General features: G+C 36.3%; 11 protein-coding genes and 2 long non-coding RNA genes across 32 annotated transcripts; 7 read left to right on the forward strand and 6 right to left on the reverse strand.

The window, feature by feature from the left end:
* The first annotated feature begins 1,399 nt into the window (after window positions 1-1,399).
* Window positions 1,400-3,706, forward strand: LOC138126301 (very long chain fatty acid elongase AAEL008004-like). 2 transcript variants are annotated; one of them, XM_069042046.1, is made up of 8 exons: window positions 1,400-1,547; window positions 2,194-2,259; window positions 2,692-2,774; window positions 2,819-2,926; window positions 2,972-3,055; window positions 3,105-3,161; window positions 3,208-3,313; window positions 3,361-3,706. In XM_069042046.1, exons 2-8 carry the CDS (start codon window positions 2,202-2,204, stop codon window positions 3,672-3,674), a joined length of 810 nt encoding a protein of 269 aa, XP_068898147.1. In that variant the 5' UTR covers window positions 1,400-1,547; window positions 2,194-2,201; the 3' UTR covers window positions 3,675-3,706. The 2 variants fall into 2 exon arrangements, with proteins under 2 accessions (XP_068898147.1, XP_068898146.1); XM_069042045.1 differs by having other exon boundaries at window positions 2,819-3,055.
* A 2,240-nt stretch (window positions 3,707-5,946) lies between these two features.
* LOC138126303 (very long chain fatty acid elongase AAEL008004-like) lies at window positions 5,947-7,257 on the forward strand. 2 transcript variants are annotated; one of them, XM_069042049.1, is made up of 7 exons: window positions 5,947-6,169; window positions 6,270-6,352; window positions 6,396-6,503; window positions 6,549-6,632; window positions 6,682-6,738; window positions 6,788-6,893; window positions 6,944-7,257. In XM_069042049.1, the coding sequence occupies exons 1-7, from the start codon at window positions 6,112-6,114 to the stop codon at window positions 7,255-7,257; spliced, it is 810 nt and encodes a 269-aa protein (XP_068898150.1). In that variant the 5' UTR covers window positions 5,947-6,111. The 2 variants fall into 2 exon arrangements, with proteins under 2 accessions (XP_068898150.1, XP_068898151.1); XM_069042050.1 differs by having other exon boundaries at window positions 6,788-6,886; window positions 6,944-7,117.
* A 1,762-nt stretch (window positions 7,258-9,019) lies between these two features.
* LOC138126300 (very long chain fatty acid elongase AAEL008004-like) lies at window positions 9,020-10,721 on the forward strand. 5 transcript variants are annotated; one of them, XM_069042043.1, is made up of 9 exons: window positions 9,152-9,258; window positions 9,361-9,438; window positions 9,512-9,594; window positions 9,640-9,747; window positions 9,793-9,876; window positions 9,926-9,982; window positions 10,029-10,134; window positions 10,182-10,487; window positions 10,543-10,721. In XM_069042043.1, the coding sequence occupies exons 2-9, from the start codon at window positions 9,381-9,383 to the stop codon at window positions 10,629-10,631; spliced, it is 891 nt and encodes a 296-aa protein (XP_068898144.1). In that variant the 5' UTR covers window positions 9,152-9,258; window positions 9,361-9,380; the 3' UTR covers window positions 10,632-10,721. The 5 variants fall into 5 exon arrangements, with proteins under 5 accessions (XP_068898142.1, XP_068898144.1, XP_068898140.1 ...); XM_069042041.1 differs by lacking the exon at window positions 9,152-9,258 and adding an exon at window positions 9,020-9,090 and having other exon boundaries at window positions 9,640-9,876; XM_069042039.1 differs by having other exon boundaries at window positions 9,640-9,876.
* A 4,958-nt stretch (window positions 10,722-15,679) lies between these two features.
* On the forward strand, window positions 15,680-17,105 carry LOC138126302 (very long chain fatty acid elongase AAEL008004-like). 2 transcript variants are annotated; one of them, XM_069042047.1, is made up of 8 exons: window positions 15,680-15,774; window positions 15,895-16,013; window positions 16,066-16,163; window positions 16,213-16,320; window positions 16,367-16,450; window positions 16,500-16,556; window positions 16,603-16,708; window positions 16,757-17,105. In XM_069042047.1, exons 2-8 carry the CDS (start codon window positions 15,956-15,958, stop codon window positions 17,068-17,070), a joined length of 825 nt encoding a protein of 274 aa, XP_068898148.1. In that variant the 5' UTR covers window positions 15,680-15,774; window positions 15,895-15,955; the 3' UTR covers window positions 17,071-17,105. The 2 variants fall into 2 exon arrangements, with proteins under 2 accessions (XP_068898148.1, XP_068898149.1); XM_069042048.1 differs by having other exon boundaries at window positions 15,681-15,774; window positions 16,081-16,163.
* A 2,363-nt stretch (window positions 17,106-19,468) lies between these two features.
* LOC138126679 (very long chain fatty acid elongase AAEL008004-like) lies at window positions 19,469-20,709 on the forward strand. The gene is made up of 7 exons (XM_069042442.1): window positions 19,469-19,601; window positions 19,697-19,779; window positions 19,823-19,930; window positions 19,977-20,060; window positions 20,109-20,165; window positions 20,208-20,313; window positions 20,365-20,709. The coding sequence occupies exons 1-7, from the start codon at window positions 19,544-19,546 to the stop codon at window positions 20,661-20,663; spliced, it is 795 nt and encodes a 264-aa protein (XP_068898543.1). The 5' UTR covers window positions 19,469-19,543; the 3' UTR covers window positions 20,664-20,709.
* A 1,045-nt stretch (window positions 20,710-21,754) lies between these two features.
* LOC138126968 (very long chain fatty acid elongase AAEL008004-like) lies at window positions 21,755-23,121 on the forward strand. 2 transcript variants are annotated; one of them, XM_069042812.1, is made up of 7 exons: window positions 21,755-21,889; window positions 21,940-22,022; window positions 22,071-22,178; window positions 22,223-22,306; window positions 22,354-22,410; window positions 22,453-22,558; window positions 22,605-23,121. In XM_069042812.1, exons 1-7 carry the CDS (start codon window positions 21,832-21,834, stop codon window positions 22,904-22,906), a joined length of 798 nt encoding a protein of 265 aa, XP_068898913.1. In that variant the 5' UTR covers window positions 21,755-21,831; the 3' UTR covers window positions 22,907-23,121. The 2 variants fall into 2 exon arrangements, with proteins under 2 accessions (XP_068898913.1, XP_068898914.1); XM_069042813.1 differs by having other exon boundaries at window positions 21,940-22,016.
* Window positions 23,122-24,795: 1,674 nt separating this feature from the next.
* LOC138125694 (very long chain fatty acid elongase AAEL008004-like) lies at window positions 24,796-36,506 on the reverse strand. Of its 2 annotated transcripts, none has more exons than XM_069041143.1 (7): window positions 36,267-36,506; window positions 31,288-31,372; window positions 31,045-31,235; window positions 30,712-30,792; window positions 27,500-27,662; window positions 25,749-25,885; window positions 24,796-25,630 (listed from the first exon to the last, which is right to left on the reverse strand). In XM_069041143.1, the coding sequence occupies exons 1-7, from the start codon at window positions 36,276-36,278 to the stop codon at window positions 25,457-25,459; spliced, it is 843 nt and encodes a 280-aa protein (XP_068897244.1). In that variant the 5' UTR covers window positions 36,279-36,506; the 3' UTR covers window positions 24,796-25,456. The 2 variants fall into 2 exon arrangements, with proteins under 2 accessions (XP_068897244.1, XP_068897245.1); XM_069041144.1 differs by having other exon boundaries at window positions 31,288-31,351; window positions 36,267-36,501.
* Window positions 36,507-38,016: 1,510 nt separating this feature from the next.
* LOC138125693 (very long chain fatty acid elongase 7-like) lies at window positions 38,017-55,370 on the forward strand. 5 transcript variants are annotated; one of them, XM_069041142.1, is made up of 5 exons: window positions 38,017-38,166; window positions 53,971-54,048; window positions 54,101-54,288; window positions 54,334-54,714; window positions 54,849-55,370. In XM_069041142.1, exons 2-5 carry the CDS (start codon window positions 53,982-53,984, stop codon window positions 55,152-55,154), a joined length of 942 nt encoding a protein of 313 aa, XP_068897243.1. In that variant the 5' UTR covers window positions 38,017-38,166; window positions 53,971-53,981; the 3' UTR covers window positions 55,155-55,370. The 5 variants fall into 5 exon arrangements, with proteins under 5 accessions (XP_068897243.1, XP_068897238.1, XP_068897239.1 ...); XM_069041137.1 differs by lacking the exon at window positions 38,017-38,166 and adding an exon at window positions 45,440-45,570; XM_069041138.1 differs by lacking the exon at window positions 38,017-38,166 and adding an exon at window positions 49,727-50,033.
* Window positions 55,371-60,397: 5,027 nt separating this feature from the next.
* Window positions 60,398-60,957, reverse strand: LOC138126681 (uncharacterized). The gene is made up of 2 exons (XR_011157918.1): window positions 60,600-60,957; window positions 60,398-60,530 (listed from the first exon to the last, which is right to left on the reverse strand). It is a non-coding gene; the product is annotated as an uncharacterized lncRNA (long non-coding RNA).
* A 457-nt stretch (window positions 60,958-61,414) lies between these two features.
* On the reverse strand, window positions 61,415-66,056 carry LOC138126682 (uncharacterized). The gene is made up of 3 exons (XR_011157919.1): window positions 65,629-66,056; window positions 61,796-61,995; window positions 61,415-61,744 (listed from the first exon to the last, which is right to left on the reverse strand). It is a non-coding gene; the product is annotated as an uncharacterized lncRNA (long non-coding RNA).
* Window positions 66,057-84,799: 18,743 nt separating this feature from the next.
* Window positions 84,800-86,257, reverse strand: bond (james bond). 4 transcript variants are annotated; one of them, XM_069042711.1, is made up of 6 exons: window positions 86,122-86,257; window positions 85,927-86,021; window positions 85,604-85,878; window positions 85,388-85,550; window positions 85,205-85,341; window positions 84,800-85,157 (listed from the first exon to the last, which is right to left on the reverse strand). In XM_069042711.1, exons 2-6 carry the CDS (start codon window positions 85,985-85,987, stop codon window positions 84,963-84,965), a joined length of 831 nt encoding a protein of 276 aa, XP_068898812.1. In that variant the 5' UTR covers window positions 85,988-86,021; window positions 86,122-86,257; the 3' UTR covers window positions 84,800-84,962. The 4 variants fall into 4 exon arrangements, with proteins under 4 accessions (XP_068898812.1, XP_068898813.1, XP_068898814.1 ...); XM_069042712.1 differs by having other exon boundaries at window positions 85,927-86,035; window positions 86,122-86,242; XM_069042713.1 differs by having other exon boundaries at window positions 85,927-86,069; window positions 86,122-86,218.
* Window positions 86,258-87,535: 1,278 nt separating this feature from the next.
* LOC138126756 (very long chain fatty acid elongase AAEL008004-like) lies at window positions 87,536-88,670 on the reverse strand. Its single transcript, XM_069042530.1, has 5 exons — window positions 88,511-88,670; window positions 88,275-88,465; window positions 88,093-88,224; window positions 87,799-88,041; window positions 87,536-87,752 (listed from the first exon to the last, which is right to left on the reverse strand). The coding sequence occupies exons 1-5, from the start codon at window positions 88,569-88,571 to the stop codon at window positions 87,573-87,575; spliced, it is 807 nt and encodes a 268-aa protein (XP_068898631.1). The 5' UTR covers window positions 88,572-88,670; the 3' UTR covers window positions 87,536-87,572.
* A 5,654-nt stretch (window positions 88,671-94,324) lies between these two features.
* Window positions 94,325-99,398, reverse strand: LOC138127108 (very long chain fatty acid elongase AAEL008004-like). 4 transcript variants are annotated; one of them, XM_069042964.1, is made up of 6 exons: window positions 99,261-99,398; window positions 95,557-95,650; window positions 95,060-95,331; window positions 94,954-95,010; window positions 94,658-94,900; window positions 94,325-94,609 (listed from the first exon to the last, which is right to left on the reverse strand). In XM_069042964.1, exons 2-6 carry the CDS (start codon window positions 95,639-95,641, stop codon window positions 94,400-94,402), a joined length of 867 nt encoding a protein of 288 aa, XP_068899065.1. In that variant the 5' UTR covers window positions 95,642-95,650; window positions 99,261-99,398; the 3' UTR covers window positions 94,325-94,399. The 4 variants fall into 4 exon arrangements, with proteins under 4 accessions (XP_068899065.1, XP_068899066.1, XP_068899064.1 ...); XM_069042965.1 differs by lacking the exon at window positions 99,261-99,398 and adding an exon at window positions 95,935-96,171; XM_069042963.1 differs by lacking the exon at window positions 99,261-99,398 and adding an exon at window positions 95,898-96,169.
* Between the last annotated feature and the right edge of the window lie 5,830 nt (window positions 99,399-105,228).

Raw genomic sequence — 105,228 nt, forward strand, 5'->3', positions numbered from 1 at the left:
TTTTTGAATTTTTATGTTATTGGAAAATGCCCATTAAACATTAGCGTCCTTTATTTCTATAGGTTCAAGTTCGAGTAACTCCTTCAAATTCTTTTGGTAGAGCTATACATTTTATTTTCTTGAGACTAAATTCAGGTGAAAGTAAACGGTTTGTGCAAATTTAATGAGTGGAAACTTTTCACTGAGTCGTAGAAGATCAGATTGAAAACAAAATTGGAGCATGTTACCAATCGATTTACGTCAGTTCTTATTGGCTATGGTGTGCAATGAAAGAATACTGCGCCAGCAAACTAGGAATGGGACAGTGGTTTACATTAGATACAGAAGGAATCACAAGATTGTGATACATCCTTCTGGTTGATCGAGAGTGAAGGTCAAAGAGTCGTGTTAAGGATTGCCTTTTGGACAAAATTTGAAGAAAGGGAGAGACAAAAATGGGCCTTGAAATTCACTTCTGCTCGCATTTAGCTTCTGGAGCAACTGCTTCCACCATGACATTTCCATCATAGAAAGAAAATAATGAAGTGAAGTTGTCTCTACTGCAAGACTGTTGCTGCAGAGATAAGACACAATTATTATGTTATAGAGACATCCTTACATTATTTTTCGTGCCTCTGGCCGGAATTTGGTAAATTACAAATCTCGAAATCGTCCAGAAACACATGCATTGCCGGCCTAGTCCGGCTAAAAGTAGAGATTTCGAGTTGTCATCGGTTTCGGTTGGCATTTGTTATCAGAATTCTATCAAACGTCAATGTTTGTTCTGTGGATGGCTCGTTAAAAATGTTTTTCTATTTATAACAACGTACAAACTACAAAGAAGCAATATTTAACTGAAATTAATTAATTAAAATTACGTTTCGATCCACTTCTTGAATATGGGCTGGTGTATTTATTACAACAAATGTTTCAGGAAAATGTCAAAAACAAAACAAATTAATTAAATTTAATAAATGTCAGGAAACAAGAGCGATGTTGATTTTAAAATTTAAATGTTTAAATGTAAGTGTTGCCAACACAAAAAAAGTCCCTAATACCAATTAATAAAACAAGTGCTTTAACTTCCATTTAACAAAACTCCGCAGAAGTCGGCACGAAAAATTTTGTGTATCACACGTCCTGAAACTGTTTTGCGAGCATTCGTACTCGTCTGTCGACTCGTAGTGCAAACCGTACTCATGCTCGCAAACGTGCAGTTTCTGGCCTAGTGATACAAATAACTATTATTTTTTTGAATCTTACCTAAAATTGAAATGTAATTTATATGGCTTAAAATAAGCCAAGGGCGAGGTATTATTTATTCGGGGTATATGTTTGTTTTTAACAACGATAACAATAACTTAAATGCCGCATAAATTATCATTTAAAATTTCTTGACTAACATTATTCAAATCAGTCAAAGTCACCTGTATAGGTACTTATTTTGCGCTTACCATACCTGTACATACAGATATGAATTAGTTGACAAGTTTGCGTTGTGAGACTGTAAAAACTCAATTGTTAAAAAACGCTTCAAATTGTCTCACTTACTTTCATTTGCGTCTTGGGTATGTTAATTTCGAATTTACATTTAGTTTATACAGTGTCTCTAAAAGAACGTCCTGAGGAATTCGAATATATTTGATTTTGCCGCTCTGTAGTATATTGTATCAGGTGTTTTTTAAATTTCACCTCGTAGTAGGCGTTGAAAAGTCGATTGTGAACGCACTACACAGGTTACGGATCACGCATGGTGCCTTCACAATCGCCTCTTCAACGCCTACTACGAGGTGAAATTAAAAAAAATACCCGATAGTACCAAACAGAAAAACATCATGACATTAATGACAGATTTTTTGTAGATTGTTGTAAGCTGAATAGTAATTAGAATATAGAAAAACTGTAGAAAATTACAAGGAAAACAACAAAGACGTCCAACTCACAACTGATGTTAAGATTTAATAATTTGACATTTGACTGTTGACATCTGATTCAACGGCTCGACATAGTTCGACACAATAAAATTATAGAACCTCACAATTCCACAGGACTCTTGATATACGTTCTTTTAAGGACACTTTGTATTTTACAATTACATATCTCAGTTTGAATTTTGAATCGTGACACAATTTTCTTTTATTGGTACCTACTTTTTATTTTTTTATTTTTTAGAAATTGTTTTCAATGAAAACGACCCGTTACGTTTACTTTCAGGTTAAAATATGGGTCAGATTCTCAACGTTGTAAACAATATACACAATTTCTTTGACGAACATGGAGGTAAGATATTTACTAATTTCTTTACCACTACAGTGTTACTGTTTGTATTTCTTAATTACGAGACAATTCGTGAATACGGTCCTGTGCCGCAAACTACGAAACTCGCACAATCTGTGTTTACCTATTAACAAAATGTCTTCCTATCATTTTACAAAATGTCTTCCTATCATTTTACAAAATGTCACCTATACAGATTTAATTGTGTGGCGCTGGTATTGTGCAAAAGTGGTTGGTGTTGCTTTATTGCCTGTAAAGGTTATATTGTCTGAATTGAAGAAACAGCAACATCAAACACTTATGAAATGGAAGAGAATAACTTCTTCCAGGTATTGGATCGGTGGCAGCAACAACGTCATAATGCTCTTGCAGCGCTCTCAGTCTTCGCTGAATTGTCCTCGTACATTACATTTTTATTACACAAATTGTTTGCAGATCCACGATTAGCACAAGTACCCATGATGTCAAGCCCAATCCCGACAATAGCAATTTCTCTTGCATACATCTACTTTGCAAAGGTACATCATGCCACAAAGCACTTCCCCTACAATAAAAATTTCAGTTTTTAGGACCGCAGCTGATGAAGAACCGAAAGCCTTTCCAGTTGAAGAAAGTCATTCTGGTGTACAATCTTCTGCAAGTACTCCTCAGTACTTATCTCTTCTACGAGGTACCACCAACACTTTTTGTTCTTCAAATAATGATCTCTTTACAGATAGGCATGTCGGGTTGGTTTACTGGAGAGTACAGTCTCCGTTGCCAGCCGGTGGACTATTCCAACGAACCAAGCGCACTAAGAGTAAGTTCTGGTACCACACTTAACCCAGCACCTCATTGTCTGATTTAAGATGTTACACGCCGCGAAATGGTTCTATATTGCCAAATTCATCGATTTTTCCGACACGGTAAGCTTGACTGTGCATTTTTTAGTGATTCGACAAAATCTTGCAGATTTTCTTCGTGCTGAGGAAAAAATTTTCTCACGTCTCCATTCTACACGTCATCCATCACTCCATCATGCCCGTTTCGATATGGTTCGGACTCAAGCTGGCTCCAGGTAAATTCTCCCCAAAAACTGTTTCACATTCAAACGTTTCATTCTAGGTGGTCACGGAACTTTTTTTGCACTTTTAAATTCCTTCGTGCACTTGGTCATGTACAGCTATTATTTTCTTAGTGTGTTGGGCCCACAAGTGCAGAAGTATCTGTGGTGGAAGAAGTACCTGACTGGCTTGCAAATGCTTCAGTTTCTTTGCGTTATAGTCCATGCGTTCCAGCTGGTACTTATCGATTGCAATTTCCCTAGAGTTTTCGTGTGGGTCATTGGGCTCCATGGAGTCTTATTTTTCCTTCTATTCAGCAATTTTTACAGTGAGACCTACAAAAAGAAGAAGCAACTCGATATGAAATCTAATTAATTTTTTTTTTTTCAATAAAGTGTTTCTACACATTTCTTTACGTTTCATTGTGCGTAATGAATTTGCATTCAATGAGGTGCATATTAAACGTGTGCTGCATTCCAAGGGCAAAGATCAACAATTTAAATTTGGAAACTAGTTGTGCTCTGTTGTAAAATTCCATTAATTCTGTTTACATCGGTGGACATTTCAGAAAAGAATGAATGAAATTTTGTGGAGCAAGATTTTCGTTCTTGTCCATTTAAATTTTGATGGCAACTATGTACGAAAGAGTTGACATTTGTATGACATTTCATATGCGTGCATTTGATTTTTTTTATACAATTACAAATTGACTTGACAATTTTCAAAATTGTCGCGCCTATGATTGTCAAAGAAATATCAACTCTGTCCTATCTATATCTGCGATCTAATGAAATAAATCTTATTTTTCACCAAACATTTGTATTTTTGTTCTCAAAGAATTCACCAATCATTTAGAAAAATCTTAAAAATGATTTTGGGTGATCCCAAATGATTGTGGATAAGTATGACAACTCATGTACGAAAATTTATGTGACAACTGTGTGGGTAGGATAGAGTTGACATTTTTTTGACAGTTACAAATGTCAACTCTACTCCACCCACACACTTGCCACATACATTTTCGTACATAGTTGCCATACTTATCCACAATCATTTTGAATCACTTGATACTTTTCAAACTTTCAAAGTGCTTAGTTTTTTTTGACACTATGAGAAAAACGTTAGCTTGATGCAAAACTATATGATGAAAGAACTAATTTATTAAGTGGAGGGTTACATTACAAATTAATTTCCATGAGTTCTAATTGGAATAATTACATCGTTGTTTGTATTAAGGAATGAAAAATCTTCTAAACATCTTCGTAGTTGATCCAAAAATGATTTTATTTCACAACATACAGAGTTAGTCACGAGAGACGATGAAAATTTCGTTATATGCAACAGAAACTACAATTTCCAATGGTTTCTACCTTCTTACATTTATAAAAAGTAATACTTAAATTAACGATTGCTGGCTCCTATTGTCTGTCACGTCAGTTTTCACATTTATATTACCTTTTGCTCATAACCTCAATAATCTTATTCGCCAAGTTACATACTTGGATTGCTAACTTATTTCGAATTAAACAAAACATCAAGTTCTAGGGGTTTCTTGTATTTTGGGTTGCATATAATGAAATTTTCATCGTAAGTTTCTCGTGAATAACCCTGTATAAAGTTAGATTTTACGAAAAACTTTGCAGTGATCATGAGCCATGACAGAACCTTTCATCTGACTGAAAATCATATTTCCTCGGTTGAGTGAATCGAAGGTCAAAGACGTCATTTTAAAAATTGTGTTTTGTTGAAATTTGAAAAGAGCTACTTGGGACAGTTTCAAAATGGTTTATCGAAACTTTTTGAGGAATAGCAGAGCAATATCACTTAAAATTCAGTTCTTCTGTTCTTATTTAAACTCTTAAATAACTGTTTCCATTAAGACGTTGCCAACATGGAAAGAAAAATTGGGAAATGAAATTCTTCCATGTTAGCAGACTCTGGAAAAACTAACACTAGAAATATTACGAAGGTAGTTGCAAAGGAAAATCCACGCATAGTTTTCAGATAAATAAGACACATTTTTACATAAGAATGGAATATATTTCACGCCAAAACATCAAAGGTCATATAAATATAAAAAAATATTCTTGATGGAGTTAAGCATGAAAATAAAAGTTGTGGTAAAAAGTAATATTGTGTTATTCTTAAAAAGAAAAATTGAAATATAACATACTCGGAAACTCTGTTTCTGAGTCCGATGTCGCTAAGCCATAAAACGACCGAAGCGCTGACAGATTCCAGTGCGTCCAAAACATTTCATGACAGGAAGGCGTAATGCTGCTTATAGAGCATCACAAACTGCTTAAACTGCGGGTGTTAAGCGGTGATTATTACTGATTTATGACAACCCGGGTTTACGATATACCGGCATCGAACTCAGAAATGGAGTTACGTGGTTTGAACTAAGCTAAAAGCTACGTATTCTTTTCATTATCTTAATTATTTCTTGCTTAATCTCAGCATGTCTTTAATTTTGTCAACAATAATAAATAAATATTCAAAATTTGTTGGCCAGTGTAGGTAATTCTGTTGCAAAGTTCTTAAAGTATACAGTTTTTGTCAAATTTAGGATGTATATGGGTCAATTAAGTAGTTTATGCACTTGCAATACTTCTACAATAGGTACAGATATGAATTCATTTATAAGTTTGCGCTGTCAGAATTTAAAAGCGCACTTGTTAAAAAACACTCGAAATTGTCGTTTGTGCTGATTGTGTTCCGTGGGTGGGTTTGTGTGTTGTAATTACTTTTAAGAATTGTTGCTGGGAAAAATAAACGCAAGAAAACTTATTACGTGTACTTTCAAGTAAAGATGGCTCCAATGCTCAGTATTATAACGAATATGAAAAATTTCTTTGACGAACATGGAGGTAAGATATTTTGTGATTTTCAAAAGCCTTGCAATTTTACTTTTTTGTTACATTTGAATCATTTAGATGACAAATATAGAATTACATAATATCTTTGCAGATCCACGAATAGCACAGTGGCCCATGATGTCAACCCCATTACCTTCAATAGTAATTTCTCTTGTCTACATCTACTTTGCAAAGGTACATCATGCGACAAAGCATTTCCCTACGATAAAAATTTCAGTTCTTAGGACCTCAGCTGATGAAGAATCGAAAGCCTTTTCAGTTGAAGAAAGCCATACTGATGTACAATCTCTTGCAAGTGTTTCTCAGTACTTATCTCTTCTATGAGGTACCAGTTACATTTTTTATTCCTCAAGTAACTCTCTCTTTGCAGATAGGTATGTCAGGTTGGTTTACTGGAGAGTACAGTCTTCGTTGCCAACCGGTGAATTATTCCAAAGAACCAAGTGCACTAAGAGTAAGTTCTTATTCCCCACCCAGCCCAGTACCTGATGGTTTCATTTCAGATGTTACACGCCGCGAAATGGTACTACATTGCAAAATTCATCGATTTGATCGACACGGTAAGTTCCACTGTACATTTCTCATTTCTGGTTTGACAAAATTTTGCAGATTTTCTTCGTGCTGAGGAAAAAATTTTCTCACGTCAACACTCTACACGTCATCCATCACTCCATCATGCCCGTTTCGATGTGGTTCGGGCTTAAACTAGTTCCAGGTAGATTCTCCCCAAAAACTATTTTACATTTAAACGTTTCATTCTTCTAGGTGGTCATGCAAGTTTTCTTGCACTTCTAAATTCCTTCGTACACTTGGTCATGTACAGCTATTATTTTCTCAGTGCCTTGGGGGCACAAATGCAGAAATATTTGTGGTGGAAGAAGTACCTCACTAGTTTACAGATGGTTCAGTTTCTTTGCGTCATAGTCCATGCGTTCCAGCTGCTACTTATTGATTGCAACTTCCCTACAGTTTTCGTATGGTTCATTGGGCTCCATGGAGTCTTATTTTTCCTTCTATTCAGAAATTTTTACAATGAGACCTACAAAAAGAAGAAGCACCTCGATATGAAAAATAAATAATGTACTTAACTATCTTCTAAATAAAGTTTTTTTCAAATTTTTGTTAAGCCTCTTTGTATCAGCGCCCATTGTCATGATGAGTTATGGTTATGACTATGAGATACCATAGAACATCTCATTCTATTCCATTTAAGTTTTAATAAATAGTACTTCGTTTAAAAAAAACCTATCAACTTTTTACCGATAGAGTTTATCAAGTTTTTACTATTGCGCAAAGGGGTCATTAAGTGTAATTATACAATCGCGCTGTGGTATGGAACATGCAAAATTATCAAGTACAAGGAGATGTTGCAAAATTAAGAACAAGTGCCATGTGGCAGCTACAACAAAATATTCTTTTGAAGCTTGAAACTTGGTGTCATAATTCCTAACCTAGTTTCATTGTACACAATATTTTGCTGCGCTCGGCGACCTTCTGAACCGGTGCCCTTGACATGTTTCAATGACAGTGTTGAAAACATTTTGAGGTTCACCATTCGGCAAGACACGACAACGTTATAAAAGATTTCAAACAACAGTGGAAGAAACATTTGGAGAAGTTATGCAAAAACATGTCTTTTCAATTCTAGGACGTATATTTTTGATATTTCTGTTACTAGGCGTAGAATTTAAATTTTTTCGTTTTGCGTACTCGGCACTTGCCTCACTTCGTTCCAAGGTTCTACAAGCAGCAAGAGAGAGATTTACAGAGGTGAGCCAAAAAGGGCAAGCAATTCTTCTACATAAATGGGACACAAATTCATAAGAAATAAATAAGTTATTTAAAAATCTAATGAGTGACATTGGAAAAATAATTGTTTTAAATTGTTAATAAATTATTACAATTTCTGACCAAAACCAAAATAATTGGTCAGTCTTCCCCATCACATCCCACACGTGTTTAATTGGGTTTAAATCAGGGGATCGGACAGGCTACGGAAAAACATTGGGTTCCAGCGTGTTCAAAAAGTGCATTGTTCAGTGGGAAGCGTTAGGAAGCCCTCCAAGATATGGTAGAAGAAAGGGTTGCGGGACTTTCTCAACGCAACGAACTGCTCTCATTGCCTTGAATAAATACGAATGGTGATTGGCTACTATACGAAATAGCCCCACATAACTCCTACAGTATGGTTTCCAAATCTTTCTGTAGCAACCGAGTACTGTGGCCAAGCGCCTAGCGCGCCGCTTTGCATTCGGGAGGTCCCGGGTTCTAACCCCGATGCCGCCTGGTGTGGGTTTTTTTCAGAGGTTGCCCCACACCATCACATCGTGGTATGAGCACACATCTCATAACACAGATAAGGCGAATGCTGGGTCAGTATCAACCTCTCAGTACCTACCACCTTACTTCCGCACCCATCCTCACCGTACCCACCCCGAATCTTCCCGTCAGTGCGGCTGAAAAGGCTCTGGAAAGCCTCAGCAGCCCTTCGGGAGGGACTGAAAGATGTATCCTTTTTCCTTTTCTGTAGCAAACTGACACCTCTTGCGTCTTGGTTGATCCGCGAGTCTTATTCTTCTCTCCCTTCCTTCTTGAGACCAAGAGAATTGTCTATGTCTCCTTGCTCTAGGCATTTTGTTTAAGCCATGAAGTTACGAAGAACAGAGACTAATATTAGAACTTTTTTTATTTTAATCTGACAAGTAAAAGAATACATTTAACAAGAATTGTCAAATGACTGAACATTTTATCATAGCATGTTTTGTGCTAGAAGAACATATATAATTACAGAATTTTATCACAAAACAATTATCCGTTCAAGGTGTTATATTTCTAACGGCACTCAGTATACGTTGACCAATGTCTAAAGTTGTTAAAGTGCATAGTCCTTGTCAAATGAACAATATAGATAGGTTAAGCATTTTCTGCACTTTTAATAAATTCTACAGAGAAACATGAATGCATTCATATTTGCACTATTCACATTTATTCTCATGAATTCAAGTTTGCATTGTTAAAATCTAAAAGTGCATTTGTTACCAACCACTTGAAACTGTCGTTTGCGTTCACTTTTTCTCTGGGTATTTAATTTAATTAATTTAATTTGCATGTTGCAATTATTTCAATTTGGAACTACGAAATGATGTCACAATTTTTTTCTTAAATTTTCACTTAAATTTCAGGATTGCGATCAGATAAAAATATGGATCAGGTTCTAAATGTTATAAGTAATATTAACAACTTCCTTGACGAATATGGAGGTAAGATATTTGTACATTTTAATACTTTTGTAATATTACATTTTATTGATTTATAGAAATATTCTTTCTGCAGATTCACGAGTAGCACACTGGTCCATGATGTCAAGTCCAATACCTACAATAGCCATCGTTCTTTTATACATTTACTTTGTAAAGGTACATCAAATCACAGAAACACTTCCTCCACAACCAAAACTTCAGTTTTTAGGACCGCAACTGATGAAGAACCGAAAGCCGTTCCAGTTGAAGACAGCCATTCTGGTGTACAACCTCCTGCAAGTGCTCCTCAGTACTTATCTCTTTTACGAGGTACCACCAACACTTTTTGTTCTTCAAATAATGATCTCTTTACAGATAGGCATGTCGGGTTGGTTTACTGGAGAGTACAGTCTCCGTTGCCAACCGGTGGACTATTCCAACGAACCAAGCGCACTAAGAGTAAGTTCTTGTACCACACTTAACCCAGCACATCATTGTCTGATTTAAGATGTTACACGCCGCGAAATGGTTCTATATTGCCAAATTCATCGATTTTTCCGACACGGTAAGCCTGACTGTGCATTTTTCAGTGATTCGACAAAATCTTGCAGATTTTCTTCGTGCTGAGGAAAAAATTTTCTCACGTCTCCACTCTACACGTCATTCATCACTCCACCATGCCCGTTTCGATGTGGTTCGGGCTTAAGCTAGTTGCAGGTAAATTCTTCCCAAAAACTATTTCAAATTCAAACGTTTTGTTCTAGGTGGTCACGCAAGCTTTCTTGGACTTTTGAATTCTTTCGTACACATGATCATGTACAGCTACTATTTTCTTAGTGCCTTGGGGCCACAAATGCAGAAATATCTGTGGTGGAAGAGATACCTTACTAGTTTACAGATGGTTCAGTTTATTTTTATTACAGTGCATGCATTTCAACTTCTGCTGATTGATTGCAACTTCCCTATAGTTTTTGTGTGGTCCATTGGACTGCATGCTCTCTTATTTCTCTTTCTATTCAGCAGTTTTTACAATGAGACCTACAAAAAGAAAATACAACTGGATATGAAAAGTAATTAATATTTTTTTTCAATAAAGTGTTTCTCTACATTTTTTTACGTTTTAAGTGCTTATTGCACTTGTGCTGCATTCCAAGGGAAAGATCAACAATTTAAAATTGGAAACTAGTTGTGCTCTGTTTGTAAAGTTCCACTAATCCTGTTTTCCTGTTTACATCTTTTCCATTTAAATTTTGATGGTAGTCCATAGTCCAAGGATTAAAAAATATACAACAAAACTTTTTGATCATAGGGTTTATTAATTTGGGACAAGTAAACAACGTCATCAACTGCAAACAGTCAATTATAGCCTGTTCCATAATTAAATATGAATCAATCCTTTATATTTTAAGAAATAATTCTCAAAATGTAATTTATCTAAAAGAGTGTAAAATGTGTCAATTTTGAAATTTTTAGTGCGCTGACGTGATGTATTTGTACATTTGACAGTTTGCGAAACTGTACCTAATTATACAAATGTGGAATCAACTTAATTTCTCAAGAGAGGTAAGACATGAGATCAAGCATGATCCAAGAACAGTTTCAGTTCTTATGGCGTATTAGTGGCGGCCATCTTGTGCAGATTGCATGAAAAGTTTCTGCGATCTAGTGAAATAAATCTTATTTTTCAAAAAACATTTTGATTTTTGTCCTCAAAGAATCGTTTGGAAAAATTAAGACCCTAAATTGGTTGCCTTAACAATGATACTCCTCAGACCTTCTAAGTGCTTTGTTTTTTTAACAGCTTGTAGGGCGCCTTAGACAACTTTCAAACGCCTGTGGAAGGCGTATTGGTGGGAAACCCAATTTCAATTTTAAATTTAAATTTTCTGGCACCTAATTTCCAACGAACTTGCGTACAGTATGATGCATATTAAAGTTGTGTCGATAGTATGTTAATGTGTTTCTATTATGACGTAAGCAGGTTCATTACTGTAATTATACAGGTTATTCACGTAAAATGACGAGTCTGACCAGGTAAAAATGCAACCCAAAATACATTTTACAAAGCATTCATCGTGTTTTGGGATTTAAAAATTAAATCAGGAATCCAAGTAGGTATTCTATTAGTTTGAAAAGTATATCGGTCATTGCATCTTTCGTGCATATTTAGTATTTTGTGATTTTAATTGCTTATTATTATGTATTATTAAATCATATTTTGTTGAAAGGGGTATTTTTCTGTCAGAACTTGACATTCATTAGGCTGACGTTAAAAGCTATCTATGTTTTATGTGAATTATGATAATGTAATAGGGATCGAGATAGCTTTATAAATTGTATTTTGGGTTGCATTTTTACCTGGTTATCTTACGTGAATAACCCTGTATTATTCAGACGGCCGTATAGAACCATACGTATATGGAATCCAGTGCAAAATGTGTCAGACACAAGACGATGTTGCAGAATTAAGAAAAAAATTATGTGGCAGTCACAACAAAATATTTCTCTAAGAAAGAGAAGATGTATTGCCTTTTATAGTCACCTGATATCAACGCTAGGTATAGAAAAGATGTGGCTGATGCTTTTATGTATCAGAGAAAGATAGATACTTGGAAAATTATAAACTCTATATAGAAAATCTTTAAGGGAATGTTGCAACGTTGTGCTCTTTTTGAAATACAAATTTTAGCTTTTGGTATCTTTTTTGGTAGAGACAGATCCGCAAAATTTGGTGCCATAATTTAATTCTCATTTCACTAACCTAATTTCAGCGTGCACAATAGTTTGTTACGAAGCTGACCTTCTAACACCAGTGCCCTTGGCGTTTCAGTGTCAATGTTGAAAGCAATTTGAAATTGTTTGTAATGAGTGTTATCTTTGACACGTTCTTTGAGATTTTCTATTTCGAATGGCAAAATGACATGATAGGTACAAGATTTCCAATAATTGTGGCAGAAGCATTTAGAGAAGTCATCTAGAAAATTTTCCTTTCGGTTCTAGGGCATCTATTTTTGATGTTTGTTATCACAGGGATTAGTACTAGACAGAGAATTTTAATGTTTCATTTATTATATTAGGTACTAAGGTACTCGTCTCACTTCGTTGCAAGTTTTACAAAAAAGCATGATTGTCAGTAGTGTCAGAAGAGATATTACAGAGGAAAGGGCAAGGGCAAGCAGCTTAATGAAAACGGTAATTTTACGTACTCACAAGCGGACGAAAAGTAATTCTTTCTCGGACGCTGACCGTGGCGTCATCTGTTGGTTTGTTTAGTAATTTAGCATCAAAACCGACAGAACCGGTAATTGTCCCTTCACCATAAATTATGTAAATAAGTATGTATGTATGTATGTATGTATGTAATTGTATTGCAAATATGTATGTAGTAAAGTTCTAGTTTTGTTGGCAAGCTGATAAAAAATACTAGAAAACAATTGTAATAAACTGCTCGAAAAAAGTTAGGGATATTGATATTATGTTTAATGTTTAATGTTTAATGTTTAATAGTTTATTCACGCCAAGAAAGCAATTACAAGAAAACACACATGGAGCATTAGCAAGAACAAAAAGTGGGAACAAGATGCATCACTTGCATAGAAGTCTCCTACAGTCACTCTTGAACTTATTTGTCGAGACTCCACAGAAGTCTAACTCGTTACAGTAAAGGTTGGCCAGGCGAAGGGCACTATTCAAGGGTGAATTGTAGGAGTAATTGTGTTTATGGCAGTAAACATGAAACAAATTCGGGTGTCTGAGGTTACATAAAGGAACATTAAAGCCGATACGAAGCAGAGCATCAGAAGAATCAATATTATAGTTAATTATTTTATGTAGAAAACACAGCTTGTGACAATCCCTTCTGGTTTTAAGTGAGGGCAAAGACATGTAAGCGGCTACAGAGTGCAAATCATCAAAATTGATATTTTGAGTTCTCAGCTTATATTTCAAATACTTCAAGAAATTGTTCTGTACCGACTCGATACGTGAAATGTGAGTACCGTAAAAAGGTGACCAGATAACACAATTGTATTCTAATATTGAGCGGACCAAGGAATTATATAATATTATAATCGCTCTGGTGTTCTTAAAATCCACTGTCCATCTTTTTAAACATCCCAGCATTTTTCTTCCCCTAGAGATCAAGAAGTCGTAATGTTCATGAAACGATAAATTGGAATCGAAAAAAAGACCCAGGTCTTTGATGGCATTGATAATTTCCAGCTGCTCCCCTTCCAATGAATAATAAGGAACGGAGGGCACAGTTTTCCTGCTGAAACACATTGCCTTGCATTTGCAAACATTGAGTTTCATACCATTGCGTGCGCACCAGTTTTCAATTCTTCTGACATCCTGCTGAAGATCAAATACATCCAGCTGCGTTTTGATGATTTTATAGATTTTTAGATATTATTATTATTTTAGATATTATAATTTATAACGTATCCCAAGGAAGAGTAAAAGTTTGACATAAGTCAAAACTCATTACATGTGTAAAAACGTTTATTAAAAAACCATTTCAATAATTCTTTTTAAAAAAACTTACTGATGCATGTTGATAAAGTTAACTTAAATATTTAGCAATATCCCTAACTTTTTTCGAGCAGTTTATGTATTAATAAATTTATCTATTTGAAAAAGGTAGATACAAAATAAATTTGTAATATTTCCAAAATGTCTTTTGGTTTGTGGTTCGTGCGGTCGCCTAAAAAATTTAATGTGCCAAAAAGTGCCTTGTGTCCTTGCCTGTTTTCGAGCCTCGGTTGCGCCTCGGACAGAAAACCCAGACTCGGACGAAAAAGATGCACTTTTTGACCTTGATACACAAATAACTATTGAAAATATTAATCAATGAAATTAAAAATTGTACTAAACAGTCATTTGTTTGTGAAGGGAGAAAAATGTATTATCTCCTTCCGCGGATCAAGTTTACCCGCCCAAGGATGACATGGATAACACTTTACTCCTGAGGCATACATACTTTATTTTTCAGATAAAAGCCTCCAGAATTTCAAATAAACTTTCTTAAAATTGGAGCGTTAAAGTAAGCTCACTTGCCATCGTTAAACCTGCGTTTTTACGAAGCTGAGACATTTTTTTCTGAAAATATCCTCGAAGAGACTGAAGCGCCATAATTGGATTATTACCAAAACTATCAATTGTATCTGGAATACTGTCGCACCATTAATGTATATAAATAAATTGTGACTATTTAATAAATCTTGTTACAAATTACTCAGAATGTTAATTTTGACCATCTAAATGATTTTTCATAATATGTTGACCAATATTATTCGGTCAAAGCTCTTAAAGTGTATAGTCCTTATCAAATGAACAATATACAAAGTGTCAAAGAACGTATATCAAGAGTCCTGTAGAATTCGAATATATTTGATTTTTGCCGCTCTGAAACATATTGTGGTACCAGGTGGCTCGGTGGCCGCATGGCTGTCGGAGAAAGTACTCCGAGGTCGCGGTCCCGATGCTAGTGGGTTCGAATCCCACCGAAGGGGGAGGATTTTTTCAAAGGAAGGAACCTCCGCCGGGCCATGGATGTGTGTGTATGTCTCCTCGGGGCTGACGGTAGGGTGGTGGAAGGAAGAATCAACACTCTTTCGGCCACCACCGCGAGGTCAGCACGGGTTCGAGTCCCGTCGGGAAAAGGCGCCCATGGGTGTATAAATGTTGTTGTGTATGTCTGTGAATGTGAGGTGGAATGGGCGTGGGTGGCCGGGGAAAGTGCCCCGGAGCCCCGTCGCATCACCTGAGAAGGCAAAGGAACAAGGAAATTGGTATGGAAAAGACAGCCGACCGAAAGGTACCGTAAAAAGCCGTATGGCAAAAAACGGGAATGGCAAATTAAAAAAAAAAAAAAAAAAAAAACATTGTGGTACCAAATAGAAAAACAGAGAACAGAGGTTACGTAAATTCTAAGTCCATAAGGACAGGTTTTTAATAAAGACTGTTGTAAGATGAAAAGCAATTAGAATATAGAAAAACTGAAGAAACTCACGAACATAACAACTAAGACGTCGAACTCACAACTGAGATTTAATAGTTTATACATTTGACAATTGACATCTAATTTGTCGGCTTTAACGGCTCGACTTGGTTCGACACAATAAAATTATAGAGCCTCACAATTCGACAAGACGCTTATAGGTTCTTTTCTAGACATTTTGTTTTGTATATAGGTTAATTTTTATGCACTTCCAATACAATGTAATTGTAAACATTAATTAATTCATATTTGTATTGTTCACATTTATTCATATGAATTCATTAACACATTGTTAACATTTAAAAACGCACTTGATGAAATTCATTTGTCATTTGCCATTTGCGTTCATTTTTCTCTGGGTATGTTTATTTACATAAGTATATTAAAATTTGTAATTTGTAATTATCACAATTTGAATTTGGAACTATGAAATAAAGTTTTATTCTTTCTTGTTTCTTTAAGTTTCACTTAAATTTTAGAAATCTTTACGGTGAACAATTAAGATAAGAAAACTCGTTACATTTACCATAAGGTAAAAAGATGGCGCAGATTCTCAATGTTATAAGTAATGTTAACAATTTATTTGACGCATATGGAGGTAAGACATTGTTATTTGGTTTTACATTATACAATTTTTTTTACAATTATAGAAATGTCTTTTGCAGATCCACGAGTAGCACAGTGGTACATGATGTCAAGCCCAACACTTACAATAATCATCGTTCTTCTTTACATCTATTTTGTAAAAGTAGGTACATCAATTCGCAGAAACACTTCCTCAACAACCTAAACTTCAGTTTTTAGGACCGCACCTGATGAAGAACCGAAAGCCTTTCCAGTTGAAGAAAGCCATTCTGGTGTACAATCTCCTGCAAGTGCTCCTCAGTACTTATATTTTCTACGAGGTACCACCAACATGTTTTACTTCTCGAGTAACCAATCTCTTTACAGATAGGCATGTCGGGTTGGTTTACTGGAGAGTACAGTCTCCGTTGCCAACCGGTGGACTATTCCAACGAACCAAGCGCACTGAGAGTAAGTTCTTATACCCCACCCAACCCTGTACCTGATGGTTTCATTTCAGATGTTACACGCCGCGAAATGGTACTACATTGCAAAATTCATCGATTTGATCGACACGGTAAGTTCCACTGTACATTTCTCAATGGTTTGACAAAATCTTGCAGATTTTCTTCGTGTTGAGGAAAAAATTTTCTCACGTCTCCACTCTACACGTCATCCATCACTCCGTCATGCCGATGTCGATCTGGTTCGGACTTCGGATGGCTGCAGGTTAAATTCATTCCAGAACCCTTTTCAAATTCAAGCGTTTGATTCTAGGTGGTCACAGCAGCTTCTTTGGACTTCTGAATTCCTTCGTACACATGGTCATGTACAGCTATTATTTTCTTAGTGCCTTGGGGCCACAAATACAAAAGTATCTGTGGTGGAAGAAGTACCTTACTGGCTTACAGATCGTTCAGTTTATTTTTGTTACAGTCCACGAATTCCAGCTGCTATTCATCGATTGCAATTACCCAAAAACTTTCGCTTGGATGATTGGACTTCATGGAACCTTATTTTTATTTCTATTCAAAAATTTTTACAATGAGACCTACAAGAAGAAGAAGCAAATCGATATGAAAAGTAAATAATGTATGATCATAATAAAGTGTTTTTTTACAATGAATTTTTTTTTTGAATTTTTTTGGAACTTCAATATTCGCGTACAGTGTACTTAGTTCAAACTAAACTTGTGATTTATTGCCTAGACTGGGAGATGGCATAAAACATATCTTTTCGAAAAATGGATTAAGAACTTTGACAAACCTTGGGAAGCTTTTTCATTTTTATGTTTCAGTAATATACAGGTGTCCCAAAAATGGCGTACTAACTACCGTATCCGGGATGTTTAAATGTACACGAAAAAAATATGGAAAAAAATTTTCAGACAAAAAAATTAATTATTATTATTTTTATTATTAACGGTAATACAATGTAAACAAAGATGTACTCGTACATCATTACCTTGCAATGTTACCGTAGTGGATTTAAAATATTTTTTTCGATTTCCAAAGCTTCTAAATTCACTATTGTGCAGGATTAGCTATTGGTAGTGAGTAATCCTGTACTTTGTGATAATATGTAGGATTAGACGTAGCTGTCATGACAATTTAATACATATATTTCAAAATAATTTTCCCGTTAAGTGCCACTTTCAAGGACCGCCAAATCACCAAATAAGTCCAATAGAATTTTTTAAACATTTTTCTGACGTTTACGGTAGTCTCTTCTACACCGTAGTGCACCGTTAGTACGCCATTTTTGGGACACCCTGTATGTATATACAGGGTGTGTCAAAATTCCACCCAAAAATTTTCAGGTCTGATTCTATGATCAAAAATAAGCATAAAACCCTTAATACGTATGGGGTCCAAAATGCTTGGTTTGCGAGATAATCGACTAAAAATTTTACCAGGAAGAAAAGCAATTGAGTGGAATTTACTGATGAAACGTACAAACATAAAAAGGAGCAATGTACAATTTACCACAAGTGTGAAAATTTCACCCTACCTTATTCAATGCATAGATAAATTTAAAAAATCTTTAAATTTTTTACGTTTTTTGTTGATTATGTCGCAAACTAAGCATTTTTGGCCCCATATGTATTAAGAGTTTTATGCCTATTTTTGATCATAAAATCAGCCCTGAAAGTTTGTCGATGGAATTCTGACACATCCTGTATACTCATACAGTAAGACATCGCCTTGTGACGATTGTCCTAAAACATTTTTACATAAGTACCCCACTCATGTGACGACAAATTCGCTATTTATAATAAGAACACTAATTCTTTTGGTCCGCTTTTGAAGCTTTAAAAAATTTGGAACAAAGGTGCAGATTCAAGAATCTTGTTTAAAGGGTTTGAAATGGTGAAGCGCTTAAAATATTGACAAAAGCAATATTATGTCAGCGAGGGCAATGATTACACGAGGGATGAAAAGACACTTTAATTCTGTGCTACTTTTGCATGGCCTAACATTTGATCATTTAATAGTAAAAGAAATGTGTGGTAAATGGGAACAAAACAAGGTACACTAGATTTTTCATTTAGGTCATAATATGGGTGAATGACGTGTCAAGCTCAAATTAATATTATTCACGATAAGTGGGTGCAATGACTGTGACATAAATGTAAATATTTGTATGGAATGATATTCACTTTTGTTCTTTTGAGCATTTTGTATTGTGTTTTTCAAGGATACTTTTAATTTCATTGTTCATTCATTACGTTATTGTTGCTTTGACACATTACGTCAACATAATAATTTGACTACCAATAAATTATCTCGACTGTGCTTTTGCTCCCAAGGGATTGAAAATGTTACTTTACTTCCTCTTTTGAGGGACTAAAGTAACTCTTCATACAAAAGTAGTGCAAAAAAGAATCCTTTTTTTTATTAGTAGACAATTACATTGAGAAATAAAATAGTTTCGTTTCTTGGTGTTACCTAATTGTGCTTCCATATTAGTGTCAGCAATTAATGAACCAATCTGGTGTAGGATTTTAAAGAATGATTTGGTTTCATTTCTTGATAAACAACTGTCTTGCTCCTTTTATTTAAAACACAATGCCCCAAATTTTTCATTTACTTTTCTCCTTCCAACATTTTACTTAATATCTTGTTGTTTGTGTAATCCTTTCAAAGTACAGTGGCAAACCACAAGTCCAAACTGTAACCGTTAATTAAAAACCTCGCCGGATAAGAAAAATTCATGATACATTTGAATCCAGTGTAAAAACTACTACCAAATATATGTTTTTAAGAATAATAGTTATTTATGCACCAAGTGTAAAAAGCACTACTTTTTTCCACAAGGGTGAAGTTTACAGCCAGTGTAGTAATTTCACCCATAAAAGAGTATTTTATACAGTTGCTTACATAATTTTTGCAACATGCACCATTGTCTGTAAAATAAAATTATGACGAAAAAAGTCATTAAAATTTCTATATCTAAGTCAAACAGCATAAATTTGGTAATTTACATTAATTTACATTTACCTACATTTTATATTTTTTACAACTATTGTAGCAGTAATTCTAGAACCCACTTATTCGAAAAGCGATGGCTCATGTGGTAAACCTTGTTAGTAATACCTACCATCTCATAGACAAATATGAAGGTAAAACATTTATGCACTTGTAACTTTCTTCCTTGAACAGTTTTATTGCACAATGATTATGTTTTCTGACCTTGTCTGTGACAAATTGTTTGCAGATCCACGAGTGCGACACTGGCCCTTGGTATCCAACCCAATCTGTGCAACAGTCACCACTCTTGCATACATCTACATCGTAAAGGTGCTTCAAACCACAAAACTCTTCCCAACAATCAAAATTTCAGTTTTTAGGACCACGCATGATGCAAAACCGACCACCTTTCCAGTTGAAGAACACGGTTCTGGTGTACGATTTTCTGCAAATGCTCTTCAGTGCTTATGTCTTCTACGAGGTACCACCCCAACTTTTTGTTCCTCAAATAACCAATCTCCTTACAGATAGGTATGTCGGGATGGTTTACCGGAGAGTACAGTCTCCGTTGCCAACCTGTCGACTATTCCAACAGACCCAACGCACTCAGAGTAAGTCTTTCTAACACCACCAAGCGAAATCTAACTTCTTGGTTCTAGATGCTGCACGCTTGGAAATGGTTCCACATTGCAAAGTTCACCGAGTTGTTCGACACGGTGAGTATGACAAGTTTTTATCCAGTGGATAAAGTGTCGTAGTTTTTCTTGGTTCTGAAGAAAAAAAATTCACACGTGTCTGTTCTACACGTCGTCCACCACTCCATAATGCCCGTTTCAACATGGTTCGGAGTTAAGTTCTGCGCAGGTGATGAAATCAGTTTCAAGAGCTTCTTCAATTTCAAAAATTTTGTTGCAGGTGGTCATGCGTCTTTCAATTCTTTCGTACATATTATCATGTACAGCTACTATTTCCTCAGTGCTTGGGGGCCCCATCTGCAGAAGTATCTCTGGTGGAAGAAGTACCTAACACGTCTACAGATACTTCAGTTTCTTTCTGTTACAGTCCATTCATTTCTGCCTCTATTGACCGATTGCGATGTACCTCACTGTCAACTGTGGTTCATTTTATCCCACGCTTTTCTATTTTTAGGCTTGTTCAGCATTTTTTACAATGAAACATATAAGAAGAAGCAACTTGTCGTTAAGAAAGAATAAACGATGTACCTATCTTTTTGAGAAACTATTTTTCTCTTCTACAGAAATATTCAAATATTCTATGGTGGAGTAAGAATCTTTTTGGCCTCCTCAACTCTAAATGACATGTTTACACATTGTTAACAGCTAGGGTATCTTGATTTTTACACACTAACCAAACTAACTGTCATTTTACCGCACGAAGTGTGTAAAATAACAAAAAAAAAATTAAGCTCTCTGGAACCTCCAAAAAATGTTTAGAGCATCACAAGTAAAGTCCATTTATACTAAGACAAGATACCGTTACCATTAATCCGCTCAGTTTTCAAAAATGAACAGAAATTTATTGTTTTCTTCTAAAATCTGATGGCGCCATCTTGTGCCATTTCATTAATTAAATGTCAGTCTTGACAAGTTTTGCAAAATTTTTGGTTACAACAAATTTCAAATTTGAGAAAACATGTAATGGGTCGTCGGCCAAAAAGATTAATACATTACTAATGCGGTAGGCATTTTACATCGCTCGGTTTTTGTTAAAACACTCCCGCTGCGCGGTCGTGTTTCAATCTAAAAACCTCGCGCTGTAAAATGTAGCCTACCGCATATGTAATGTAAATAACTATTCCACACTTGGCCTTTCGTTTCGTTTCCAACAAGGTCTACCTCGCACTATTAATATTTAGGTACATTTCGTTTTCTCAATACATTATCACTTGCACAATATCTGATCAGCAGATTTCATAAGACATTAGGAATAATTAATTACCTTTGACCCAACGAAATAATTAAAAATTGACATTTGTTACCAGTTATCACAATTTCCTTCATTAATTCCAATTTCTTATTGTTCTCGCTGAATCAGAAATTAGTGCCTACATTATACACGTGTACCAATTGTATTTTACACCACGTTTGTTAACTATGTTTCTGTTTTACTTCATTTCAATTTCAAAAAAAAATAGATTTCAAATGTTACATTTCTTGTTCATTCTGTACCCACCCAAATAAATGAACCGTCCAATTACCTTAAAACAAATCAGTTCTTTAGAGTGAGGCGTAAATGCTCACTTTACCAGTTGTATTTTACCACCAATGTGGCAACAATGTGCCCTACTTTTGGCAACATATAAATGGGGTGTTCAACACAAAATGATTAATTTCGTGGTCTCTTCAGCTGGGAGCTTTCGAAATGATTTCTTCGACACATTTCTTGTCCAATGTGTTTCTTTCTTTGAAGAAATACGAAGGTGAGTTGTTATCAGTCGTCATTCGAGTGATTCACGCTTCCAAAAATTAGACCCGAGGACGTCATCGTGGCCCCTGATGTCTAGCCCGCTTCCAACTCTAGCGGTATGTCTGGTGTACATTTTTCTTGTAAAAGTGGGTAAGAGAAGCTTTCGAGAGATCATCATCAATCAGATCTTTTAGTTTGTTGGTCCAAAACTGATGCAAAATCGAAAATCCTTCAATTTGAGAGAAGTCCTAATCGGCTACAACTTCTTCCAAGTCGCCTTCAGCTCTTGGTTGTTCTATGAGGTGAGTCCCCAACGCACGAAAGTCCCAATTTAAGTTTTGTCAAGTTTTGCGCAAGCGGCTGGTTGACAGGGGAGTACAGCTTCCGGTGCCAACCCATCGATCTCTCGACCAATCCCAGAACGATACGAGTAAGTACCACACCCACACCTCCGTTCTTCTAGTTTTGCTCTTCCAGATGGTAAACGTGACGTGGTGGTACTACGTTTCCAAATTCACAGAACTGGTCGAAACCGTGAGTATGATATTTTGCCACTGGTATTCTAAACTCATCTAGGTATTTTTCATCATGCGCAAAAAATTTCACCAAGTCAACGCCTTGCACGTCTACCATCACGGAATAATGCCGCTGTCGGGGTGGCTCGCCGCGAGATACTACCCCGGTGAGTTATGCAACCCGCTAGACCCGGTTTAAAATTGTGCTTCTAGACGGTCACGGTACTTTCCCCGGACTTCTCAACACTTTCGTGCACATCGTAATGTACTCGTATTATTTGTTGAGCGCTTTTGGGCCAAGGATACAGAAGTACCTGTGGTGGAAGAAGTACCTGACGACGATGCAGATGGTTCAGTTTGTCGTAATCATGGTCCACGCTCTGCAGTTGTTCTTCGTCGACTGCAATTTTCCACGGATTTTCGTGTGGTACATGGGGCTCTTGGCCCTCAGCTTCTATTCGCTCTTCAGCAATTTTTACAGGACGGCCTACAGGGCGAGAAAATTGAAAAACTGACCCAAGTACCTCCGGGTACGTTCCTCGAGGAGCATGACTACGTACTATCAGTATTGAAAATTTAGTAGTAAAAGAGCAATGATATCATCGGGTCCAAAGGCTTTGGGGATGTTGTCAAAGGGTCAGAAGAGACCCGAAATGTTTACAATTGTATCCATTCTATTATTTTCCTATATCTTTTAATTTCTGTTGAAATAAAGAAGTAAAAAAATTAATTTGTCTTTTATTAAGTACCTATGTACAGTTGGTCGCAAAAAAACGGGAAACGAAAATTTTCCTAATGTAAATTTGGTTTTGGCCACTTGCCAGTTAAATGTCTACTTGACAGTACCTACCTATCAAATGATTTTTAAAAATGTCATTGAATTCTAACCTATCTCTCGTAAGAAGGTTTCACACTATGGAAAAATTGTAAAAATATGTCAATTTTATTCTGACAGTTCCCGTTTTTTTTTTTTGCAACCAACTGTACTGTCGCGAGCAATAAATTTTGGTCGTCAATGTCATTTCAAAATTTGGTTAGGTTGTCACAAATTTAAAAAATTTCCCTGCCTGATTATCCCCACGTCAACAAAGTGTCAAAAAATTGAGAAAAAAATGAGAATTAATGTCCTACAACATGATGATAGGTTATGATATTTACGACTGTTTTATAATGGAGCATTTTTGATTGTGTCAAAGAATGACCTTGACGATCAAAATTTATTGCTCGCGACTGTACCATGCAAAAACTTGAAAACAAATCTGACGATTAAATGAAAAAAAAAAATTCATAAAGAATTGCTTCAGTTCGTGTCGAATTGGATTAGATGTAGAGAACTGGTTATTAAAATCTTTCACTTTTTAACATGGAGCACACTTTTATAGAATAAAAGACATCTATGCTCACAGTTTTTATATATTACTGTGTCAAGCATGTTCTCTGCAATAAAACCGTTGAACTTGTACAAGGTGCAGCTAGATGTCGCCACCTAAAATCGAAGAACTGTCAACTTCTTTACTTATCAACTCCTGTCTTCTTCATTCTGTTGCTCATTTCCATTTCTGCAAACGAGAAAGTTGCCATAAAAGCACGAAACCTAATATAAATACAAATATAAAAGTGTTGTGGATTTTAAGAAATAAATTGATTTGTGAAGTTGGCTGCACTGTTCTTGCACATTCCATCTTGTTTACCAATTCAAAAACCTTCTCTAAGGCTGTGCAAGAGAGAGAGAGAGAGAGAGAGAGAGAGAAAATAAAAAATATGAATATAAAAAATATAATTATAGTACGTCAATAAAGTAAAAAACAGTCTGAAGTCTGTACAACTTACAAAGTGCAAAGAACTTAATTCCTGTATTCTTTTGTATAAATGATCTAATGCTTAAGTCACTTTTGATAATCTGACTTAGAGTGTATCGAATTGTAAATTACTTATCTTGAGGGTTCAGACGAGTACAAAACGTATTAAAATTGTAGTTTCTTGTACAAACGGATATTGCCGACGTCCTTTATGACGCAAGAGCAGATAAACATGAGTGCATCAGCGGATATAGAAATATTTCTGAAATTATATCTTCTCCGTCATTGCCAAAATTTGCATTCGACGTTGGCAACGTTTGGGTGGAAGGTCTGTGTCAATTGTAATGTCGCAAGAAATGTCAAAAGGGACAAAAAGGACACCACAGCCTTGGAACTGGTCGGATCTATCCCCTGTGGAAAATGCGTGGGATTCGAGTTTTTTGTTTTTTGTATGATGTCAAGGATTTTATACTTTACAATTATTGATGTTCGTTGTGTGACGTAACATGTTTGGAGAAGATGTAAATCCGAAACGTCGGTCGAAATAATTCGGTGAGAAAATGTGGGTTAGTGGTGCGAGGCTCGCATAAAAACCAGGAAATGAACACGTTTCACAAATTTATTTAAATTAAAAATATAAAACATTGAGCAAATACAAATTGCGTAACATATTTGTAACAAATATTACACCAATAGGTAACTAATATAATAAAATTACTGAAAAAGTTGCTTAAGGTGATACTTTTTCTGTATTCACTGAATACATCGTTACAAGCGTATGATTTTCCTAATGGACGCCAACAGATGGGCAAGACGAGTGCGCCACCACACACTGCGCTTGCCCAATCGTCCGATGAAATAAATTCCTTCTGATGCTCGACCGAGAGCCTTTCGAATCGGTCATCTGAGTAAAATTGTATTGCTCTTCGGTACTGACGTGTTACTCGCCACCTGTTATGCTCACCCCAAGTCTCGTTTAAATACTCTGTTTGTAAAACAGAATCTATGACTAGGTTAAGATACTTTTAACTGTCACTATGCTACGATAATATCATAAAATACGGATTGCACAGATGAGGTAAAGGGAAGATAGTGGGTGAGATACTCTGTCTAGATTATGACACTTGTCGTCCATTTCATTTTAGTCCTACTCTAACTCGTCCATGACTCGCGACCGACTTAAAGTAAGTCTAACTGCAACTGGTCCTCTACTATTTTACAATACAATAAATACAATTCCTTAAAAAAATCTAGAGTCCGCGTGCGCTAGTCCGTCTTGATGGGCTTCGACTTCTTCCTGTACGTCTGGTAGTAGAAGTGGGAGAAGAGGGCGAAGAAGATCGCCGAGTGGAGCAGCAGGAGGGCCCCGATGAACCTCGGGTATCCGCAGTCGGTGAAGAGCAACTGGGCCGAGTGAACGAACACCAGCGTGAATTGCAACTAAAATTCACAAAACATGAGCACATGTAAAATCGTTACGATCATTTCGACTATCAGTTCTGAAAGAGTGGTCGTGAAATGATTAGGCGACGATGGTGGTCGATACGGCGATACTCACCAGTTGGATGGTGGTGAGGTGCTTTTTCCACCACAAGTACTTTTGGTACTCGGGGCCCATCGCAGCCAGCATGTAGTACAGGTACATGATCACGTGCACCATGTTGTTGATCAGGTTGGAAAACGTGCCGTGACCACCTGGAACGAACAGAAATCAATTGCGCCACCGCATTTTTCTATTCCGCCGCACCGCCACGCACCAGTTGTGCAGAAAGTGAGCGGCATCTCCCGGTGAAATCATTCAATTAAATCCGTTGCATAACGGAGATTCTGGACCTCTTCTCTAATAATTCTGGACCGACGATATTTACGTTACTTGCACTTTCTAACCAGTTTCGTACGCCGAGTCGGCTTTTTTAAGTGTAAATGGCATGGTTGGCCAATCGTTAGACAATATCTGGTGGGGCAACACGTTTGATACTCGTATTGTTGCAATTCTTGTAGAAATCTACACTTGATAAAGTTTACGCGGATTTGCGCAACCAGAAAGGTCTTCTGCACAGAACCATCTCAGCTCGTCTGGATGGCAAATCCCCCGCGAAAACGACGCCTTCGCGGACAAATACCGCACGAATACTGGACCGAATACGCTAGGGCCAAGTGGGCCACCAGGTGACGCACCATCACCCGACAATGCGAGGAATTCGACCCGCGCCTCCACCATTTCACCGCCAGCAGACGAGTGTGGCGCAAGAAAGTGAAAATGAGAATTCAGGTTAACGGAGACTCAATTAAAGGTTCTAATTTGTAGAACACGAATCCATAATCCGCACAACACAGCATATCTTTACAAACTGTATCATTTAGAAAATGACATCTGACAACTGTATTTTTATTGTGCTGCATAATTTAATTACAAAGCTGAAAGGCTGACTCTTGAGATTTATCTGGTGTTGTAACCACAACAGCGTGATAATTCCAAGCATTTAATTTCATGGTTCGACTGTATCAATGGACTTTTAAGGTCACTGGCCCGAGCCTATAGCCCAGGGCCTGTATCACCACACGAGAATGTAGAGGTTACAGAAACCCACCGAACAATCAATAACACACCGAGAAAACTCTGCAATGTTTTCAATTTTCAATTTTACAAACGTCGGACATCACAGTTTTATACGTTCATGAACTTGCGCCGACTATCTATATTTTTCAACGTCTGTGACTGAATGCGTTGTATAAGAATTAGAAAAAACTGGTTGGGTTGCAATTTAATCTATCAAAATGTGATTGGATGGCGTCAGTTACGATTTGTTAATCCACGTTTTTGCATTCGAGCACCTAATTTACGAGAAATTCGTTCAAGGCGCTCTGATCTGGACCACTTCCATTAGGTCGAATTCCTATTGGTTATAATGTTCAATATGAGATGTCACCCAACTGTCAAGGGTGTAAAAATGTTGTTTTTGTGTTTGTCTGGTACGTTGGTGTTTTTGTCGGATGCGACCAGCCCTGGTGGTAAGTTGGCCACCTTGGCGACCCCTCTGTTCTGCGCGAACGAAAGAGCAAGGTTGTCAAATAATTAGAGAAAATTCATTTAACCCGTGTTCTCTTTATCGGAATCGTGTCAATGGCGATTGGGCAATGTTCGAAAGATAATTAAATTGCCCAATTTGAGAAAGAATCGACTGAAATGTGAGGTCGCGGAGTCTGAACTTGACGGGCCCCCCCGAGAAAAGCGCTGCCAGGACGGCGTTTCCTCGTCGTTTGTTTATCAGCCTTGACACAGATACTCGGTGATTTTTGACAGCTTACCTGCCAGGAATTTCACAAGAATCCACGTCTCCAAGGGCGTGAGGCTGTGGTGGTAGAGGTGGAGAAGCGTCACTTGGCTGTCCTTCTTGCGCAAGACGAAGAAGACGGTGTCGGCGAATTCCGTTAGCTTGGAAATGTAGTACCACCAGCACAAGTTGGCCATCTGCAAAAGAGCGCGTTCATCAAAGCGTCGATGCATATCCTCAAGGCTGGCTCATTTTTCGGAGGTCGCGAAGACCCTCAGACGCTATGTTTATGAGGTGAGCCACCTGTGACAGCGTTTCCGATGGAAACGACGAAAACAAGCACGCCCCACGTTGACACCCAGTGGTAATGAAACTGGGAGGTCGCCAGACGTGAAAAAGAGACAACAGGTGCAAGTGGTGGAGAGTTTGCAGTCAAGGGACTTTTAGACGACAATTTTTGGTGGGGTAGGACCCGTGAGGACATCCTGAGAACTTTCGCGATGCCCTTGATTCGGAAGTGATTACTGAACAATAGCCGAAGTTGAGGGTAATCAAAAACGAGTTTACCCAAGGAAAGTCGACCACAAAACACGATTCAATAACATTAACACTCTTATCGATAACAAAGAAAAAAACATGACTTACCACTAATGATGTGGTTACTACGATAAATCAAATAATAATTAGGAATGGTGCTTGTTATTCGTTGTAAAATAGAGGGAAAAAAATGGAAGGAAAGAACAGAAAAAAATGTTTTTCCAACATCGCTTATGAAAATGATACTTTCAACACTCAATTTAGTGAGAAAAATAGGCGTTTGCATCACTAGTGAGGAAAATTTAAATTGAGTGATGAAAGTATCATTTTTCATAAGCGAAAAAATAGTACGCACAATTCGTGATCAAAGTGCGATTTTTCAACTCGCAATACTATCCTCACTCGCTGGCGCTCGTGAGTATATCATGCATTGCTCGTTGAAAAATCAGGCACTTTCATCACTTATAGTGTAATCTACTATTTTGCATTTGATGAATTTTTACTTGCATTTTTGGCACTTCATTCGATATTCTACAGATATTTATTTCTACACTCGTACATTCGGGTTTAGCCCTCAGAACCTTCGCAGAAGCAACATTTTCAAAAAATGTATAGTCAAAGAATACTGCCGTTATATTGCAGGGATCGTGAAAGGGTTAAATAACTTGACAAAGAAGACAATGAACGTAAAGGAACAGGTCTTAAGCATTGGCCGTTGATTTGGAGATATGACAGGACTCCGCTAGTGATTTGATAAATAAAGCAGATAGTTCTGCTGTTTTGAACTACGACTTAAAATGTTGTAAACCGGCTTTGAATTAAAAAAAATCACATGGTCTGGACAGACCTGAGCTGTTGTTTACCATTAGGAAGTATTAAATAATACTTTGCGAAATCAAAGTCGAATTATCGAAGGCAAAGTGCAATATTACGCCCGGATTCTTGGACGACTATAATTAGATAAATCGATAAAATTGATATAAAACGGAATTATTTTACATTTTGATGGTCAAGTAATCCAAGATTTTCCAGTCGTCACTGTTAGCCAATCCATTTATTACAAAAATGAAGATTTTAATTTTTAATGTAGTTTTTAAGAGCCCCATATACAGGGTTATTCACGAGTAATAATGGGCCCGACAGAATAAAAAATGCAACCCACAATACATTTTCAAAAAAAGCCGGACATTTTAATTTCAGTAGCCAGCTTTTTCGGAAATGTAGTGTGGGTTGCATTTTTTATTCTGTCGGGCCCATTATTATTCCTGAAAAACCTTGTATTGTTGCTTATTTTCTTTTTTCCAGCTTCACTTCTTTATCTCAAGAAATTAACTTTTTCTTTATATCGTTATACTATACCATTTTCCTGGCACTGGTTCTTAGATTATAATTTATTAAAATAGTATATTATATTATTAGGAGCAAAAATGAAGTTTTACGTGCTGAGGGCAAAGCACACAAAACCATTTTTGCTTCTAATACTATTTTTTCTTCAAAATTATTGAAGAAATGTTAAGAAACCAGGAATTATTTTAAGGTAAGAAGTTTGGGTAGACTGATTAATTTAGCTCGTTTTGGAAAACCTTACTATGACTAGTATAAACAACGCTGTGTTGCTGTTTTGCAATTATGTTTCTTGATTAAATCTAATTTATTCACTTCTCTTTCAATATGTCAGATTAGGAAACGAATTTGTTAAAATTTGAGTTAGGAATTTCAAATAACTTAGCTAGTTTACTTTATGTGCCGCTCGTCAGCGGAGATAATAACTTTATATGCCGCTCGTCAGATACCATGGCAATGAAGCATTTATCAATCCAGCAGCATAATGTCATATTTTACGGACGTTTGAAGAAAAACACTTTTAAATAGCAAGAACATCAACTTCTGTCTTTGATTATTGTGTCAGTATCACACTTCAGAAACATCATTTTCTAGAAGTTTTCTAAAATTCCTTCTTTATTTTTAAAATTTAGTTTGTTATTTCTGGGGCAATCTATAACTAACAGCAACTATTTTTTACTTAATTTGCATTGTTTACTTAATATTCTTTACACCTGTTGGATTGATTAAAGTTCAAAAAAACTTCTTAGAATCAAGCTCGAATTTCTCTCGAATTTTGCAATTTAGCATTTTTTCCCCGGAGATGGTTTTAGTATTTTTAGAATGTTCAATTATGTTTGAATTATCTTTGAGTTTTTTGAAACCATAATTATAGTCGAGCCTCTAGGAGTTTAGGACCATTGACTCCTATATACGTCAATGGGAATTTGTAAACAAAATTACAGAGGAAAAGTTGTTAACAAACGTGTTTAAATCTGAATAACAGTTCAGCGTGTGAAACAGTTGTGAGAGACAGAAAACAAATTAGACTTGCAAAAATAAAAAAGAAAACAAACCAATAAGCACCAGTGCAAAATGACTTTGGGTTTATTTAGACGAGTTATGTAAATGACAGTTATTCCCTAAGTATGGTAATGTTTACCGTGAAGGTACAGATGGTAGGAGAAATGTTGCAACACGTTTACAGAGAAGCATTTAAAAACTAGATTTTACAAGATATAAATATTCATCAGATGGTGTGAGTGAGCACATGGTCGAAATGAGACAAAACAGACAGAAACAGAAGAAACAATGAATGGGTCGGTTCTGGTGAAATTGAGCAGACAGCACGAACTTGTCGGGACAAGAGGGTTCCTGGGTACTCACCCTTAGGGCCTTTTGGTTGTTTGAATAGTCTACGGGTTGGCACTTGTAGCTGTAGTCCCAGAACCAGCCGCTCATAAGATGCTGAAAAAAGAAGCCTTCTTTAAAGCGTGTTCAAGATCGTCACGACTTTCTCCGTGCGTCCTTCGGAACGGCGTAACCTTGCAAGGCAACGAACGTCCTTGCGGAGAAAGTCGTCGGAAGAAAGAAAATGGCACCTGTCAACGGCACTTGTTACATGACCTTTAGCTCGCCGTCATATAACGGTCGAGTGGCACGGACACGGGTTCAAGGCGAGCTTCGCTGATGATTGATCGAAATGCAACTGCAAATTACCTCGTAAAGCATGAGGAGGCTGTAGAAGACTTGGGCGCCGTTGTATGCTATGAGAACTTCGCGGAGCTTGAAGGGCTTCCTGTTGGCCATCAGTCGCGGTCCCAGGATCAGGATAACGTACAAGTAGGTCACCACCATCATTATGGTGGGCACCGGACTCTGCATCAACGGCCAGTCTGACGTCCGAGGATCTGCCAAACACAAATGTCAACAGTGCGAACCCCGAAAGGCGGAATCACTCACCGCTTATCCTGTCCAGGATGGTGTGGTATCTGTCGAAGGCCATACGCACAAGCCCTACCATCTCCTGAAATTTGAAGAATGTCAGCTGAAAGGCAAGGTGAACAGCTTCAGCAGAATTTCATTCAGAGGCACCAAAACAACCCGACAGAGTGGGCTTCCAGGAGTTGAACGCAAGCAGAAGGTGTCAGTTCAAGAAATTTAAATATTTCTGGCGCAATTCGCGAAAATTGTTGCAGGAATTTCGGATTGCAGGAATTGTCCGAGTGATTTGAACGAGCGGTCAGGCAAGCGGCGTTGTTTACGAAACGCTTTGCAGGATCTGGACAATCTTATTGTCAGCGTCCAACCAGACCGGGAAATTACACAAATTAGTCATCATCTCAATGCACGAATTGCGTAACTACGCAACCAATTATAAATGTAGTAAGCAGGAATTTGGCCAGGCCAATTTGTGACTGGTAGACACGTGTAAAGCGCTGGCTAAAAAAGAAATGTCTGACTGGATTCCCATTGAAGATGGAAAACTCAAGGCTGAGGAGTTGGTCTAGGAGGATGTGGACTCTGGATTGGAAGAGTAAACAGCGTATTTCCCCCGAGAATCGTGAATTCCGACCGCGTCTAGAGCAATTGAAAAGTAGCTCACAGCCATAAAATATTACTATGAAACCGCGTTGTGCAAGAAAGAAATTATATAAAACGAATTGCTAAACAAGTCCTTAGGGAAATATTTTCGTGGCGGCAAGGCCGCCAATTTCTCTTTTCGATTCGGAATTTTCAAGAGTTTTGTCAGCCTTGTGCGATCGTAATCAAAATGAACGAACAAAATTTCGGCAACTAGGAAAGCCTACTCCTTCAGCCTCGACTTAATTGGTGTTGCAATAAATAAGAATCTACTTGGTGACATGATTAACATTTCGGAAAAGTTAGAACGAGGTCGCCGCTTGAGGAAGTGCGAATTTTCGTATCGATCTACCGCGACATGACATAACTCTCGAATTTATCTCTTGATCGAACCTCGAGTTTTTGCGCAGAGCTGGAATTCTGGCCAATCCTGCAAATCATCACTGTCTTGGCGGCGATCGAGCTGAATCATAGCTTTTAATACGGTTCAATTAGCAGCTTTGCGGGATTTTCTAATGAACTAATTAATCCTTCTGGAAACATGCTAATAACACGTATCTGTCATCTGCGACGAGAGCAAACCATTCATTTGTGCGCGGATCGTTAGAAATAATTGGACCAGTCTGCTTTAAAAAATTACAATCGGGAGGTAATTGCAGGGGAACGTCTCCTGCTGACGTCAATCTTGCGACGAAGTCGGGTCCAGAAGACCCGAACGAAGATTCCACGGTGAACGAATTGTGAATCCCAGAAGATTCTACCTCCCGGCAGTGTATTGTGACTCGTCCAGATTTAAATTCTCTTGCGTAACTTTTGCTCAGGTGCTAACAACACTTAATTAATTCTGCTAATGTTTCTTTCGCGCTTTTGTCACACAATAAGTCCCTGATTTGGTCAAGGATTAATTCTTTGTGTCAAGACAAGTTACGATTCCTTAATAGGCATTCGGGGAATCACTTCGGTGATAAATTTAATGAAGAGAACTGCTGATTAAACGCGTGTTAAAAACCAATTAGGGACGGCCAAGAAGGACGGGAATTTTCCATAAATCCCAGATTTTGATCACTTTCTCAACTGACCTTCCCTAACAGCTTCTCCATTGTGTTTCAAGGGTCCCTCGCCAAAAACAACTTGCAGGCGCTTCCGTCTTGGCCAAATGCCGTCTTTAAAACAAGTGGGCCAACAAGGTCGCAAAATCGATCGTTCATATTGTTCGACAAGAGGTTGCTCGGTTCTTCCTTGTTTTGGGCCAAATTTGGCGCCGCGAGCCTTGGCTTTGACTAATTCGCGACGGCCGTGAGACTGGAATGCGAATTATTGTTTTTGTGGATTTTCAAATTTCGAAAGGATACAGTGCTTGTGTTAATGTAGGTCATGTTTTTCAAAAAAACACTAAAATGTCATCACTAATGCGGTCTACTCAACCGGTTGGTTATTCAAATGAGGCGAACGGAAGATGAAGAAATTTGTTAGAAAATTTGAGAAAATTCATTGAATGTGACTTATTTATGGGTTCGTTGTTTGGTATGATTTGCATGATTCAGGTGTTGCCTTTTTTACTGAATTGAATTTCATGAGGTTCATTCGCTTGTAGTAAACCGGTTGTGCTGGGAATTCCTTCGTCTACTATACTCGAACCAATAAACAAGATCTAATCTACCAGCGTTTTTTGCAGCCTATTCTATGTATTTCCCATTTTTTAACACATTTCTTGCGCAACTTCAACGTAATGTATTGTTGCCCTTTGTCCTATCATTTTTTATGACAACCAAACCTGTCACAAATTTGCAGACGCGTCTTTTGGTTTGACTTGGCAAAAACAAAGAAATAGGAAGCGTTGCTCAATTGCTTGGTGACCTCTTGCAAAAAGGGTGCTAATTTAATGAAGATAAATAATTTAATTTAATTGCTTAAATGTTCTTAGGTGAAATCTGTAGCAAATTAAAGACCAAGTTCAGTGGTGTAACTGATACGCAACAGTGTGTGCCAATAGTTGATGTCAAGGGTATGGATTTTGTGGTGCAAGAGATTTTTCCCAAGTCTTCTGCTTCACTTTCCAAATTGTTGTAATTTGCTAATTAACAAACACATTGTCTAATTGGACAAAGTACTGTAAAGCGTAACTGGATCATACTGACATGCAAAATGGAGAGTTTCCTTACAAGATTAGGCGAAAAATGAAAGCGCGACGTTTTTGGCAAAGATTTATTGTTTTGAAGAAATGCAGGCAAAACTGCATTAAGGATTCTTCTATTTGGCCTTTAACTAGAGACTTGTACAATAGAAACCGGTTCTGGTTCCAAACTAGGAAAAAATATCTGAATCGAACACACGTTGATTTGCAAGAATGTAACCAATAGGAAAATTTTTGACCAAGTCGTCAGGTTGATGAAATTTCTTTCTTCAGAAACCATTCATTCACCTTCTAATTTGAAAATTTACTCTTGGGATGTCAAAAGGTATCGACTAGAAGAACATAGACCCATTTGGCTCAACTGTGATCTCGATTTCAAATTTTGTACAGAACAATTACAGATCCGGTGTAATTGTGAGTCGATTGGCAGTTGACATTTGCCACTTTTTATGGTTCTTTACCAAGCCGTAAAAATGTTTACAACCATTTGGTACCGACTACACCCTTGACACAGAACCATTTTTACAATCAATAAAAAGATGAGCAAACTTTACGAGTACCACTGGAAGTACAGCTTGACAAAAACAGCTTGGCACATGAAATGCGCAGAAGAGGGAACGAGAGAGTGTCTGTAAGACAAGGATATGGCTAATTTTTCGCCCGTTTACTCGATCTAAACACCTCGACACACAACAAACAAGTGCGAAGGGCTAGTGGGTCCACTACGCATCCACCAGCCATGTGCCAAGCTATTTTTGTAGAGCTGTACTACAATTCAGTAAAAATTTTGGTTTTTGTCGTCAAAATTACTCAAAATTGTTATCCTTGATAAACTACGAGTATCTTAACGAGGAGAAAAATTTACAGAGAACAAAACTGTTGTCGTGTTAATTGTTGTACTATTATATGAAAATGATGCGTGCCTGTTGTAATGTATTATAGTTTATAGTTCACGGCCACTAATCTCGATGTTTTCCTCTTTCGTATTCACGCACAAAGAAATACGGGAATTTTGTAAAATATTCTCAGCTGCCAACGCTTCCAGAAATATGAAAACATTTCAAAACCAAGCAAATAACGAATGACAGAATTTGATTCAAAATTTTTTGAATAATTTTAGTCCAAAATAATTGATTGGACGTTGCGGTACTCAAAATCAGGAAAAGAAATTTTTGTGAATTTTGACTGAACCGTAAAGTTATTCTTGAAAGTTGAAACATAAAAGGTGTAAGACTATAAATCCCTCCATTTTATCTGCAGATCTCAATGTCAATGTTACAACAGCAAAATAGTATTCCTGGAACACGGTTGCAAACTTGTAGATAAGTTTTTGGATGATTGTATGGTGTTTTTCACGGAGGATAGAGTAGCAGTGCTGTAATTGATAGAGGCAATGGGGCAACCTCGAGACGGTGCTTTAATAACAGCCCAGATCGAACCACACGAGTGGAAAATTTCCCCAGGTCAGGATTTCCGTCGGAGCAAAAATCCCGTTTGGAGGGAAAGTGAACAAGAGCGGAGCAAAGAGCGACCCTTGCGTTCACAAGAATTAGTTGATTACGGTAATAAAGTTAATCGTGGGCGGTGCGACAACATGAATACATTTAAGATACAGCATGTCATAATACAATAATGACGGGGAGCGTAATAATAACAATGAGAGACGTAACAAATTAGTTTAAATTCCACGTAAAAACAATAGTCGTGGTTTTAACTAACAGTTACGCTTCCACAGTCCAGCAGTTTCGGTTCCATTTCACAGTTTCGCCAACGCTCGCATTTCGGACTTGATCGCGCCGCCTCCAATTGGTGCCGGCGGCGGCCAATGGGCGATTTTTTTCGCGCCATTGGTCGTCGACGGTGCCTGCTCGGAATAGCAAAACGGTCGTGACAAGTGTACTCGAGATAAAAAGCGCGGCACAGCACAGGTCGCCTGTCCGAGATTAATCTGGGTCGGTTATATAACGCGCTTTCGATATTGCCTTAGTTCGGCGGCGGCCCGGGGTGCGCCGCCCGCGACCCTCTTCTATGCGCACCGAGAGGGATGGCGGGTCGCGTTTGGGCCGTGCGACACCGCCGGCGGCCAAACGAGATAGATCCGTGGAACACTTTCACTTTCGTCTTGTTGCAACTCGGCTGAAATGCCACTCATTTCGAAGTTATTTTGTTTACGATAGGTTGCCAATCGACCGAGTTTATGTAACCCGGGGCCCATTCTACTTACTGTGTTGTTCATTTCGGGATGGGGCGTTTGGTGGGCTCCTGTTGATACAAGTTCGATGGATTCCGGGGCAGGCACTGATCACCTAGAGCACTGGTCCTCACCGAACATTTATCGCACTGAGTCTCACTCAAAATCGGAAATCGGCGGCGACGAAGTGTCCACAACAAACTGCCAGCGCCATATACCCACCTTTTGCAAATTGCTTAAAAGTAAATAAAATACGAAAGGTTCCCCCACCCGGAGCGCTCCGAAGAAAAAAATTTCTGCCGACCGGACTTTGAATGGAACTGGCGGGGAGGAAAAAAATTTGGCTGCCGAAAGGGAGGGGACGCCGGCTGTCCCAGCGCCCCCTCCTTCGCGGTACCGCTCGAGACCCTTTTCCCCCACAATGCCACAACTTCCCTCCCAGCGGAAGTGCGTTTGATGCGCTAAGATGTTGACATTAATTGATCACTTGACGCAAACAATCGCGCGAGCTTCACCCTGGGTTTTTTCCCAGCGCAAAACAAAAAGTACACGGACAACCCTGAACTCGGGGAGCTATTTCCTCGATGTAAATCACCGTGCTTTACCTTCAAGCCTACCAAATCTGACACCTTGGTATTTTCGGATTTATTGCCGTTTTGAACACGCGTTCGCGTGTTTATAGGCGCGGTGCGTTAAACAGGAATTCATCAAGGAACTGTTTTGGACCCCCGCTTATTCCATGGTCGCAACTTTTTCCAATAAAATCTGCATAACTGCGAAAACTGAATCACAATATTGCGTTTTAAAACCGTAACATATCATCATTCTGATACAACTTGACGTCCTTTAACTCCTACCTCAATAATTATTTCCTTTTTCTTTACTATCCACCTTTTCAGTAAGTACACTTTGCTCTCTACACCACAAGAAACCAACGCGGAAGTGGAAAGTACTCGTCCAACAAAAAAAAACAAGAAAACCGTCTCAAATTATCTACAAGTACTACTAATGGTAGTACTAGTACTCATTACTACTATTTTTATTATAATTAAATCATGTTGTCCTTCTACAACATTTTTGTTTGTATTCTGCATGTTTGAATAATGTTTTTTTTTTAAACCTCAGTACCCCTTGTACTGGTACTTCATCCGAACCACCAGGTACCACTGTATTCTATTTGTCGCTTCAATTTTGGCCAAGCAGTACCACACAAAATCTAACCACCTGTTTCTATATTTAGATCTATTTCGGATAACCTCGGTACTACCGCATTCGAGCGAAGCTGCACCGACGCACAGTGCAACGACTTTTGGCATTTTGGCGACGAGCGTACTTTGCTCTACTGACATTTGCTGCCAGATCCGACCTGATTTTGCCGGAGTACTGCTCGATGGGTACCACCCTCAACACATCTTCTCCCGTTTGAATCCTCCCGATGTTGGACCCGACCTGGTTTTTCCCATTTGAACCCTCCTCGTTCTGACTGGTACTGGTACCACCCCCAATTGGGCCAATCCGGATTCTGCTCAGTCTCCAGTTGGCGCGACTCTCCTCTCAGTTGAGTCATTGTGTTCGGCGGAGGAATCAGATTAGAACGCGTTTCACGTGTTCTTAATGCCCAGCACGAGTCGTAAATTTTGTGTAAATAAATTGCCATCTTGTGCAACTGGCTCTTTGTTCTCCGGCGAATCTCGAACGTCCGATTGCAGAATGTGCTAATCGCGTTGTCACTGTCAAGCGCGGACGATCGAAACGTAACGACAAAATAATTATCGAAACGCATACGTTGCACAAGGTTCAGTTTCCGGTCGTCCAGCAAATTGGAGTTTAATTGGGGAACAGCAGAGGTGCGAGTGGTGCGCCCTGTGGGACTCCCTGCACAAGCGTCAGTTCTTTATTTAGATTTTTATTGGGTAATAAATCAGCAGTCAAGGTAAGTGTGACAAGATCATCCAGAGCAATTTCTGCGTCCAAACGGGTTGTAAAAAATGGATAACGAGAAAAAGTGTGACGTTTGTGGCTCGGAAAATGACATTGTTTTGCCTAATGGAGGAGAGTCAAACTGCAGCTTTTTGCGTGTTTTTCTGCATTTAATTGATTATTAAATTATTAGTACAAGTTTTCATGGTTAACGTCACCACGTAGCTCGACAGAAATCAATTATATGGTGTAATTACAATCAATAACAATTTTTTTTAGTTGAGATCTACTTGTTTACGAAAACCATAAAAGCGCCTAAATACGCATGTGCGTATTTTTTCACAAAATGCACCGACAAAAAAATCGCGTGTTGACACTTGCACCTTTTGAATGTCACAAAACGGATGCGAATGAAGCTGCGACGTGACTGGCGGTGGCTCAAGACACGCAGTTTACATAAGTCACTAATTCGCTCGTTAGAGGGATTGCGGTAAGTCAGTCAAAAAGTAAAATTAATAATGCAACGAAATAAATAAATAATGAGTCGGTTTATATAAAAATTATATAATTTGCGGTGGATTAAACGCGGTTGCTCAACCCACACTAGACTCGTTTTGCGATTGTTGAGATGGACAAGACGTGAGTGAAGACAATGTCGTGCGTAGTGAGTGGAATTTTTGGATGAATCTGGTGGGATAACCCACCATAAACAAGTTTTTCCGATTTCATTTCATTCGACACCAGCGTGGTAAAAATACAAATAAATTGTCTTAATTGAGTCATCCATGTTATTAAGTCAAAATGCTGACGAAAAAAGCGTTTGGTGACCTCAGCTGTGATGTTGCGAAATTTTTAAGTACACGTTGTACACACTTGCTCGTTAATCTGTACAATAAAAACCTCTTTACGTTATAAAAATCAGCGCTGTTCCAATAAAGCGTCCAAAATTTGCTCAAGGATTCCGTTTCGTCCCAATTCTGTTCGCGTGTGTTGCCCAATAGTTACATATTTCGGTGTTAAATATGTAAACAAGATGACCAAACCGGAGGTGTTGGATAGGGAAATTTTCTGTGTGGTAAACATTTGACGAGTACTTGAGCTGGAGGACTCGGGGAGCCAGATGGACAGATAAGATATCCTGCAAGGATCATCACCGAAGCCGTGACTCTTTTCGTAGCACGACCAAGTCACTGACTGCGATTGTGATCAGTTCTGTTTCAATACAAAGTTCATTAAGTCAAGCTATTAAAATTTTGCATAAATTGCATCTAGTTTGCATATTTTATTTTTTGAATAATTTTGTTGATTGGTGTGCATGGATTAGCCTCTTTCGGTAATTTTGCGTAGTGTGACCTAGGCACGCGCGATTGCGTTAATATCCACTTGCTACATTAATGCGTGATTGTCCAATCCAGTCTTTACATCTCGAACATCCTTACTATAAGATTTTTCCCAAGTATGTACTACATACTACAATCAAGAGTTTTAAAAGTCAAGTCCAACTTTTGTTGTCGATAACTTGCCGCACTTGCTTCAAGATTTTTCAAGGTACTACCACCACAGAGAACTTCGAATGGTTTCTCGGTTCTCGCTCTTTTTACGTTTCTCTACTTAGGTACTGATACAGTTTAAGAGTTTTGAAAGACGCCTGGAAACTTGCATGAAGAACTTTGAAAGGTACTACCGCCATGAAGAACTTCAAAAGATCCAAATTTAAATTGTCAAGTTTTGTTAATTTTCTCCTACTTCTAGATTGTACTCATGCATTTCAAGGGTTCAAAGGTATCTAAGAACCTTGAAGATTTTTTAAGATGTACTTTAAAGGTTTAGAAAGGCGTCTAGAAACCTTCAAAATCTTTCAAAAAACTAACGCCAACTTCTAGATTTTTTTCTCCTATTTCTAGATTTTTTCAAAATTTCAAGGGTTCTTAAAGGTGTATCCTTTAAGGATTCTTCAAGGTACTATAGAAAAGAAGATCCTAATTTACATTCTCGATGTTTAGTTTCTTCCTCCTTCTTTATTTTAAATATAATAATGCTTTATTTGCCCTACAGGCTTTCGGATTGGTGATTATTAGTGATTGCAGTTTTATCTAAACTGCAATTCTAAAAAAAGAAACATTTTTCTTTCTATTTCCCAACCCTTTCTTTTTCCATTCTGTCCCTCCTTTTCCGTATCTCTTACATCCATTCTATTTCCCTTCCGTCTTTATTCAGTATTTCTCCCCGTTCCTTTCTCTCCCTCTCTCATTTCGTTACATCCATTCCACATGTGCTCAATTGTCTCTCTCTTCTCATGGCCCGTTCTGCACTTTCTTTCCTCTCATCCTGTTTTCTTTCTCCTCGTTCCCACATCATTTTTTTCTCTTTTGGACTCTCCCTCCCCAGGTAGGTACTCCGGAATTTCCTCTGTGATACACCTCTCACATCCCTGTTATATCTGGATTCTTTGATTCTCTCCCTTCTTTCTTGCTTGCCTGAGTCTTGTCCCTTTCACTCAGCTCTACATTCATTCATCTTCCTTTTGCTCTTAATCTTTCCACTTCTTTACTGGCCTTGTAGTACCCATTTCTCTCTCTCTCCTTATTCTCCGTGTATTCTTTTTCTTTTCTCTCCAGCATTCCGTTAGTATCCTACACTCTTCCATTCCTTCTTTAATTTTTTTTCAAGGTACTCATATATTTTAAGGGTTTTTAAAGACGCCTAAGATCAAAATCCTTCAAGATTTTTTCAAGGTATTGATACATTTTAAAAGTTATTAAAACCACCTAGAAGTCTTTGAGATCTTTTCAAGGTGCTACTGCCGTGAAGAGTTTTGAATGATTTAAGTTTTTATTAATACTTTTGTCGTACTTCTAAATTCTTTCAAAGTCTTCATATACCTATTTCAAGGGTTCTCAATGATGCCAAGAATCCCCAAAATGTTTTCAAGGTACTGATACATTCTTTCGTCCCTGTTGCATAGTTTTTCACAGGTACTACCAATTGTATGCGATTTTCTTAAATTTTGTTGGAAGTGCAAATAAGGTCTTCTGCTTCCCAATTTTATTAATGTTCAGTAAAGTTGAGTATAAGAAAGTCTCTATTGACTTTGCTGAATGTTTTACACATTTTCACTACACATTCGGATGAACATATAGCAAGAAAATATTCTACTTTTAGGTTTTAGCTCTTTTTTAAACTAATTTACAATAAATAATTTCTAACATTTTTTCTAGACAAGAGTTTAAATCGAAATGATGTTCAAAATGCGTTCTTAGTAGTGTTCTGTTCTAATTAAACGTTGTAGAAGTCTAGCTATGGTCGTTATACAGGGTGTCACAAAATTAACGTATTCCAAGTCGGGGGTCTTGTAGAGAAAAATCTCAGGAATCTCGAAAAAATAAAATAAAAAATATGGGGGGGGGGGGTCTTTACAAAGATATATGGGTCTGAAGGTTCAAACTTTTCATCATGTTTTCTTCAAATAAAAAATATAAATGGTTGACATTCATTTTGAAATATGGTGAGGATGATTATGTAAAATAGTAAAATAGAAATGAAAAGACATTTCTTGAAAAAACAGCTTTATCTCGAAATTCCAATTTTTGTTCAAAAGGGAAGTACAACATAGCTAGAATATTATTCAGGTACTTTTGAACAAATATTGATATTTTTTTCAAAGTGACAGCAATTTTTTTCTTACACATTTTTACTTGGTCCCCTACTAAGCCCCGAACTCGGAATACGATAATTTTAAGACACCTTGTAGATGTAGACTGGGGACTTGTCGTTAAGTTGGCCAAAAGAAGTAACTAGGCGCGCTTATAAGGTATTTGGAATTTATGACAGATTTCTCACCAAATACAGTTCAATCATAAATTTTAAGCGACCTTGAGTTTGACAATCCACATCTAAAACGTTTTTACTATAAATAAATAATTGTTTATTACTTTTAGATTTAGAAAGCTACAAACTGTTGTAGATTTTTTTAAGTAACTAGAACTAGACTCGGTGCTACTATATACCATTTGACGTTTTGACAATCTCGTAACACTGTTTATTCTTAATCCAGGTCGTGGAGTACAGTTGATTGCAAAAAAAAACGGGAACTGTCAGAATAAATGACACATTTTTACAATTTTTGCATAGTGTGAAACCTTCTTATGAGAGATAGGTTAGAATTAACGTCAAAATTCAATGACACTGTTTTAAATTATTTAATAGGTATTGTGAAGTAGACAGTTAATTGACAAATAAACAAAATCAAATTTACATTAGGAAAATTTTCGTTTCCCGATTTTTTTGCAACCAACTGTACGTCGTACTCTGCACATCATTAGGAGTAGTTTCCACGAAGTACATTGTTATTGTTATTTTATGAGTGTACGATTATAAATAAAGAAACGATGAATGATTGTATAGATTCCAGTGGTGTTAGGCAGGGGTTCGTTTTGGGACTTTCGCTATTAGCAAGTTGGCACGAACCAAATCTAAATGTGTGGACATAATCCTATTTAATTTAATTTGTAGTTGAAAAGCTCTCGTTCAAGTCTTTCATCTGTATTGCATTATTCATGTCCCGTATTCCGTCTAATTAATCTCAACCGTGATCTTTGCAAGATTGCCATCTCTTGTAAGCCCATGTAAGTGAACAGGAAACAGGTCCAACAAAGCCTGTTAAATTTCCACTGTTTGTATATTCGAAGGCGACTCAGCCTTCCCAATTTTGACATACCCTCGTTTCTTATTACAATAATTACAAAAAGCAAGAGTTGATTGTTTTGACGATTTGGCAATGGTTCGTTTCAGACGCGTAAAGTTGCCCAACTCGCTCCTGTATAAATAATAATAACGGTAGCAATAACAATAAAATAACGAATCGCATTTGCTATTTAAAACTGAAATTGACTCAGCGAGTTATATAAGTGCAGATACGTTCGTTGCACACTCGGTGCATGCACGGGTCGAAAGTGAAATCTTTGCGTTTTCTTGATCGATCAATTGGAGTTTTTTGTGTGGAGTTTGCGTCAAGACGACGATAATCAGCGATAAACAGCGTCATTTTAATTCCGTCGCGTCCAATAGGAGACGTTCAGGGCCGCCGACATTGACCAGAGCGACGTAAGCTGCGACAAGGGTTACCGGAAGCGCAGCTCGGTGCGGCGGTCCCTTCGGACGGTTGTGTCAACGTGACGCAACTTGATGCAGATAGTGCGTACTCGGGAGCAGATAGTGAAATGCTGCCAAAATGATGAAAGAGAAATTCAGTGTCAAAAGTGAAAGAACTTTTCGACGACCTTGGCTTGAATTTTACCACGATTATGCCACAACATACTATCGGCTTGTTTCAGCTGGGTTGGCTTATATAAGAAGCCTAGTTTCTCGGAGGATGGTGACTCGGTGATCAAGGCTGCCGGAGGAAGTCCCCACACGTGCGCGCTCGCTAATTGGGAGGCGGTTTCGGCGGCGTCCGGACTTTGCTCCCATCACCGTCACGGGAAAACCCAACTGACGACAGGATAACAGGCGAGAAGCGGCGCTCGTCCTTATGAATAATTTTTTTAACGGTGTTTCTCAATATTTTCTTTGTTACAAGTGTTGAAACGTTCCACTCATGTGGACTCTCCTGCTTTCAGATTTCTCAACTGGGTATGTAGAAACTATGTAACTTATTGATTGGCGGACTTCTTGTGGAAAATATGGACGATTGAACCGACGAAATGTCAATTGGATTTATTCAGGTCGTGACCCCGTGACACCAACAATCGGTGATGACCACTGGATGAGCCGACCCAGAAGCTGTGATGGAATGAACTGCTGATGCTCAAGAAAAATTTTAATGTTTGTTTCCGCGATGCTTTATGGAGACATTCAAGGCTGCAGCAAAATAATGTTATGATATGCTGAATTATTCTATATTTAATGTTGACGCATAACTCTGTTGAAACAATGCTCAAGAAAATATGTCTTTTATATTCCACAAATTATCAATTTATTTTTCGTCATGTAGCAGTACCCTTCTTGGACTTAGCTAAAGGAAAAGAGAATAAGGCTGTAAAGTTCTAAAGTGTTCTTTGTAGTACTACAAAATTCTTGTTTAATTAATCTCTTTCACTAAGCATATCTATCTGGCCTTCCATTTGGTACATTAATGTGTGGTTGCCCAGCCCAGTATTTATAGTATAGCCAAGAAAACTTTCTCTACATTTTTTTTATTTACCTCAAGATTTTCGTCAAGAAATACAACCACGATAAGTCATAATCATAGTCCCCAAAGGGAACGGAACATTGTTTAAGCTTTTCTCCTGTGACAAGATTTTTTGAAAATAGTACCATCGCAAAGAAGTTTGAAATGACAAAACTAAATCTGGTTCCAAATTGTTTTGATAAGTTTTTGCTGAACCACCACCACAAATAATTTTTGGTACCATTGTATACAATTTTCTTGAATTCTATTGGAAGTCTAAGTACTTATCATTTTTTGCTCCGCATTAACTTCTTATTTCAAGATTTTTCCGAAGTACCACATCATTTTTTTTTTACTTTTCTATTCCACATTAACTTATCATAAAAAATGTGTTACCAAATCGTATCGTTATGTTTTTGCTTTGGTACCACTACCACAAACCATTCCAAAAGTTACTTTTTTTCAAAATTCTTCCCAAATACTACCAGATAAGAACGTTCAAAATCTATTTTTTTTTGACTTAATGCAAAAAATTATCTCTTTTGTGTCTAATTTACTGAAAAAGTGTTCATTATTTTCTATTTTACCTTAACTTTGATAGGGGTGGAAACTATTCCCTTGGAGAAGATTTTTTGAAAGCAGTGGTGGTACCACATAGTACTTTAAACCCATAAATCAAAATTTTGTTTCCACATCTTTTGTTAAGTTTCTAGTTAAGTACCACCGCCAGGAACCATCAGTAATTTTCGTTCCACTGCACAATATTTTTTTGTTCCACTACATATCTACTACATCCTTGGGGTTTCCACTTTTTCCTTATTTTAAGATTTTTCTCCGGTACCACCACTATCAACAACTTTCAACGCCAGTGGTTTTATTCTTTGATCTTGCTGCACAGAATTTTTTCATTAGTGTTAACTGGGGAAGACGCTGGAAGTGATTAATTTAAAAAATACATTTTTAGTTTCCACTTTTTCTTACAAATAGATTTATACAAGACAAAATTTGGAATAAAACAGGTTAACAAGTGGAAATATGATAATCCAAATTGTTTATGACGCAGGATGAATACCAAAAAACTAGACTAGCTAAACAAGATTGTTTTTCAATCGAAATAGTTTCCTTTGCCTTAAAACGTGTTATTTTGTTCTTTGTTCTTGTAGAATGTTCATGGTTCCCATTTTGCGTACATGTGTGTAGTTCCACTTGATCCCAGAATAATTCTGCCATACACAGATCTGGATTTCGGTAAGGTTGTTTCATATTTTTAAGAGTTTTTAGTTTTATTTGCCTTTTTAAATTGTTTCTACAAAAGTGGGACGTATCATGATCTTGTTTAAAAAAAAAAAAACCCCTGCCAATCAGAGGCGATCTAAAGGGAACAACATGATGTTGCAAGATGTTATACCTAGCACCAGATCTCTACCTCGTTACCTTCGGCATATCCCCAAATCCTGACGGGAATTTCAAATTGCTTTTTTTGCTACCTCTTCTAAAACAAATGTTGTCATCTCTTAATTTATTGATTGTTCCGGTCACACTGTGTCACTGGAATTACCAGTTTTAGCTTTGTCTAAATATCTTTAGTACAAATCTTAATTGTGTAGACACTTGTCGCAAATCTTAAGAGTTTCCAACACAAAAAATCACCATTTTTTTCTGTCAAACAAATAATATTTAATACCTCCAGCTGCAGGTACATATTAATGTATCTTTTAATTATTGGGAAAAAACTTTGTTTGCGTCAAATGCAACGTAATAATTGGATCTAAGAAGTACTTTAAAAGTAATTGTCAGATGGTTCGAAGATATCTGGTTTTTTTACACCATTTAATGGTGATTTAGAAATTCATTTTAGTCTTTAGACGTAAGCCGTGGATTTTCCAAAAATATTCTGTAGGACTCGCATCTGGGATTTCTGCTGGACTGTTTAAAAAGCGTCTTAAGAAGTCTACGATTTATAGGTTTAATCGAAAGTGACTGTAACTATATATCTTTTTTTGTGTGTATTTTTTTTGTTTTAAATCCAGATGGGCACCAGAGTACTAAAACTCTTCTAACAAAATCTGCAAGTCACAGCCTGGATATTTGCTAATTAGTAGTAGAGTAACAAAACAGAATTGTTAAATGATTAGCATCTCGTTCTGAAATATAAATGATTTGTAGTTGTAGCGATAATTGGTAGCATTTAGTATACGAAACCAGTTGAAGACACAGCTGCAGAATTGTTTCTAAAATGAAAATTTGCAATGTTTGTTGAAGATTTCAGTTTTAAATTGGTTTCAACATAATGAAGCTCCGACTTATTACAGCTATAAATTTCGTAATTAGTGGGACCAATTTTGAAGAAGAGTCAGTTTGTTACAGTCTTGCCAAATGTTTATTTTCTTTTGTCCATAGATCAAACACCTGTTTATCAGACAGAGTTGTGACGGCGCGAAGTCGAAATGATTTTGAAACAATCCTTCATGATACGTTAAGAAATGCAAACAATTATTTCTACACAAATTGCTAACACTTATTAGTAAAAAGAATACCTGAATATCTTTCACGATTCTCATAATCTTTGTCATTTTTCTTATTCCTTACTCTCTCATATTTTTAATACAGAATTTCTTTTACTACATACACGTTTTTTGTTTTTAATCACCAGAATCGTCATTCACGTGGTTAGCGAAATTTCTCAAAACTAATACAGTTGGTTGCGAAAAAAACGGGAAAAGAAAATTGTCTATTTGTCAATTAATTCTCTACTTGACAATACCTATCAAATGATTTCTAAAAATATCATTGAATTTTGACAATATGTAATTCTAACCGATCTCTCGTAAGAAGTTTCACACTATGAAAATTAAAATTTTATTCTGAAAATTTAAATCCGGGCGTTGTTTACCTCGTCGTTCTTACTTTTACTTTAATTTAATTGTTTTCGTTTCTCACGGGTGAGTTGAGGATGTTTGAATTTATCAATTTTCCGCGGCAAGGTAAATTGCCAAATCAGGAAATTCAAAACTACTAAACTGAAACAGCAAGTGATGCCAACATATTGTCACATTGACAGCACGGATGTCATTGAAAACGACTAAAGTCCATTCAAAAATCAAAAAACCACCACCGTTGCTTTATGTTGGTAAAATTTAAAAAACCCTAGGTAGATATTTTTTCATACTATATTAGTAACTATAAATTATGACATTTATTTGATTCAAAATAAAATTCAATTGCTTTGAATTTCGTTCATATTGTTTTATTAGCAGCACGTTTCATTTATTTATTGATTCTTATTATTTTTACTTAAACATGCCCAGAAAAACAAGACACTTAATAAACATTTAACCTCAAAATTTTACAAATTTTACACTAGACAGCGTTGCCGCTAGTAATTATCCAGGAAAATGCCACGTTGGTGATTTTTTGATTTTTGAATGGACTTTATATCTGTGTATAAGTTATATTAATTACTGCCAACTTCAAAATAAAAAGTTCTTGAGTAATTCTCTTTAATATGATGAATTGATGAATAGTGAGAAGTTTTTATAAAATAATTTGAATAACAACGGCTACATTATTTGTTATAACATCCTATTGGTTGTTGGAACATATAAAAAGATAATTATCAACAGGTGACGATGTGACTACCTCTCACTAAATAAAATGCGAGGACAATAATATTTAAAAAAATTATTTTACGTAAATGTGTACTTATTGATTAATGTCTTCCATTTCAGTTGCCACTTTTGATCCTCTGTCCTTGTGTGTGCTTATACGCAATTAGTTTTTATAAACGACGTTAATCTATAATTTAAAAAAATCTATTAGAAAAAAAAATCAAATTTCTCGGGAAAAAAATCTCCTGAATGAATTAATTAAAGATTGATCCGCGAATTTGGAGTTCACACAATACAACATACTTAATTTATTGTGTGGGAAAGAGCGCGGTCTGGTTTAATTAGGGATTTTTTCAACTTTTTGCGAATTAAAATTTTACGACAAAGGAAATAAAAATAAACGACTTGCAAAACATTCTTTTCTTCACATTTCTCGAACTAGATCCAGTTTACTTCTTTACACTCGCACATGTTTATTGATAGACGATTAATCAAATATTATCAATATCTCCATAGAAGATTCCTTTGGAATCCTTCATAATTTCTTGAGAGGAAAAACTGATTTGTAAACTTCCTTAAAATCGGAAGAAACCCGACAGAATAAGACATGTGCAGTTTCAATAAGATTTATCAACACACATTCGAGAATTCCACAAAAGAAACTTGAAGGAAGAACCTATGGAAGCAGCAGCATAGATTCTGCAAACCTTGAAGGAACAACTTACTGAGAAACTCCTCTTTCAAATAGGCTCCTTCTTTTGAAAATAACTACACTGAAAGACAGTGAAGATCCACTTGGTACTATTTAGTAAGAAGTACTTCATTCATAAATGTCCTGATTTTCGGTGCAAAAAATCTGTGTGTGCTTCACCAATAGTGATAAATCATCTCAACAATTCTTTTGCATTGTTCGTGAATCGCTCCAAATTGTTTTGTGCAAGTTGCATTAAACTTGTTTTTGCTAAGGTGTCAACAACCGCGGAACCCATCTGGCAGACAAGGTGCAAACTCACCCAGTGTAACATCCATGTCGATTTAAATTCCTGTCGAGGTCATGCCCTCTTTATATAAATATTTTATAAATCTGCAGAAGCTCCACATTATCCATTTTCATAGAAATACCTGATCCATAAAGGTTAACAGACTATTGTTGAACAACTATCCAAGATGCGCGTTCCAAATTTTTTTGTATGCCTATCAAGGATAACGGTTCAAACTTCAAGAAACATCAAAGAGAGTAAAGTGCCACCACAATTAAAAGAATTCAAAGGAACATTCTGCGAGTTAGTCACCTTACCTCAATATCATACGAAAACAAAACACTTTGCTCTTATAAAAAAGAGGTATACCTACCTACCTGACGTACGAGTGTGTTTTTCCTAAGCTTCATTGCTTTGTTTTTGTTGATTTACATCGCAAATTTTATTTTGTCTAGATTTAAAGCAGTTTATTATTTATGAATTCATGTTTGCGTAGGCAACCAACAATACAATCATAGTGTTTGGCGCTAATCAATTGGTCGAATAAACGTAAACAACTTTCCCTTTTCTTGCTTGAATCTATGAATTAGCGACACTCTCCTGCTGGCACTAAACAAGGACGCTCTTGGCGGCACCAGTTTTGTGGAATAAATCGAGGAGATCATTACAAAAGTGCTCATCCCTCCAAATCCAGTTGTGCAAGAAGTGTGGCGTTGTCTGTTACAAAACGTGAAGAAGCAATTCTAGTCACCGACCGTGACACGGATTGTCGAGGGGTCAGGTCAGGTCAAGTCTAATAAGTCGCAAACAATCAATCGAAACTACTTCCCCGCCAATTATTTTCGGAAATTCCAGAGTCGCAAATCTTGACAAAAACGAAACCTTGGAATTATAAATTAATTTAACTCATCTGAGAGTGACGAGGACAGGTCCGGTGCAACAAGTTTGAGAAGGAGAAATTATAGTTCAGGACCAGATGCTGTTCTATTTCGCCAAAATCAAGGAAGCAGTTCTAGGCGAAACGTTAAGTGTGTTAGTGTTATGAATGTTGGTGTGTTAAGTGGTAAACGGAGAAGAGACTGCTTGGTGATTGTGAAACCCAAATAATTCTCATTGTATAAGTGTATGTACAGCATGTCACAATAATTTTTTCAATTTATTGCGAAGCGCGAATAAAGGGGTATTTTTCATGGGATGACGTGTTGCTAGGGTCCTACATGTTTAAGCGCTTCGCGGAAATTATTAGCAAAACAGGTGCGTCGTTTTATAAGCGAAAACAATAAGTCTGGGTGATAGACACAAATTTTGCAATTTATTCAAAGTCGGCGACACTTTCGACGCACAGACAAATTTTTTGAAGTGATTATTTATGCCAAAAGTGACCCTCATTTCATAACATTTTCAAGGTAAGACATTTTTTACATTCTGGAATAATAATTTTGACGTTGGCATGTATTTTTAACCGACCGTACTGACCTTTAGTACAAGCATTAAGTACTGTATAGTATTGAAAAAAACAAATTCTAAAAATCGAATTATTTAATTAATTGAATTGAAAGAGATTCAGAGTTCAATTAATTATTTATTTAACTATTAGCACAATCAAATGCGACTATATTATTGGTTTTTGAGCTACGCTAAAAATTTTCGATTTCTAACAACTATTTTAACGTTGCAAAACAAATTATTATTTAGCTATAAATCCATGAATTCAAAACTCAATTATTTATTTATTAATTATCTCCATATTCAAGTAAGACATTGTCGATTTTACAGTTACGCCAGAATGTTTACTGTTTTGACAACAATTTCATATTCTTAGAAATTTTTGGAATTGGAATCTCGTCAAGAATTTTTATTGCGCTTTCTGGACGACATTTATGGTATCAGCGTAATGAAGGTAACTTTCCAGTACCATTTGAATGAGTTTCCTTTCATTATCTTAGAAATAAAGAAGATATTCTAGGTCACATTCATCATTTATTGCCCTTGACAAAACACTAAAACCAATTTTTCTCAACTAGTTCAATATCCCCATCGAGAGGTTATTCTCTGATAGCTGTTGTTCTGCTAACTCCACTCTTGCTGTAGCAAAGCTCGTTAGAAACAAAAATACAGAGCTAGCGCTTGCGCATTGAATAGAAAATTGGCAATTAGTTGCTCATGATCTCCAAAATTTCAAGGTAAAAACATGTTTTTTTTAAATGCATTTGAGACTAACAAGTTTGACGTCAGCAATTCTTCGGTGTTCTACCTTGAACCTTATACCTGCTTCTTGCAAAAATACTTTCAATTTTGAGATAAATTGTAATCCCTAGAGGCCAAATCCGGTTAATAGAGGGATTGGTATGTGTATATGGACAACAGGCTAGAACCTGCACGTCTTCTTGTGAGGCGGAGCTTTGTCCTGGTGGAACAAAGGACTCTCTTCTAGTTGTTGCTTATCATCGGTTGTTATAGTTATTTACATTACGAATGTGGTAGGCTACATTTTACAGCGCGAGGTTTTTAGATTGAAACACGACCGCGCAGCGGGAGTGTTTTGACAAAAACCGAGCGATGTAAAATGTCTACCGCGTTAGTAATGTATTAATATTTTTGGCCGACGACCCATTCATTACTCGTTTTCTCAAATTTGAAATTTGTAGTAACCAATAATTTTGCAAAACCTGTCAAAGACTGACAATTGATAAATGAAATGGCAGAAAGTTATCTATTATACTGATTACTGACATGCTGACGATTTACACCACAAGATGGCGCCATCAGACGCCAACTGTAAAGTCCCTAGATATATCTAGGGACTTTAGCCAACTGAGCGGACCAATGGTAGCGGTAGCTTGTCTTAGTATAAATGGACTTCATTTATAATAAGCTAACTTTTTTTTGAGGTTCCAGAAAGCTTAAAATTTTTGCGTTAGTTTACGCACTCTGTGCGGTAAAATGACAGATAGTTTGGTTAGTGTGTAAAAAACAAGATACCGTAGCTGTTCAAAATGTGTAAACACGTCATTTAGAGTTGTGTTAACTGCTATGATCAATAAATAACTAACAATCATGATATCAAGATATAAAGAGAGCACGGAATCCAGGCCGGATTTATTTTTTATTGGGGATATTCCTATCAACTAATGACAATTCGTTTGGAAACTATATTTTTTATATTCATAAGTGCGGTTCTTCAGCGGCCACCCATCCAAATACCGACTGCGTCCTATGCTGCTTAATCTTAAATTAGTATCGCGTGACACGGTATTAAGGCCGGATTAATTTATCTTCAGGAATGTTATTATCAAGTCATAAAATGTGTTGGAAAATTGTTAAAAATTGTTCCTTTATCAGAAAATCGTCATTTTGGCAACGAAAATGCAAGAATTGTTGCTTTTTGCATGAATTTTCGAATACAAAAAGCTAGACCAATATGTTTTTATTTTATGTTGAAGGTGTCATTTTTTTTATTTGGTCGAATTTTAAGACACCCTGATAACCTTGCGAAATGCGAAATATCTAGTTTATTGGTACTTATGTGCAACTATGTTAAAAATATGCAAGTTGATGGCGATTTAATTACTGGTCGTACCCATTAACCACCTGACAAAGGGAAACGCGTCGGTGACAATTCCGGCAGCACCATTTCACGTATAATTAACTAAAACTAAGAATTTCAAGAATTTCTCTCGATTTCTGCCAAATTCGCTTTCATCTCGTCTTAACCGCAACAATTCCCGTTGCACCGTTTTTACCAGACGTCGTGGTGGAAAACCAGCTCACCTCCGCTATTCAATTAACATGATTGCATCCTACTTCGTCTCTTCAAGACTTCAAGAGTGCGATCCTCGAGTGCGGACTTTGGAATTGGTACAACCGGAAACGCTTTTTTCATTTAACCATCTCGGTACTATCTAGGCGAGTTGGTAAATCACGCCACAGCACTAGGCACAGCTGTAAAAGTGAAAGTCGCTGGATAAACGTCAATTTTCATAAAACGGAGAAAAGCAACGACGCGCTAAAGTCGATCGATTTCAATCGATCGGAAAAAATCTGAGCTGCGCAATACCGATTAATTGGACTAATGAGGAATTGTCTTTATTCCTGCAGTGGTTTGCACAACTGCCCTAAAACTGCCCACTTAAATAAAAGACGCTCGGTGGGGCAGTCAGTTGACGGTACCACCCCGCGGACGGGTAGTACTAATTACCGAAATTACAGTACCGAACCGGCCATTTAATTCATTAGACGTACCAGCCTGCAATTAGCGATTTCGGTTTCCATGAACTTGAAAGTGAAGAAGTAGGATTGATGGTATAAGCCGTCAAACGTCCATGCGGTACTTCAGTGTACTCTGCGACTCCAAACACACTATGGTGGTTTGTTACGCGTGTGATAACTAGTGCGGTACAATTACCAAGGACTAATAATAACACAAGTGAGTTTTTATTTTTAACGAGTCTTCCAGTAGTACCGTTTAAAAAAAATCCAATTGAAATTAAATAAAATTGTGCTACTAACTAAAACCGTTTATTATTATTGTTATTGACAACCATTAGTAACAAATTAGTTTTTAAAGCCTCTTGTTATTTATATTATTACAGTTGATATCATGTGCTGTGACTTTTGACCGCAACACTCAGCAAAAGTTTTAATATTGTTTTTTTTTACATAAATTGTCCACTTGGTTGTAATTAGCATCAGGTGATTATGTAACTTCTATATAACGATCAAACCGAAGAGGTCTTGCATTATTTGTTTCTAGAAGTAACTCAGTTGACAAGACTCTTAGTGTGAAGTAATCCTTCTGTCTAGTATTTTCCATTCATTACGAGTCATCCATTACCTAAATTTTGTTTTATAAAAGTGAGAGGCGGAAGCTGGTTTGAGTTGTACTGAATTAATAAAAAATAACAATAAGAAGAGAGCACATTTTCGGTGGTACCCCTGAAAATTAGAATCATTTGCGACGACTTTTGGTTGCGCTTGAGTTGGTACTGCAGCAGTACCAAAGCTTACTGTTCATTGGAAGTGAAAATTTGGTGAAAATTGTAACACTGGCGTCATTTCAGACGCGCCAGCCATGTCGAACACGACGGCCCAGGGAGTCCTCCAGGGGTACTACCGCTTCCTTTTCACCGACCTGGGAGGTAACTACTTGCATCGGAGAATCCAACAGGCCGGCTACATTGACACTTTCAGATCCGCGCACAAACGATTGGTTCTTGGTGACCCACCCCGTGATCTTCCCCATAGTGGGGTTCTATTTGTACTTCGTGACCAAGCTGGGACCCCGACTGATGAAAAACCGTCCCCCGTTCGAGTTAAAATTCGTTTTAATCGTGTACAACGCCCTGCAGGTGGTGGTGAGCACGTGGATGTTTTGGGAGGTGAGTCGGTGGTGCTGGTTGAGTCGCACTCATGGTACTTTGTAGGCGTTGGAGGGCGCCTACTGGGACAGGTACAGCTGGAAGTGCGAGCCTGTGGACTGGTCGAGGACGCCGCACGCGATGAGGGTGGCTCGAGGAGTGTACGTTTTCTATATGGCGAAAATATCCGAGCTCTTGGACACGGTGTTCTTCATCTTGAGGAAAAAGTACAACCAGGTGACTTTCCTCCATTTGTACCACCACACTGTGATGCCCTTGATCGGCTGGGGCGTCACGAAGTACTTTCCCGGAGGCCACGGGATCTTCGTCGGGTTCATCAACAGCTTCGTGCACATCATCATGTACACGTACTACATGCTGGCGGCGATAGGACCCCAACTGCAGAAATACCTCTGGTGGAAAAAATATATCACAAATCTGCAAATGGTAATTAGGCGGTACCTATTAGATTGTTACCGTGTGCACCTACGACTGGTACACCGGAACGGATTGTTTTCTCCTTTTCACTCATAATTGACCATTGTCAACGGTACTAATTTGGCGTTGTTTGATTTTTTCAGATACAGTTTTGCCTCGGCTTCTTGCACAACTTCCAATTACTCTGGCAAGATTGCGGTTATCCGAGGTGGTCCGTTTTCTTCACGCTACCCAACGCCATCTTCTTCTACTACCTATTTAACGACTTCTACAATCAAGCCTACAAGAAGAACAAGAAATCGGAGAAGAACGGCAATGTGCACACGGCCGTCGATAAGATGACCAACGGGGTCAAGCACAACGGCGTCGCCAACGGAGAGAAACACAACGGAGTGCACAACGGGGTACACAACGGGGTACACAACGGGTACCACCAAAAGACACTTTAGTTTCTATTATTATATATTTATAAGTGATGATTGTTTCGTTTTTATGTGTTTATATATTCGTCGTTGCATGTTACAATGAAACATGAATATTAATAGGTTTTTTATTAACCACTCCTAAAATCAGTTCTTTTTGCATTAACTAAAAACTCAAGATTTTTACATGTTAGCCTTCAAATCTAGGTATGTGTTACAGACTACAAATAAAGAAGGAGTTTATTCGTCGCATTTTATTTTCAAATAATTTTAGAAACATCATAGTACAGAGAAGTACTACTACATAATACTAGATACTACTATTATTACGCATAAGTACTATCACCACCGATAGGTATCTAGTACGGTAAAACAGAGTATTTTGGCATTTATGGTTTTTAGTGCAAAAAGTAACAGGGAAACGTAATAGTTGAGCGTAAAGTCAAAACACTATTTTTTTTCTTTTGGGAAAAATAGCTTATTAAGTATTTACATGCCCATAAAGCATAGATACGTGATGATAGTTTTGTTGGTAATTTTTTCCGGATGGTAAATGAAGGTTAGTTAGGACTAGAATCATTGCCAAGTTTTTGACATGCTCCAACGGTTTCAGGTCGAAAAGAATTATTTTTTAATGAAATTAATCCAAATGAAGAAATAGGAAATGTACAAAAGAAATTTAATTGCCATTAACACACGTACACGGAGATCGAGCTTGAATGATGTGAATTTCTTTATTAACCTTCAAATTTTGTGTATCATTTTTTTTTTATTTTCATATGTGCCAATAGAGATGATGTTCGCTGAAAATTTCAGTAGGTAGGTAATTTCGTGTATTGGAATTGGGTTAGAAAAACACCAATAACAGTGAAGATGAAGCTATAAAAGGAAAAGACACGTTGTAAAATTAGTAACGACCAACGTACCTAATATTTATTACATGTTCTACTGATAATTCTTGATCTTCTTTTTCGTCTTTCATTTCTGTTGGGTTCTTCATTGTTTTTCAGAAATACACTAGGTCGTCATGTAGGTATCTCACGTAGTCTTAGTGGCGAAAGTGGCAAAGTGAACGAAAGTGAAGGAATGGAAAAGAAGAGTTGAATAAAATGGAAGGAAATTAACGTTACATTTCTTGTTTAACTTCTTTGCTTCTTTCCATTTCTTGTAAGACGTTTCTCCATTTGTGTTTACGGCGATCAAAAATTTAATTAGATATTTACGGAGGCATGAAGAACCAGTTATGAAAATGTCGGAGAGGATGTTTACAAGAGCGCTATTAATGGAAAGCTGAGAAAATTGTAAGTGTACAAAAAAGATAATACGCCAGGAATGAGAGAAAGGTAACAATAAAAGATCTAAAACCTTTTGAATTCAATGAAAGTTGGTATTTGTAATTATTATTCGATATACATAATGTATCCACATTGACGTTTCTCTACCTGCTTTGATTATTTTAATTTGATCCATTAAACATATTTTAGCGTAATGTAAATTGGCAGCTTTAACAGACATAATATACATCATTTTTTCCTTGTATGTTGGGGACATTAATGTTATTTTTTTTAAGATATTGAACCACTTGTTTTTTACCGATGAAGCGCCATCTTACACTGACTTGATGAACCAAATTCAGAACAATTAAACTTTCAGACGATGCTGTATATTGTGTTGCCTATGCTAACAAATACTTCATAATTTTATTATCAAATAATCCATTAATACGGGGTGATTCACCAGTGATGATAAGCCTAACGAAATTTATGATGCAGCCAACATTACACTTGCAGCAATTATGTGGATCTAAAAAATATACAGGTATCCTCCACTTATTTTGTGAAATTTAACAGATGGATAATTTGAATGTGTGGAGATAAAGGTCGCATTAGGTACCTCCAGCCATTTTAACTCCCTTTATTTGTGAATTAAATCGTGTAAGGATTTAATTATTATACTAAACTGCACAGCAACAATAAACAATGACCATTCCTGACGACAGTTGTACTACAAGAAAAAGAGAAAAAAAACCTTGTTAATTTTCCAAAAGGTATTAAAACGCCATCCTTAAAACAAATTAGCATCATTGTGAAATTTTACAAAAATTGGTCCATATATAGGGTGTGTCGAAAAGGACAGATAGGCGTTTTAGTAGCAGAACATAGCACAACGTAGACTCCGATTCTGCACCAAAAACTGTTCTGCAGCTTTCAGTTAAAAAAATAGCAGCAACGCAATAGGTAACTAAAAGCTATCGTATGTAGTTGTCATGATTACATTTTTTTTTCTCTCAGTCCTTGATCAAAACACCTAATAACATTCACACTGTGATGCCTCTCAGAAAGTGAAAATGAAAATGGCAGCAACGCAATAGGTAACTAAAAGTCATCGTATGTAGTTGTCATTGTTACATTTTTTTTTATCTCTCAGTCCTTGGTCAAAACACCTAATAACATTCACACTGGGATGCCTTCCGTTAGGAAAACGCATGGTATACAGGGCGAGTCAGATAAGGCTTATTTCTGAATTTATTTTGTACGCAACCAAAAATACTAATGACCACTTGATCCCGTTTATAATATGATAAAGTTCATCTTTTCTTTAAAACAATTGTCAAATTGTTGTCGTGTTGGTATGAGCCACTAGTTATTTGATGGTTATTAGGTTCGCAAAATTAAATGTCAATTGTATGTCAGCCAGGTTAGCCCTTTTGATGTAAAGTTGCTTGCCCTACTGAATATATTCAGTTGTATTTTTCAGTGTCATTATCGTCTTCATTTCTTGTCTTTTGGTATAAAATTTGCTTACACCTGCAACTTTTCTGACTTTTGAAAATTATTGATATAACCTCAAACCTGATTTAGGGAGATTTTACGATACATATGTTCCGAAACCACAGGTTTTAGGGTGGTACTATTGGGGACAAAATACTTTGGTCGTCATTCTTCTGTCACTTCAAAACAAATTAATGTAAACCAAGCATTAACGTCAAGTCAATAGTGATGACAATTTCAAATTATTGACTTTTCTCTTGTCAAAAAGATGGCACCTTCCATCATTCAAAAATTTAGAATCATCTCCTTTGTTTCCGGGGGATTGTCCATGGGCCAAATTGCCTTGTGGAAACCTTTTCAATTTTTCCTCCTAGGAATGTCTCCTTCAATTGTCCATTTTTCGGTATTTAACATTTTGAAATGATGAGTTTGACAGTGACAGTGGTTGACAGTAGTAAAAAATAAGGTTAACCGTCCTAATGCTTGCTTTACAACTTTATGTCAGTCAACTGACTTTGACGACCAAAGTAATTTGTCCCCAATAGTACAGCCTGGTTTTTGAGGGAATTTTGATATTGACAATTGTTTTTAAAAAAAGTAGACTATAGGTATTTTTTTTCTACCATCGTGATCATAAAAAACGACTACAGTTAACTTGGGACGCCACTGAGATTTTTTGCAAATTAGGCTAAGTGAACGTACTGAGATTTGTCAAAATTTGTCAACCTCAATATTTAAAATTTTCAAATTCGTGAAAATAAACGCGTCCGCAACACAGTGCTAGTGCTAACACCCAGTTCGGTAGCAATGTTTCTAATGGTACCACCATCATGTATTCAGGTTTGCAGAATGACTTTTTTGAAAATCTGGTAATTGCGGAATTTTTCAATTGTCACAATGATATTCATTCAAATTTACACAGCGAAATTTCTAGTGTAGTTGTTTTTTATGATCGCGATGGGTACTATGGTACTATTCCGGACACGGAATCTTGGCCATAACTGATAAATACCTATGTGTGAACTGGCCTTTATTGAATATAATCCAACTTTTGACTCGATAATGCCATTTCCTTACTTTTTTGATGTCAGAATAAAAACTTCAAAGTGATTTTTAATATATCCTGTTCACGTTGGATTGAACATCAGTGTCGCAAATCCCACGCATTTGGCACTAACTTTCACATGAGTTGTCATAGTAACAGGGCAGGTTATTTGCACCACTGATGTTCATTCCAACGTGAACAGATATTAATTGTCATTTTTTAATGACGCTAATGATTGGTTCACATAATTTTTTTAGAAATGTCAAAAAAATGTTGGCCAAGATTCCGTGTCCGGAATAGTACCTACAGTCGCGAGCAATAAATTTTGATCGTCAAGGCCATTCTTTGACGCAATCGAAAATGCTCCATTGTAAAACAGTCGTAAATATCATAACCTATCATCAAGTTGTACGACATTTTTTCGTCATTTTTTTCTCAATTTTTTGACACTTTGTTGATGTGGGCATAATCAAGCAGGGAATTTTTTAAAATTTATGACAATCTAACCAAATTTTGAAATGACATTGACGACCAAAAAATTTTGGCCGTCACTTTCTTGACATTCAAGTAAAGTGTAAATAAAAATCGTAACCCCACTTTCGATTTTTGTCATTTTGACAATCAATTTAAACTGTTTGAAGCTCAGATATTCCAAAAATTCGACATGAATTAACAAAATTATAGCAATCGTACATAGATAACCTGAGGTAAACGTTCTGTGTAGTAGAAATGACAAAATAATTTTGAGTTTTGAAATTTACCACCCAAAAAATAACGTTCATAATCAAGACGGTAATCATGATGACAATAAAGTACGGATTACAATTTTTTTTTTTGAATTGACAGACAATGACGGCCAAAATTTTTTAGCTATGTAATTTGTACAACACTTCCGCGCAGTAATTCAGTTCGGGATCTTGGTGTTGTTTTTAACTCCAGGCTGTCCTTCACTAACCATATCGAGTCAGTCGTCAACTCTTGTTCTAAGTCTCTCGGATTTGTTTTGAGAAACGGCAGAGAATTTTCGGATTTTGACACGTTAAAGCTGCTCTACTTCACCTATGTTCGATCTCGCTTTGGAGTACGCTTCTATAGTTTGGTCACCTATAATCTATTCATTTTGATTGTGACCACTCCCTAGTAACTTTTCAGTTGCTAGGTTATTGATAGGGAATTTTAGATAACACTAAATCCAGTCGCAGTTGGCAACTCTCGGAGGCGCCATTTTGATAGAAACGTCACGCTCACAGAAGACAAAACGGAGAACGACTTGCGCAAACGTTTTTCGACGTACACTGTGCGCATATCTATAAAATTGAGTTTTGGTACAACATTTTAGAATTCAAAAACAAAATGCCACGTCGTCTTCTCAAAGTTGGGACCAAACGGTTAATATTGACTTGTTTCGACACATTTATTGAAGCCAACGGGAAAACAACTCACAAAGACGAACATCACCAATAAAGTTAACTCTATTTGTGCTTTTTTGTTGTACATTTTGGCTAGTAAGTGTTGTAGTTTGATACCTTCTGCCTTTTCATCCCCTGTAAATTATTTTTTTGAACTTTCTGTCTGATTAGTTTTTATCTGAAAATATTTGTATTAATCAATGCTAATTGATTAGTAATCCCCAGGCACTTTTCGCGTTTGTTTTACTGCCAAATGACCATTTCCTTCGTTCTTCATTAATATCGAGAATTGCATGAGGTGATTTCGAAGTTTTTACGTTAAATAATCTGTACCTGGATATAACCCCACTTTTCAACAGACGTGATCACAGAATCAGACAGACGTTTTTAGTTTCTCCTACTTCAAATATTGATTTCCGTTATTAATATTGATAAATACATTAAAATCATTGCTTTACTACCATGGTCAAGTTTTAACAATTCTGACATTTTCACATCATGTTCACACCACACAAATATTTAGTGTAAAACGTATGCAGCACACAGCTAAACAGCGCCTACTATGTTTTTCGTTGTGGTCACAATCAAAGTGAATAGATAATATGTAACAATATTCACATATCCTCCCTAGAACGCGTTCAGCGCAAATTCTTGAAGAACGGGGTACATATGTTAACTGGTAGTTACCCACCCAGAGGCTATGCTAATGATCTTTTGGGACAACTCGGAATGTCATCACTACTGTCGAGACGTGCTGAGCACTCAGTGGTTTTCCCGTTCAAATTGATCCAAGGCCTTGTTGATTATTCAGATTTGTTGTCCCAAGTTACTTTTAACCCTCTCATTAGAGACCTGCAATAGGATGCTAGTTGCTTGGTATGGGTTGGAATAGTTCTGTTGATTCTTAATGAATGTTTGGTGGTTTGATCGTTTTGTTTCTTTTTTTTTGGCTATGTCTTTTACTTGGTTGACCTGTAATTGGGACATCCTGTTGGTCAACTCGTACAAATAATAATAATAATAATAATAATAATCATCATCACCAGAATCTAACAAAGCAATGCAAGCAGAAACTACGACTGTAACTTCTGTCACAACTAATGAAAATTACAAATTAGACATTATGATATTTTAAATTTTATATAAATATTTTAAACAATCTTCAATAAAGCATATCAACTCAATAAAGATCATACTGAATCACGTCTTTAGGTTCTAAAAAAACCGGCGATAGCGCGCAATCGCAAACGATCTCATATTCGAAGATCCAGTAAAATTTTCCATTTTTAACCCCCTTTTTTTCTCCTAGTAAATTTGTATTTCGTGGTTTGTAAGAGTCAATTTCTGTCCTAAGATTAGATCTTTTTACGTTATCATCATAAACTTCTGCACCTACAAAGACATGGAAGATTAGGATTATTTTAAAATTAATAAAGACCTAACCTCCTTGAAGTTGGACGGTGATTTCCCATCTGCAAGTCTTCTTTTCTTGTTTTAGGATTAAACCCCTTACCTCTACTACTGTGACATTAGGAGGAATGAAATCCTCGAAACACTCAGGATTTATTTGAGTGGGGTCGACGTCCTTTGGGCATTTTATTATATATTGCGTGTGTAAATCTTGAGCGGGCATATTTCAACCTCTGAAATTAAGTATGTAATAGTGGTACTTTGAGATTATTATATACAATTAAACTCATTTACGATTCCGAGAGACCCAGAAATTTTGAGTGTTCTAATAGAAACCAAGGTTTATATAAGCTACGTGAGGTTTACTGGGTGTTTTTTTTTGGGTTTTATTCTAGTGAGGGAATACCTAATGCGTGATCGACAGACTCTGTAGTAAAAGTTTAGTGCCTTATGACGTCACGAGTAACTTTGGCGGGGGGAAAAATTCAAACTATTATTTTAAATAGCAACGAGGCTACAACCTACTATACAAATTAGTCAGTTCTATCAACCTTGATATGTAGGGCGCCCGTACCTAAATGGTAGAAAAACTAAATATAACATATCCCTGAATAAGGAAAACCCACGCAGATACCTCTGGAAGATAAATACAATTGGTTGCTACCGGGATGGAAAGTGGAAACTAATTAAAAGGGGACCAAAAATGAAGGAGTGCGCTTATAAATCGTGAAAGCCACAAACCAACTCTAAAACTTGGTGTCCTTTTCTTCTAGAAAAGTTAGTGAACTGTGAAACCTGATTTGACAAAAAAAAAATATGGTCCGCACATGGATCTATTAGTACTGGATACGGTGTACAGCCATCATAGTTGAACAAGACGTACGGTCGGTGGACAAATAAAACTGGGACACTTAAAATTTAATCTATGTAAATCAGACCATTGAATTGTCAATATATTTGTCAGTATCTATAGAATATGTCATACGAAAGTTAACCTATTTGTGACAAAGCCGTATTTAAACGATGCAAATTTGTAAATTTTGACTTATGTGATTGTCATTTTTGTCCCAGTTTTATTTGTCCATCGACTGTACCATCTATTTCTGTCGCTCTCAACGCATTATCTGGGTATTAGCACTATCCTTTAGCGAGTCCCCCGACTCTGATTGGTTTAAATTCTCAATCTATCAATTATTTATTACTCTCCTGTCATTCGTGTCATCTTTATTCTAATCTGTTTCTCTGAAGTTTGCATAGTTCGAGAGTATTTGAACCGTTAACTCTATCAAGTATTATTGTTTTAGAACTTGAACATATTAAGAATGACTAATTCGTCTAAAGCCAGGTATTTTTCACTCTAATGTGAAACACTGAATGCTGTTGGTAAAGATTTCACAAAAGGAAATCTAGGTTTGGACTACAAAGGTGAAGAGAGTTGTCTGCCTTCAACAACTACCTATATTTTTGTGAACCATTTAACTTTAATTTGTGCGTAAATTCAAACTCACAAAAGTATCCATGGAACTTACAAAAAAACACCAAAATATAAAGTCCATTCAGTAAACATCTGGACTGTCAAAATCAAAATTGCAGTTGTTAGGTTGGTTAAATCACTAGTTCTTTTCATATTGCCCGGTTGTTATCTATGATTTTTAAATTTTTCAAACTATTCATTTGTTTAAATTGACATTGTCAAATAAATTGCAAAATTATTGAAGTGTTTTTTGTAAAAGGGTTAAAATGGAAAGTTCAAAACGAACTAGGGTGGTTCTATTAGTGCGAGAGAAGAGGGCCATAAGAAATTATTATGAGGAACAAACAAAAAAGTGATAATAACGGGAAGAAATTACAAATTTGTGCCAAAGCCGCTCCAGTATTGTTAACTAAGAATTGGTGTTCGTTCTTGTGATTCACAAATCAAAATTTTGGAGAGATAAGTGTTAATCAAGTGTTAAATAATTTTCTTCTGAATAAATGAAACAGGTTAGTTTATTTTGGATGATTTTGGTTGTTGTTACCTGTTTTCAGTTTGTCGCGTGTTTTTTATAAACTTTATTAAATTGCTCTCATTCATTTAGATGCTGCATTTCGCTTCAAGTGTTCGAAGCAATGAATGATTCAAAACATTTTTAGTTCAATGATTAAAAATGAAAACATAACCTAAATATATTTTGTAACTAAATTTTGACGCCAGTACACTCTAGCGAAAATTTTTTATATCCAAGTACAGTCAAAACAAGCATTTTATTTAAAATTTAATTTTGACAGTCCAGGAGTTTTTTGAATTTACTATATATTAGTCGTAACAGATTCTTATATTTATTCATTATTAAATAATACAACTTTGTCAAGTTTACTTCTTATCTTGTTTTTGTTTAGAGCTTTCGCAGTTTTCTTACATTCGTAGTGTATTTCCCTTTGCTCGTCAACATGTTGGATCATATTTACATGTCCTTTTGCTTTTCGAGGGCTACTAAAATGCTCTACTGTTACAACTGCATTATATCTCGAATCTACTGATTAAGTAGCCGTAGTTTTATTTTCTAACAATTTTTAAAAATAGGTAAGTAAGTTATGAAAGAGAAATGAAATATTTAAGTTTTATACGCTCTACCTTTGTTGCCACTACAATGTTCTTCTGGGAAATTGAGATTAAAGGAGGCATTGGGTGTGTTAGGAAAATTCAGGTATTGTGAAGATACCTATACAAACCCTTTTTAAAATTTTGCATGGTTTTTTACATTCATCCTAATCAGAATTCCGAAAATGTTTTGAACAAATAACCGCATCGTTTGCAACTTTGATTGTCTCTTCCACACTGATAACCATTTGTTTCTTAAGAAGGTTTCTTTTGGAAAACTGAAATCATTTTTTCACTCAGGTCTTCGGTATTTGTAAAGAATCGTCTATTTTAGGTACATACCAGTGAAAAGATAAGTCTTGTCTTGAAGAACTATAAGGAGTAGAACAAATTCTGCAGGTTTTCATTATTGCAATTATTCTATTTTACGAATTCAGGAAGTTTTATGACAATTCCGACCACAGGTTCAGACTTTTGAATTAATTTCAAACTTCAAAATTAACATTTGCGAAACATCAAAACGACATACGTATTGTAATAACAGAGAGAAACATATTTTAATACAGGTTAGAATGAAATGGGGGAAGGTACCGAAGTCTGTGATATGTTTTTTCAAAGTCGACATACGTTTATAGGGTATTGCCGTATCCAGTACTAATAAATCCATGGGTCCGCAGGATTTTATAAAATTTGCAAAGCTAGAACCAGGCTACCTTACGCTCCTTCGCAAGCTTACAAATGTTAAAAGCGTAATAGAGACCATTTCATCTAAGAAGTACATAATGCGCACGAACACGTTGTCGTCAGACGAGTCCATGATCAAATTTTTAGGGGAGGTTTGAGTCCAGCGGCGTACAGACCTATCAACCACGTAGAATCCATGAGCTCGTTGTTATTTCTAACTTAACCTCGTTAGCGTTCAAAAAGTGTTTTGTTTTTGTTATTCCTTTCGCTGTGTATCGTTCTATGGTATTCATTGTTCAATTATTGATTTGTTAGAATTTCAATCATATAAATTAATTGAACTATAGTGACTCCTCAGCTAATCGAATGTTTCTACGGCACTGATCATCAGCTGACTAGCGTCGTACGGTCAGAGTTCGATGAGTCATCATGTACTTCTTAGATGAAATGGTCTCTACATAGGGATGGTCGAGATAATTTCGGATTTTATAAAACATGGTGGGAACATCACCAACCCACGTGCGACCCAGTAGTGTCTTTATTATTGTTAAAAATACATTTCGCGCGAAACAGAAATAATTTTAGTACCGCAAACACATACCTAGTTCAAAATCAGAAGGCTGGACAACAACAACGTGTAATATCGTTCGGAAAGCACCGAAAAACACACAGTTGCAGCACAGAGAAATCACACAGGATACTTTGTACTTTCTGCACTCATCTACCCATCATCTACCGACCAACCGACAAGGGAGAACTGGGGCTGGGGGAGTGGGGGGAGAAGTGTCCAAAAAATGGCCGTTCGTCAACCCTCGACTTCCGCCCCCGCCCTTTAGGGTTGCTCGTGGTACTGGGGTGCGTTCGAGAACGTCGCTCTAAAGTGAACTAACGCTCTGACAAGTGTATCGGTAGTGGGAGGTTGGTGTAACGTTTTTGACATTTGTTTTCGAACGACGAATGTGTACGGCAATGAAGATACAATAAGTTAATTTCTTTGAAATTTTTGAAACCGATCCTGCTCAAATTTTCGATGATTTGTTAGAAATTAGAATTGACAAAAAAAAATCAAATGAGCATGGACGTTACTCAAAATTACTGCCAGAGTTGTCATCTAATTAGTCGCAATGGCTTTATCGTTACGAAAATAATGAGCTCACAGATATGTTGCTAATGTATGGATGTTATCACGTTATCAGAATGCAGGTGCGTCGCCCAGAGAGTACGCAGAGTGATTTCCAGAAAGAGACCATTCTGGGCCACCTTGGTTATTAATCTAGTTCTAGTACAGCGGAGAAATAGACAGGACAGGGCTCAAAATTTTAGAAAACAATAAAAATATACAATCAATTATCTCCGTTAATACAAACATTTTACTAAGAAGATTTAGGTTAAAATTCTTAAGAATAATGTATAGTACCTCGTGTTACAAGGAACGCCTCAACTTCGAAAACACCCTGTATATGTCAGGATCATGCTAATCTGATTATTGAACAATACATTCAAGAAGGCATGGAATTTATAAATGAAAATAGTAATGAAGAAAGAGAAGAAATACAGAGTATATCAAGAGTCCTGTGGAACTCGAATATATGTATTTGATTTTTGCCGCTTTGTAGCATATTGTGCTACCAAATAGAAAAACTGAGGTTATGTAACTTCATTAATGACAGGTTCTTTGATTTTTACAATAAAAGCAGTTAAACCCTTCGTGAGGCAACAATCCATACTCCAACCCTTATAAGATGAAATCGGATTTCTACAAATGCATGTGGATTTTCCTCCAACTCCATATTCTATAGTTTTGTGCTTCGTCAAAAAAAAAACTGATGTCTAATAATAATCTGCAAGCAAAGTTAAAAATTTAAATTGTTTAATTCAAATTCATTATTAGGAGCCTGTCATCATTCAAATTGTTCAATTGTTCTCAGAATCACCTAGTCGAAGTTCTTGAAGTGTTGTGATTTTGTGTGAATAGAAGTTTAGGTTTTTTCTAACGGTACATCAGCCTGAAGTGATAACTTCCTGAGGGATTTTTTTGAGCTTTGTTCCATTCGTTGGAGTAAATCTTCAACTATTTCTTCATTCACTGGCGCTCTTCCTACACTTTTACCTTTTTCAACAGTTGCCACAAATCTATCCACAATCCTTCTAATGTGTGGAATTAATTTGCTTTCACGATGTTGTCATTTGGAAATTTCGCGAAAAATTCTTCCTTGCAAACGTCCATTCTGCAGGGTACCATTTTGGTAATACGACATCACAATGAAGGTGTTTTGCTCTAGCGATAAAACCATTGCGGTTTACTAAAAAGATTGCTTATTACTTACTGTAAACATACGAAAATAAATGGCTTACCTTCGCTACTTCCTAACTTGCTTTTGGTATTCACAGTGCACACTTATGCAGAAAAACGTTTTACTCTTGATAAAGACTGTTGAAGAAAATCACAAGCAAAACAATTAAGACGCCGAACTCACAAACTGACGCTAAGATTTAATTATTAATAATTTGACATTTGACATCTAATTTGCCAGCTTCAACGAAATATAGAGCCGCACAATTCCACAGGACTCTTGATATATGTTCTCTTATAGACACTTTGTAGCATTTCAGGATGAAAATAATTTTCCTGCTAGAAATTTGAGAGACACTATCTTCTGTTTAACATTACGCAACAGGAGAAGGAACAATGCCAATCTATGAAAGTTGTCAACTTTTTTACACATTTTATACTGCAACTAAAAAACTTGATAAAAAATAAACTCTTTTCAGACTTACATAAATATCAAAAATATATTGAAAATCGAATATCTAATACTTCAAAATCACGTATTCTGTACAAACAAAATAATCATAGTCATAATAATAGTTATTTATGCACGATTATATTATAATTTGACAATTATGCACAAATTTTCTTGATATAAACGTCTCTTTATGGCCCACGGATCACTTTATGCCCGTGGGCCATAAAGATATGTCAAATAAAAGTTAAAAACATTTTTGGTGAAATTAGGGAAAAAATTGCCACTTAACTTAAATTACCTAATCCCGAATGGGGATTATTCGATACTGGGCACTCATTTCTGCCGCTTTCTCATCCTCGTTTGTCATTTCGTTAATGAATTTATAACCGAAAATTGCAATTGGCATAATGGCTACGGGTGTTTTCACTGTTCCCAAGGTTACGCGCAAAACCAAAAATTTGACGGGAGCACTACGCGATGCAAACATCCCGTGGTGTGGGCAGACATTTATTTATTAATTTTTGTTAAATTTAGGGTGTTAGGTCTTAATCGTGCATAAAATAGTGTATGTACTGCGGGCGTGAACTGGCTTTTATGGCCTTCAGCGTGTTTTTAGCCCTCGTTATCACTCGGGCTCAAAATCACACCTCAGGCCATAAAAGCCCTCTTACGCCCTTAATACATAAATCTATTTTAGGTTATAAGTGTTATAACTGAACCGAACACTGCTGCCAGTTTGCTACATTTTTTAAATAATTAGACGCATTAGGAACAATAATCGGGGGGACGGTGGCCTTGTGGGAAAGAGCGCCGACTCCCACGGCACAGGTTCCTGGTTCGAATACCAGTCACGGCGGACAATTTTTCCGTCATCATCTCCATTTAAGGGTGTATTAAAAAAAGGCTCTAGAATGTAGTGGTTAGTACGGTGGAGGAGAAATATCTCTCTCCACGGCTCGGTGCACTACAAAAGCGGAAACGACGAGATACCGTAGGACCCCGCAAATATATATATATAGGGCATTTTTTTTAACTGTTGCCATAGGGAATTGCATGGTAAAACTTATACCCCCTGTTAACTTTTGTTCTGATGAAAATATTCAAACCATTTTTGGAACAAAGTTGGAAGATTTTTTAAACTATCGGAAAGATTACAATTCAATATCCTAAACTGTCGAAAAAGTTGTGAAAAAAATATTTCTAGCGGGCCGGAATAATAGTACGTCGAGCGGCCGCCAGAATAGCGTCCCTGTCGGCTCCACCAGTACCTGACTATCTCCACTTTTGACACTTTCATTTAAAAAATAGCGAGGTCTCCTGGAGGCTATGATTAAATTAACTTTTGGAAGGCAGAACATGTATACATTTATTTATTAAAAAAAACAAACCGTTAACCAGAAATTATTAAAGGAAATGTTCAAAGTGTTTTCCTTCGACTGCTAGACAATGTCCCAAGCGATCTTGAAAATTTCTTCACGTGTTATTTTCCACAGTTTCTGGTTGACCTCTTAGGCGTTTTTTTTAACTGTTGCCGTAGGGAATTTGACAAAAAACGTAGTAGGGGATATGGGAACAAAAATTAGGATTTATATTTTAATTTATTATTTATTTTAATCATAGCCTCGAGGAGATCTCGCTATTTATTTTTTAAATGAAAGTGACAAAAGTCAAAATGGAGATGGTCAGGTCTCAGGTGCTAGTTGAGCCGACAGGGACGCTATTCTGGCGACCGCTCGACGTACTATTATTCCGGCGCGCTAGAAATATTTTTTCACAACTTTTTCGACAGTTTAGGATATTGAATTGTAATCTATCCGATGGTTTAAAAAATCTTCCAACTTTGTTCCAAAAATGGTTTGAATATTTTCATCAGAACAAAAGTTAACAGGGGGTACAAGTTTTACCATGCAATTCCCTATGGCAACAGTTAAAAAAAATGCACTGTATATAAGAACAATAATCTAAAACTACAGCTGAAATAAAAGTTACATCTTTGTAGTGCGGTTCTCGTTTGAGAACATTCCTAATATTTTAATGTGTATTTTGTTACTAACTAAGAGTATGTTCCGTTACAAGCCGTAAGTAACCGGTATTTCAATGACAGCAGGTTGGAGGCTATGTGGTTTCTGGTGACAAACAAAAGATATCCCAAAAATGTAAGGCAGCAAGTTAATTGTAACAGTTGCAAATGATTAATTTGTCTCTAAGTGATAGATGATTTTTCGTTTCATAATCAATTTTGGTTACTGGCAGCATATTTATTTGGATTTAATCTCTCAATTCAGAGTAACCAACCTTAGGCATTCAAAATTACTTTTGAAAATTCTAGTTGCACACAACATGAAAAACGTTATTTCCCTAAAAGTTCGAATTCTAGGGAGTAATCCATTTTTGACACGAGAGTATTAGACAATCATAGACATACTATCACCGCCAAAAAGCAATTATTAATAGCTTTATGGTATTTTGCTACACCTGAATCTTACCGGTCAATATGTGGAATATTTGATGTTCGAAAGGCGACGGGCCACAGAACTATTGCCAGAGTAACCGATGCTCTTTTAGAATTAACACCAAATTTTATGAAATGGCCCCAAGGAAACACTTTGGATTTAATAAGAAATCGATTTAATCAAATGGGCTTCCCTGATACCATACGTGGTATTGACGGAACGTACATTAAAATCCTGTTACCTAAAGAAAATCAAATGTACTACATTTGCAGAAAAAAAATTCCTGCGATTATACTGTGTGTTTGTGATTATCAATTGATGTTCACTCATTGTTATGCTGGAGAGGTCATAAATCATGGTCATAAATCATGACGCTCGGGTTTTGAGAAGAAGTGAAATTTGGACATACCTTAATAGATTAAAAAAATTATAATGGTAATGAAACAGAAAGAAACTTGATATTACCGTCCGATTGGAATAAACATCAAAATGAACTTTTTTTGAGAGAAAAAAATGCTTTGTATAATTGTGCTGGATATGTGATATGATATGTAATAAAACAATGAGGAAACAAAAAATTTGTCAGGATTGTATGTTGGCTTTAGGATCGAAAACTAAACGAATTACTATTAGACCTTATTCTAAATTTGTAGCTATAAAGGAATACAAAGCAGGATGTCTGTTTTATGTGAGGGAGAAGACATTTCAGACTACAGTTTTAGTAGAAAAAGCATTTTCCAATTTAAAAAAATATTTAAAGAAAAATAGCTACAGCGGAAATATATTGAAAATTCTAAAGGATGGAGTCTTTGCTGATCCTGATTATCCGGCAATCAAATTTCGACGTTGTTGTAACATAAAATCAAAGTTTGCACTAAAATTGATGGTTTATCGTTTAAAAATTTATACTGCGAAATTAAAAACGGAAATCAGAATCCGCCAAAAATTAAATAGTCCAGCAAGAGTCATGCCATGAGGGATATGGTTCAAAATTTGAAACAATAGATTCGTATTTAATAAAAATATTTATTATTGTTCAATAAAATATTGTTTTGTTTGGTTTTCCAGTATTTTACATTTTTTTATTTATTCTGATCCGTTAAAAGAAACTCTTGTGACGCTACTGACCTAATGACATTAAACTGACATAAATTTGGATCAAAAATAGTTGTCAAATATACGCGTTCTTAGTAAAATTTTATATAGGTACACTAGTAAAGGCTATCCTAACGGACTTCTACTGTAAAATACTATAACCGAAATGACCGGACTAAATTCGCCGGTCGTTTTGGTAACAGATAAGTTACCATTTTCAGTTGACCGCAGCGGCGGCCCTAGCCCTTTATCAGAGTAGAGCTATAATCTAAAGTCCATTCACGTTGGATTTTCCTAGTCAAGGTCAAATAATTCAATATTGTGGCGGTGTGATTTTTAGTTCAAAAATGCTTTAGCTGTGTATGTCACCAATACGGGCTGATAAAGTAACCAAGTCATTCGTAGACTGTAGAGGTTATGTTATTCGCTGTCAGCAAAGAAACAGTCATTTTTCAAATATTGTTATTAAACTTTTTAGAGGATAACAATAGGTAATAATACATCCATTTTGTTATCATTTGCACTAAAAATAGTGTCAGTTGTTAATCGGTATGATAGGATTAGGAACATACAATAGGTACCTAACTCCTACCTACTGGTGTTGTATTTTTCTGCTTGCGTTGTTGATTAAGTGAAAAAACCCTTAATGACTACATTTACTTAACCTTCTGCGACTAACATGATGAGTGATGAGGAACCAGAACAAGTTATAGAAAATGAACCCAAAGGAAATTGTGTGAAGATTCTTTCATTGGAAGCGATGGAAATAAGGAATGCATCTAAATGATGGAACAAATTTGGCAATAAAATTTCAGTTATTCAGAGACACTTATACGTTTTGATTGTGGTTGTGACGTTTCAAGAATGTATTGTTACAATTGCATACCACAAAAGAAAGGTGAATTTTGATCTAATTTAAGTTTTTTCGATGTACATATTACCTTTAAAGTAACGTTGTATTGTTGAAACTGCTCAATAAAGGTCGTAAATAGATTATAATCATGTTAATACATACAATACATTAAATATTAAAGGATTCTAACTAATTCATTTTCGAACTGAAGCTATTTTTTCTTGAGTCCGTATTAGCTTGGGGGTTTCGTCACATAACCTCAGTTGTGGAAGGTTAACGCAATTGTAAAATTAACCTTTTTTCTTTTCGCCATGGTAAAATTACCCAGGAATAGACTTTTATTAAAAAATCTGTGACTTTATTTCACACGTCAAACTAACATTCAAAATTAAAGACGTCAAATTGCTCTCAATCGCTCTATCACGAGTAAAACACGATAATGTAAAAATTACTAGGAAAGGAGGCGCAGGCTTGCAACGTGACAACAATTTGGCAGGGAAAATCCAACGTGAATGGACTTTATTCCATCTTTAAAAAAACGATAGGTTGCCATGCTTTAATTTTGTTAAATTGGCAGTACTGAGGAAAGTAGTAGTTATAGTAAATTCAAAAAACTCCTGGACTGTCAAAATTAAATTTTAAATAAAATGCTTGTTTTGACTATACTTGGGTATAAAAAATTTTCGCTAGAGTGCACCCACGTCAAAATCTAGTTACAAAATATATTTAGGTTATGTTTTCCTTATTAATCATTGAACTAAAAATATTTTGAACACTTGAAACGAAATGCAGCAACTTAAACAACTGGAGCAATTTAATCAAGTTTATAAAAAACACAAAGAAAAACAGAAGGTGACACGACAAACTGAAAACCGGTAAAAGCTCAACAATAACGAAAATTGAAAATCGCTTCCCATACCTGTCTGAGTCAGATTCCACTAAGGATATATTGGGTGGAACATCTTTAATACCCACACTCGGAGGTTACGAGTTAACCAATCAGCTTTAATTAGGTTTTCATTTTCACAATGCAAGATGCTGTTTCAGTTGGGTTAAAATCAGAAACGTTTTTTGTTGAAGGGATGGCTTTATAATATAATAATTTGTTATGGCCCTCTTCTCTCGCGCCAATAGAACCACCACAGTTCGTTTTAACCTTTTTACAAAATACACTTAAATAATTTTGCAATTTATTTGACAATGTCAATTTAAACAAATGAATAGTTTGAAAAATCAAAAAAATCATAGATACCAACCGGGCAATATGAAAATAACTAGTGATTTAACCAACCTAACAACTGCAATTTTGATTTTGACAGTCCAAATGTTTTTTGAATGGACTTTACCTATATTTCATTTCATTTTGGTTGTAAATCTTTTGTAACTAAATTTGAAATGCTATGGTGCAAGATGATCCTAAAACAAAAAGTAAATAAAGTTATCAATAAATGTCATTTTGACGTTTTTCCAATTTATTTTAAATTAGACAACACAAAGTAACAATTTAAAGGGTTTACTACAAGTGCATAATGCCAAAAGTTGTGTTTGTCGAGACAAAAGGTAGTGTGTTGAGTGTTGAAGGGCTAGACAGATTTTAATTTTTTTTTAATTACAAAAAAGGATCTGCAGGATACTAGAACTACAAAAAGAGGAATATCAGAAAAGTGGAACCATTTTTTAAAAGAGATCTGAACGAAATTATTCGTGGGCTAAACATTAGAAGATGATTCGGAATCTAATGATGAAGATAATTCTGAAGATGAAATAATGGAGGAGGTTAAAGTGTAAATGTCTTTTTAAAAAAGTGATTCCATTTTGGAGAACTTATCCGTTTTCTGCTTGTTAAACTAAAGCAAGCGTTCTTAAAACTCATTCAACGACTAAAGCCTCCACCAGATGTTTACATTTTGATTTGTCTTTTTTATTTAATTGCTATTTTTAATAAAAAATGCTGGGTTCTCTATTAATTTCTTGTAATACAGTTTCAATCGATTCGCAAAAAAGCGGAACATTAGTATGGCAACACTGTTGTTTCAAAATTTTCAAAATTCCTAACCAAACATTTATTCAGATATACAGGATGAAATCTGTCAGATTGTCATGGCCAAGCATCGTTTTTTTTAAGTTGGAATACATTATATATGCCGTTCACGATTATTTTAAACACGCAGCAGGCCATGATATTTTTTTGTTAGATTGGCGTCAAGTCCTGTCATATGACGTTTCGTTTTTAAATATTCGCATTGTTGTTAATTCCGTCATTAATTTAGTTAATAAGAATTTACCCAGAACTGCCCTACAAATATGTATGTTTCATTTCAATTACAATTTTACGATCATTGTTCCTAATGCGTTCAATTATGTAAAAAATGTAACAACCTGGGAGCAGTGTTCCGTTGAATTATAACCTAAAATAGATTTATCATGACAAATCAAAATACTGCCAACTAAAATGTCAGATTTTCATAGATAGTCCGAATTTGAAATAATCGTGAATGGTATATAGATTGTCTTTCGTCGCCCTTTAGTCGACAACTTCGAATAAATTATAATTCAGTTTCTGGTAATAAAATAGAAACATTTTCAAAAATCGGATTTTGGCGCCCCTTCCCACCTGGCGCCCTGGCGCCTAGAGCGGCCGCTCCTCTCGCTCTACCCCAGGGCCGCCACTGGTTGACCGCCATTCCGTAACTATCCATATTTCAGGAATCTGTTAGTATCGGACCAATTAATCAAAAATTCGGTTGCAAATGTCGAGTAACGGAACATACGAGTATTCTAAACTAATGACGGAATTGATAACAAGGCGAATATTTAAAAACGAAACGTCATATGACAGGACCTGACGCCAATCTGACAAAAAAATATCTTGGCCTGCTGCGTGTTTAAAACAATCGTGAACAGCATATAGATTTCCAGAAGGCATTCGGAGAGAATTTTTGGAGAATTACATATAAAACGGTATCAAGCTTTCAAGAGAGTCTCCAAATTACAAAATAAAAGAAATAGCAAACACCTAAAAAACAATTGCTCCATATTTTGTCCGAACTGTAGAGGTAAAAAAAAGAAGTGTCCGAAACATGAGAGCGTCCGAACTATTCGAGTGTCCGATCTCGAGTGTGTCCGAATTGTCGAAGTTGTACTGTACATTGAAAAACGGGGTAGATTCCATAAAAAAATGTGTGCTAGAGGGGCCTTTTTACTACTAACAATTAGTCCAAAATACAGGCTGTTTGATAAAAAACGCCTCAACCCATAACTTTTTTATTTATTATCCGATTTCAATGAACAAAAAAACCGAAGATATGGTTTTTCATGCGCTACAAAGCAACCATAAAATAATTTTTTTTGGCGTTATTTTCAGCAGCTTACGATAGTCAACTTTTTTTTTTTTAATGGACACATGTAGTTTTTTCTGAATCTAACGATGTATTAAAAGTTATCGTTTGGTCCATAACTGACTGAAAAAAAAATAAAACAATTTTTAATTGTGGTTCAGTTTATTATGAAATTTTCAAGTGTGCCGTGAAAAACAATTGGAATACAAATAGCAACAAATGTCAAGTGTGAGTTTGAAAATTTTCAGGTGCAATCTTGAAGAGTTTTATTATTATTTTCTTGGAAAACATAAATAATAATAATAATTATTATTATTTTTTCTATTAACTTTTTGTTTTTGACTAATTACGATTTTTATTACACTCGAAAAAAATAAAAAAAGTTTAAAAAAGCAGATGAAAACTTCTAAGCTGACGTTTAGATGACGTTTATCGTATTTTGTATTCCGATTGTTTTTCACGGCACTCTTAAAAATTTTATAATAAGCTGAACCACAAAAAAATGTTTTTTTTTTTCAGTTAGCTATGAACCAAATGATAACTTTCAATACATCATTAGATCCAGAAAAAAAAACCTTACCAGACCAAGCCTAAAAAACTACATGTGTCCATTTAAAAAAAAAAGTTGACTATCGTTAGCTATTGAAGATAACGCCAAAAAAAAACCATTTTATGACTGTTTTGTAGCGCTTGAAAAACCATATCTTTGATTTTTTTGTTCATTGAAATGGGGTAATAAATAACAAAGTTATGGGTTGAGGCGTTTTTCATCAAACAGCCTGTATGTATGTACCCCAGTTTGTGCATTTGCAAATTCTAATTACCCAAAATTGGAAGGTTATCGAACTAATAACAATGAGCGATTTGAATTGTTCTGTTTAGGTATTAATTTGCATTTTTCCAACGCGACCCAATTAATTTATGTAGGTATTTAGAAGGGAAACATACAGTTCACTAATTACTTATGAAACATTAACCAGAAATCAGTCAATAACACTAATTTATGACATTTTGGAGAACTACTTTAAATTTATCAATAAACACTACTAAATTAAAATCCGAGCCTATTCAAATTAAACGGGGAATTTATCAAGGAGATTCTTTAAGTCCTTTGTCTAGCCATTAATCCTTTGACAAATCTATTAAATAGCACTGGATATGGTTTCAATATTAGACTAAGGCCCGGTTTATTCGCCTTCAAGTAACTTTATTTGAACGGTAATTAACTAATTACCATATATCTACCAATAGCAGATTCTAAATCATAGCAACTACTGGCCAGATAAATTTACTTGAAGGTGAATAAACCGGGCCTTGATAATACCACTCTATCCAAATTAAATCACCTTCTTTATATGGATGACATAAAACTTCATGCATCTAAAAAGAATCACATTTTATCTTTACTAACAATAACTGAAAATTTCTCAAATGATATTGGGATGAGTTTTGGTATTGATAAGTGTAAAATGCAATCAATATGTCGCGGTCATTACGAACATTTAGAATATATGACTAAAGAAAGAGAAATCATTAAAAATTTAAATAAAGGAGAATTTTATAAATATTTAGGTAATCAAATCATATTCAACATTCAATTATAAAAGAAAATTTAGAAAAACAATTTTATTTAAGAATTAAATCTATTTTAAAATCAAAATTAAACGGTAATAATTTAATTCAAGCAGTTAATACATATGCTCTTCCATCCATTGAGCTATTCTTTTGGTGTTATAAAATGGTCCAAAATAATTTACAGAATACAGGGTGTTTTCGAAGTTGAGGGGTTCCTTGTAACACGAGATACTATACATTATTCTTAAGAATTTTAGCCTAAATCTTCTTAGTAAAATGTTTGTATTAACGGAGATAATTGATCGAATATTTTTATTGTTTTCTAAAATTTTGAGTCCGGTCCTGTCTATTTCTCCGTTGTACTAGATTAATAACTGACGTGGCCCAGGATGGTGTCTTTCTGGAAATCGCTCTGCGTACTCTCTGGATGCCGCAGCTGCATTTTGATAACGTGATAACATTGCCCATACATTAGCAACATATCTGTGAGCTCATTAGATGACAACTCTGACAGTATTTTTGATTAACGTCCATGCTCATTTCATTTTTTTTGTCAATTCTAATTTCTAACAAATCAACGCAAATTTGAGCTGGACCGGTTTCAAAAATTTCAAAAAAATTAACTTATTGTATCTTCATTGCCGTACACATTTTACTAAGGTGACTTTGGCTAAAACTCTTTAGAACAGCGCATACTATCACAGGTTAAAAGGAACACCTCAACTTCGAAAACACCCTGTATAAACATTCAAACTAAAGTTCTCTTTACAAAATTTTGTAAACATCACCCCAAATCTGCTATTGAAAGATTTAATTTACCACGCGAAAATGGTGGTAAGGGTTTTTCAAATCTAGAAATTCTACAACACAATCAAATTGCTTCACTAAAAAATTATTTTGTCAATAGAGCTCGTGATAACAATTTTTTAATGCTTTGGTTTCAGCGGATAAAGGTTACACACAGTGATAATATAATTTCAGATATTGTTGAGCCAAATATACCTGACACTATAGCAAATATAAAACAGAAGTCTTTACATGGGAGATATTTTAAAGAGCTAGAACAGCCAGAAATTAATATTCAAGCTTCTCATGCATGGCTTAAAAAATCAAATATTCATCCTGAGACTGAGGGTTTTATATTTGCAATACAAGATCGTGTTATAAATACAAGAAATTATAAAAAACACATATGCGGTTTGCAATCGATCTTTGATAAATGTAGGATTTGCGGAACTGAAGGGGAAACCATTGAACACATCATTTCTTCTTGCACCGTTTTGGCTCAAACCGAATATAAGAAACGTCATGATATATTCGCAAAAATTATACACATGAATTTAGCAGTTAAATTCAAATTATTAAAGGATACACAACCACATTATATTTATAAACCAGAAAGTTGTTTGGAAAATGACAATTACAAATTATATTTTGATCGTACAGTTTTAACTGACATTCATATTCAGCATAACAGACCAGACATTATTATTTTATTATTTTATTATTTATTATTATTAAATAAACAACAAAAGCAAGCATATCTTTTAGATATAGCTGTTCCAAATTCACATAATATAACACAGACATATAACACAAAAATTAATAAATATTTAGAACTCTCCGTTGCTATGAGAAATCTTTGGTGTTCGATTTTACCGCTTATAATTTCAGCAACGGGAATAGTACCGCACTCTCTTTTAAAAAATTTAAAAATTTTGGACTTAGAGAACACATTGGTAGTTGAAATTCAAAAAGGTAAAGTCGGTACAGGTTGCAAAGAAGCATCTTGCAACCGACATTGAGAAATTTGCCTAATGTAACGATGTTTGCAACGACTGCAACAGTTACTTGTTTGGTGTGCGTCGGGATTCTAGTTACATTTTTTTAACTGTCAAACGCACTGTCACATTGCTGACTTTTAGGTTATGTGTATGAAACGTTCTCCTTGTAAACGTTATATCAATTTGACAGGGATTTCAAATCTCATGAAAGAACCAACGTCGCCAACTGTAAATGTTGTAAATTACCAGAAATGTTACCAACATAATTTTCCCCTGCTTCTTTGCAACCTGTACCGACTTTATATTATTATACTCATGTCACATCGTAAGGAAATTCCTTAACATTGACACAGAACATAAAACACAAACAAGTCAAAATGTGGAGGCAAGACGCCGGTAATTATGTTGATAAGCACTGCACTATTACTTGATAGTATTATCCGTATATATAATATATAATAGTGTATGTACTCCGGCAAAATTGCCGTGCCGCCGGGTGGTGGAGGGTTAAAAGTTTACAAAATTTCACTTTTTGTCTGTTACCGCAAATGTAATGGCTAAATGTGAAAGCTTTTTAGGCTCTTTTTTATATCTGCAGTCAGAATCTTATCAACAGCTCTAGTTTTTGTGATTTTTTCGAATATTACTTCACATCATGTTTCGGTATATTTTGATCACTGATCACTGTGTACGACTATTAACGGAAGTGCAGTTGGAATGAGTTCTTCAAGAAGGTTTTGCTTCAACGATCCGCAACATTTCTGCTACATATGTGGCCAGTATACTTTGGAAAATCTAGGAAAACAATTTCTGATTTTGTCATAAGTGCCTACTTTTTGTACTTTGCTATGCCTTTGGATAAAAATAACAAGTCGTGGGCTCCTAATTGTGCATGTAAATCGTGTGTCGAATACTTAAGACTGTGAAACAGAGGTAAAAGAAGTACCTTTAAATTTGGAATTCCAGCAATATGACGAGAACCCAAAAATCATCTAGTTGATTGTTATTTTTGCAGTTTCAATGTGAAGGGTATAAATCGAAAAAATCACCATAAATGGGAATATCCAAGTGCTCCTACGTCTGTAAAGCTTCCCACACAACATTCAGATGATGTTTCAGTTCCGTAGATTCCTTTCACTGCTGAGCAAATTTTACAAACTTCAGTAGACGACGATTTTTCAGAAACAAGATCAGAAAACGATTCTAAATTTGACTATTCGCCATTAACACCTCAACAATTTTCACAAAACGAGCTCGATGATTGTTAGGACTGTAACCCCTTTGTTTTGTGTTGGGTTGTTGCGACAGAATTGGACGTTTTGTGGTAGACGTCTTTATTCTTGCCTTGTTGCGAGAGAAAAAATTACTATCACTTTTGTTGAGCGCTTTATTTATCTCTTACTGGTTTCTAATCTAAATCTTCTATCTAAGTCTAGTCTCTACTATTTACAAATTTTACATCTTATATGTATACTACTTAGTTCTACGAAAAATGAGGGTGGGGGTGTAACCACTCGTCCAGACCTTCGTGGGTACAGTTGGATGTAACAGAAATGCAACAATGATCTCGCAAGAGATTTGAACCTCTCAAAACAAGTCTCTGAATCGTTAGCTTCACGATTGAAAGAGAAAAATCTGCTTGCACTAACAAAAGTATGTGTTATTTGTAACTCAAAAACTAGAGCTGGTAGAAAAAAACTACAGGCATTTTTGGCAACAGCAGACAAAAATTACTCGGAAACGGCAAAAAAATCTGAGGCAACAGATACTGTGTAAACTAGTGAATAAGTCTAGTGTTCCAAATTGATACACATTTATTGATTATCTGTTTGGTGGTTAACACAATTCAATCATTCATTCAATCACTCAAGGAGGCTCTGAAAATGAGAATTTGCCAAATACAAATGTCTTGTCTGCCATCGTCACAATATGGGGACAATGACCACTTGATAATTCTAACGCACCTAGGTCATCAACATCATAATTACATATTTCTAAACAATCTATATTTTTTTAGCATAATTTCAAATTCAAATTTTTACACAATTATTTAATTTTTCATTTGTCAGTTGATAAAAATAATGGATGTATTAAAATCGAGTGATCTAATTAAGTAACTTCCATTAATAACTAATATTTTGGTAAAATATCTTTTACTTCTAGTAAGCAATGGTCAAGACCAAAATTTATGCATTAAAAATTCCAAAGATAACTAGATGTAAATCATTTTATTCCACACTGTATATGTTGTTAACGTTGAGTTGACAATTTCAAGGTCAAATAATTTTATTTTTTGGCTTTGTAATTATGATCTCGCTGCGCTCGTCCCGCAAAATCACACGAGTTACACAAAATTGCATTTCCTGACGTGCTACATACAAGATTATTTCTAATTTTGACAAAAGAAATGTTTCTTCAAACGTTAAACGAAGTAATGAATAATAAATTATTATTGTGTTAAAATATCAAGTAGGTAAGTAGGCACGGTTATTTTGCTTAAAAACAAAAAATATGACTAACTGGTTAGGAAAAATTTATTAGAAAATAAATTTTTCCTAACCAGTTAGGAAAGATTTTACTTTTCGTAACCAGTTACGAAAAGTGTGACGTTTCCAAACGTCAATTAATTTTGAAAAGTGTCACTTTATGTCAAAATTAGAAAAAAAAAATTTCCAACGTGATCAACTCAAATTATTCCAAAAAAGTTGTAACTACAGGGTGTCGCAAAATTAACGTATTCCAAGTCGGGGGTCTTGTAGGGAAAAATCTCAGGAATCTCGAAGAAATAAAATAAAAAATATAGGGGGGGGGGGGATCTTTACAAAGATATATGGGTGAAGGTTCAAACTTTTCATCATGTTTTCTTCAAATAAAAAATATAAATGGTTGACATTCATTTTGAAATATGGTGAGGATGATTAAGTAAAATATTAAAATATAAATGAAAAGACATTCCTTGAAAAAACAGCTTTATCTCGAAAAAATAAAAGTTTTATTTTTCCAATTTTTGTTCAAAAGGGAAGTACAACATATAAGGCATTCACGATCTTTTTGGGACCGAGTTGGCTATGATTTTTTCTTTTCATGTTGGACTAACTGATTCAGTGATGCAACGGATGCAACTTTTTTTTTTCTGTCAGTGTCTGTTCGACTTTTCTTGCCACCGCATTGCCAGATTTATTATTTAAATATTCGTAAAAAAGTAAATGACTTCTTAAGTCTGTAAAAATAATTAATTTCGGTCAAAGGAAGAGTCAAAATTGCCAAAATAATTTTGTTACGACAAAAATTGCACACTAAACAATGTTACTTCCAATTAAAAAAAAATAGACCAGATTTAAGAGATCCGGCAACAATGTACGTATTCAGATAATATAACCTTAATCTGAAAACAACCTAACCTAACACAAAAAGTGTCAATTTCCTTTAGGGAATATAGTTATCACCGAGATACTGCCAACAAAATCACTAGATGGTCATAGCCAACTCGGTCCCAAAAAGATCGTGAATGCCTAATAGCTAGAATATTAATCAGGTACTTTTGAACAAATATTGGCAACTTTGATATTCTTTTCAAAGTGACAGCAACTTTTTTTAGACATTTTTACTTGGTCAACAGGATGTCCCCTACTAAGCCTCGAACTCGAAATACGATAATTTTAAGACACCCTGTATAAATAAAAATATTCCTTGCTTCAACCCCTTCCTGCTGTTTTTTCCCACGAATCCCATTTTACCATTAGTACAACAAAGTACAACAATTTAATTAATAACAACACGCAAGACATGGTTTTTTTTTTAATGGAGCTTGGTTTCACCCTTTCTGGTTTCGTTAACTGTCAAAACTCTAGAAATTGGTCATACTCATAATCCCCACGATGATTTTGAAGTACCATTGCGTCCAATAAAAATTGTTCTTTGGGGTGCAATGTCTGGAAGGCGAATTATTGGCCCAATTTTCCTTAATGAACTCTTAACGCTCAAAGATATCAAGAACTCTTTCTTGAACCATTTCTGGATGATGCGGAGCTAACAAACATTTCCGACAACATTGAGCTACTGCTCACACGGCACGAATAACAAATAATTATTTTCTTCACCGGCCGATTGATAAGTGTATGATTGTTTTCTTTTCTTTTATTCTACCATTTAAAAAACATATTGTTTAGAAATCTAATTAACAATCAACAAGAGCAAAAACTGAACAATCCCACCAATAATTTAAATCGGAGAGTTTAATTTTATTTACAATAAGCTGATAGAGGAATAGGTAATGGATTCGATCACGTAAGGAATGTGCTTAAATCCACCCAATTATCTAAAATTTGTTTCACAGTCTAGGACTGGTTTACAAATCTATGAAGTCCTTGATGACCAACTCGATAGACCGGGACCAATGGCTTAACGTGACTTCCGAATCACGAGTATTTTTTTTTCCGCCCTGGGTCATCGAACCCACGACCCTTGCGTCCCTGAGCCGAAACGGACTCCCTTAGGCTATATTCTGCTTCCACTCTTCCATAAAATAAATAATTTATTTATGGTAAACGTATTATGGATCTTAGACAAGCAATAAATTTTAATAGCATATCTTAACCCTCCACCACCCGGCGGCACAGCAATTTTGCCGGAGTGCATACACTATTACGGATATTACTATCAAGTAATAGTGCAGTGCTTATCAACATAATTACCGCCGTCTCGCCTCCACATTTTGACTTTTTTGTGTTTTATGTTGTGTCAATGTTAAGGAATTTCCTTACGATGTGACATGAGTATAATTGGTAGTTGAAATTCAAAAAGGTAAAAAAAATTTAAAAAAAATTTTATTTTATTTTAATTTTTTTTACCTTTTTGAATTTCAACTACCAATGTGTTCTCTAAGTCCAAAATTTTTAAATTTTTAAAAAGAGATTGCGGTACTATTCTCGTTGCTGAAATTATAAGTGGTAAAATCGAATTTTTTTCAAAACACCAAAGATTTCTCATAGCAACGGAGAGTTCTAAATATTTATTAATTTTTGTGTTATATGTCTGTGTTATATTGTGTGAATTTGGAACAGCTATATCTAAAAGATATGTTTGCTTTTGTTGTTTATTTAAAATAATAATGTCTGGTCTGTTATGCTGAATATGAATGTCAGTTAAAACTGTACGATCAAAATATAATTTGTAATTGTCATTTTCCAAATAACTTTCTGGTTTATAAATATAATGGGGTTGTGTACCCTTTAATAATTTGAATTTTACTGCTAAATTCATGTGTATAATTTTTGCGAATATACCATGACGTTTCTTATATTCGCTTTGAGCCAAAACGGTGCAAGAAGAAATGATATGTTCAATGGTTTCCCCTTCAGTTCCGCAAATCCTACATTTATCAATGATCGATTGTAAACCGCATATGTGTTTTTTATAATTTCTTGTATTTATAACACGATCTTGTATTGCAAATATAAAACCCTCAGTCTCAGGATGAATATTTGATTTTTTAAGCCATGCACGAGAAGCTTGAATATTAATTTCTGGTTGTTCTAGTTCTTTTAGCATATTATTGTTTTCAGCATTATTTTACAAACCACGACACCTTGCCGATTAAATACCACATTAATGGTACCTGCAACACTGTCTTCGACTTTTATCTCTACTAGTTTTTCGTTTCTAGTACACCTTTCTCTTTTTACCGCCACTCAAGCATCTATCAAGTGTTGTTACCATTGTTATCATTTATTTATTAGCTAAGGAAGCTTTCTAATATTTTCCTAAAAAAAAAAAGTTGAGGATTGGTCATGCCTAAGTGTGTTCTTCCGATTTTGTGACACTTCGCCGATAAAAAAATTTCGTGACACAGTTTCGCGACTCATTATCATCGTCGAGTGCGAAACCAGTTCCGTTAACACGTCAGGAAAGAGGCAACAACAACAAAATGTATTTATTTCTTTTTATTGACAGCTCGAACACACACCTCGAGATTTGAAGGGAGTAATAAATGACTCCCCAAACCTCCGATACATTTAAATAAATAATTAAAACAACCTGACTACGATATTTACACGATTTGGACCTACACCTACACCTCGACGCCCTAAATTACTGAATTTTGACCGTCTTCACGTCTCCATTGGTGACATTCGTTGGTTTGTTGTAAGCTTGCCTGTAGAAGTTGCCGAACAGGTAGAGGAACACTACGACATTGGCGACGAAGAAGAAGGTCAGAGCTTTCGGCAACTTGCAGTCCATGGCGATAATGGAGATCAAGTAGGCTAACATGACGCAAAATTGAGTCTGGAAACAGAGGTTTAATCAGTTGCGACACCTAAATCGCTGAGTACCAGTTGGATCCAGGTCATGTACTTCTTCCACCAGAGGTACTTCTGGAATCGGGGACCCAGTGCGGCTATCAGGTAGTAAGTGTACATGACGACGTGGACGAAAGAGTTGAGGAGGCCGATCACAACTCCTTGTTCACCTGCCAGACAAGACTTAGAGAGAGTTTGGGAGTTGGGGGTACTCACCTGGGAGAAACTTCAAGTAGGCCCAGGAGAAGAACATAGTGCAGGAATGGTGGTAGACGTGGAGGAAAGTCACTTGCGACTGTTTTTTTCTGAGGACGAAGAATACAGTGTCCAGGAGCTCGACCATTTTCGAGAAGAAGTACCACCAAGCACCGTCCGACAGCTGAAAGAAGACAAGTCAGAAAAAATGTGGATTTGGTGGTACCAGACAAGTACCGCCACTTGGAACTCCTGATCGGGCGAAGGATTCTTGCAGGAGTGGTTGAGGAGGTGAGGCAGAGCACTCTTGACGGTGATCGCCTTGCAGCACAACCACATGCTGAAAACCACCTGGTAGAGATTGTACCCGATCAGTACCCTCTTCAGATCGAAAGCTTTCCTTTTTTCCATCAACTGGGGTCCCAGCTTTAGGACGAAGTACAAGTAAACCAACAGGATCGAGACCACCGGGACCGGGGAATGCATAAACAGCCACGAATCCACCTTGGGGTCTGAAATCCAAGAGTAAAGCTTGCGCTTGGTGGTACCACGGTACTCACCCCTTTTCGTTTCGATGAGCTCGTTGTAATTCTCCATCATCATATGCATTAAGGCCGACATGGTTCACTCCAAAGCACCGTCACTGCTGCACTAACTGCCAACAAACGACTATCCTAGCGTCAGCAAATCAGAGTTCAGCGGTCTAATTAATGTTACGACTTCATCAATTTTCTAAAGTAAAAACAAGAACTCACTCGAGCTGACTGATGTGGACACCGGGCACAAATCGAACGAGTCCGCCAGTGTTCAGGTCCAAGCACTGAGTCGCAACTGAGAAGAAGAGCTTGCAATAGCTTTCATTTAAGAGTAAAGCGCGCCGCAAGAGACACCGGGTACTCCTCTCCTTTCACTCGCACGCTATGACTCGTGGTCTCGTTTCGGCGACCACCCATCAGACGCACGTCGCTGATACACTCACGCGTTATCTGATAGGGCGAGTGAAAACATCAATATTTATTAAACAGAACAATGGTACTCAAATGATGACACCTATATGTCCCATTTGCCATTGTCCACTTCCGCATAAAAACGCACCCGTGACTAAAAAAATTGGTCGCACCGATTCGAATCTTAATTAAAATCGATTGGAAAAGTCACAGACTCGTCTCTGATTGGCCGGTCGGCCTTAAAAAAATTTAGACCATGGATCTAGCCACTCCCCAAATCCCAAAAACTGTGCCGTATATTTTCTCACTTCCGGTATGTTTTGCATCATTTGCCAATTATAACACTTTTTCACTATTCAGTCCACAAAAAGAATTTTATTTTCATTGGTCGTTTTTTGGGATGGCGTCTTAGGTTACGAAACCTGAAAACGATTTTTCTTTCATCGGTTCCAGCTTTGCGAAAGCTAAACGATTCACTTTTCCGTTTTCTACAAGAATTTAATGCCCGCAGACGACCGATAGAAACAAATGCGTAACAGACAGTACAAAAAACAAAAGAACGCGTCGGTACCACCAGTTTCTCCGAGAGAAAGAGGTTTTCGCATCGTGTAGCGAATCCCGTTGTATTTTCTATCGTGTGCATATTTGTAGCTAAAGTGGTACCACCCGCGGTACTGAATCCGCGAGAATGGCCCAACGATTTGAAAGCTTCAAATCAAAACTCTCTCCAAAAATGCAACACGCACAAAAACTAATGGTCCCAAAACCAGCTGAGAAATGTTTTTTGGCACGCATGTCCTCGAGGTATGAGTACTGGAATCTGGTAACCTGCTTCACATCGGAGAAAGTACTCTGGAGCGCTTGGCGAATTAGAACCCTGCACATGCGACTAATCAATCTCAGTCGCGTGTGTACCATTCTGCAGTACCTACAATCGGTACTTGCTAATCGACAACTGCTAAGTGGGTCACTGGCACAACAGACACTTGCCATCCGCAAAGATTGGTACGACTCTCCGTAGAGAAGAGTAGGATCGGCGATTGACAATGAACTTGTGATATAATTATTCGAGATGACCTCGCGTTAGTGCCGTTTTACTAGAAAGTACCGACACGGATACAGTGATGGGGATTAGGGTCAAACGAAACCGCAAATTGTGATGTATGGAGTGCTAAAACGAACGCACACACTCGAGATTTTTTGGTACTGACAGTACTCCAAAAAAATGGAAAAATTTTATTACAAAAATAATTTACAATCTATTGGAGTTTTGGTGTCGCTTTTTTCGACTTGACGTACGTCTTCCAGTAGAAATCTCCAAACATGGTCATCATGAAGACGCTCTGCGGGACGATCATGTACGAGGCGATCTTGGGGTATTTGCAGTCTGGTTTGAAGAGCAACTGGCCGTAGATGAAGAAGAAGAAGACGAACTGGAGCTATGAAGAATTTGAAATGACGGTACCACCACGTGCGGGTACTTACGAGTTGGAGTTGCGTGATGTGTTTCTTCCACCAGATGCTCCCCTTCAGCTCTGGCTTCCAGATTGTCAACAAGTAATAAAAGTACATGACAGTGTGGACGAAAGAGTTGACGGCACCGAGGAAAATGCTGTGACCACCTGCTAAGTACTTCATCCCCGTCCAGCCCAACCCGATCATGCCGAAATGGTGGTACACGTGGAGGAAAGTGACTTGGCTGGTTTTGCCCCGAAGCACGAAGAACACCTAGAAGATGATGCAAAATCTCATCTGGACTTTGGGTTATGCGACGAGTACCGTGTCCAGTAGATCCGCGAGTTTCGTCAGGAAGTAGATATAAGTCACGGTCATGCGGAACCTGTTGTCGGGGGTGTCGCTGAAGTCGATTGGGGCGCAGTACCAGTTGACTTGTGCAGCCCATCTGGACCCCTAAAACATCCGACCAATCATCGTGTTGGATCTCATCGACCAGAGCTCACATGGAAGCAGATGAAAGCGTTGACAATCACTTGGCTTAAGTTGAACACTTTGAGTACGGTGTCTAGTTTGTAGGGGGCGCGATTCTTCATAAACTCTGGGAGAAGTTTGTAGATGAGGTACAAGTACCCGGCACCGATCAGGATGGGTTGGAAGGGTGACGACATCAGGAAGAACCCATCAGATCTGCGATCTGTGCAAAAATGAGACAAGATGTTTGGGCGCGAGGGAGGCTTACCGGGAAGCTCGTTGAACACCCAGAAGTAACCCTGGACGATTTTCTTCAAGATCAGCGCCATCCCCTGACGCAATTTTGGCCGAGCCCACTTAAAACTGAAACTGGAAGAATTGGAACTGGACAGCTACGAATGTGACTAAACTAGACATTTACATAGTTTTGAATAATGAAAGTCATTACAACGGGTCTCCATTGTTTGAACAAGTTCGGGTCACCGCAAATCTTTCTGTTGTTTGTCGCTTCGGTATTTTTTCGTCTGCTAATTAGCTAGGCGCAACTTTTTTTTTTTTGGAGAAATCCCAATGGAAGTGTTTCACAACTGTTACGTTTTTCGACTAAAATTACGTAAAGCCTACTGAACGATTCCGGATTGTAAATTCGCTTCTTTAGAGGACGATGCAGCTGTGAGGCAGGTCCCATTATGCAGCAGTAAAAGTTTTACAAGTGTGTAAGTAAACCGTGCCGACCACGAGGCAAATCTACAAACTATCTCTATGCGAATCATTTCCCGAGCAGTAATTTTACGAATTTTAATTACCCAGATTGATTATCATTTTTTTGTGATTCTGGGACCTACCAGTTTGTCACCTGTGGTCGGAAGCTTTCTCAAAAATTTCCGATTTTCCACGTGAAATTAGTTTCTTGGAAGGTATGCAGAGGTCGAGGGCAAACACATCAAAACACCTTCAAGAAAAGACAATGCATTTTAATTATCATCAAATTGACGTCAGATCACCTGGCTTTTGAAAAAATGTTTTGGAAACCAACAAGCTGTCAAAACAACACGTACCATTTACTCCTCCTTCTCTCGTAAATGTTATTACTAATCATTTTTACTAAAAAAAATTAAAGCGCAGCGAGGGCAATAATTATAGGAGAGATGCAAAGAACACAGCAAAACAGGGCACACTAGAGTTTTCTTCTAGGTCGCCACATAAGGATATAACTGTCAACGTGCCAATCAATATGTGTAAATAAATGTACGTAAATACATCAACAATGACTGAGTCTGTTGGAAATGAAACAATTGAAAAATACTAGTGTTTTTTTGTCTCATAATTGGCACTGACCGGATGTTTTAACATGACACTGCATTAAAAAATATAGGTTATGTCGGTTTTGTTTATTCTATTACAAAAATTAACTTTTAACGGTAAACACTGTCAAAATTGACAACCGGAAATGCGGTTTAGATTACAGTGGTAAACTCCGAACGGTGATAGATTGTACGTTTTCAAATTCTAGTTCCAAAACATAAAGCAGTGAAAAATACTAAACTCTCCATCTCAATTGTTTCACGTTATGTAGAAAACCGTTGTATCCCTGCAGATTAATTCCCGCCACACTACTCTCTGGGTCTGTCTTCTGTCAAAAAACGTCCAATCTATCAGAGTACGGAGTATACCAAAATCACTGAAATTTTCATTGTTACCAACAGAATCTTGATCACGGATTCTTTTGTTCATTTTGTATTGTGTTTTCTAATTTTCGATAATAATAATAATAATGATGACGTATTTATTAAAAATTTCGTAATTCTTTTTTTGTAATATGTATTATTATTTTAGAGAGATAAAAGAGTTGTGTAGATATACCTAAAGCACTTTATCTGAAGCGTAGTATTACAACAATTGCTGCATGCATGCGTGTAAACTTCCCACTTCTAAATAAAAGCAGTACTTTATACACATGTTGCATAAGTAACTATTATTTTTTTATTTTTTTGGGCACTTTTGCTAAGTGGATATGTCCGCGACATAATTAAGTCATTAAGTTCAAACACCAAATAATTAAATCACAACGAAGAGAATAATAATGAGAGGTCGTAGCAGTTTTAATCAATGTCGTCTTGTGTTATTTCATTTAAATTTACCTAATTGTGTACAAAAGAGGTTTGCGATTCGTTCAACTAAAGATATCAAGCAATTAAAGTGTCGCTTTGTTTTTTGGTGATTGAAATGATTGTCGTGTGTGGGAGCCCAAGATCGTATTGTAATAAAGTATAAAAAAGAAAATGTTTGTGTTAGATACTTTTATTAAGGCTTTTTCAAAACTTTATAATTATCTGTCTGGGGTTGAAATTTTTATAACATTTGGTAAATCGAAAAAGCAGTCGAATATATCAGACTGGAACTTGAACTGTTCCAATAAAATAAAATTAAAGAACAAAAGAAGCAATTGTGGAGATGATAAATTTTGAATAAGGTTTTGTTATTGAAATAAATGACAATTACGAATATGAGAAAGTAAGGTTAGGAAGTTGTTTGTTGACGTTTTGTGTGAAAATGGTTGCACCCGTGATCCAAATTACGTTCAAATGCCACCAAGGATCAGACAAGAAATTTAAATTAACGTCAGAAATGAATACATGAATATATACTTTTGTTTTGTTGAAAATTTAAAACCGTAAATGATGTGACAATTTAAATTCGTAGGTGTGAAACGCATATCGCAACGTTGACAGCGAATAATCTGCTCTTGGTGCCAAATTTTGAAATGTTAAATGTATATCATCGATTAATATCTAATATTAGGAGTTTATACAGTGGGTTTTTTTTACCTGAAGTAGTACGTGTTAAAAAAAGGCAAATGAACCCAACTTGCCTCATACAAATACCGAGTGATCAAGAAGGACTGTTTAAGTTGGCAATACAATTAAGAACATTTTTTTATTCCCCTATTTACAACACTGCAACCGTATGTTTTGTGGGTTTATTTGACGGATATCTGACGTAGCATTAATAACGACAAAATGGTAGGTTATGAGAGTAAAAATTAACGGCAAAAAGAAATCAAAGTTGGAATTCGGAATAATAATCTAAAAATGAACTAAAGGAAATTCTCGAAGTGCTCCCCATTTTGCTCTAAACATAAATTAACTCTTCTCTCGAAAGATTCACCAGCATGTTTGAAATGTCTAATTTGACTTGTCACTGATGCGGCTGTCAGTGTGAAGCGGAAGTTACTCCAGTTGTACCATTTAAAAATAAAATTCAACATTACCAACTTAAACAGTCCTTCTTGATCACCCCGTATTAAAGATTTACAAGAGAATCAAAGGAATCAGTTTGTTTGGGAACCGCTGAAAAATTTAAAATTTGGAGGACAGTACGACCAACCTAAAATGTCAAGTTTTTCCGTCATTCGAGGTTATGTTTGATTTTTATCGTTACATTTGTTTGAGTTTCATCATGAAAGAACACAGGCTTAAACAAGTAAAATTACAGTAATTGTGAGTAAAAGCGTAAAATGAAACATCAAGGAAGTTTCTCAAAATGCCTGCCATCGTCTGCAAAGCAAACTTCAACACGACGTGCTGTAACTTTTAATTGAAGCTGGGGAATTTTTTTTTCAATTTTTTTATGTTCTCAGTATTCTCTACAACTGTTAGTAGTTGGTGTGTTCGTTTTGAATCACCTGTAGATCAAAATCATATCTCCAAATTGATGAAAACCATTTCTGATTTAAATTGAGGTTAAGATCCAGGTCCTTGTCAAAGTGACTTAATTTTGAATTAAATGAGAACAAAAAAAATCTATGATTTTGTTTGACCCATTTATTCATAAAATTCAGTGGCTCCCAACTTTTTTTGAAAAACTTTTAACCCTTTTTTTTCTAAAAATATCAACATTTGGATAAGGCATTATTGGCTCAGTCGTTACCTACTGTGGAGTTCTACCGTTGGTTAAAATATCTGCAGACATTTCAAAGTCAGTAAGTCACCCTGTATAATAATAAACGAATAGAAGAGGAACAAACAGAAGGCATTGACTTTGCTTTTTGAGAAGTAAATTACTAGATTTAGATTCTATCAAAATTTAATTGTTGATTTATTGCAGCTAATTTTAAACAAATTAGGAATTTCACTGAGTCTCAGGGGTTTCTCCATTAATTATAATCACCTATTAAATCAATCCTGAAACTAAACGTACCTAAGCTCTGATTAAAATCATTCTTTTCCACTTTTATTAAATTTTACTGTTAAATAAAGCTTAATTACATTATTCATTACCCACGACTGTATGTAATAGGTCCTTATTCCACGGGCTGTGACCTGTCGCAAAAATCCAAATCATGACATAGATTATAAAATTACTTTGATACAGCTCAACATTCATATGTCATAATCATTTTGAAATGTAATCATTTGTTAACACGCCGTACATTATTTTATTAAAAAGAACTAGAAGACTAATAAGTAATAAGTGAATTCTGTTAGTGAAAATGGTGAAACCTGTACGTCGTAGAAAAAGTGCCATGTTCACTCGCGTGCAATGGTAAGTAATTACTCACTCGGATAATTCTACGCCTCGTATTGCGAACTTGAAGGTCATGAGTTAGCAATCATTACACGCTTGTTCAATAATACGTTATTAATGCATTGTACAAGAGTGTATATACATAAAGTTATCTTGAGGTTTATTTAGTTCTTCTTATTTTTCTCCATCCGAAAAAGTAGTCTACATTAATACACCAGTGTTAAGCGGGTTATCTACATATTTATTAATGTCATTATCACTTTTTCCCCCACTTTTGGAACACTAACCACTTGTTCATTATCAACTATTTAATTTTATTTTTACATTATCGTTTTACATTTTTTCTTTATTTGTACTTCGTTTTACTTTCAATTAACTCGACCGTTATTTTTTATCTGACTGTAAAAATAATTAAGTCATTATTGCACATGACTTAAACAATTCTATTAATTTTTCTAGAAAAACGAATCCCCACATAATATTCTAATATTTGTCAAGATTAAACAGTGCCTTTGTTGTCAATTTTCGCGGTTACGGTAAAACAAATAAATAATAATTTTCATGTGACTTTATTTCTTTGATGATTGGCTTTACCGAAGTGTTGGTAGTTTCGCATAACTCATCACGAAAAACTAACAAAGCTGCAATTCTACCACAAATATTTCAACAATATCAAAAAATTTTAACACTACTACGTATTTTACCTCCAATAATATGGTTATCATTATTACTTTTTTTATTACTGTTCTATTCCTCTGAACACACGGTGACACGGTATTCAGGCCGGATTAATTTATCATTACCGGCATTCTTATCAAGTAGCGATAAAATTTGTTGTTAATAACAATTATCATTATTATTATTAATTTTGCTCTTCTCCCCTTTGCCTCCTCGTTTGCTTATATTGATTGTTTTCATCCTTCCCCTTAACTTATTCTTTTTTCTACGTCTTTTTAAATTTTATGAAACAACCAATGACACGACGTGAATTACAACGGTGGTTCATCATTGGTTGTCCAGGTCCTCGACAAAGAAGACACATACGTTTGGTGTAACCATGCTGAAATGCTTTACTCTTCTTATAAAAAAAAATCTTTTGTTGATGCCCCCAGCCATTCGTTTACCTTCGTCGTTATTGCTTCATATGAAAATGAGTACCAGAAAGGTCCTCTTGTAATTTTTGGGGCAAGGGGCTAGATCTGGCAATCAAGGGGATTGGTTCAATATTTTAAAACCAACACATTTTCTCCCAACTTGCCGCAGCAGAAGAAATAATTTTACTTTTATTCACAAAATGAGAAGAAAAATAGTTTACAATAATTATCAAAACATTCCAGAGTCTTCTTTAGAATTGAAAAACTGTCACGAAGTGCTGTCCTGTAGAGTGTGGAGTAAAAATATATCTGAGAGAATGTTTCGCAAAGGCAAAGCAATTGTATTGTACGTATTGACATGTGAATAACTATAAACTGAAATTGAATCGGAATCATTAATTTCCTGCAAACTGTTACATCACCTTTTCGAAACAATTTGCAGATGAGCAAATAAAGCACCATTCACGTTATAACATTATATTTGGAAAAATCTCATATAATTATACAAACGTTGATAATAAATAAACAAGAAATGGTTAATTCACCTTGGTTTTGCCGTTTTGTACATTGTTGTTGATCTTCTCGACAGCCTTCGGTTTCACTATATACGTTCTATGATAAAAACTACCAAACAGAAACAGGAAGAACAGAGCTTGGGTACCTAAAAGCGCTACGATAACCTTGGGATAATCACACTGGCGGAAGAGTGTTTGCAAGTTGTGGAAAAAAATAATGCAAAATTGTATCTGAAAGTGATTTCTTCAGAGAAAAAAATGTCCGAGTTTTTGTCTCACCATCTGCATCGCCGTCACGTGCTTCTTCCACCACAAATACTTCTGGTACTGCGGTCCCAGCGAAGACATAAAATAGTACGAGTACATGATTATGTGAATGAAGGAATTGATCAAGCCGAGCAACGTGCCGTGTCCGCCCGGCAGGAATTTCACACCGATCCACGAACACACCGGCATCATGGCGTGATGGTACAAGTGTAGAAAAGTGACCTGGTTCATTTTTTTTCTCAGCACGAAGAACACCTACAATTTGGATAGGAAAAAAACTCGTCGAGGGACACACTCGTCGCACCTACCGTGTCCAGCAACTCTATGATCTTGCAAATGAAGTACAACCAGACGGCTTGGGCCATCTGAAATCAAGAGGGTTTAGATCTGCTCGGTCGCCGGTACCGGTCGTACCCTGACGGCTTTGGGGTTGTCCGAGTAGTCCACCGGTTGACACTTGAAGCTGTACCCTGTCGCCCATCCCCCCAGCAACCCCTCGTACACCAGGACTATGCTGAAAATCACCTGGATCCCGTTGTACACCATTATCGTGTTCTTCAGATCAAACGGTTTCCTGTCTTTCATGTAGCGGGGCCCGGCGTACACGCAGAAGTAGAGGTATGTCGCGATGATGGTGAGTACTGGGCCTGGGGAGCCCATCAGGAACCATTTCGACGTCCTATGATCTGGAAACAAACTAGCTCGTTTCCCAGACTACTGCCACCGTCGTGGGAAGAATTTTCCGACGAGATTTCTCTCGGAATCTTCCAGTCTAGGTGACTGAAGTCTGTTCAGTACCGACGCAACGCAAACTTTCCCTTTGTCAACTAGTACCTGATTTAAAACCGCTTAAGATTGCAAACGGGGCCGTGACAGTGGGTGGTACCGTCGAAAACATTTTAACGACTCACCACTTTTCGTTTCGAGGAAGTACGTGTAGTAGTTGATGTAGTCCATATAATCCAAGCTGATGTTGATCGGAATCGGAACCTTCATTAATTTTGCCTGAAATCAGACGTACTGATAGACTCGACTGGTACTATCTTGGTCGTAGTGGGTTGTTGGACAAAAAACACAAACAAGACTGAAGAGCTCGGTTGTACCGACAAGTAGTACCCAAAGCGTTTCATTAATAATAAGGCACCGAGAAAGTAGAGTTACGTAAGGATCTAATTGGTCTCTTTGGTTCGTGTTAAAAGCCACCGAAGCGCGACCCTGAAATTTCACCCCCAACAAACCAAAAAGTACTCACTTATTGTTAACCTAAAAATCACAAATAGAAACCTCACTTGGTGGTTGTGTTAAAGCGAAAAATCCAAGAGCCGCGCCACCGGTTAGTATGCCACCATCTTCTGGTGCACGACGAGAGTTCCACTACGACCGCAGAGGGCGAAGACTTGAAAGTAACTGACATAGAACTTGACTGGCGCTGATAGTTTTGAGATTGGACAAATTACGTGTGGGGTTTGGGACATGTCTTTGTGGACAAAGTGCAGGTGGGAGAATTGATTGCTCGCTCCACCAAGAAGCTAAATCGTCTTATTCATGAGGTACGAGCCGTACCTCCGCAAATCATCTCTCGCCGGTGCGGCACTGCACGCAGTACTGCTTGCACCTTTTGCAACTCTCGCTACTTTTACTCTTGCACAAGACGAGTTCCGTTCGGCGGCATTTGCGTCACCCCATCGGTACAAACAAATTAAAGATGAACGCGACGAAAACACAATAGCAATAAAATCCAATTAAATCGTAAAATCATTTTCCTTCTTTCGATAAGCAGAAGAGATCGGTGTGTTGTGGGCCACGATTGTTCATTGTTATCTGGTCGTTTTATGGATGGTTGGTAAGAAATGGCTGCGAGGCTTAATTACCATGGACGAGTACTGGATGTAACCTTCGATCTGCGACTCGGATTACTTAACGATTGGATTTCGGTACGATCGGTACCTACTATCGGTGATTTCCAAATGTTTGCCCATTGGACTCGAATAAACCAAACATTGATTTAACGCTAATGCAATCGCATCGAATGTCATCCTTCTGCTGGGTTTCAGATTGTAAATACTAGTAATGACCTTAATGCTCCCACGGTACCATGCCATTTCTTGTAAACACTTACTGCCAACAATCATTTCAATCATTCAAAATAGGGTTTCCGCGTTGCGAAACTAATTATTATTAATAGGCAGGTACAGGTTATTTATTGGCGTTTTGTGTGCAATATCAGTTGCAGCAACAGTGCACCACATCCATATGCACTTTACACACTTTTATTTCAACATTTCAACAGCAAATTATTCATAATCGTATATTTTAAAATATATTCACTTTCAAGCTTTCGATATTGATCTCTCTACTACATTTGAAAATTTTTGTTATTTCCATTAAACTTTTTCAGTGGAAAAACGCTTAAAAAAAACATTAATACAATACAAAGTACAGTCTTCCTCTTTTCGACGATATAAAGTGCCAAGGTTCTGACCTAGTCTTGAATTCTAAACTGCAATCCATCCCTTTCTTAGACTGCTACCATGAATATTCAATGGGATCCAAATATGGATTTCTTGCAGGTGAGCTCAAGAAAAACTTCACATTTCATAGAAATGAGAGTGAAAATAAATACGATACTTACTCTGGAGACGTTGAAACTGTTTTCATTTTGATTTTATTTTGACAAAAAATTCTTCAAAAAGTTGCTAAAAAATTTCAAAAATCATATCTGCTCGAACTGAAATAAAAGTGGCACCAAAGGAACTTTTTGAGTTAAAATAAAGAATAATATATCCTTTTAACTTCTCCTTTAATAAACTGTTACATTTTCAGTAGATTTTGTATCGTGCGTTCAAATGAATTCCTGGGTGGGTAGGCCTTGGAAAAATTACCGTTTAGAACAGTGTAAAGTTTAAATTTCCCGCCGTTTGACACGAATGACATTTATTTAGGTTTAAGCGGAACATAATTGAACATGTTTGTTTTCAGCAAGGGGTGACTTTAGAGATTTGCTTCGAGAATAGGCATCGTTAAGATAGTTATTCTATTTTTAATGTAAAACATTGCAAAGAAAGAAAGAAAAAGAAAGATTTTTGGCTTGAAATTTTAGGTTAGCTGTCAATATGCTCCAGTTACGCTTTAAAAAAGCGATATTCCATACAAGACAATTAAAAAACAATGGAAACAGTTAGGGACGAACGCAATAAATTAAAAAATTTTGGAAAACTACTCCAAATCTAAAAACCTGCAGCAAATTTTTTCCAAAAATCGTATTCCACTTGGTTTTATGCTCGTAGGTATTTAATACTCTGTATAATTGAATTCCCACCTGTAATTACAACAGCGCAGCTGCGGAACAAGAGTGGCCCTAATGCGGACCCTTGCGAAACGCCGGTTTTATACGGATAATTTCATAATCGCCCGAAATATAAAATTTAGCACCGTCAATTAGCATTTAACGGTTTACGAAAAGCCCATCGTTAAATAATTTAAAGATGATAAACAAATTATCTTGCTCGGTGATGACATCAGGAGCGGGAAAAGGAATGAATAAGAAGGGAAAACCCGTAAATTTGTGGTCCTTGCGCTAATTACAAATTGAATCCTGAATGTTGGCGTCTCGTATCAATTCGTATCGCATCTATTAATTGTGAAACTGAATTGTTAATTTTTTTTTCAATCTGTGAGGCATAATCGACATTGTCTTCGCTTAAAAATGTAGGGTAGAATACCATTGTGTTTTTAAATATTTAAGTTTATTCAAAAACGGGTGCGTGGTACTATCATTTCTATAATCACGTGTCGGCTTGTCGCCCAAATAATATCGATGGATTATTAGTATCTTCGCAATTTAATTAGGTGATACGCTCTAATTAAATCTTTGATTCTCGTGGAAGTACCAAAAAACTGCGTCTGAATGTTATTGCGGTGTTGTTAATGAACTTCCATCGAATCATTGGCAGATGGCTTCAGCTAGCAGCTATAAAATCCAGTTAATGGATAAAATCTGTCAACATTGTTGGTTGGGATATTGTTCTATTGTTCCAACGTGTATTTTGTAATTTATAGTGTTTATACTAGTTTGTTCTGCAATTAAACGTAAAATTAAACGAACACTGCCGAGTACCTAATTGACTAATCACTAAGTACTTTCTTGCATTATTCTTATTAATTTTCTATTTTAGGCCATTTATTACGTCGTCAGTTACAAAAGAAATAGAAATATCAGTCACGCAGTGATTCGGTTGTTTTACTCGCCCCGATGATTTCCAAATCAAGTGGGACACCTAGACGACCAGATTTAAGACATCGAAGTAGCTTGTACGGAGTGCAACAAACACGCTCACTACTTCGTAAATATAATGTTAATTGGAGAAAAGGGGTTTTTATTTGGCGAAAAATGTTCTGACGCCAGAAGCGTTCAGTGAGGTTCAGTTCTGCCCCAGTTGCTGGCGACCGGTGATAAAATTCGAGTGTGGGCTGTGAGAATGACCGTCTTTTGTGAAATACCGAGTGAATCATTTCGACAATAAAGCAAATAATTATTTTTGATGGGGAAACTTGACAAATAAATTTCGTCAAGATGTTAAGGACGAGTCGAGAACGAAATTTTCGGTAAACTCACCCGAACCAGGTTGATAAGTAGTCGGCTGAACACATTGAATCACAGAAATGTTGTCATGGTAAAAAAAAACTGATCTGCGATACGAGTGTCACCGTATATATGGCTTTGGTGATTGCAAATAAAAAAAAAGGATTTTCTTGATCAACGAAGGAAGTTAATTGCATCCATGTTTTAACGAAAGGGATAAAATTTCCGGTTTTTTAGCCTCCTTTTCAAGGTTAGTTGCAGTAATTATCACCGATTGCGATTCCAATTGAACAACTTGAATTTTTTATGTTGACAATATGTATTTTGTACTACTTAGTTCTTTTGTGGATTTTATTTATATGGTAAACAATACCTTCAAGATATGTTACATTTATTTCTAGTCAAAAAACCAAGAAAATGGGCAGGTTTAAATCAAATTAAATTAAATTTGGCTTAAGTTTTCTGCATTTATCGCAAAAAACCTGAAATCGATTTTTTTTAATGAACTGCACGGAAGTGCAGTTGCATCCAAGGCTAACTGGTTCACCCATCGGATACAATGTTACTTTTCTTTTTGTGGAAGTGATGTATAAGGTAAGGTTTCAATAACGCTTCAGTCTACTTAGGGGGATCGAGTCAGTACTTTAGTACCTACTGCTAGCACACCAATTATTATTTCTAAAGTGCATTTATGTTGTTTTGGCATAATGGGAGGCCATGGAAATTTTGCATTTAATTTGGTAGTAAAGCTGTCTATTGAATTAAGTTATCTTTTTCTAAGTTTGAGGTTATAAATAACGTCAATGTATAGTGCATTGTTGTCAGTTTTGTTAATTTGCAATAGAGAATACTCAGACATCGCGGGAAATTCGGCAACATGTTATGCTCATTTTGATAGGTCCGCAAGTCAGGCACTGTAGTGACGGAAATCAAACAGTGTGTCCAACGTTAAAAAAATAAATTACGGCCTCCCATTATGGGAACAGTGTTTAGTTTACAATAATAATAATCAATATTTTATTAAACCTTATATATCAATTAAGTATCAATAAGTTGCGTAGCGATTCCACCGAAGATTGAGTCTGTAGGGACGCTCCTATAGTCTGTTCATCTTAAAAGTGGGGATAAGTCGGACGTCTTGTTTTTGCCAATCTCGGTCGCGTTGAGAATTTATTGTTGTTATTTTATTTGGGTTGTTCTTTATTTATTGCTAAGTGGCACTAAATAAATAAACTAAATTGATCAGAATTTTAATAATAAATATATCTAAATGTCTAAAGTTCTAAATATATAACCAAGTCTAAGTATTTAAATGTTAACAACATTGTTTGTATTTATTTTTCGAGAAACTCTTTTATATTTTTTTATTTACTGAAACACAAAATTATATTATGCTCAATAAGCTTGAAACGTTTTAGTCAAATTTAAAAAAGTAATTCAAAAAATATGCAAATACAGCTAGATAGCATTAATTTTACAATTGTACTAAAAAATTACTAGATATATATAAAATAATAGTAGTTTATTTAACGAGTTCGTGTGTAATTTGGGCTTTTTTTGGCATGAGTGGGTCAGTTTAAAACTCGAGTGAAACGAGAGTTTTAAAAGTCCACGAGTGCCAAAAAAAAAGCCCAAATTACACAAGAACGAGTTGAATACAACGTTTTTTCGTTCGACGAGCCCCCCAAAGGCTCCAAATCGCTGAAAATTTTTAAAATTAGCTTGACGTTTCTTTTTGACAAGTTGTCAAATTTATCAAAATCCGTTCACACAGGAGAAAATTCTTCCATTCTGGCAGTGTCGAACAAAAAAAAAAAAATTAATAAAACAAACAAATTTAATGACGCAATGTTTTACACCTTGTACTTACTTCTGGTTTACCATTTTAAGCAAAAAAAGCTGGCAAAGTACGACGATCTCATTACACATTTTTATATAAGACTAACCTTTGAACCAATCATTTCCTAATCACACCTTTTTCCGACGTCAAATTGGTCGGTGAATAATGAGAAACTCCAAAACCAAACTTGATAAACTTAGTACTGGTCTAATGAAGGTCACGTGCTTGTCGTCCATTAAATTAGCAAGAAGAAAGTTATTTAAAAAATTTAAGTCATAATTTAACTAAAAAAGGACTTTGGGCAAACGAGAAAAATGGATTAGTTCCGAAAGAGCTTCCAAATAATACCGGAATTAGAAGTATTGAGCTTTAACTGAAGTATCCACCAACGTGCGCGTCGAGAAAAAAGTGTTGTAAATAAGTGATTACAGAAAATGTTCGAAATGAAAACAATACTGAACTCTTCTACTTCAATTATTGAAAACAATGGTCGGCATTTCAGGTCCCACATTTGCTATAGAATCTTCAATTGATTTTTGCAGTTCCTGCAGGTTGTTTAAATTTTTGTGTTAATTTTTTAAACAAGAAAAAAAGTCAAATCAGGTGATCGGCTTGGCCACAATCCTACACTTATCAATCGGTTTGAGAAGAACTCTTCTAAATAATGAATTGACGTTTGTGTGGTGTAAGCAGTAGCTGTATCTTGTTAGTTTGATATCATCCAGTTGATTTATAAATGGTTCGAGACAGAGTCTTGGTTTATTTGAGCAAAATAGTTTAATTAAAATATTGGGACAATAATACGCCTTCAGGACATTACAACTCAAAGGTCAATTGGATGCATTAACACTTCAGTAACATTTTGTGTTGACCAAGTTCTATAATTTTGAGAGTTGACGACACCGGAAAGGTGAAACCAAGCCTCGTCAGAAAAAAAGTAATCCTTTGCGTATAATTAAGTAAATTATTGTTGTACGAATCTAAAATTGGATTCAGGGAAAAAATCAAGAGTAGGAGTTGTTGAACCAAGGAATATCTGTAAATTTTTCTTTAGGATTTGTGTTCAGGATTCATAGAAAGGTTCTAAAATGAAGGAAATTAATTTTGGAGAGGCAAGAAAAATGGTTAATTGTTAATTCAGATCAATCTTTGTTGGCAGAGAAATGTGTGGATTTTGTTGAACTACCTGTTGTTACAAAACAACAAATTGATGATATGTATACCGATTATTGTCATTAATATTCCCAATAACAATTTTCATTAATGAAACCGCTTCGGAAATAGGCCATTGTAATAAATATATTGTGCTGAACAGTGAAAATCATTTTTAGAAATGTTTATTATTTTAGAAAATTAATTAACAAGTGGCAAACTCACTTTTTTTGCAACGCCAGTGTTTTGACTATCAACGTTGTCAAAACAATATTTCAAAGCATTACCAACTTATCAAAAGTAGTCACAACCTTTATCATCTTGTAACGGGTGTTCATTTAAATTTCTCCTCAAAGTAGGCGATTGTGAACGCACCACGAATTAGAGAGCACGGATCAGCTGTTTAAATCTAACCTCAATTTTTCCGTTGATTGTGTTTTTACTCTGCATACGGTGGAGTGGTGCGTTCACAGTCGCTCTTCAACGCCTACTTTGAGGAGAAATTTAAATGAACACCCGATATATTCCACTATTCCAGTTACTGAATATCAATTCACAAGTCCATTATTTGTTTCTTTCAATCATTCTGTACGCTTTCTACAATGTGAATCAGTAAAATTTCCACTTCTTACTGATGTTCACCACTTATGGGCATTAGGTCAATAGGGACACTCACTCTACCAATCAATCTGAACCAATCAACGAACCACACAAACAAATTAAAACAACAAAATCCTTACAAACTAGTAAATAGTTCTCACCGAGACACTATCATATTTATTCCTCGTCCAACGGGGCTGGAGCTAACTGGAGGCATTTGCAAAAAAGAATTTTCAAGGACGGCCCTCGTCAGGCATCAACAAACCACGATAAATACCGTTTTTGGTCGATTTACTTTTGTTGATTTATATTTATTCAGTTTCAAAAATTTATAAAATCAGACGTGTTCACCAACAACTAAAAATTGTATTGTTATTACCAAAAACTGGTTCACCCAATGTCATTATTTTTCGTCCAGTTCTAAAAACACTAACGCAACACTCAAAAATTTGGACTTCTCAAGAAGCTTCCTTCTGCTGCAAACAATAATTTGCGAAATTTTCATTCGACCCTCAGTAGCAATACATAAACTATTTTAAATATTCTTAATTGTTGTTGTCGTTATTGTTGATGCAATGTAATATGAGCGACATTTTGTCATTCTTGTTCCCATTCTTGAAATACTGCGGTTACACTTCTCTTATTACAAATTCCGGCAAATCTAGCGGGCTGAAAATCGCACGCGAGCGCCACCTCTCCACATCTCGCGCGTACCAATTGACAGATCGCAACTTTCTCAGTTCGCAGTCGGCTGAGAGGTGGCGCCCCGGTCGATTTCGTTGTGCGGTCAATTTATTTTAATTTGTTGGAAGCCTGCGGTTTAGCAGCCGTCGTAAAACTTTAGGTGCAATCATCAACAGCTAATAACTTATTATTAGGCGTGATATTAACCGATTAATTAGCGGGCCGAAGGTAATTTATGTTCCATTCATATTAATTTGGGACCATTCCATCCATCATCCCTGTCGAGTTCTCATTAGGGAAGCGTCCGTCCGATTTGTGGCGTGTTCGTTTCGTTTCTTTTTTGGGGGAGGGCGCAAAGTCCCGAAGACAGGGACGTACTCGATGGTTTAATCCGTACGAGTTATTCCATACATAAATAAACGTCTAGACCGGGCAGAGTGACTACTTTAAAATGCAAATCACGGAGTAAATTCGGAATCATCACATTCGGGCGCAGTTTATTGATGTTATTAAACATTTCTGGCACGCACTTTTCCGCCCCCTCTCAGGGGGTGATATCGTTCGGGGGTTGTTTCGCGTTCGGTTTTCACTTGGACCGTCCGAAGTGAATACATCTCGCGGTCGCATAAGCCGGCAATCATCAGATAAGGATTCCACCCTCGTCAAGCTGGCAGGTAACCGGATACCGGCCCATTAATATGCCGCCCCCGCCGTCCCCGTGTAATAGACGCAACATTTAATTTTTGCCCTTCGGCCGGTGCTCTTAAATTTCCATCGGCGACGTTAAAATCAACACCTCCATTTTTAACCGGCCAGATATTTGAATATTAAATGCCACTCAACATGCAGGAATGCTTTTCTAGGCACCTTCCGGGGGGCCGGAATTAATTAAAATCCCCCGAAGGTCCCGGGGAAACACGACGGCGACCTTAACGTCGTGTATTTTTCATATTATTAAATTATATAAGCGGCAAAGGGCGAAACATTAATTAAAATATGATTTCGAGTTTGCACCAAAGTGAAATTTATTATTTCGGCGAACTTCCAGCTTTTCACAAGTTTTAACGCGGATTTACACAAATTGTGCGGATTAGAGACTGTCGCGTTTCAGAGACGAGGAATGCGATTTGTTGTTGTTGCACCGACTTTTCTTCGGCGGCGGCGGCGTCGCACCGCACCGCCGCAAACGTCGACTCGCACATAATTACCGTCTTTTTTCTCTCGTCGTCGCCATATGTTCGATTAAAATATCCCGACGGCTCTATTAATATTCACAACAATTCCAACAATTTCGCTTTTTTTTTGATAAGTGAAACTGTTGCACCCGCACGGAATCCCCCGATAATGAGCGGACGCAATGGAGTTGTCATATTTTCACCGGTTAAAATTAAAAACCTCGCGTGACCATAAATCATAAAGTATAATCACGTTTTTCAGAATATTTCAACGTCAAGATTATTCAAAACTCTTTGTTGATGCCGGAGCCGTATTAGGCGAGGTAATCGTCGGAATCGACCGATGAAAATGATGACGGGATTAATGTCGAAGAAAACAATTAGAAAAATTCGAACCTGTTACCTATAACAAAGCTGAATTACTAAACAAACTACAATACATACAATGAAAATGGAATTTGCCGCTTTTGATTAATTTTGCCGCATAATACCGGGTCAAAACAGAACAAAAACAAGTCAAAACGTGAGAAAAATTTTACTACAAATTATT

This window comes from Tenebrio molitor, chromosome 3 (assembly GCF_963966145.1).
Source record: "Tenebrio molitor chromosome 3, icTenMoli1.1, whole genome shotgun sequence".
Classification (NCBI taxonomy): Eukaryota; Metazoa; Arthropoda; class Insecta; order Coleoptera; family Tenebrionidae; genus Tenebrio; species Tenebrio molitor.

Excerpts from the sequence above, each read along its gene's own strand:
- LOC138126301 (XM_069042045.1), top strand. The coding sequence starts at position 2,202 with ATGGGTCAGATTCTCAACGTTGTAAACAATATACACAATTTCTTTGAC. Across the intron at positions 2,775-2,818 it reads CATACATCTACTTTGCAAAG|TTTTTAGGACCGCAGCTGAT; the intron begins GTACATCATGCC and ends TAAAAATTTCAG. Across the intron at positions 3,162-3,207 it reads TCATCGATTTTTCCGACACG|ATTTTCTTCGTGCTGAGGAA; the intron begins GTAAGCTTGACT and ends AAAATCTTGCAG.
- LOC138126303 (XM_069042049.1), top strand. The coding sequence starts at position 6,112 with ATGGCTCCAATGCTCAGTATTATAACGAATATGAAAAATTTCTTTGAC. Across the intron at positions 6,170-6,269 it reads TTTCTTTGACGAACATGGAG|ATCCACGAATAGCACAGTGG; the intron begins GTAAGATATTTT and ends ATATCTTTGCAG. Across the intron at positions 6,739-6,787 it reads TCATCGATTTGATCGACACG|ATTTTCTTCGTGCTGAGGAA; the intron begins GTAAGTTCCACT and ends AAAATTTTGCAG.
- LOC138126300 (XM_069042041.1), top strand. The coding sequence starts at position 9,381 with ATGGATCAGGTTCTAAATGTTATAAGTAATATTAACAACTTCCTTGAC. Across the intron at positions 10,135-10,181 it reads CGGGCTTAAGCTAGTTGCAG|GTGGTCACGCAAGCTTTCTT; the intron begins GTAAATTCTTCC and ends GTTTTGTTCTAG. Across the intron at positions 10,488-10,542 it reads AATACAACTGGATATGAAAA|TGCTTATTGCACTTGTGCTG; the intron begins GTAATTAATATT and ends TTACGTTTTAAG.
- LOC138126302 (XM_069042047.1), top strand. The coding sequence starts at position 15,956 with ATGGCGCAGATTCTCAATGTTATAAGTAATGTTAACAATTTATTTGAC. Across the intron at positions 16,164-16,212 it reads TTTACATCTATTTTGTAAAA|TTTTTAGGACCGCACCTGAT; the intron begins GTAGGTACATCA and ends CCTAAACTTCAG. Across the intron at positions 16,321-16,366 it reads GTACTTATATTTTCTACGAG|ATAGGCATGTCGGGTTGGTT; the intron begins GTACCACCAACA and ends ATCTCTTTACAG.
- LOC138126679 (XM_069042442.1), top strand. The coding sequence starts at position 19,544 with ATGGCTCATGTGGTAAACCTTGTTAGTAATACCTACCATCTCATAGAC. Across the intron at positions 19,780-19,822 it reads CATACATCTACATCGTAAAG|TTTTTAGGACCACGCATGAT; the intron begins GTGCTTCAAACC and ends TCAAAATTTCAG. Across the intron at positions 19,931-19,976 it reads GTGCTTATGTCTTCTACGAG|ATAGGTATGTCGGGATGGTT; the intron begins GTACCACCCCAA and ends ATCTCCTTACAG.
- LOC138126968 (XM_069042812.1), top strand. The coding sequence starts at position 21,832 with ATGATTTCTTCGACACATTTCTTGTCCAATGTGTTTCTTTCTTTGAAG. Across the intron at positions 21,890-21,939 it reads TTCTTTGAAGAAATACGAAG|ACCCGAGGACGTCATCGTGG; the intron begins GTGAGTTGTTAT and ends TCCAAAAATTAG. Across the intron at positions 22,559-22,604 it reads CGCCGCGAGATACTACCCCG|ACGGTCACGGTACTTTCCCC; the intron begins GTGAGTTATGCA and ends TTGTGCTTCTAG.
- LOC138125694 (XM_069041143.1), bottom strand. Across the intron at positions 31,236-31,287 it reads CATCCTGGACAGGATAAGCG|ATCCTCGGACGTCAGACTGG; the intron begins GTGAGTGATTCC and ends TGTGTTTGGCAG. Across the intron at positions 25,631-25,748 it reads ACCTCACCACCATCCAACTG|TTGCAATTCACGCTGGTGTT; the intron begins GTGAGTATCGCC and ends TGTGAATTTTAG.
- LOC138125693 (XM_069041137.1), top strand. The coding sequence starts at position 45,513 with ATGTGTGTAGTTCCACTTGATCCCAGAATAATTCTGCCATACACAGAT. Across the intron at positions 54,049-54,100 it reads CCTTTTCACCGACCTGGGAG|ATCCGCGCACAAACGATTGG; the intron begins GTAACTACTTGC and ends TGACACTTTCAG. Across the intron at positions 54,289-54,333 it reads GCACGTGGATGTTTTGGGAG|GCGTTGGAGGGCGCCTACTG; the intron begins GTGAGTCGGTGG and ends GGTACTTTGTAG.
- bond (XM_069042711.1), bottom strand. The coding sequence starts at position 85,987 with ATGTCGGCCTTAATGCATATGATGATGGAGAATTACAACGAGCTCATC. Across the intron at positions 85,551-85,603 it reads ATCAGGAGTTCCAAGTGGCG|CTGTCGGACGGTGCTTGGTG; the intron begins GTACTTGTCTGG and ends GTCTTCTTTCAG. Across the intron at positions 85,342-85,387 it reads CTACTTGAAGTTTCTCCCAG|GTGAACAAGGAGTTGTGATC; the intron begins GTGAGTACCCCC and ends CTTGTCTGGCAG.
- LOC138126756 (XM_069042530.1), bottom strand. The coding sequence starts at position 88,571 with ATGGCGCTGATCTTGAAGAAAATCGTCCAGGGTTACTTCTGGGTGTTC. Across the intron at positions 88,042-88,092 it reads TCGCGGATCTACTGGACACG|GTGTTCTTCGTGCTTCGGGG; the intron begins GTACTCGTCGCA and ends ATCATCTTCTAG. Across the intron at positions 87,753-87,798 it reads ACATCACGCAACTCCAACTC|CTCCAGTTCGTCTTCTTCTT; the intron begins GTAAGTACCCGC and ends AATTCTTCATAG.
- LOC138127108 (XM_069042964.1), bottom strand. The coding sequence starts at position 95,641 with ATGAAGGTTCCGATTCCGATCAACATCAGCTTGGATTATATGGACTAC. Across the intron at positions 95,011-95,059 it reads ACAACCCCAAAGCCGTCAGG|ATGGCCCAAGCCGTCTGGTT; the intron begins GTACGACCGGTA and ends TCTTGATTTCAG. Across the intron at positions 94,610-94,657 it reads ACGTGACGGCGATGCAGATG|ATACAATTTTGCATTATTTT; the intron begins GTGAGACAAAAA and ends AATCACTTTCAG.